Source organism: Brachypodium distachyon, chromosome 2 (genome assembly GCF_000005505.3).
Source record: "Brachypodium distachyon strain Bd21 chromosome 2, Brachypodium_distachyon_v3.0, whole genome shotgun sequence".
NCBI lineage: Eukaryota > Viridiplantae > Streptophyta > Magnoliopsida > Poales > Poaceae > Brachypodium > Brachypodium distachyon.
Window position 1 is genome coordinate 43,353,564 of NC_016132.3, and position 139,481 is coordinate 43,493,044.

At 45.0% G+C, this 139,481-nt stretch overlaps 15 protein-coding genes and 2 long non-coding RNA genes across 22 annotated transcripts in view; 7 read left to right on the forward strand and 10 right to left on the reverse strand.

Moving 5' to 3' along the window:
- The first annotated feature begins 2,932 nt into the window (after positions 1-2,932).
- Positions 2,933-5,468, forward strand: LOC100836548 (pentatricopeptide repeat-containing protein At5g55740, chloroplastic). Its single transcript, XM_014898274.2, has one exon. The coding sequence runs from the start codon at positions 2,984-2,986 to the stop codon at positions 4,808-4,810; it is 1,827 nt and encodes a 608-aa protein (XP_014753760.1). The 5' UTR covers positions 2,933-2,983; the 3' UTR covers positions 4,811-5,468.
- Positions 5,469-8,634: 3,166 nt separating this feature from the next.
- On the reverse strand, positions 8,635-14,527 carry LOC100836860 (probable inactive receptor kinase At2g26730). The gene is made up of 2 exons (XM_003566816.4): positions 12,849-14,527; positions 8,635-9,735 (listed from the first exon to the last, which is right to left on the reverse strand). Exons 1-2 carry the CDS (start codon positions 14,215-14,217, stop codon positions 9,077-9,079), a joined length of 2,028 nt encoding a protein of 675 aa, XP_003566864.1. The 5' UTR covers positions 14,218-14,527; the 3' UTR covers positions 8,635-9,076.
- Positions 14,528-23,404: 8,877 nt separating this feature from the next.
- On the reverse strand, positions 23,405-31,360 carry LOC100844884 (ABC transporter G family member 36). The gene is made up of 22 exons (XM_003569281.4): positions 30,942-31,360; positions 30,729-30,849; positions 30,481-30,569; positions 30,248-30,332; positions 29,989-30,148; positions 29,783-29,859; positions 29,615-29,668; positions 29,429-29,519; positions 29,032-29,333; positions 28,665-28,946; positions 28,244-28,560; positions 27,988-28,148; positions 27,641-27,907; positions 27,287-27,525; positions 26,865-27,197; positions 26,496-26,786; positions 26,268-26,351; positions 26,048-26,181; positions 24,734-24,961; positions 24,482-24,653; positions 24,119-24,373; positions 23,405-24,026 (listed from the first exon to the last, which is right to left on the reverse strand). Exons 1-22 carry the CDS (start codon positions 31,292-31,294, stop codon positions 23,769-23,771), a joined length of 4,353 nt encoding a protein of 1,450 aa, XP_003569329.1. The 5' UTR covers positions 31,295-31,360; the 3' UTR covers positions 23,405-23,768.
- An 11,488-nt stretch (positions 31,361-42,848) lies between these two features.
- LOC100845190 (SUPPRESSOR OF ABI3-5) lies at positions 42,849-52,124 on the forward strand. 4 transcript variants are annotated; one of them, XM_010233706.3, is made up of 17 exons: positions 42,850-43,101; positions 44,497-44,625; positions 44,822-44,862; positions 45,053-45,238; positions 45,356-45,773; positions 45,854-45,925; positions 46,013-46,105; positions 46,195-46,274; positions 47,266-47,407; positions 48,332-48,416; positions 48,492-48,583; positions 48,661-48,729; positions 48,807-48,977; positions 49,404-49,572; positions 49,669-50,610; positions 50,946-51,136; positions 51,720-52,124. In XM_010233706.3, exons 2-17 carry the CDS (start codon positions 44,578-44,580, stop codon positions 51,897-51,899), a joined length of 2,979 nt encoding a protein of 992 aa, XP_010232008.1. In that variant the 5' UTR covers positions 42,850-43,101; positions 44,497-44,577; the 3' UTR covers positions 51,900-52,124. The 4 variants fall into 4 exon arrangements, with proteins under 4 accessions (XP_024314687.1, XP_010232008.1, XP_003569330.2 ...); XM_003569282.4 differs by having other exon boundaries at positions 45,077-45,238; XM_024458919.1 differs by lacking the exon at positions 51,720-52,124 and having other exon boundaries at positions 42,849-43,101; positions 50,902-51,033.
- Positions 52,125-55,524: 3,400 nt separating this feature from the next.
- Positions 55,525-57,060, reverse strand: LOC112270792 (mitogen-activated protein kinase kinase 9-like). Its single transcript, XM_024459001.1, has one exon. The coding sequence runs from the start codon at positions 56,811-56,813 to the stop codon at positions 55,788-55,790; it is 1,026 nt and encodes a 341-aa protein (XP_024314769.1). The 5' UTR covers positions 56,814-57,060; the 3' UTR covers positions 55,525-55,787.
- Positions 57,061-57,199: 139 nt separating this feature from the next.
- On the reverse strand, positions 57,200-65,098 carry LOC100845493 (ABC transporter G family member 37). Of its 2 annotated transcripts, XM_003569283.4 has the most exons (20): positions 64,471-65,091; positions 62,986-63,319; positions 62,816-62,892; positions 62,620-62,673; positions 62,413-62,503; positions 62,012-62,313; positions 61,640-61,921; positions 61,241-61,554; positions 60,981-61,141; positions 60,765-60,868; positions 60,526-60,682; positions 60,170-60,411; positions 59,743-60,075; positions 59,354-59,644; positions 59,177-59,260; positions 58,943-59,076; positions 58,623-58,850; positions 58,352-58,523; positions 57,895-58,149; positions 57,200-57,796 (listed from the first exon to the last, which is right to left on the reverse strand). In XM_003569283.4, the coding sequence occupies exons 1-20, from the start codon at positions 64,921-64,923 to the stop codon at positions 57,527-57,529; spliced, it is 4,338 nt and encodes a 1,445-aa protein (XP_003569331.1). In that variant the 5' UTR covers positions 64,924-65,091; the 3' UTR covers positions 57,200-57,526. The 2 variants fall into 2 exon arrangements, 1 of the variants encoding a protein (XP_003569331.1); XR_002963147.1 differs by lacking the exons at positions 57,200-57,796; positions 57,895-58,149; positions 58,352-58,523 and having other exon boundaries at positions 58,822-58,850; positions 59,187-59,260; positions 64,471-65,098.
- On the forward strand, positions 65,045-66,319 carry LOC112270793. 2 transcript variants are annotated; one of them, XR_002963148.1, is made up of 4 exons: positions 65,045-65,185; positions 65,268-65,652; positions 65,745-65,939; positions 66,057-66,319. It is a non-coding gene; the product is annotated as an uncharacterized LOC112270793 (long non-coding RNA). The 2 variants fall into 2 exon arrangements; XR_002963149.1 differs by having other exon boundaries at positions 66,079-66,319.
- Positions 66,320-75,043: 8,724 nt separating this feature from the next.
- Positions 75,044-75,798, reverse strand: LOC100837474. Its single transcript, XM_003566818.3, has one exon. It carries the CDS (start codon positions 75,735-75,737, stop codon positions 75,180-75,182), a length of 558 nt encoding a protein of 185 aa, XP_003566866.1. The 5' UTR covers positions 75,738-75,798; the 3' UTR covers positions 75,044-75,179.
- A 369-nt stretch (positions 75,799-76,167) lies between these two features.
- LOC100846505 (V-type proton ATPase subunit c''2) lies at positions 76,168-79,633 on the forward strand. Its single transcript, XM_003569287.4, has 4 exons — positions 76,168-76,405; positions 76,495-76,572; positions 78,913-79,083; positions 79,163-79,633. Exons 1-4 carry the CDS (start codon positions 76,293-76,295, stop codon positions 79,329-79,331), a joined length of 531 nt encoding a protein of 176 aa, XP_003569335.1. The 5' UTR covers positions 76,168-76,292; the 3' UTR covers positions 79,332-79,633.
- Positions 79,634-83,969: 4,336 nt separating this feature from the next.
- Positions 83,970-86,455, reverse strand: LOC100838084 (histidine-containing phosphotransfer protein 1). The gene is made up of 6 exons (XM_003566820.2): positions 86,328-86,455; positions 86,074-86,204; positions 85,903-85,971; positions 85,014-85,085; positions 84,777-84,849; positions 83,970-84,357 (listed from the first exon to the last, which is right to left on the reverse strand). The coding sequence occupies exons 1-6, from the start codon at positions 86,379-86,381 to the stop codon at positions 84,319-84,321; spliced, it is 438 nt and encodes a 145-aa protein (XP_003566868.1). The 5' UTR covers positions 86,382-86,455; the 3' UTR covers positions 83,970-84,318.
- A 13,972-nt stretch (positions 86,456-100,427) lies between these two features.
- On the forward strand, positions 100,428-103,166 carry LOC100846813 (N-alpha-acetyltransferase 50). Its single transcript, XM_003569288.4, has 3 exons — positions 100,428-100,760; positions 101,226-101,348; positions 102,740-103,166. Exons 1-3 carry the CDS (start codon positions 100,556-100,558, stop codon positions 102,955-102,957), a joined length of 546 nt encoding a protein of 181 aa, XP_003569336.1. The 5' UTR covers positions 100,428-100,555; the 3' UTR covers positions 102,958-103,166.
- Positions 103,167-104,644: 1,478 nt separating this feature from the next.
- On the reverse strand, positions 104,645-107,796 carry LOC104582806. The gene is made up of 2 exons (XR_002962944.1): positions 106,386-107,796; positions 104,645-106,248 (listed from the first exon to the last, which is right to left on the reverse strand). It is a non-coding gene; the product is annotated as an uncharacterized LOC104582806 (long non-coding RNA).
- A 1,044-nt stretch (positions 107,797-108,840) lies between these two features.
- Positions 108,841-111,406, reverse strand: LOC100821203 (protein YIPF1 homolog). Its single transcript, XM_003569290.4, has 5 exons — positions 111,208-111,406; positions 111,002-111,122; positions 110,702-110,915; positions 109,425-109,692; positions 108,841-109,298 (listed from the first exon to the last, which is right to left on the reverse strand). The coding sequence occupies exons 1-5, from the start codon at positions 111,265-111,267 to the stop codon at positions 109,092-109,094; spliced, it is 870 nt and encodes a 289-aa protein (XP_003569338.1). The 5' UTR covers positions 111,268-111,406; the 3' UTR covers positions 108,841-109,091.
- Positions 111,407-115,879: 4,473 nt separating this feature from the next.
- On the reverse strand, positions 115,880-123,161 carry LOC100838379 (carbon catabolite repressor protein 4 homolog 6). The gene is made up of 15 exons (XM_003566821.4): positions 122,945-123,161; positions 122,387-122,864; positions 121,485-121,648; positions 121,052-121,117; positions 120,529-120,581; positions 120,284-120,365; positions 120,118-120,167; positions 119,820-119,910; positions 118,944-119,036; positions 118,783-118,815; positions 118,609-118,697; positions 117,257-118,490; positions 116,914-116,999; positions 116,737-116,821; positions 115,880-116,362 (listed from the first exon to the last, which is right to left on the reverse strand). The coding sequence occupies exons 1-15, from the start codon at positions 123,002-123,004 to the stop codon at positions 116,309-116,311; spliced, it is 2,718 nt and encodes a 905-aa protein (XP_003566869.1). The 5' UTR covers positions 123,005-123,161; the 3' UTR covers positions 115,880-116,308.
- Positions 123,162-128,337: 5,176 nt separating this feature from the next.
- LOC100838683 (pollen allergen Lol p 2-A) lies at positions 128,338-129,093 on the reverse strand. Its single transcript, XM_003566822.4, has one exon. The coding sequence runs from the start codon at positions 128,996-128,998 to the stop codon at positions 128,624-128,626; it is 375 nt and encodes a 124-aa protein (XP_003566870.1). The 5' UTR covers positions 128,999-129,093; the 3' UTR covers positions 128,338-128,623.
- A 4,339-nt stretch (positions 129,094-133,432) lies between these two features.
- LOC100821501 lies at positions 133,433-136,439 on the forward strand. The gene is made up of 2 exons (XM_003569291.4): positions 133,433-133,596; positions 135,072-136,439. Exons 1-2 carry the CDS (start codon positions 133,530-133,532, stop codon positions 136,115-136,117), a joined length of 1,113 nt encoding a protein of 370 aa, XP_003569339.1. The 5' UTR covers positions 133,433-133,529; the 3' UTR covers positions 136,118-136,439.
- Positions 136,440-137,643: 1,204 nt separating this feature from the next.
- The window catches only part of LOC100838986 (GTP-binding nuclear protein Ran-1), a 6,883-nt gene continuing 5,045 nt past the window's right edge, over positions 137,644-139,481 (forward strand). Inside the window, exons 1-3 of the mRNA XM_003566823.1 lie at positions 137,644-137,674; positions 137,836-137,971; positions 138,813-138,840. Coding sequence (XP_003566871.1) covers positions 137,644-137,674; positions 137,836-137,971; positions 138,813-138,840 — 195 coding nt within the window. The remainder of the gene's footprint in view (positions 137,675-137,835; positions 137,972-138,812; positions 138,841-139,481) is intronic.

The following is a 139,481-nucleotide window of genomic DNA, read 5'->3' on the forward strand; positions in this document are numbered from 1 at the left end:
TTCTATATATCAGAATAACCTGCCCAATCGGCTTAGGAATAAGCGACAAGGGAAGAGCAGGCAACCGGAAAAATAGTCATGCCATGGTCCAAAGTGCCTTTGACATACCTAAAGGACCGGAGGTGCAAACCTAGAGAGGTACATAATATGTTGTCTAAAAATTCTAACCATATTAAACCTTTCTTGAAGTAAATCGGAATATAGAAAGTTAACTAATAATGCAACTGGGTGAACAATCCTACATGAGCAATAATACCACAAGCAACAAAGTACCAGAACAACAAACAAGCTTGCATTAAGTAAATCTAGGTGGAATATAGTGAAATACTGTTAGAGATGATGAAGTATTTCCTGGAATTCAAATCCTCAGGGGATCTTAGCTACCACTCCGTCGAGGTGACACCAATCACAAATATCAAACTTCAGGCTCTTTCTCAAGCCACTCTCCTCCGAGGCTCTTGTACTCAATCTCGATGATGGCATATTATTGCGGAGATAAATTCTGAATCTGAAATTAGCTGAGATCCAACCTTTTTTTCGGAAGCGGAATCCAACCTTCACAGACTTTCCCAGAGCAAATCCAGAAGCTTGGATCCTTCCGGGCCACTTCTACTGCCTAGGATTCTCCAACCTTCAAGAGCAATAAGCACAAGGAATGCTTGGAGCTGAACTCAGTGCTTTTGCTTGGCTGGGATCTCAAATCTCACTCAAGGATAAAATCTCTCTCAAATCCACCTTCTCTTTCAACGGATCTGACTCAAACAAGTTTGGAGAGGCTAGAAAGTGTCTTTGGTTTATGAGAGAGTTTAGTCAAAGTTGAGACATCTTTTGTTGGACGGAGAAAGTAATATAATTAGGTTGCTAAAAGTGTTTAGGAGAGAGTTTAATCTCCTTTTATACACACGAACCACATAGAACACACCGGTTAACATTTCCTACACACAAGATAAATATTATCTGCACCGCTAGCCTTTCTTAGCGCAGATACTCGTTTGTCTTACTTAACATGGTCTCATACTTGCGTGAATATATTTTGAATAACAACAGAATACGCGTGTGTTGTTGTAGATAAAAAAAATACATGTTTTAAAAATATGGTACTATTATCTATTAATCTTACATAATTATGTAATTTATATGAGTTTTCATCTCAATGATGTGCCAAATCAACAAGAGACAAAATAAACCATGATGCAATCCAAACTCTAAAGTGATGAACCACCACCACCACCAATCGAGTCTTGTATACTCCCCCCGTCCTATATTAGGTATAGATACATTCATATTTAGGCAAATTTGAGTCACTTAATATGAAACGTAGGGAGTAGTAACTAGCACACATGTCTTGCTATGGCTAAATCAAATTAGACTATTGGCTACACAAAAATTAGACTGAAAATCAGTATTATATATTAGTGACACTTCATAGTAACTTTATCCCAACTTCAAATGATAAACATCGCTATCATCTTAGTTTTTTTTAAATAGATTTAATTTTCGCATTACATAGAGGTGATGAGTTTTTATTGACAATAAAAAAAAAGACAGAAACCAGATTACGGACCACGGCCATCTTTTAACTTTTTTCATAGAAATAGAGGTAAAGAGTGTTCAACAATGTAACTTGTTCTAATGATTTGGCTCTCATGCAAACTAGTATCTAATCTTAACTCGTGTTCAGTGGCGGAGGACGGAACAAAATTTTAGTGTGGCAAACTCAACAACATTGAAATAGTGTGGACTGTGAAAGATTTTAAAACTAAAGTATTAAATGATCTAGTGAAGTATATGTTGCAAAGTATGCTTTTGTATTTTCATAACAAAAAAAAATCAGAACATCAAACATCCATATTTGGTGAATTGTACAATGAAAAAGATTCACTGCCCACAAAAGCACGCAAGTGTAACCTAGTCTCATGCTGCGACAAGCGAGCACCGCACCAGATGATTGATTGATGAAGCAAGAACTATATGCTGATTAATTTGTTAATTGAAGTACAGACTAAGCTACTTGCGGCAGGATTAATTAAGATGTGGCGCACCACACACCTTGCGACACAGGGTCGTCCGCCACTGCTCGTGCTTTCTTATCAGTACAGGGAAGTCATGATTCATGACCAACGGCCATTCTTTGGTGGGCTTAAGAAACACAAGAGAGTGGAAACAGAAGTAGGAAGGTTTCGATCTTTGTAAAGGCATGGGAAAGCGAAGCAATTCATCGAGAGTGTTTTGGCTGCCTTGATATAAGGCGGCTGGACATGGATGACCTCGTGTATTTGGTACCTAGTCAAGTCAGAGGTCATAAAATATCTCGCCTTGTCTCTTCCGGTAGAGTTGTACTCCTCGTCCAGAACAAATCAGTTGGAAGGTTGAAAATGACAGCACGTCAGCACAAAACTAACTCAGTCACAAAAATGCCCATATTAATCGGTGCTGCTTCCACTCTGGGTCTGGGGTATTCATGTCATTTTCCATCGATAAGATATGTCCCCGAGGGGCCAAAGCTAATCATGGCTAATTTGCAATCATACCTCTTCGAAATAAAAAATTGCAATCATACCTGGGATTTTCCTCTGTTCTTAACATAAGGCCAATGGCTGACTTCCACGTCAGGCTACGAATCCTGAAACGGTGTGCAAGACCACTGCAAAAACAGATAAACAAAACAAATGGTCTCAACAAACAAGCCAGTGTTCCTCTCTCTGTCTCTCTCTCTCAAAAAAAAGCCACTGTTGCAGTGGTGCCAAAAAAGAAAAGAAAACATTTATCAAAAAAACAAAACAAGCCAGTGTTGCAGCGGGTCATGGATTCTGAAATAAAGCCCATCTACAAGGCCCATGTGACTCCCAAAATAATGTAAAAGCAATCCCCAAATAGCTTGAATGAGGTCCATTAGTCCGTGAAACATCGACCTCACGGCCCTTACCTCTTTATCCTCCGGTCTCCGTTGATCCGTTCCCGAACTCCATGGCACGACACCGCCATGGCTCCGCTCCCTCATCCCCTTCCCGCCACTCCGTACCCAGCCAAACCACACGAGACCCCGCGGTCCTTCTCCCTACATGCCGCGCTCGCCTCCCTCTCCCAGCAAGGCGGCGACAACGGCAGCCTCCGCGACGCCTTCGCTCTCGTTTCCCGCGCCGAGCGCCAGTCGAGCCCCGCTGTCGCCGTCGCCGTCGGCCCGGAGGTGTACGTGTCCCTCCTGCAGTGCTGTGTGGCAGCGGGGTCCCTCCGCGCAGGACGCCAGGTGCACGCCGCCGCCGTCAAGCGCGGGCCCTACTACTGCCGCCACGCCTACATCGGCACTAAGCTCGCGGTCTTCTACGCCCGCTGCGGCGCGCTCGACGATGCCGAGCGCGCGTTCGATGCGCTTCCCAAAAAGAACGCCTTCGCGTGGGCCGCCGTCATCGGATTATGGAGTCGCGCCGGGCTGCACGCGAGGGCCGTCGCCGGATACGTGGACATGCTCGAGGCGGGCGTTCCCGCGGACAATTTCGTCGTGCCCAACGTGCTAAAGGCGTGCGCGGGGATCGGGATGATCGAGACCGGGAGGGCACTTCACGCGTACGCTTGGAAGGCGGGGTTCGGGGAATGCGTGTACGTGTTGAGCAGTCTGGTGGATTTCTACGGGAAGTGCGGCGAGGTGGATGATGCGAGGGAGGTGTTTGATGCAATGCCGGCGACAACCGTGGTGACTTGGAATTCGATGTTGATGGGGTATATAAACAACGGGAGAATTGATGATGCCGTGGATTTGTTCTATCAGATGAGGGTCGAGGGTGTGCTGCCGACGAGGGTGAGCGTTTTGAGCTTTCTGTCTGCATCAGTGGATCTTGAAGCTGCCGATGGGGGAAGGCAGGGCCATGCCGTGGCGGTATCGAGCGGATTAGAGATGGATGTGATCTTGGGTACTTCAATCATCAACTTTTACTGTAAGGTTGGGTTAGTGGAGGCTGCAGAAGCGGTGTTTAAGCAGATGGTGGAAAGAGATACCATTACATGGAATTTGATGATTGCTGGGTATTTGCAGGATGAACAGATCGACAAGGCTCTCATCACTTGTCAGAGAATGCTTCGGTCTGGCCTTAGGTTTGATTGTGTGACGTTGGCATGCATTATCAGGGCTTACAGGGAATCCTGCAATACGGAGATGGGTAGAGCTGCTCATGGTTATGCAGTTAGAAACAATCTTGAGTCAGATAGAGCAGTTGCTTGTGGCCTGATAGAGTTGTATATGAGTACTGAAAGGACTGAATATGCACGCCGGGTATTCGACGTCATGAGTTGTAGGGACATTGTCATGTGCAAAACCATGATTTCTGCTTATGAAGATCATGGCATGAGTACTGAGGCTCGGAAGCTTTTATATCAGATGCAACTCGAGGGCATATCTCCAACTGCAGCGTGTTGGGATTCAGTAATTTCAGTTTTTATGAAAAATGGGCAGATTGATGAGGCCCTACAGATCTTCAACGAGATGCTACTAACAAAAACACGCCCCAATCTGCGCACATGGAGCCTGTTAATAAGTGGCTTGTCTCAAAATGGTATGCACCATGAGGTAATGAATCTATGTTGCAAGATGCAGGAAGTAGAGCAAGCACCGAGTCCAACAATTTTTTCTGCAGCACTTCTTGCTATGAAAACTGCAGCTTCGGTACAATATGGAAAGGCAGTGCATGCATGCATTGTTAAAAAGGGCCTGTTATTGTCCAAATCCGTGATACAGTCCTTGCTAAACATGTATGGTAGTTTCAGTGACAGAGGCACAGTGGAAAGTTTACTAAGGTTGCTTGCTGCAGTACAGTAAATAACACAGCTGTACATATCACATAGCGTTGCACATATTCATCGTCAGATGGCCATTCTTGGAACTAACATTATGCATCCGATCAGCCTGGTTGGTGGAGTAAATATGTATTTCCAATATGCATTCATCATAGCTTACATAGACAGGTTTATGCACAGTTACATATTTTTGCACATTTTCGTTAAAACTTCTTGATGCGGTATGGCATCTACATCTGATCTTCAGAGGCATTTTCATGAGAGCAGAAGGTTCCAATCAGAAAACAGGCAAAGGTTAAAGAGCCCGTACCAGCGAGTATATAGTGCTGCTGTTGGCTCAGAACTCTTTCTGAAACTTGCAGCTACAGATGCTTGAATTATTTTGCCGAAAAGTGTACAGTTTTAGCTTCTGTAACCACTGACCGCACGCTAAGAGATATGCTACATTTGTGATGTCTGCCTAGTTTGCTCAATTTTGGACCAGAATGTGTACTCCTCGCTGGGCCTTTTGGGGGAATTGTCAGAAGACATGGCATCGTCTAGACGCGATCATGAATTATTGATAGTCCTTGTTACAGTCAAAGCATTAGAGTGAACTGTACACCCATACTGCAAAGTCTAATTAACTCCCACTCTTGCGGGAGGGAGGGCAATTAATTGATTTCAAATAGTAGATCCTTCTTTAGAGTTGCAAAATTGAACGCGTGAAATGATAGAGGATACTGCAGTGATGGACTTTTACCGAGAAACCTTCAAGTCTTCCGTTCAGTTTAAGCATCTTTGTTTTTACACCACTTAACTGTAATCGATCAGTGCCTGTTTGCAGAATCAGAAGAAGACCGGGAGACACAGAGTGATCAGTCTTTCATCGGTAACTTGGGCCCGGCCCGATTGACGCCAGGATTGACCTGCCAACTCGCGTCCATCTTTAACCTCCCCGACCCCAAGTATTCCCCAACATGCATGATGCTCCCGACGACAAGTGCTCGATCCAAGGTGCGGCTATGGCGGACGTAAAGGCTGGGGCGACTCTGTCTGGCTTTAGCAAGGCAGGCACGTGAGAAGTGGGCACGCTCGTTCAAGGCGCGATGTATGATGGATCATGGATGGATGGAGGAGACCCCAAACCGAGTGGGAAGCCGCCCCCACCATGTGTCTTCACGCCCTGCCCAAAAAGCGCTGGGTTTCCATTGCCAGCCTTCCCCTTTCCCTAACCTATCTCCTCGAGTGACCGACTACTCCCTGCTTTGATGCCATTTCCTTCTGTTTTGCTGCCTGGGGTAGATCAGATCTTGCATGCGTTTCCTTATTCCTTAATTTGCAGCAGCGAGGGCAGCCGTACACGGGCCGCACGGCTCTTGTGAGTGAGAATTGGCCAGTCATGACATCCGTGCGCGCGCGCAGGGAAGGGGTACGTGCGATCTGGGATCCCGGCTGGATAATGCATATGCACGGCATCATGGCTATCCATAATCATGGCATGGTCCATTCTCGTCAGGGATTCAGGATCGGTGTTCGGCTCAGCAGAGTTCTTCTTCAGGCGTCTCTCCACAGGAACGCGGTGAAGATCCTGTTCCGTGGCTTGTAGTAGCGGTCCATTCACGTGAGGAATTCAGGATCGGTGTTTTGCTCTGCCGCTGAGAGGACAGCTCAATCTTTGTGTGCTTGATTGGTCCCCTGCTTCTCTCTATCTTTCTTGAATGATTTCTTTCAGAAAGAGAGCGGAAACACTGTCTTGAAGCGTTTGTGGCTACTCTCGTCGCTAGAGGTTTCATCACTTTTTTCTGTGCGTGTTTGTGCCCAGCTACCGAGGACGATCTTTCGATAAACCCCGAGAATCTTCTTGCCAATCCTAGACGAGACCCTGTGCAACAAAAACATTGGCCAGGGCAAAAGGTTGGCCGGTTGGGGTGCAAAACCAATCACACGTACTCATATGGTTCGATCGAGAGTTCACATGCGGCTGCGCGCGCTCCTGCTGGTCGGTGCGGGCAAAATCAACACCAGCACAAACGGGCGGCATTCCCTTCGAATTATTTGCTCAGACACAAGTCAGTTCCATGAAAAATCATCTGCCGTTCTTCCAATCACATTCCGCGAGAGGGGGAGGGAGACCGATGAACTGGTTATGATATGACAAGGACGCGACAACGCAGGCAACCAGCCAGAGTGCCAGACTAGCACGCCAGCATGGGCTTAAATTGTGCACGTACGTGTAGCCTGGCTCTTCAGTGCAGCCCCACGCGGCACGGGCGCGCCCACTGTTTTTTTTACAGGTCGACTCGCCGTACGCTATGCGTGCCTGCCCGGCGCCGTCAGGAGTTCAGCGCTGCAAGCTCAGAAACCCACATAAAACAATAGCCCGATCACTAAAATTTGTCCAAACATGAATGTATCTATTCTTAAAATGCGTCTAGATACATGTAATGTTTCGACAATAATTTAGAATCGGAGAGAGTATTATGTTTAGGAGTTCTATGAAATTATAAAAAAACAATATTATGACAGGGTTTAGTGTAAAAGTTAATGATCGGATTGATCCTTCTTATGGAAGGCACAAAGGTGTTAGATAAGGGGATAATCTATCTCCGTTGGTGTTCAATCTAGTTGCAAAAATGGTTTGAGGAACCGGTAGGAGTGTTCCTTTTTTATTAAGAAGAATGATAGAAGTTATTTACAGAAGAGGCAGTTTTTCAGGGAACCAAAACCCCAATCGCCCTAAGCACAAAAAACTAGTCGGGTTCTAGCGCAAAACCGTGTAGCCAAAATCCACGTCAAGCTGCCAGCAACTAAAAGAGAGGCCTCCCACCAATCATCAATGGAGGAGGAGGCGTCGGCAGGGGTGAGGGGGTCGCATGCCAAAACAGACACCACACCCCAGACACTCTTATAGCTAGTGAAGGAGCACTCCTTGCAAAGGTGGGGAGGTCTCTGAAGCCGAAAGACAAAGTTGGCAAACTAGGTCATGGGGCCATCCACGCAAAGCGGGTTTATCGATAGTAAAGATGCGATTTTGAATTGGAGAAGCGAGGAGAGAATCCTACACTTGGCCTCGACGTAGACCTTCCAATTCTTGGAGGGGAAGAACTTCGTGTGCGAGCTGTTGAACTGGACAAGGTATGGAGAGTGACAAGAATAGTGGGGGTTCATATCCAGGGGATGGAGTCACAAACGACTAATCGCTTTGATCTAGTTGAAATTGAGGAGCTCTTGGTGCACATTTATATTATTTTGGATCGTTCTTGCCATCGCTGATTGTGATGGAGGAGTAGGACCCAAAAACGCCATGTAGAAGCTGTTGCAAGGAGGCAGAAGCTAGTATTGCACTTGTTTGAGGCCATGTCTAGACTAAAGATTAATTTCTTGAACCATCGCCGATTGCGTTGGAGTAGGACCCAAAAACACCATGTCAAAGCTGTCACGAGGAGGCAAAAGCTAGTATTGCACTTGTTTGAGGCGGTGTCTGGACTAAAAGATTAATTTGAAGAGTATGATGACGATGATTGTACAATATGATGAGAAGGCGCAAAGATATGCTAAAATGTTTAATTGTCAAATTTGAAAATGGCCCATTAAGGGCATCTCAAGGAAACCCCCAATTCCTCCCCATTTGTCCAAATCTGTCCATATGAGGGTCCAAGAGCAAAATACACAACCCAATGAGAACCTTCATTTGTCCAAAAGTGGTCCATAACATGGGGACTCCCCATTTGTGCAAAACTCATCCAAATCTTTGTCCACTTGTCTTTTTAGCCGACATGTCAAAGACTCGTAAAGAGATAATATTAGACAACTTGATATTTTTCATCCCATTTGTGCAAAGACTATTCAAATGGACAAATGAAAGAACAAATGGGGACTCACCCCTGAGTACTCGTCATGTTAGCCTCTCTTTTTTGACAGCAGCCCCACAGGTTGTTGATTGCTGACCGAGAAGTGTTGTAGAAGAAAAATAAGGCACATGATCAAGCTTGGAGTTCTTTTCCACCAACTAAAATAACACGTGATTACTTACTCTACTCACTCTAGGCCAAAAAGACGGGACACGGGGGAAGGGCAAGAGAATATCGATCACGAAGGTCGAAGGGGAAAAGAAAGGGGGCAGGCAAGCAGGAAACGAAGAAAAAAAGTTACATTTACTTGGAAGAATGAAGAGAAGGGTAAAAAAAATGCATTTCGATCCGATCAAACAATGGCCAAGAAAAGAAACGGAAAAAAAAATCAGGCAAAGGACAAGACGACATGATACAACTATGCAATTGAGCCTTTTTTTTAATACTCCGTGTCGTTACGGCGTCGGTGCGGCCGGCGGCGTGCCCCTGGACCGCTCCTCCTCGGACGTCGTCCCCCGCGCGCTCTCCTCCGTGGTGGTCTGGCCGTGGCCTCCCCCGATCTCCTCGATCATCCTGACCACGTCGGTGGCGTCCGGCCTCGCGTCCGGCACGGTGGCGACGCACGCCATGGCCACCTGCAGCAGCGCCACCATCTCCTCCTCGGCGCTGGCTCCGAGCCGCACCAGCTCGACGTCGAACACCTCGGCCGTCCACTCCTCGCGCACCACGGACTGCACCCACCGCGGGAGGTCCAGCGTGCCGTCGCCCTCCAGGGACGCGTGCGTCGGGGACTTGCCCGTCAGCAGCTCCAGCAGGAGCACGCCCAGGGAGTAGACGTCGGCCTTGAACGTGGGCCGCCGCGTGTCCACGACCTCCGGGGCCCGGTACCCGCCCGCGCCGGCGCGGGAGGACGTCGGGGCGAAGATGGTGTGTAGGCAGAAGTCGGAGAGCGCGGCCGCGTCGTAGTCCGGCCGCAGCAGGACGTTGGAGGACTTAACGTTGCCGTGCACCAGGTTGTGCGCGGAATGCAGGTGCGCCAGCCCGCGAGAGGCGGACAGCGCCGACCGCATGCGCGCGTCCCAGTCCATCGGCGTCCGGCCGGAACCCCGGCTCCCTGTTGCGTGCATAAAAATTCATGGTGAGAAATCTTCGACAGACTACTTACACTGCAGACTTAACAAGCATGATACACCATCAAAATTGTCAGCCCGCAACACCTGTTTTTTACAGGATATATCTTCAATAAACATTGTCAGAAAGAAAAATTAATACTATATGATTAATTCTGCACAAATTCGACAAGACGTGTACTAACCTAAAGTTGTAATGCTTCTGCGGTTTTTTTGCACTAGTCTAAACTTACTCATAAGAGTCGACCCATAATCATGCAAGATAAAGAATCTATCATCTTGGAGACTTTGGACTGGTCCATAAAGAACAGAGGTTGGTCACTGTCAACGGAATTACCGATGATTGAACACACAACTAGTATTATCTTAACTTGTATGCAGCGAACTTGGGCTATTGCAGGCTGCAGCTTAACAAGACAGCACATCTCAATTGGTCAAGTACAGTTGGACAGCAACAAGAAGCACCAAACCTATTAATCAGCTGACGTAGTATGTTCAGCAGGCATCCTAATTAAGAAACGAAGTTGATAAGAGACTAAATACTAAACAGAGTAGGCCGTCAGATTCTAATTAGCAACTACAAATATTCATCTGGGCACTAAATAAGCGCATCTTTTAGATACTAGACTTGGTACATGACGGGCAATCAAACACACCGTGCTAGTAGGTCGAAAAACAGCGTCACTAACCATATTAACGCAACAAGTGGACCGGCTTCATTCCAAGAAGAGAAACAAGCAATAAATTTTTTACTAAAATGGAAAAATATCTAAACACTGACATCAGTCCTCATTAGGTTTTGTGAACAGACAAAAATAGCTGATGAACAAGTGAGGCACATGCAGCCCTGTTTGCTGAGCATTTAGATGCAAGATTGTGGAAATCAATAACCAACAATGGGCCTACACGACAGAGGCGGGCTGCCATGCAGTGTCAGATAAACATATATGGATGGCATGTCAGCATTGACTGATGCCATGGACCCATATGCCATGGTGGAGGGGGAGACTGTCGACAAACCATGTGTGGCCATCCTAAATTCTAGAACAGTACAACGACATTGCAAGGTTACCATTTACCAAAGCGACGCCAGCTTAGTCAAAACCTTATTCTCTCAACTTTGACATTTTGGAATATTCTTGACCTTATTCTAGACTCAGGAGTCAATACAGGGTACATGCATATGTAAACATAATATGGTTGCTGCAACTTTAGACCCCCAAAAAGCAGTGCTGATTTATGGTGCCATGCCATATCCATGATGGACAACGGGCAACCACCTGACTGTTCATTCGCCTCTCGGTCATCATCTTCAATTCTTTTCCGGGTTGTTGAGGCTTCGAACGCAAGCAATTAAGATGCCTGCGAGGGACGACGAGGCGAGAGACACAGACACGGCGTGAACGAACGCCGGCTGACTTGGCCATCAGCTATAAACTGCTGCGTGCCGTCATGAGTAGGCAGGTAGCACGCGCGGCCGGGCAAGAGCGCTTTTGGTTTTGGGTTAGATGGATCATGGCGCATCCATGGGCAATTTGGACGGTGGACGTACGCGCGCAGGCGAGAGCTAGAACACTTGCCAAACAAAAGGAGCTAGAACACAGCCGTGAGGTGAACTGGTTCACCACCAGCCGGCACGAAGCCCCACCAACCAGTCCTCCAGCACGACAACTCACCCCACATTATTCTACTTCGAGGCCCCCCAATCTTTGCATGCTTGCCAGAGAGGATATGTATCAATAACACGATGTGCTAAATGTGCTATGGGTACATGGAATTGAAGTAGCTTCCTTGTGCTACCATGCCAGGGTATTGACTTTAGGATGTTTGGGGGGCACACTTTGGTCGTTGGCACATGGTAGGGTTAAAACACCGATTCCATTGTTTTACTGTATGCCTCGACTTCGAGGGGAGCATTCGCGCATCTCTTTTACGCCCAACAGCGCGACCCGTACACGGTACACACTAGCATAGCACTAGACATTTTTCCCTCTCAAAACTTTTGGTCCTTGCAAGCAATAAGTGAGCCCCCCAACAGAGTATATTTTCTCAATTTCCTACTGCTATCAAATGTACACTACAGTATTGCCTGATAACGACAGATATGGCGCGAAGAGAGTACACACTACAGAAACTCCACATGCCTCCCTCCCTCCTCCCTAGTCGCCCGCCACTTGGCCATTGATGTGCTCGTGGCCCCGAGGCAATTTCTGGATAGGTCCAGACGTCCTTGAAAAAAGAGAGAAAAATATGTGCTCCATGTCCATGATACTACTGCTGAGACGATTTTTAAATTTTACCAGCCATGGCATCCGCCAATGCATCCAGCGGCAGCAGCTAGCAGTGCCAGTGAGGACCAGCATCATCGCTTTACAGCCCAAACCTCGCACTGCCACCGCACCACTCCGACCGACCGACCATACTTGGGCATCAAATCAAATAAAAGTGAGAAGGAACCATTTTTTTTTCAGGAAAAAGAGCAGCGCGAAAAAGAGAAGAGGGGGCAAGGGAAAAGGCGCGCAAGAAACCACCGCCGGGCGCCCGTCCACACCACATGTTGTCACATCGAGTTCTTTCCTTTTTCCGCGATGGGAAAGGAAAAGGGACAAGGAATTTCGGAGTAAATCGCCGCGCATCTCCCACCTGCTTGCATTCGGCCATCAATGCCGGCAAATTCCGGCAGAATTTTGGTGCTCGCCGGTGTCGCGCGGCCGATGCGACGCACGGTGTCCATTGGGAATGAATGACGTCCTCCGTCGGGTGGTAACGCGTAAGAATCACTCCTTGCTGAATTTCTCGCCTGGATTTCTGCGAATGCGGCCAATTTGCGACGATTCCGATGATAGCACACGTACAATGGCCAATCCGAGAAGACTTGGAAATTTCCCAAGTCTTCGGGTACGGGCAGGGCAACGGCGCGCACAAGTGGACTCCTAGCCAAGCAGAGCACAAGTAGCAAGCAAATGCAGTAATGCTGCAGAGTGCGACCGGCGACGGCGACAATCTCTCGATGACAAGGGCAGTACGATACGGAAAACGAAGGAACGTTCAAATGCAAATGCAAACTTGCAAAGGAGGTTGCCGGGAGTGTACTGACCGTGGAGCATGGCGGAGAGGCTGCCGGTGGGGAGGTAGTCGTAGACGAGGAGCTTCTCGTCCTTGGAGAAGTAGTATGCGCGGACGGGGAGCACGTTGCGGTGCTCCACCCTGCCGAGCGCGTCCATGTGCGCGTCGAACTCGCGCCGCGCCACGGCCACGTCCTTGAGCCGCTTCACCACCACCGTCGTCCCTTCCTCCAGCACCGCCTTGTACGACGTCCCCACGCTCCCTTTCCCGAGGACCTCCGCCGACGCGCGCAGCAGGTCTTCCAGGTCGAAGCTGTAGCCCGCGCCTTTCCCCAGGAACACCAACCGGCTCGGCTCCCCCGTGCCGGCGCCAGCGGCCACCGCGGCGGCAGCGACGGACCCGGACGTACCGCCTCCCATGTCCTCCTTGGATGAGGACGTCATGCCGGTGCCGTCGCCGGACGCCGGCGGGGCCACGCCTCTCGTCTGCCCCACCGCCGCGGCCGTGCCCTTCGGCCCCTCGCGGGTGCTGCCCGCGGCTCTCCGCCGCCGGGACACCACGCAGAACACGATGAGCGCGAGGAGAAGCAGCGCGGCCACGACGGCGCCCACAACGATCCCGACGATTGCCGCGCCCGAGAGCTTCCGCTTCTTGCCAGACGCTGGCACGGGCTCATCGCCGGGGCTCATCCCTGGCGCCGGCGCCGGGGACGGGAAGAAGGGGGTGCAGGCCGGCAGCGGTTTGCCGCATAGCTGGAGGTTTCCGGAGAAGGAGTCGGCCGGGAAGCGCGAGAGGGGCTGCGGGATGGAGCCGTTGAGGTTGTTGTCGGAGACGTTGAAGGCGGTGAGCCCCGGGATGCTGATGCTGGGGATTTTCCCGGAGAGGCGGTTGCCTTCGAGCCTCACGGCGCGGAGCTTCGTGAGGCTGTTGAGCGCGAAGGGGATGGGGCCTGAAAGGTTGTTGTGCGAGAGGACCAGCCTCTCGAGGGCGGCGAGCTTGTTGACCCCGGCCGGGATGGCGCCAGAGATGAGGTTGTTCTGCAGGAACATGGACCGGAGGCTGGAGAGCTGCAGCAGGTCGTCGGGGATGGCCCCGAAGATGCGGTTGGAGCGGAGCGAGAGGACCTGGAGGTTCGTGAGGCGGCCAATGGTGGCCGGCGGGATGGCGCCCACGAGACCGACCCCGGGGAGGCGCAGCTGCACGACGGTGGAGTTGGCGGCGTCGCACGTGACCCCGACCCAGCCGCAGGCCGGCGTGGAGGCGTTCCAGCCGAGCCGGCGCTCGTGCGGCGTGGCCGTGAGGAACGCCAGCAGCGCCGACCGCTCGCTCGCCGGCGGCTCCGCCCACGCCAGGCAGGCCAGCGACGCGACGACCGCCACGAGCACCACCGCGCGGGCCATTGCGGACGGACGGACGGAAGTGAGAGATGCGGGCGCGTCTACGAACAAGGCATTGGGGAGCAAAGCAGGGGAGGGGATGAGCTAAGCTTCTTAGCTAATTAGCCAGACTGGCTAGCGAGTACGCAGTGAGCCGAGCTGCAGATGGTTCGTCCCTTCGGGGACGGGAAATTTTGGGGGGAGAAAAAGAGTGGGAATGTGCGCGCCCGGGAGTGTTTTATGCGGGCGGATGGGTTGGTGAGGGAGTGTACGGGAGCTGGCATCGTCGACGCTGCCAGTGGCTGGCACGGAAACAGGCGGGCGAGGCGCGTCCGTGAGCTGCTCGTCTATATACTCGGGTGTGTACTCTCTGTGTGTGCTGCCGCGCTGTCTAGTGATCGCGGGTGCCGCGTCTCCGTGCCAAATCCATTGTTGGGCTTGTTGGTTTCTGGACTGGCTGTCTGGCCGGCCGGGTCAGGGTCGGGTCACGCGACTGCTGTACTGACCGCCATGGCTTCTCGGCTCGCTGGAAACTACGATAAGGCCGGTGTGCCGCCCCGATCAGTAGTACGGGAGACGTGGTCGAAATGCTGCTGCGTACCGTAATTCCTGCGGGAATTACTCCGTACAAGCAGCCCAGTCAATACAGATTGATCATCCTACGGATCGAATTCAGAAACCGCGTAGGTCGTTGGAACCAAATTATCTAGGCGAGCGAGAATATATACTTCCCAGTTAAACGTGAGCAAGCCTCGCCGCTTTTCACATTCGTCATGACATTGCCGTCCATCTCCAAGCTCTTATTTTATTTTCGGGAAAATCCTGTTACCAATACTTGTTAATTGCACCATCGATGGCTCACGTCGTTTGGAAGGTGCAGTAGTCTGCGTCAGAACTCAGAAGCGGTGCTGCTTTCGGCAGTGTTTAAGAAAGAAAGGAACTAATGCTGTCGACGGAAAAACAAAACACCAGCTTAAAAAGAACCAAAGAACTTGAGAATCTTCGGTAGCTTGGCGCTGCAGTAAAGCGGAAAATTCCGGCAAAAACAGTTCCCTACGTCACTCGACTACGCGACCAAAGAGAGAGAAAAAACGATCGAGCAGATGGATAATTATTTTTTTTGCGGGGGAGCAGATGGATAATTCGACAGCTATATACGGCAGCTAGCGTACGACAAACAGCCGGCTGATCTCTTGTCAGCCGTCGCCCGCGCGCGTCTGCCAGCAGCCGTTCACGCCCGTCGACGGGCGGTTAACCGTTGGCTGCGCCAAGAAGGTTCGCGCGCGAGAAGCTCGGCGGTCGCCGTCGTAGACCGGATTAGGCGAACAACCGGGAGCACGTTAACGATCAAGCCACTAGTTAGCTTAGCCAGCCAGCCCAGCCCGCGCACGCACGCACGCAGCCTCAGCGGCGCTTTACGAGATCGAGACGAGGAAGGGAAGGTCACGGGTTGCTGTCGAAACATTTTTGTTGGCGTTCCTGGGTTCGGCTTGGATGCTGGTCGATGGTACACACACAATACATGGCCCTGAGTGACAGCGAGTTTCAGATTGGGTTTCGCGTCTAACTAACGCCTCCAACTGGAGTGCAGGTGGAGGCTAATTAATCAGCTACTATAATCTGGCCCGTCAGCCGTCAGGTCATCATCTCATAATGCAATGTAGTCCGGGGGGCTCGACTCGATCGATCTTTCAATGTGGGTTGACACAACTCGTGAGGATTTGAGGATTCACTCATTCATTCACGTAGAAATTAAGCACAGTCGATATATGCAATTCCCGTGGCAGAATCCAGCACCGTGGGTTTGCTAGTCAGAAGATCCGCGTGTACGTGCGGACAAATGGGACGTCACATGGGGGGCAAATCCGCTGGAACAGCCGGACGATATCCCTTCGGGTTTGACCGCTGAGCCCTGCATGTCTGTTTGTTTCGGCCGTACCTCCGCAACTGTATCAGTTGTGGGTGCGAGCTGCAGCTGAAAGATTGGAACTGTCTGATGCCTGTTTGTTTGGACAGTTGGTCCGGCTGCAGCTACAACTGAAATGTGCTGAAATAACCTGAATGACCCTGTAGTTCCGTAGATTTGGTATTAATGCTAACTGTAGTGTTTTACATGTAAATTAATCGTTTTTGGTGCTGCGGAGTCTGTTTCTTCTACTCCATCAGACAATATGTACGCATTATAATAATTTTTTACAACGCATTATACCATAGTATAGTAATAATATATTGTCCACACATCGTTTGCAAAATATAAGATCATCGTGATAGTAAATTAGTCCAACCTATTACAATCCTACTCTCTTGCGGCCATCAGAGCATCAGCAATTCTATCACGAGTTGCGTCCATTGTGGCGTTGCTACTTTCCACATAGCTCCCACCACTTGTGTTGACGACATGGCCGTGAGGATGTAGTACTCGCCAGCATCGCATCTAGCAAAGTGGTAATCATACAAATTACTATCTCGTATGAAGTTGTGCAAGGCCATACAAGCAATGATAATCCTTGCTTGCTTTCTCGGTGGGTAGCTAGGCACAGCTTTCAACATGCGCCATCTTTGCTTCAAGACGGCAAAGCATCGTTCTATGACATTTCTGAGTGATGAATGTAGATAGTTGAAGACTTCCTTCCTACCACTTGCAGCGGCGCCATGTTGATACTCAGGTAGATGGTACCTCGTGCCTCTAAACGGTGCTAGATAACCAGTCTGATTGGGGTATCCAGAATCAACAAGATAAAATTTACCTGTACACATGCAAGTGTGAGTCAAAAGAACAGACTATAAAATGTTTACTCGAGAGAGGCAAACATATGAGAAAATTATACCTCTTGGAGGATGAGGAAATTTTTCTTTATATTTGTCCAAGGTATCCTTGAATATCCTTGTGTCATGTGCTGAACCTGGCCATCCAGCCACGACCGAGATGAATCTCATGTCAAAGTCACGTACGCCCATAACATTCTGTGTTGCATAACCAGCTCGACCAACATGGTTAACCGTGTCTTTGACAGGCACGATAACAGGTACGTGCGTACCATCAATAGCACCAATGCAATTGTTGAAGTGAGGATAAAACCGTGAGCTCTGCAATCTCTGATGCACATTTCTGAATTGGGGATCAACTGGTCTAATGATGTCTGCAGCTAATAAATTCAAACACTTCAACACATGGTTGAATTTCCGATTGATAGTTTCAGTGGACCTTTGGAAACGATTCTGAACTTGACTCACAGACTGTAGACTACCAACGGTCCACAAGAACATCCCAAGGGCCTCTTCAGAACACACGTTTCTTGTTTCTTGCAACCCATAGTCACGTACCAAAGTCTCATGTAATGCATCAAAACAAGGCCTATGCATTCTGAACATCTTATAGCAATCATTGGAAGACCCCAAACTATCATAAACCCACTGTTGTCCAGTACACCTTGGCTCTCTCCTTTTCTTTTTCGTTAGATATTTTTGGAAGTGAGTGGCATCAACAAAAGCAACATACATGTATTGTTGATATATCTTCTCTTTCAACTTTTTCCTCCTCATGGCAGATTCATCCTCACTTCCACTTTCAATTGAATTGTTAGTGCCGCTGTTGTTAGTCGCACTGTTAGTTGTTGTGCTCATCTATAAACACATCAATTACAAGAGGTTAGTACCACATAAGACCAATTAATCCATACATAGCTCAAATAAATAGTTGACAACCGAATCAAACAAGCATATGGTTCAAATTCATTTGTAGCACACAGGAATGCATACTTGAAATAAATTGTAGCACACAGGAACTAATCACCGAAATACATGGAAAGAAAACACACAAGGATACACTAGTTTCTCTTCCTGTCCTCATATTGTCTCTCGAGCCAATTGAGCTTCCCTTCTTTTGTCTTCACAGATAGAAAGAAACTACGATTTGTAGATTTAGCAAACAATTTTGTAGCAATGTAGTGCTCATCACTAAGCTCGGATGCTCCACACTTGGCAACCTCTTCCATGATGGCTGCAATCTCCTTAGCTTCAGTAGTAGTACTGTTACTACTACTTTCAGTAACAACATGGTCAACAAACCTCTGGAACTCATTAGACATATTCGCCTTCTTCAGGTTAGATGGACTACAAGGTATTGCACTTGATGGACGTTTGGGCCTTTTCTTCAGTCATGGGCTAACAGTAGGAGTCTCGGTCTCTTCTTCATCCACATCAACCACATCTTCTTGAACCTGAATGGCAACAACCTCTTCCACTCCCGGCATAACGGATGTGGTACCATCAACATTAGCCTTATCAAACATAATATGCATCAAGTCCAAGTTGTCCGGTGGTCCCTTGCGGAATGCTTTAATTCGCTTGTGAAGCTGCAAATAATATCATGACATTACTACTTGTCTATGCGAGACATATCATGGCATTGAATAAATTATCATTGCATAAGAAAAATTTATACCTTGATCAATTCAGGCCACTGCTCCTCATCGGCTATTATGGTTTGCGTTTCTTCATTCCCTCCAAATCTAGTTGCCTTAATTTTGTAGAACACCCAAGTTGAATAAATAGCCTTCAAATCGTCCCAACGATTTTTCAGCTGCCTTCTCTCGTAGTTTCTTCCGGTCTGAGCATTGAAATCTGCCACCAAGTTCTTGTATCCGGTAGCACTCAAGAATTTGGTTGGCCTATTTCCAAGCTGAACTTGTTTGGTGGCGCACTCGCAAAAAATTCTAGCCACGGTAGCATCCCACACAGCTTTCACAGGTTTCATCTAAACAAGTATATATTTCATCCCATATATACATAAAAAACAGTAAGCATTTAGTGACAAAATTTTTGCACATCTACACATCTGAAATTTGCACCTTTGCACATCTCAAACACTTGCACATCCACACATCTACATTTGCACATCTCACAATTTTGGCACTTGCACAAGACAAGAGGAAATCGGGGGGAGAGAGGCAGGCAAGTCACGGGGCTAGGGGGCTGTGCCTACCTTGGCAGCGGAGGAGTCGGGGCTAGAGGCGTCGGGGCTAGCAGGGGCTGGGAGCGTCGAGGCCGGCGGGAGCTGGGGCTCGGGATCTGGAGGAGCAAGGGCCAGGGGGCGCGGGCTTCTGGGCCGGAGGAGAGGGCCCGGGTCGTCAACGCCGGTGAGGGGAGATCCACCGGAGGCAGCGCCCAAGTGAGGTCTGAACCCTAGTTACGGAGAGGCACGAGGAGACGGGCTCTGGCGCTCTGCTCGGGATGTGGCCGGGTGAGAGGAAAAAGAAAGCGAAACGTTTTGTGGCATTTGGTACGTAATATGTGAATTGGTGGGAAGATATTTCGGTACAAGGGATGATTTTGGAGCCGCAGCTGCTGCGGGAAGCACCCCTTCCCCAGCTTCCAGTTCGCTGTGTATTGGCTTGGAGCGTTTTATAGGAGCGGCTACGAAAATCCGGACGAAAATCTTCTGTTTGTTTGGGTTCCGGATTGCACGGAGCAGAAGCTGTTGGAGCGGCTTCAACAATCCCGGACCCTTAATACATTCCCAGTCATTCACGTGCGCTCGTGCTTCCTTTCCGAAAATCTGCCTTTTTTTTTACTGATTTGGCTGTCCGAGATCCTGCATCGTGCGAAGCACGATTCAGAAAAAAGTACCGAGCTGTGAGAACTATCTTCAGGGTTTTCGGCATCCATACTGATGGATGGTCGAGATCATACACATGTTAGGATGATAATTGTTCAAGTTGCTCTTAAAGTCAGCAATGGTCGCTAAGGCCGAGCAAGTGAGTAACTGCCTGACACGGCAGCGTGCTCCCTGAAGTTGACACGTTTGGAACTGAGATGCTTTGCAACGTGCAGGATCAGCACACAGATTTAATCAGCCAGGGCGGAGTAGACCGTACGGTACTTTGAGAATTTGAATACAGCCCAGCAGTATGTTCGTCCCTTGACGCATGGATTGGCTTTGGCTGCTGAGAAGAAAAGAAAAGCGCCGGGCTCGGCCCAGGTAGGACGGTACGGCCGATAAATACTCGGACTAGTATAATGGCAATTGAAGGTTATCATGCATAAAACCAAGTTTTTGGCGATGATGAGGCCACATGCATCGGGAGTAATATAAGAACACTGGCAAAGGTAGCTTTTCGAGACATTGAATTTCTTAACATATAAATCATCCATTCTTTGACCATTTGTGCCCAATATTATTTGAAACGGAACTGTTTATTATTGACATGGCTCGAGCATGCGTTGGCCTTACGTTTTCCATGATTTGAAGTGATCAAGCGAGGCAAGTCAGTGAAGTCTCGGATGACTCCAGTCGATAATTCTGGCAGAGAAGACAAAGCGTAGTCTCGTTAGGTGGTTAATTTGGCGCGCATACGCCGCACTCGGCCGGACCAACTAAACCCAGCTACACAATAAATCATGAGCAACTGACCCGACACTTGCATGGAGCGAAATCCCCGCTTAAACAGGCGGCAAAGGCTTATACTCATGCAAACTCCACGCTGTACGAGGACCACCTGCCACCAACTATGGTCCGGCCGGAGCTGTGCTAGCTAGGGTCTGCCCCCGTCTACTCCTATCATGCATCTTTCATCTCCTCCTCTGCGCCAGCTCCCAAAGTGCTGCAAATTCACCAAAAAGGAATTCGGGATCTCTACCTGACTACTACCTTTACCAGCACCGCACATCTGCATTGATTTGTGATAATCCACGATGTCCTGAGCGTCTCCCGGGGGGGTTGGGGCCATTCGTGTCCAATCGTCCAGGGCAGGGATGAGCTTGCATACGGGTATTCATGCAAAATCCTGCGTGCATGTGCGCGTGTTTATATTCTTACAAATACTGTAGTACTGTACAAGCTTTAGCTACAGGCCACAACCCTCAACTCCCCAACCGACCGCCTCTTCTGCACTTCCAGCTACTGCCCCCCCCCCCCGCCCGCCATGGTTAGTGCAACTGCAACTGCAACCAATATATATGCTCCTGCCGCTTGTTTATGCATGCGACGACAGCGGCATCTGCTTCCCGGGTTTTCTTAACGAAAATTAAGTTGGACCTAAAGCGCACCACCATCTGGTGCGCTTTGAATAGAAACTCTGAACATATTCTTCAGTTTTTTTAACAGCGGCATACATATTTTTCAGTTTCTGAGGTGTACCATAGCATCTCTGCTCTCGCTTGTGTTTTAAGTAGTGGCGCAATTATGGGGTCCGGACCACGTCTTAATTAGTACTAGTACAATATTACAGACCAAGGCGTAGACACGATACGCTAAGAAGACGAACACACGACCAAATGAGAAACTAATAAGCCGAGCCGGAGAAGATAATACCATGCAGCGTCTTACAGTAGGAGAGCCCGATGTCTGGAAACTGAAAGGGAAAGCAGAAAGAGAATGATTGCCCACAATCATGGCTTTCATGCTATCTCATATACATAGGTAGATGTACAAGATATACATGAAAAGAATCAACACTAATACTCTACCAAAATGGCCCGATTATATGCAATATCTCGAGCACTAAATATGGAAGAGGATAACAGAATATGGTAACCGAATATATAATTCGGTTTGCCTAACATCCCCCTGCAGTCGCAACGGGAAATTCTCGGACGCTGAGACTGGATCGGAAGTCCAAGAATAATGGTGATGGTAGGCCTTTGGTGAAGATGTCCGCGAATTGTCGAGACGAAGGCACATGCAGAACGCGGATGTGCCCCAGCGCAACATGATCTCAAACGAAATGAAGGTCAATCTCGATGTGTTTGGTGCGCTGACGTTGGACTGGATTCGTGGACATGTAGATAGCATTGACATTGTCGCAAAAGACAATTGTAGCACTGGGCAGAGGTCGGTGAAGCTCCTGGAGAAGTTGGCGGAGCCAACTTGCTTCAGCGACGGCGTTGGCGACAGCTCGATACTACGCTTCGGCGCCGGAAAGAATCAACACTAATCCTCTACAAAATAACCTGATTATATGCAATATCTCAAACACTAAATATGAAAAATGATAACATAATATGGTAACTGAATATATGATTCGGTTTGCCGAAAGTTACACCGGATAGGAATGAGACGGCTAGCACGGCTCTCCTGCTGAGCGTTGGCCGCCACCAAGAAACCAATACGGGCATAAACAGAGCAAACTTTCGCCACGGACAGAGCAAATGCCACGCCGACTTTCTTAGTTCTTATGGCGTGGAGTAACGACTGATGCTCGTACGTGCTGCCTCTTGCTAGCATATATCTGATGGTGCTAGCCTAGCCAGGACCCATGCATGTGTTGCAACACTTGTTGGAATCCCACGATTACTTACTTCGTAGTGGCAGTCCACACATTTTTTAGCCAGGTTGCTCTAGCCAGCGCACTCTTCTAGCCCTAACAGACATGGATGATAGCTACTACACTGGTAGGTGCGTCAGTTTATGGACGTTGTGCTAACAACATGAAAACATGTACTCACTCCGTTCCTAAATAATTGTCGTGTTTTTAGTGCAAGGGAGTAGAACTAACTGAACTTTTTAATAACAAAAATCCAGCATGATTCACGTCCGAGAGTTTTCACGGTTTCTCTAGCTATATATCGGCGGTCAGTGTGCACATGAACTGGGAAGGAGTGCGTCAAGATTGTATGGGAATTTCTTTTCTCTCCTCTTCGCTGTATTCAGTGTTCTGCAATTTACCAAATCAACGTGTTTGGCATCATGGAAAACAATTGGCAAACTGTGATTCTTGTGCGGCACAATGGAAATTCTCGGGCCAAAACTCAGAGCCCATATTATGTATTGTGTCCCTGCATGCATAGGTCCGTCGATGCAGAGACCGAATGCAAGAACTTCGTAAAAAAAGTTTGTATTGTTTTGGGGATGTTTTTCATCAGAACACCCTTCTGGCAATTTATCAACAGATCCGTCATAGTTTCAAAGTTTTGAGTTATGTTTTACACAGAGAATTTAGTACTATACCAGTCAAAAATACATTTACGACTTGAATTATAGTTTTTAAATGGTACTCCCTCCGATTCTAAATTGTTGTCGAAATATTACATGTATCTAGACGTTTTTTAAGAATATATACATGAATATTTGGGCAAATTTGGGTCAAGAATTTAGAATCAGAGGGAGAGTATAAGATACTTTATTAACCAAAGATTGTTACATTCTCCAGTTTACAAAGAGCGTAGGAAGCAGAGCATATAACTCCACCCGGTGCAACCGTGCAAGCACTCCTTAAATAAAAGGTCTGTATTGTTTTTGGGATGTTTTTCATTAGAACCTTCTGGCAATTTAGCAATAGATACCATTAGAGTTTCAAAGTGTCTAAGTCCTGTCCTGATCTAATTCTCAGCTGTGTAGAACTACAGTATAGTTCTCACAAGAATCATAAGAAATATATGTTGAGGTTGGGCCGAAGAGGACTGCTGGAAATAAGAACTAATGCAGTATACAGCTTCCCAAAAACCTGTATCATCTACTAGAAGATAACTAATAAACCCATACATTCCATGTGATCAAATGCTATGCACAAATCCACTCGTATTTGCAACCCAACTAACATAATATCTTCCTAAGACATGCTTCCTATCGTCATCGTCTATCTCTTCTGGAAGTTCAGCTTCATGATGGCAAAGCCGAATAAGAAGGCGAACAGCAACGTGAATGCCACGACCACCGTGGCCACATAACCCAACCAGCTGTGCTTGAAGTCGAAGTAGTCTTCTATGAAGTCTTTCACAAGGGTACCGTCATCCATAGGCGTCACGACATCGCCAAACTGCGAGACGACCAGTCCGTACAGCGTCCATGCAACGGGGCATACCCAGCAGTACCATCGCCACCAGATTGGAGTTTTCTGTACGTAGTTTCAGGCAAAATGGGAATAATTAAGCTATATGAACGCCCAAAGAATAGTACATATGGACTACCGAGGGTGATGACACTTACCGGTCGAGGGATGATGAACCCAGAAAAGAGATTCCAGATGGCGTAGAACGCCGAGGAAACGATTGAGGCGATGTGGTAGTTCGGTGTCAGGCCGATAGCCATCATGCCGTAAAATGTGAAGTATAGCAGCGTGAAGTACATGAAGAAAAGGTACCAGAAGAATTTAGGAGCTGTCCACTCAAACCCGATCATAGCGTAAACTATGACTCCATATACGGTAGCCTGAACCAGTGTGTATGGGAGTTCGATGACAACCTGGGATAGATAAGTTAGTCAGTAATCAGAGTTCAATGGCTCTCAATAAAGAACAACCATCAGAAAAAAAGATCTCCTGGAACTGATGATTTGTACAACAACATTCACCTGGCCAAATGCATATGGGAAAGCCGAGTACATGCCAGCTGCTCTTTCACGGTAAAAGACTGTCCTCTCGACAGCGACCACTGGCTGAACCGAAGTACAGTTCATAACTCCGATGAACAGCACCGCAGCATACATTGACCCCATGGCGTTGAACAAGTCTTGTGACTGGCTCCTGGAGTACGAAACAAGAGATAAATAAATTTTTGAAGGTGGCTACTTGCTTGCGATAACAATGTTGGTGACATGGCTTACATTTTGCCACCAAGGTCCCAGAAGATGGTGCCGAAGAGAAGAGCAATGACGGTAGTGAAAAGGAACCTAACGGCATTGTATGGGGGGTTCCTCCAGTATGACAGGTTCTGCTTCCACAGGCAAGCCACGCACTGTGTGATTGAAGACTGTGAGTACTGGGTAGGGAAATACAGGTCACTTGAACCTGGTGCAGGTTGGCTTAGTTCCTTTATCAAAGCCTTGTTCCTCCTGCAAAAGGACAATGCCAGTGTTACGACTGTAATAAAAATGCTTTGTATAAAAGAAAGTTTTTTTTGAGGAAAAATAAAGGAAAGTTATCCTATTGGAAATTGCAAGGTCAAAGTCTCAAAGAGCATTAATTATGTCGATACTGGTAATTTTCCATTTTTGTCGTGGTAGCTTGTTTTAATACACCAAGTTACCTGTCTTCTAAAATCTGCCAAAAGTAAATTAACCTATTTACCTGTAGTCTGCTAAGATTCTTAAAGTATGCTAAATTACCTGACCAGTGACATACCAATAAAAACTTGAGAAATTTTAAAATGTCCCCCAAACGCTGTCTCTTTTGATTGACCGAATGGATACAAATATTATTAACTCTTGGCAGGTAAGAGTCTATGAATGAACATACAGTGCTCATATGGATCACTTAATACAAATAAAGAAATAATACTCCTACCATAAGGAAAATATGACATGCTAATTACTCCCTCCGATCCTAAATTCTTGTCGTTGTTTTAGTTAAAATTTGTACTAAAACAACATCAACAATTTAGGATCGGAGGGAGTAATAATTTTACATTCCCAAGTTTGGCTTCACTATGAGTGCCATGTCATGTTTTTTTTAAAGAAAAATTGGACATAGTAGTGGAACATAGAAATGTTCATTAATACTTCAAGTTCGACATACTAGTGTATCGTTTATCCTAATTATGGTAAAAACTATCTTCCGATATTTATTTTTTGTTTCTTCTGCACTATATTATTTGCAGCAGTTTAGTTGATATCACAAACTAATTGTAATCAGTAGACTTGACTGTTTTGCATGACAACATAGAATATATATGATAGTCTTACTTTGAATATGAATTTTCCCTCGAAAAACAAAGCAACAAGAAACCTGCCATATGAAGATTATTTTGTTGGCCAAACATGTCCCCGATCAATGGATGGCTAAGATTAAAATACTGGTCTTACCTCTTGTGAGGTAAGCAGAGCGTATTAAAAGAGCTCTAAAAACTGTATTTCCCTAACCATATAGGGTTATCCTAAACGATGATGTGTGACTAGTAGGATGGCAAGTATGTTACTCACTGGTAGAGTTCAGATTTCTTGTATATGTCACTGAAATCAACACCTAGCATCTGCTCTTGACCGGTTGTTGTCACTTCCAGCATCCATGTTGCCGGATTGTAGCCATCTTTAATTTTGCCAACTCCATGTATCCCCTGGACAATACAAAGTCATATGCGCTTATCAGTATTTTCAAGAAATTAAATTGGGGTATATTCAAATTCCTGCAATATCACTTTACCTCGAAGTACTCGATTAACTCTGAAGAATGATGACCCAATGGACCAGCATAGATCTCTTCTCCGCCTCGCTTCATCAGGAAAAGCTGCAAGCATTGATCAGACAGTTTACACCTCACAGAATAGTTTCAAAGTTTGGACAACCAGACATAATTTGCTGAGATTCACCAATTGGGTCCAGTTATCCAAAGGGTAGCTGGTAAGATTCTCTGACGTGAAGTCTCACTCACCTCATCAAATGCTTCAAAAATGTCAATGCTAGGCTGATGAATCGTACAGACCACAGTTCTACCAGTATCAACAGTGTTCCTCACTGTCCTCATAACGATTGCAGCTGCTCGGGCATCAAGTCCGGACGTTGGCTCGTCCATGAAAATAATAGAAGGATTAGCAACGAGCTCCACAGCAATGGTCAGCCTCTTCCTCTGTTCAGTCGACAGACCATTCACTCCAGGTAGACCAACCAATGCATCTCTCAGAGGCTTGAGTTCCACAAGCTCCATCACCTCCTCGATGAACATCTGCGTACACAGAGGTAAGAAACTATCTATCAAGTATTGACTAAAGATGACAAATAACAGTTATTTTGTTTGACTGACCTTTCTTTTGTTTAAGTCTACATCCCCGGGAAGACGGAGCCATGCTGAGAAAAGCAGCGATTCATAGACTGTCACCTGCGGCGAGTGGATATCATTCTGTTCACAGTATCCTGATACACGCGCAAATGTCTCTTGTTTCTTTGGGTATCCTGAAATGCTGATGTTTCCTTCGATGTACCCACCTGTCTTTCTCCCTGCCAACACATCCATCAGAGTAGTCTTGCCAGCACCACTGACCCCCATCAGTGCAGTCAGCACCCCAGGCCTGAAAGATCCACTGACACCTTTGAGGAGCTCCAATCGATCTTCAACTACCCCTTGTGTTTTCATTTCCTGTAACAAATTTCATGCTCGAGGTTACGAACTTACGATCAATGAACGATGATGAAACTCTAACAGAAGCTCTCTTTTTTATGAATTACCGGTGGCATGTCAACAGAGTATCTGATGTTTTCAAAGGTGAGTGCAAGCGGGAGAAATGGAAGGACCATTCCCCTTTTCACAGGGCTAGAATCTTCAACAACTGCCGAATCATTTCCAGTACTGATTCCTGACGGTCCATGAGTTTCCAAGTGATTGTTGTCCAAAACCTCACCGTTCAGGTTGGCATGCTTCTCCTTCAGTTCATCTTCAGATACCGACGAACGGGAGTTGCCATATGCTGGACAAGATGAAACCATTCTCAGGATTATATATAGTTAAATCCAAGGAAAATAAGCAAAGTAGCACTGAATGTAATCTTTTCATGAGATAAAAGTAATTCTGGATGTACTCACCCTTCAGGTATGTCAGGGCAAGAGTGAAGAGAGCATTGAACAATAAGGTGAATCCGAGCATTGCACCCAAACCGATCCAATACCACTTGGCTTCAGGGAAAACTCCACGGGACTTGAGGACTTGCACACCAAGGGTCTCGTTTGAGGCGGTGCTATTCAAGATTTTGTCCCAGCTGTGACCCAAGAGCTCATTTACTGAGATGGCGTTCTGTGCATACATTAGTGGGGAGATCCAGTAGCCCCAAATCCACCATTTTTTTACTTTTTCTGCAGGTTCAAACAGAATGAAGAACTTACATGAGGCTGTATTGCCAAGGACTAGCAGGCCAGAAGGGTGAGTATTTTACCTCTTACTAGAATGAATCCGCCCAAGACCATAAAAATTAGCAACATGAATGACGCAAAGACATTTGCAACAATCATGCTCCTCGCTGCCCCACCTATGAATCGGAAGAGTGATGCTGCCATCTGATTGATTGCTAACATAAGCAGATATTGCTTGAAGAACCTGATGACAGCAAGTACTCTAAGAACGTTGCAGAACAATATCGGATAGCTGCCGGTACAAAGTTGTGGAACAAAAGATTCTAAACCAAATCTCACCTGCCTACATTTGGGTCGAACCCCATGACATAGTATGTTATGAAAACATAGCCGCCAACCTCAATAAACGTGATTGGGATCTTGAGGATCCATGAGGGTATCGCATAGGCCCATGCAGGGTAGAAAAGGAGGTCCCTCTGCTTGAAGAACACAGGCAGCTTAAAGACAGTGAGTGCGAGCTCAGAGAAGCCATTAAACATGATCATGAGCACACCAAAGAAGAGCGCTCCCATGTAGATACCCCCACTGGTCACAGAGTCGCGCTTCATGCTTGTACGGAAGAAGAGCGTCATTGAAATAAATGACATTAGGATCAGCTGCAAGGCCAATACACCGAGAAATCAGTTATGCTGCTGCTGTTTTTCATTCTATCATATAGAAATCAATCCATTTGTTTGTACTTTGTACTAATGGTAATCACCTGGAAGGTTCTAAACATGTAGACAAAAGAGTTCCTCTTCATGAGGAGGATCTCCCTGTCAATGTTTGCCTTTAGCAGCTCCGTGCCACTCACACCATACCTCGTGGTCGTCAATGCAGCTGGATGGCTCTTGCTCTTGTCGAACGGAACAGCGAGCTCGTTTGTTATAGCTCTCCCAGTGTGGAACGACCGGAACGCACTGACAAAGTCCTTAACCGGCACGAACCGGTAGGGCTCATCAACCCGTGCCCAGTATTGCTTTTGATCTTTCCTTGAAGTCACCTGTTCAGTATTTGCACAGAGGTGCGTTATAAAAAAACCGTACCCATGCATACAAAAGAAGGCATGGGAATGCCAGTGTAGGTACCTCTTGCAAGAAGTCAGCGACACCCTTCCTCTCAGGACACTTGAACCCCATGGACTCGAAGAATTCAAGCACATTCTCACGAGGGCCCTGGTAAACGACCTGGCCGTCTGATAGGAGGAGGATGTCATCAAATAAGTTGTACGTCTCAGGGGCCGGCTGCAGCAGGGAGATGACGGCCGTGCCGCCAAGAATGTGTACGGACTGCCGGAGGGAGTTTACAATCTGGAAAGTAGTGGAGCTGTCAAGCCCAGTGGAGATCTCATCCATGAAGAGCGCCTTGGCAGGCCCAACAAGCATCTCACCTACAGGACATATCCAAGTAGAACTATTCACACCATTTTTCATGAACAGCTGACTTTCTAGAACTGAAATCAGCTTGATTTCTATCCTTTTTTACCGGTTGTAACACGCTTCCGTTGTCCACCAGAGATGCCCCTCAGCATCTCGTCCCCCACCATCGTGTCTGCGCATATCTCTAGTCCTAATATCTGCAACAGGTAGTAACGTCTAAACTGATGAACAAGACAGATCTGGGTAATTCAATCTAAAGTCACTCGCAGTTGTAGCTCAAAGATGCATGTACCTTCAGTATATAGTCTGTGTTCACGTTGGCCTCTAGCCCCCCCATTGAAGATGCCTAATAAAGATAAGCAGAAATATTATATGAAGTTCATTTCAGATTAGTTGTCATGAAAACACTCACTGAAAACACCAAAATCTTTTTGATTTATTTAGGATCTCCAAATCTTGCCTTCATAAACGCATCGATATCAGCATCAGGTTTGATATTTGCAGCCTTCTCTCGCCTCGACAACTCAGTCAGCATATCTGACAACATAATACAAAGGAAACTTGATAAGCATATCTCAATTGAACCAAGCCAATAACATAGAATCTGCAAGCAGAAGAAATGAATGCATGTGCAGTTGCATGTGAGTAAATTGCAGAGAATCGTACCAAAGCGATTGCCAACACCCTGGCAGCGTGCGGAGAACGCGAGTGTCTCCCTCACAGTCATCTCTCCTATGTGGAGGTCGTGCTGGCTTATGTACGCCGCCGTTCTCTCCGGCACAAACTCCTCCATCCCATGCCCGTTGTAGGTAACATTGCCTGAAACCTGCAGATCGTTTCATCCCATTACTCAATGTGTATGTCAAATCAGTCATTCCCCAGCAAAAGGTGCACTGTTTCTAACAACCAATCTGTTTTTACAAACCTTGAGGTCTTTGTCGAGCCTCCCGGCCAATGCGAGCAGCAAGGTGGTCTTGCCAGACCCAGGTGGGCCTAACAGCAGAGTCATCCTGTGGGAACGAAAAGAGCGTGAGGTGGAAGAAGCGATGAAATCGAGTTACAAAAGACCCGGGTCAAAGTCTCCAAGTTCCAACAGGTACTCCACGGGAAGAGCATCGCATCTTTTCGGTAACCAAAAGTTGAGAGAGATCTTTTCACCTGCGCGGTTTGATGATACCACTGACGTCGTGGAGGATGGGCATGGTCCGCTTCCTGTTGGGGAGTATGCGCAGCGCGTTCGCCGCTTCCTGAACCAAACAACCGAAAACAAATAAATCTCTCTTCCACGCGGATACGCAGAGACAAACAAGAGCGGGTCTTTTTTTTAGAAGATCAAGGTCGGGTCTTTTTCTAAAGAAAAAACAAGAGCGACTGATTTGTGCTCCCGGGGTTGCGATCAAACGGACCTCGAGCGTGTTGGTGATGGAGTTGAGCACGGTGGGGAGGCCACTGTCGCCGACGCGGACCTCCGCCGACGCCACCAGGTGCTCGAACCGCACCTCGATCGTCGGCATGTCGATCCCAACCCTGCGCGACAAAACACGCACAAATCATCAAACACCCAGCAGGCAGGCAGGAAACGAAGTCACAGCTAGCTCGGAAACTGTTAGCACACGCACCGCTCGAGGCGGTCCTTGAGCTTGAACAGGAAGCGCTCGTTGTCCTCGTCGGCGACGCGCACGAGCCGCTCGAGGAGCGCCCGCCGCTCGCGCGGGCCGAGCCCGTGCACGTCCACGTCCACGACCCCCTTCCCCGCCGCCGCGCCCTCGTCGCCGCCGCCGTCGAGCCGCGGCAGGATGGCGCGGCGGACGCGGTCGTAGGTCGGCATCTTCTCGAGCGCGGCCCAGCGCAGCGCCTCCTCGTCGTCCTCGTCCCTCGACGAGCGCGAGAACACGTCGTCCCCGCGCCGCCAGATGGACCCGCTGTCCCCCCGCATGCTGGCGACCTTCTGGATTTCCGCCGCCGCGTCCATCTTCCTCCTCCTCCCCGCGCGCAGCTAGCTATGGTCGCGCCAATGGTTATATTTAGCGGCGCAAACCACCCCCCCCCCCCCCCCCAAACCCAAACCCTGTGCGTGATTCCAAGGGATTTTTCTTTCAAGCCCACCCTTTCAGGCTTGCTTCTGCTGGCGCGGTGGTGTGGGAGTACCGGAGGAGTTGAGGGGACGGACGGGGTTTTTGTAGAGGTGGGAATCCGTTGCACCGGGACGGGGAGGCACTATTTCTTTTCTCTTTTTTCTATGAAACTGAAAGGGAAGGTGGTCATGCGCTGGCCTGGTGGGTGAGGTGGGTACCCGATTGTCAGAGAGTCAGGTATGTTTGCCACGGGAAGCGTGGAGGGTGGGGGACGAGACGACGGAGACTGCATGCTCATCAAGGATCTCCGCCAAATCCCAAATTCCCAATGCATTTTTATTGTCGCCACTTGTCGCTTCTAGAAGTCTAGTTCTGGTTTGAAGGAGGCTAGCGACCGCCTTCTAGTTCTAGAACGGCGTCTGATAGACAGCCCTCGCGGGGAAGCGGCGAGCCAGCATTTATGTTCCCAGCATTGACCCTTTGAGAATGCGAGCCCTGTTTCAAATCCGTTCTGGACGTACTAGTACTTCGGATATTTGGGTAAAGGTTTATGTCTTGCTATTTATGTCATGACCAACCAAAACGTGAATTACGCAGAAGCTCACGGGACACACGATTCTGTTTCCGTAAAAGATGCGCTATCTATTGATGTTTTTGGCATGCCCAGGAGACATGTCAATATATAATTCTGAGTTTTACTTTATGTATTATACTGATATTTACTTACTTACTCTTTATTAAATTCTGAGTATACAAGACTAAAGTAAATTTTGATCAACAATTAAACTACTCAAGTCCTCCATCTTGTCTTCCTCATCCATGGCCACTACGACTTCTTCCTCTACCACCCCAACGGCCTCCAATCCACGTCCGTTTCTTGCTCAACCGCCTCAACGCCCTCTTGCTCCACCGCCGCAACAGCCCCTTCCTCCACCGCCACAACGGCTTCTCCATCCATAGCAGCCACAATCTGCTGCTCAACGCCGCCTCCCACCATGGTGTATATCATCTCCTTCCCTCACTCAGCCACGAACTGCTCTTCAACGCTGCCTCCCTTCATGATAGCCTGTTCTCTCTATGTTGTCAATGGCCTTCTCGTTCAGTTCTTATACTGGTTCAAGGAGAAAAAGGGGCTGGGAGAGGAAGAGAAAAAGAAACGCTCGGTACGCACTATAGATGCATGCAGATTGTGTTCATAGATGCATGCATTTTAACAGCCTTCACACGGCATATGTGTTCCCATACTACTTCAACCAGCAAAAGAGCCCGTGCGTTGTTACGGAACAACGGAAAATTGTATCAAAACGTCAAATTAAATGTTGATGTGTTTATGATATGTTTATTTTCGTGGGCTATACTCTGGTCTCTTTCTTTTTTTCAAATGTCTTATTTATATATTTCTCCTTGCCCTGTTCTCCTATTACTCCTACTCTGTACATTATTTCTCAAATCTTTTCTCCCAATTTCTCGCTCTCCCTCTGACTATCCTCTCCATCCACCCTGAGTGCAAACTTCTCCTCTCCCTGTCCCGATTCATCCAGCCACCGAACATCACGCCGCCATGCGCGGCCGCCCGCTTGTAGATTCCTGCGCGTCGTCTGCTCCCACTTGCTGCCAGGTACGCCTGTGCGCCGCCCGCACATCGCGTCCGCCCACTGATCGCCACGCGCCACTGCCCGTCCGGAGGGCCACCGATGGCTCGCGCGCGACGCGGTCCCTGCTGCCTTGCGTGAGGCCACCGCCATCCCGGCCTCAAGCTCATCCCATCGCTGTCCAAGTCCCGCGGGGAGCCACCGGCGCGCACGAGCCAGTGGAGGCGGCGGTCAGAGCGCGCGACGGAGCCGGGGGTCCGCAGCCGCCTTCCGCACACGGACGCCGCAGACACGGACGAGCTGGTGGAGGCGACAAGACTGGCGGTGGGCGTGGGCGAGATCCGGATCGGGCAGGGGGTGGGGTGAGATTCATAGGAGAGGAGGAGGGCTCTGTTTTTTTTTGGCGTTACATGTTTTTTCTGCGCTTGAGGACTGCAGAAGCCGGGATTAAAAGACACGTGGAGACATCGGTGGCAGATTCGTAATTTCAGTGAAGTGACGTACCGCCGCGACCGTATCATTACCACCAACTCCAATTTAATTTATTGATATAGATTAATGACTTACGTCTAGGAGCCCACTGATTGTGAAACTTCCTGGATTTGGAGATGCGCTGTGTAAATTGTGACGGAGGGAGTAGTGATATGATGTGATGCAAAAAGTGATGATTATTGGATTCATATTGAAAAGCATTTTCTAATGGTATGGTACTAACTTTCATGGGACATCCAAATAAACCCTCTTTCTTCACAGGCGAATTAAGTCATTGGGAACTCATTTTACACCTTGTTTTATCGCTTGTATTTAATGTTTACGTTGCATTCTCCACGTCCAAGAGGCCCATGCCTTGGTAAAAAATTATTGATTTGATTTAATTGGCTAAACTCCCCAATCACGATTCTCTATGTCTCCTCGTCTTTGTATATGAGATTATTGAGCGATGTCTTGCATACTGAGATTATTGAGCGGAGTATATATTGACAGAAGGAGTATATACGTGTACTAATTGTCAAAGTTTGACATAAATTTTTGAGTAAATTTCATAAAACCACTGTTTTTGGGAGGAGTCGTGTTGCTGAACCACAATTAATGAAAAACCATTCACATAAGCACACTTTTTGAGTCAAGTTGTCTCAGTTAGTCTCAAACTAGGTGTGTAGATGTGTAAATGGTTTTACTTGAATCCTTACATGTGGGGCTCATCTGTCAGACGTCACGTCGGTCCCGAAAACTTGCGGGAGTTAGAAGGGGTTGGGGGGTTTAATCACGGGCTAACAGGTCGGGTCGGGTCGGGGTCGACGTGGTGTCCGACAGGTGGGTCCCACATGTAAGAAATCAAGCAAAATCTCCAAACCACTCGTTTTCGGGTTGACTGAGACAATTTTACTTAAGAAGTGTGATTTTGCGAACGGTTTTCCGTTAATTGTGTTCAGCGACACAAAAACCTTGATCTTGTGAAATTTACTCTAAAATTTTGGGCTGACCTTCTATCCTAGAAGGATAGAGTACATTATTGTTGTGATGTTTTGAAAACTTTTGTCACAATTTATTGTTTTATCTCAACTTGAGAATCAGATATGATCTGTCATGATTCTCTGGCGGGTACGGGTATAAAGTATCCACGACAGTGAAATTTTGAGATCTACCTACTACTGGTATACTTTGAGTCTGACGAGGGCGAATCCTACATATATAATCGTCTTTTCAGTCCCATTAACAACATTTACACGAACAAATTTACAACGTGGAAGATAATAATTGTCATGGTTTAGTTCAAATTTGAAGTAAAAATCACGGTAAGAATTTAGGATAGGGCAGCCCATGCCGTGATAATCAGCTGGTTGCAAGAAGCTTTCTCTGGAGAGTCTTGTCCAGCACGTTGATATGTTTGTGACTTTGTGAGAAGCACGGAGAAGCGACCGAAGCCAGAGCCAAATTAAGCATAATAACTATCTGGCGAATGTCGAGTCCGAGTCAAATGGACGGCATCTGCTTGATGCCTGACCTTCTAGAGCGTTGACAACCCAATGAGGTCCTGATTAAACCACAAACATGTGTTGGCAACTGTGACACGGATCCATGCATGCATGATGCATCCGCTTAATTAGCAACTGATCAGACAAATCCACGACAGAGAAAAAATCAGGAGCCTATCAGACCAAATCCAGGTTGAGATATGAGAAGAACTAATTAAACATAAACAAATCGTACGTTCTCTCTAGATCAAACTATAACTCCGATGAGCATAGACGAATTCGGCAGGGCACAGCTGATCCTAGGCTCCTAGCTATTCCAGCACGGAGGGAGTGCCATCATTTTTACACGCAATCCTGCAAAGCAGACACGTTTAACACGCTTGAATAGTCAGTACAGCTGATTGTTCTCGTAGCACAGGGCACATGAGCTGGTTGTTTTCGCACGAATTGATTGAGCAGCACGGCATGGCAGGCATGCGCACGGGTCAATCGTCAATTGCCGGCCCGGGGGACGGGGGTTTGCGTCGTTTTCAGCATCTAAGTACAGATTATTTTGCAGCATACATTCGTGTAATCGTGTTCGTTTCGATTTCACATCACTGAATAGATCGGACTGTTCAAGATCGTATAAACAAATGTAAACTAGTCTCCATGCCATGTTGTTTTAGCAGAGATCCATGCAAGATGGCGACATCAGCCTTTTTTTTTGAGAAAAATATATTTTTGTCTTTCAAAAAAAGTATTCCCTCCTATCATAAACTATTGTCGAAATTTTACATGTATCTAAACGTTTTTTTTAAGAATAGATACAATAATATTTGGACAAATTTGTGTCAAGAATTTAGTATCAGAGTCGGTACTCATTTTTGTTCGTACATCTATTTGCGCTCCAGCTGTCGAAACCGGACACCTATGATCCTCTACTCGTGTTTTTGGTGCCAACAGAGTAGTACGATATTGCTGTTGTTGTTGTTTACTACTCGTAGCTGTCTTTTGCCCTCGAGAATGGCCATTCTTCTCCTTGAAGAATGGAGAATGGAATGGGTAGCTGATTTTGTTTTCCAGTTGTGACTATTCTAGGTACGTGGTAGTGTTGAGAATGGCCATTCTTCTCCTTGAAGAAGAGAATGGAATGGTAGCTGATTTTGTTTTCCTGTTTGTTACTATTCTAGGTACGTGGTAGTGTTGCTGAAACAGTATAACTTGTAGAAAACTCGAAGAGAAAAGGTTGTCTTGTTTTGCTAATCAAGTTGAGTCCGTCTGCATGTGACTGTTGGACCTTTGTCGGGCCTAGGTAGGTTGATCTTTACCTCTATAGCTTTGAACTCTGACGTATTATAAAAACTAGCAGAGTGTCCGTGCGTTATTACGGAATGATTTTTCTCATGCGGGAGATCCGTTTCGTGTGGGAACTGGGAAGGATGGGAGCTTGCACTCGTGTCGTGCGGGAGATCGAGAGGAGGGGGCTTGCGTTGAGGATGGACGAAGACGGACAGCTTCAGGACCTAGGGTATTAGGTGGCATATTGGACGTAATTTTGGTGACGTGACGTACCGCGACGCCCGTACCATCACCACCAACTCCAATTTAATATATTGGTATAGATTTTAACTTTTCAATTGTTTCAGTTCAGCCCAACAGCTGCGATACGTGTTTTTTCTCGTGCGGGAGTGACATATCCCTCGTAATTCTGATGAAATGACATACCGCGACGTCCGTACTATCACCACCAACTCCAATTTAATATATTGATTGATATAGATAGCTGACCTTAGTGCTGCCATGCTTTAGAATCTTCCTACACGTGGTCGTATACATTCTATAACCATTCAAGCGAGCAAAGGAAGTTTCAGCCGTGAAAGTAAGCTTAGAAGTTAGATATTCAATTTCTCGATCACGCACGCACGTACGTAGGACGGTCATACATACTTGCACCAGGCCATCTGCGTACTCCTTCTAGTCCTAGCGTCATCACTGACGCAGAGCCCAAATATTGTGTATGGTTTTACGGATGCTAAGACCGTTAAAAGATCAGATTTGATAAATTCAGTCCATGTCGTCCCTGCTAATAATGCTAGGATGGTCCAATTTTTTTTTTAAGGTGCATGCACATCATGGCTCTTGCTCGCGTGGGCACGTGAATTTTGCGGTGCGTTTTTCGCAGGTGCACGCAGCGCAGCGACACAGGATTTTTTCGTGGGAAAGTAATTAAGTTGCTTTCGGCTTGACACTGCACGCATGCAGTACGAGTTTCGTCTTTGATTACTTTTTTCTTCTCAAAAGTGAAAGGAAAAACCAGAGAATTTTCTACGCGACGACGTGGGAAGAGAGAGACGCCTTTGATCCGCAGTTCTCTTCTCGTGGCTGCAGTTTCGTTACGCCGCCGTACCTATCAACCATGCAACATTGGGGCATTGGGCAGGGTAGGCAGCGAGTCTTGACCCGTGCGTGCCTGACCTTTGACGCGAACTTTTCTTATGGGCGCCTTGTGCGCCAAGCCAACATCGGAATCGGGCGCCACTCTCGTCTCAGCTTATCTTGACCGCTGAATGGACGGATGGATCTCCATAATTTGCAGTTACGGTTCAATGCTTTTCTCTTGTTGGTGAGGGGAGCCGTTTTGTTGCTCGTATACATGAATAAAATTTCAATAAATGTGCATGCATGGTTACAATTGATCTTACAAAACATAGCCATATCCGACTCATTGAAAGCCTCTTTGATTAGTAGGATTATGAAGATAGAAAAAGAATACACGAATAAAATTTTACAAAAATGTGCAATTAGATTACATAAAGTTTTGTAAAAATGAACTTTTGGTCCGATTCACAAGAATAGGAAAAAACAAGTAGCATACACATTAAAAAGTCAAACCACACATTGATAAGAAATATTTGTTTTTTTTTACATTTTAGTAAGCTCAGAAAAGAAGACTTAAAACTTGTGGCGGACAAAATTATTAAGAGAGTGGCAGGTGAAGGGGTAAATGACTGATTTTAATCAGATCTCACCTCACCAGCATACCTATTTACCTTCTCCCTATCACCAAATTCCCTTCTGGGCGATTCGTGCAATTAATTATGAAATGGCTCGGTGTCTATGCGATAATCATGCTGTTCGTGCAATTAATTCTGAAATGGCTCGGTGTCTATGCGATAATCATGCTGGACATTTCAAGTATCATCTTGCTCACTACGACTTGGTCAGTATAAAGAAATAATTTGGAGGGCTAGGTATCCACAATTCTCTCTCTCTCTCCCTCTCTCTCATGGGCATAAATTTTTTAAGTAGGTCTATGAAGATAGTATTATTTGTTGCATTCCACCTCACATACGTTGTCTTCAAATTTAGCAGTGTATCCCCTGTCTTTATTCCTGTTGTATGCTCTATAAGAATTCCTCCCAGGGTGGAAATCTTCTTGTGGCTATATATTCATAAAAAGTCACTCGCTAGAGATAATCTTCATAAGAGACAACATGTAGATGGTTTATCATGTTTAATGTGCTATGATCCTGATATTCAGCACATTTGCTTTTCCATTGTGATGTTGTGAATATAACATGGCTGGATATATTCAACATGATTAATCGTTCAATTGGTACTAACTATGAATATGTGCCAGCTTACTGCTAAGCCCTACGAAATTTGGAGTTATCAACATGTTACCTGCAACAATCATGGCGTATGTAATTTTTTTAGTCCATAGCAATGTACTCCTACATGTGTTCGCTAGTATGTATCTATATCTATATTATATAATCTATAAAGTTAATCTACTAAGGTGCACTTCATGTTTGCAAGCTACACACACAAGGTTTCCACGTCACTATCCACCTCACCATCCACATCATGCATCATGCAACACATAAGCAATTTTATTTTGGTGGCATCTTTTGCAATTCAATCTTTTAGCACATATAAGATTTAATTTCATCAAAATATTTCACCAAATACCCATATCTTCTTGATATGTATGCCGATCTTTCTAAGAATTGTGAATATTTAGGTTACCGTAGCTTTTGTTTTTTTATTTCCCTGAAATAGTTAATGTTCATGTACATGAAAATTGCTCCTATTATTTTAGTGCATATGTGTTTTGGATGATAAAGTCTACATTTATTTTTCTTTTGCATTTGATCATTTTATTATCATTCGTTCGTATTATGTGCAAATATGCAAAATTATCCGCAACAATGCGCGGGGAATGACCTAGTATATACTCCCTCCGTTCCTTAAATTAGGGCGTATATTGTTTTCTTTTACCAAGCCTTTGACCAAGATTTAGACTATTAATATATATTTTTTGTGAAATAAAATTGATACCGTTGGATACGTGTTCCAAAGTACTTCTTTGTGATTATGATTTATATCGTATATATAAGTCACACGTTGATGAAGTAATCTTTGGTCAAACGATCGGTCAAAGGAAACAATATAGGTCTTGGGGAGAGGGGAGCTTCGGGAGGAGAGGGAGAGAGAACCAGGTTGGGGAGATGGAGTGCGTGGCTGAATCAAGGGAGATAGAGAGAATCAGGGGATGGTGTTTTTGGTAAAAAAAAAATCAGGGGATGGTGCGGGCATGGGATAGAGGAGAGAGAGATGAGTGAAGAGGAAGAGGAGGAGGTGTGCGGCTGCTGGAGACTTGGAGAGGAGGAGGGTGTGGTTACCTGGTGGGTGGGGGATTTTTATACGGCTCCCTCCAAACCCTAAGGTTGGGACCGGACTGGGCCAAAATGGCTTTTTTGGGCCAGCGTTAGTGACGGGCTCTATCCTAAAACCCGCCAATGATGAGTGTTATAATATTATTTTTAATTTTTTGTATAATATACATGGATTATATATAACTAATTTGGCCTATAAGTTTATGATTAGGGTCTACTTTGTGTGAAAATTACATAGAGGTCATTTTGAATCATACAAATTGTACTTTCCATGTAAATGGATACATTATCACGAACCATGCCATGTAAATACGCGTAACTTTGGTCATTTGGCTTGAAACACATAAACATTCATACCTGATAGTCCATTATGTAAACAACTTTTTTGAACAATTGTCAAAATTCAAGTTTATCATTTTTCATGTCAAATAGTATACATAAGAGGACTCCATGCCAAAGAATGGACATTTTTTATATTTTCTTAATATTGTTTGACTTTTCTAAAGATGGGGTGAAAGTTCTCCACACATCTTTTCATAGCAAGCTGTTGAATATTTCAAAAAACTTTATGAATCTTATATATAGTACTTACTTGGGTACCTTAAAATGATTTTTGGATTTTTTAGAACAAACTATCACAGACTTGTAGTTCAAATTTGAATTACTTTTGCAAAATCACTACAAATGCATTTAAATGGAAAAAAAAGTATCTAGAAAGCTAGAAAATTCAAAATCTTTGGACATTAGCATTGAAACATGTTCTAGTTTGTTTGAAAATTGGATAAGTGCCATTTGGAACAATATTATGCGCACTTGCTTCACAAAATACCTCATTTTTTGCATTTCAAAAATGGAAAATCATTTTTTAACCAAAAATTTGTAAACCTCTTTGCCAATATTGTTTTTCATGACACATACAGTGTTGTGCAAAAAATGGATACATTATCATGAACTGTGGCATAGAAATGGACAAGATTTGGTCATTTGGCTTAAAACCTAAAATTCAACTATGGGAAATAAAAGAGTGTACTACGTATGTATTTTTTCAAATGTTACCGTATGATTATTATTCCACTATGTTAAGCAGAAAAAAATAAGACTTTAGCAAAAAAAGAATCACATTTTTTTATAAATTAGTTATGATTTTTTTCAATCTTCAAAGGTCTCCAGGGGTCATCAGTGGCGGGCCCAGATGTAAAACCCACCACTGATGTGTGTTTTTGTGATTTTTGTAATTTTTCATATTTGGCCGTTAGTGGCGGGCTTTCCGGGCCCGTCACTAATGAGAGTTCATCAGTGTGTGGTACGCGGTCATCAGTGACAGGTGTTGTGCGCCCTCCACTGATGAGGGGACATCAGTGACGGGTGTTATGCGCCCGTTACTGATGAGGTTCATCAGTGGCGGGTAGGGAAGGCCGTCACTTATATTGCGTTTTGTAGTAGTGACTGTTGAGTTGATATGTCAAGTATTGAGTATTTGAGTTCACGCGACAAGGAACGCATCTTCGTAGCATAATTGTGATTTGGTTCTAAAAAACCTAGATCCCCTTGAAATCTTGAACCTTCATCTAGACAACACGCTACATTGGAAACTGTTTGATTCAACATGGTCGGCTTGCGTAGACTGAGTTGATCCTAGATCGAGTTATTCACGCAGCACAATAAGTCTAATCGGCAAATCGAGGAGAGAACGAGAGGACGATCTGTTTTATATGAGCGCGTGACTTACTTGGATGGAGCAAAACTGGCGAGAATAGGTCTTCCCTACGGCGGGAGGCGTACCACCACGGATTAGCATCGGGAACAGCTGCCGTTGCTCCTCAGCAAGAGAAAAGGTGCGGCCTGTTGAGAATATAAATATATTGCTTAGCCTCTTTCTATTAGTTCGGACTTTTGGTTCAATTGGCTTGCGCATCAATCCAATATGGTATCAGAGCCAAGAAGTCTTAAATTCAAGACCCTGCTCACGCAGTATTAAAAAAAAAGATTCTGCGGCCTACACCGAACCCACACTAGGGACTAAAATAGCCTAGACGTGAGGGGGAGTGTTGAGAATATAAATATATTGCCTAGTCTCTTTCCATTTGTTCGGACTTTTGGTTCAATTGGCTAGCGCATCAATCCAATACGGTCCACTGCAGGTGGACCGCCGTGGATGAGCCTCGGCAACAGCCGCCGTTGCTCCTCCGCAACTGCCGCCCTATGTATCGCCGGTGCTTGCCGGCAAGCAAGCCTCCTAGTTGCGTGTCGAAGCGCCTCCATCGCCATGGCCATCGATCGCCTCGATTCTTCACCGGAGATAGATTTACATTTTGGCTAAAAATCACATGCTACTTATGCTGCGCTGGGCCATGACAAGAGGGGCGATGGCCTGGGCCTGGTCAATATGGGGCCCCATAACGTAAAGTAAAAATATAACGAGTCCGAGAGGGAGGCCCAACAGAAATGCAAGCCTAGTATCGGCGATTTGTTTTCGGAGTAAATTGCAAAAAACCACCACATTAGAGGCTAGGGTTTCACATAGGTACCAGTTTTCGTTTTAGTTGCAAAAAATCACCGGATTAGCGTAATCTCTCGCTCGCTTGCGTCTAAACCCGTTTCTGACAGGTATGGCCCACTGTCGGGCCAGCGTGGTCTCTTTCTTTGCTCCGGCGAGGATGTCGAGCTCGAGCAGCCTCCTCCCTGCTGTGTTGCGCGCCGCTTGTGTTGCTGCTGCTCCCGCGCACCGCAGCTCGCCTGCACGCCCCCGCGCTCTGCTACGCACCGCTGCGCCGCATGCTTGCCGCGCGTCGCTCGTGTCATTGCTTGCCCACGAGCTGCTGCTCCGCGCGGCTCTCCGACGGCCATAGCAGTGTGCCACGGTGGGCGCCACATTGGCCTGACCGATGGACCCGCCTCGTTATAAACGGGCTTAGACGCTAGCGAGCGAGGGGTTACGCTAATCCGATGGTTTTTTGCAAGTAAAACGAAAACTGATATCTACGTGAAACCATATCCCCTAATGTGGTGGGTTTTTTTAATTTACTCTTTGTTTTCATGGCCCAACAGCACCGTCTCATTCTCCTGTCCCAGTAGTGGCGCTTCTGTTCTTACTCTTTGTTTTCGTAGCCCAACAGCACCGTCTCATTCTCCTGGCCCAGCAGTGGCGCTTCTGTTCCGGATTGGATCGCTCCTGGCCGAGCAGCGTCTCTTCCGAAGAAAATAAAGAAGGAGCGAATCCCCTCTTCCTTCCGTAAAAAAAAAAGAATCCCCTCTTCCTCTGCAAACTCGAGTAGACGGTCCCGCACGCTTTCGGTCCATGTCCAAGCCCTAGCGGCCGCCCCCCTCCTCCACTCCACATCGCCTCCACTCGATTCCACCCGCTTCTCTCCCCTGCCTTGCGCGCATCGCAACTCGCAGACCCTAGCTAGGGTTTCGTCTCACCGCGGCTTCTCTAGGTTGGCTCCCCGCGCTTCTGTCGCGCCGGAATCAATAGGTAATTCCGGTGTTAGGGCCTGGGTTTTCTTGCCAGCTCGATAGTTCCCCCGGGGGCGAAAATCCTAGTAGGATTAGATTGTTGTGACCTCCATGTACGGTTTTGTGATAATTCGTGTATCATTGTTCCAACACTCCAGTTTCAACAATTCTGAAGGTTTAGACTTTAGATTAGGTGCCTGCTGTCTCCCTGAGACAGATCTTCTATTTGTTGTGCTCTGATTTGGCTCGTCCTTCTTTCCTGTGTGTAAATTTGAACAAAGAATAATTCGGAACCTTTTATTGCTTAGCCTTTGTTATACTTGCTGTAAAGTGTCAAGTATGTAGTTGGTTCACACATTATGTGTTATTGACCGATTGACTCAGAAGCCACTCCAATGGTAGCCTTGCTACTCCCTCCGACCGGAATTACTTGTCGAAATATTACATGTATCTAGACGCTTTTTACACATAGAGACATCCGTATTTGGTCAAATTTGAGACAAGTAATACCGATCGGAGGGAGTATAAGAATTGCTCACACTTACATCAAACATCTGAAGGCAAATGGTTTGGTGTTCAACTTGCCTTTACTCGCCACTGACTTGTCAGCCTAGCCTTCTTACTTTCTTAATATGAAGCAGGTTGGTTGTGTCCTGATGGATCTCTTATATTGTTCTTTAATGTTGAGTGATTGGTGGTATGCTGCACCTAGAGTGATACGCCTAGACTTCTCCACTCGCAGGGCAGGAAACCAAATGCAAAGTCATATGAGTGATACGCTGGAACTGTCTAGTTAAGTCGATGAATTAGGTTTATTCTCCCATTGCATGCTCTAACTAAAACTGATTAATATCAGCTTTTTGTTTTGCGATGTGTTTTGCAACCGATGATGTCTTATTACTAGCAACAGTGTAGAAACAGACCCACCCTGTATTAGGCTTAGTCTTCAGTGGGAGCAAGCCAAATGAGCTTGCCCACAATTTTCTCATGTGTAGAATTATTATTATAAACTAACTCCCTGCCTTATTACGGTGAAGCTTGCCGTTGTTGTAGTCGTGCTGCTAAATTCATGCCCTCGATTCGCAAGATGCATATGCATTTTGTTTTTCCCTTCCTAAGCATTAGCCCCATTCCGAATGTAAGAATTCCATCAGAATTCTTGACAAATTGTTCTCTCCTGCATAATTCCTACATTCCAAACAGGGGGACTACAAACTTTAGTACCATAAGAAGTAACTTGAGATTTGAGATATGGGATATCTAGCAGCAACAAAGTGTTCGTGGGATTGATCACACAGCTTGAACTTGAGATGATTTTAGTACTTTTGGTTCATTCCAAAGTTCCAGTGAGGTGTGGCCATATGGTGGTTTCCTTGTTCGCACTTAACTGTATAGTGTCATGCTTCTGTTACAGGATACACCAAAAGGTACCTACACCCCAAAATTTGAAAGATACCAAGAATTTGAAGGAAAACACCAGTGCTGAATTCTGGAGATGGACCGTGGGCGTTATGCTCCACAGCATGGATGGGAGAACAACAGTGTAATTGCAGCCCTTTCCTTTATTAACTACCAAGGATGCTGAAGATAGCAGATCTATCAGCCATGTGGTTGCCTTCCGTGTAACCAGCATTATGTTGTAAAGAAATTCAAGAAGCGGCCATTGCTTAAATGGAATGGATTTACCTGCCTGTTCGTAGACTTTGTTGCTGACTCGACTTATTCTGTTGAATCTACAGGCAGCCGATGGGTATGGTGTCATTAATGAGCCTGACTTTAGGTTAGTCAATTTTTTCACGTTATTCATAATTACTGCTGTTTTTTTATACTTCAGCTTGCTGTCGTTTCTATTCTTGGAGTAAATGCAATATTTTGACCATCTATTTTTGAGATGCTTTGTTCCTACCAACATTTTCATTTTAAAGTGCTTTGTCATATTACCATATTTCTACTGCTAACCTAATTTACAGGGCTGATGGATCCTACATTGGTAGGAGATATGTGGACGAAGGTTTTCCTAATGATCGAAGGGGTGCAATTTGTCATGATCTACATGATAGAAATATGTATCCACCACCACCCTCTGCTGGCACCATGTGGTCTCAGCCTCGAAGAAACTTTGATGAGGAATTTGCGACCGCCAAAGATTACAGAAGGCAATGATGAAAAAACATCATGAATTTGATTCTTACAAAGGGGTTGAAAGACTCTGAAATTATCATATTGCTGGAAACTATTGTATCTGGTAGTTATTTTTATTTTCATGTTGATAGGAACAAAAGGATTGGAAGTAGAGATCGTGGGGAGTTTGGTGCTGAGTTTGAAGACCGTTACCAGAGTTCTCACCAAAGCAGAGAGGACAGCTATGAAAGAGATCATCAGTATGGGCGTTACAGCTGTGATTCAGACTATGAAAGGGGCAGGAGAGATAGTAGTTGGAGAAGGCATGATTCGTTTGAGCATGACCGTGAAAGGAAAGGCTTAAGCCATGAAAGAGACGCAAGCCCTTATGGACGCCATAGCCGTTCTCGATCGCGTGGACGTGATGACCGATCAAGATCTCGGTCAAGATCAAGGTCTCCACGTGGCAAAAGTCGTAGTCGGAGCCAAAGAGATGGCTTTTATGATGATAATCGCTTTGACAGAAGAAGGGACCAAGACTGGGATGAAAGACGGCATGATGATTTAGTGGTGAGGATACACTTCTATTTTTCTTTTATGTTTCGAACTATGAACATATGAAGCTAATTTATTTGCATTAATACTTGCAGGCACCATCTGCGACTGTTGTTGTTAAGGGTCTGTCCCAGAAGACCAGTGAAGATGACCTATATCAGATTCTTGTACAAGTTCCTTGTCATACATCTGTTAAACTGGTTGAAAGTGTATTATCTCGTTGATTTTAATCATTTGGGTCTGGTCTCTTTTAGGCTGAGTGGGGTCCTCTTCGTAGTGTGCGCGTGATCAAGGAACGTACTTCTGGCATGTCTCGGGGATTTGCTTTTATTGACTTCCCTACTGTGGTACTAACCATACAAGTGTTCTGAGCTGTGACATCACCAATTTAGACAGTCATTTATTGTTATGCTCACACAAATTTGTGTGCCTACAGGAAGCTGCCCGCAAAATGATGGAAGGTACTGGAGACAATGGCCTCCTAATTGATGGTAGGCAGGTTTTTTTCATGTACAGGTACGTGTCCTTTTTTAGGATATGTTACTCTATCTGGCGCATCGTGTAGATTGTGTAACCTCAGATTTGCCTTTTAAACTACCAATTTTTTTAGTCAACTTTAATAAATGTTTTATGCAAGTCTAAGAATTGTCAAACTTGCAAAGTGGTAGAATCAGTAGTATGGACACCATTTTTGTTATAGTCCCATTAGAATTCATGGTTATGGAAACTGATCATCTTTTGTCCTGGAAGCATCATTGAAGTAATTCTCGCTGGAGCTTGCGAAGTGTCAAAATGTCAGATGGAGGAATCTTATTTCAGTTTCTTTGTGCACTACCTTTCTTAATCTTTTTCAGCTTGAAACGAAATGTCTGCTCATTAGCAATCTAATCTAATTGCCAAAGCCACATTGCATATCATGTTGGTGAAACTAAACAAGAGAAAATGATTTAAAAGTTTATTTGATGTCATATGACATCGGGCGTCTAATTGAAGTTAATATTAGATTTCAATAAATAATGAACTTGGAAGCAGTACTTATATGATAATTTGAGGAAAAGTAGAGCCAAGATCATTTGTATGTGAGGATGTTTCTGGTAGGTAACTAAGCCTGTCAAGTCAAATAAGTGTTGATAAAATTGAAATTTTTGGTTACTTGGTCATCTTTTTCTGATTCTGTTCTTTTACTCTTTTTGTCATGTATTGCAGAAAAGGACATATCAAGGAAATTGAATAGAGTGTCCACTTTAAATTGCTTGTGCAGAAGTGACCTTTTTGAGTCGTTATGTGTGTATATATATATATTCTATTGTCCAAAATAGAACATCAACTTTAAATTGCTTGTGCAAAAATGACGTTTTTGTGTCGTTATATATTCTATTATTCAAAGATATTTCTTGTCATATACCATATTCCTTCTTTTGCTTTACATTCAACCTTTGTGCTCGTGGCCATATTCATTTTCTATTGTTTGCAATGTAACTATTTCTGCCTCTTGTCGTAACTGCAGTAGTAAGCCAACTGGTGGGATGGTTGGTGATTCTCTTGGAGAAGAGCAGTTTACAAGACGCAGGACCATCACTGCACCATGTGATTGGATATGTACTATATGTGGCTGTATGAACTTTGCCCGCAGAACCTCCTGTTTTCAGGTATACTTTTACTATTGCATTACTATTGTATGGCAGTTCTTTATCCCAAGTTGCATTATTTTTATGCGTGTAAGAAATTTTATGTTTTTCCAAGAAAGTTGTAAGCAGGTACAACTCATGTTTAAGTTGTTCGTATTTTTTCTTCATGAATTGCCGACCTTTCAGTATTTTTTTACTAAAACATAAATAAGAGAAGTTTCTAGTTCGGACAAGTCGAACTGTGTGTATTGGATTGAACTGGGTATTGAACAAGATGAGTTCATATCCATGTGGGACTGGGAAGTATCTAAATATATAGTCCAGTATGTGCAACTGCAATGTGATTCTGGGTCGAAAAATCCAAATTCAATTGGATCATTGAATTGTCCAAATCTGAACAGTAGTTATATAACCTTATGTTTTGCCACTGCTTGCAGCTTTGCATGCTTGAGGGTGTTGTCGCATGGGTTTTAAAGCAAAATGTAAAACTAAAAAAGAGGAAAACTGTAGTTAGAAAGGAGGAAAACAGTAGTGTCCAGAAGGCTAGAACCTTATGTCATGGTAATATCTATGCCATGGTAGTGAGGGACCATTTCCCTATAGATGCATTACCGCTTCGCGCCATGCCAGTGTACATTCATGAGCATCATTTGAATATTTTTTGCATGCAGGATATTTTCTGAACATTAAGACTTGGGAAACCTAACTTTATAAATAAAACACTGTTTTCTTTAATCTGCCGGATCAGGCCCGGTTTCTGAAGTTCTGGCAGTGGCACCAATGTGATAAAGTCAACCAACTCAGTAAATTATGTGAATAATGCATCGTAAGGGCCTAATAAAGGATAAAAATAGCATTTGTTGGATAACTACTTGCATATTTGTAAGTTATGTGTTGCTCTTGCTTATTTTCCTAGTACATGCATGTTCACTTGTATTCTTGCAGTGCAATGAGCCACGTACGGACGATGCTCCACCAGCAGATGCAACATCCTCTACTCAACTGTTTGGGAAACGTGGATCTGAACAGGGCAAGTTTTGTGCCTTCATTGTGAAATTATGTGAAATTTGTAGTGCACTGCCTTATTATATGCTGTCATTTGCAGGTCCAACTCATGTATTAGTTGTTCGTGGTCTCGATGAAAATGCTGATGAGGAAATGCTTCGATATGAATTTGCTAAGCATGCACCAATAAAGGTGGGCAAAAGCTATTAACTCTTGCAACTATAATCATTTCCTTTCTGTGGAGTGAGTTACTTACCAATTCTCTGCAGGATATCCGGCTTGTTAGGGACAAATTTACTCATGTGTCTAGAGGTTTTGCATTCGTTCATTTTCATTCGGTAAGTACTACTTGGTCACTTAGTTTTGGTTTTCTGTGATGTCAGTTGTTCACAGTTTCTACATCCATCTGTGGTAGGTGGAAGATGCTACGAAAGCTCTTGAAGCAACGAATGGGATTAGACATGAGAAAAATGGTCAGGTGTTACGTGTAGCCTATGCTAAAAGCACACATGGACCTGTATCGGGGGTTTCACAGTCAAACAGCCTTGCCGCAGCTGCCATTGAGGCTGCATCATTTGCCCAGCAGGTCTGTTGCAGTAATGCAGTTTTTTTGACAGTTCATAAGCCATACTGCCTTACGGTTAAATCATTATTTTTTCTTTTGTACTCCTTATTTGCTATCTGTGTTTCAATATATAGATTGTCTTGGACATCAACATGGCCTAAAATACAAACGTTCAACTATTACGTTCTGCGGCATGTCATTAAGATTGAAAACAAAACATAATGGCACGGAAGTATGTTTTCTGAAAAATCTACCGATACAATTTCTATGTGATAACTGATAAGTCAAAATGCGTATATGTATCTAAATTTTTGGAAGTTACTGTACACATTCTAAAACTGCATCTAATTTGGAATCAGGGGAAGTAGTTTGCACTTCGGAGCACATATAATTTAGGCTGACTGTAGACATGTACTCATTGTTTACTTCCTTTACCTTTTGGATCAGTATGATGCAGTAGGTTGGGCCCCAAAAGAGTACAATGCCGAGGACAATCTGAATGGCAATTCAGAATTTCAAAAAGATGCTTCTGCTCCACAGTCAGGATTTGTTTGGGATGAAAAATCGGGTTACTACTTTGATTCTTCCTCTGGATTCTATTATGATGGAAATACTGGTAAGCATGGAAGTATACTATTACTGTGGCGGTCTTAGGTTCTTAGCCCATAAAAGGCTATACAGCTGAGTTCTGCTTTACTTGTTCTTGTTTCAGGCCTTTACTATGACAGTAATGTTGGAGTTTGGTATTCCTATGATCAAAAAAGTCAACAGTATGTTCCGTGCAATGAAAGCAACAGCAAGTCAACTGGGGACATGGCCAATGGAAGTCTGAAAATCTCAGAAAGTAATAGTACTAAAAAAGTGGTCATTTCTGCACCTGCAGCCACGGTTAAACAGAGTGAGAAAACTTCATTGCATGAGGCTGTTCAAGCTGCTGCCAATGCAGCACTGGCTGCCGAAAAGAAAGAAAAGGAGAAAGCAAAGGAGATTAAGTTGGCCTCAAAAACTAGTCTTTTAGCTAATAAGAAGAAGATGAACAATGTCCTTGCATTGTGGAAGCAGAGGAATCAAGAAGGTCAACCTGCACATGTTGCCCTTGATAACAAGGAACAATCCAGCTCCGTTGTTGATAAATTAAACAATTCAACCAGTGGGTTTGGATTCTCATTGAAAGCCAAGCTAAAGTCTGATTTTGGAAGTGCCAAGGATATGAACTTGACTGCTGGCCATAATTCTCTTGGTCGAGGAACTGCAGACACTCAAATGCTGGATTCTGACATTAAGCCTAGACCTGTCAGTAATAGTTTAGGAACAACAATTATGGGTGTCATAAGAGGTTCGGGCAGAGGAGCAATCAAGTCGGACACCACATTTCATGCATCATCTGATGTTGGTGCCAGTGATTCTTCCTCCACTATAATCGCAAGCACAAGTGGGTTATTGACAAATGCTGAGACACATACTGCTTCTACACCCTTCAAAACAGATTTATCCTCTCTAGGTTCCTATGCTTCATCTGGAGTTTCTGGGAGCGCTAAACGTCGGTTTTCCGAGGCACCAGGACAATCACAATACAGAGATCGTGCTGCAGAAAGGCGAAGTCTATATGGTTCATCTTCATCGCTTGGGAGTGATAATGGTGGATTGGATTCAAGTAAGAACTCACCATGACACCACATGCTATTACTTCCTTTTTTGCGATTCTCATGTTAACAGCCTAGATCGTGTTCATATTTTGCGATTCTCATGTTACAAACAATCTAACAACCTAGCTCGTGTTAGTTTTTTGAGATTCTCATTTACAGTTTTTGCTGATATTTAGTCCTGAATCATATAGAGGCTCAACTTGTTGTGAATGGGGATTTTAGTTGTCCCCACCTATTTGGATTTTGCATTTCTTGATCCCACACGACTATGCATGATAGGACCGATGTTTACCATTTAGGCTGTTGAAGATTTGTATTAATTTTCTGGAAATTCTTTGTTAAGCTGGTGACTACCCATCTCGAAAGGGTTCAAGTGAGATGGGATCAATGCCATTTCCTCCAGGGGTGGGTGAACGTTCTAGTGGTGAAATTGACGACAATGAAAATTATGAGGTGATCACTGCCGATAGAGCAATTGATGAAAACAATGTGGGCAATCGTATTCTACGCAATATGGGTTGGCAAGAAGGACTGGTATGTTCACTTCAAATATATTCTCAGTTTTTATTTTATGAGATGGCTTGCTGCAATTTCCTTTTTCAATTATCAATAATTGCTGCCTGCTTCTGACTACAAGTTTTTAATGCGTCCATGATATGTTGTCTTGTACATATGCGTCCATAAGATGATGTCTGTTTCCATGTCCATAATGTTTGTGTCTGATTAGTTTATTTCTTGAGTTTAATGGCAAATTGCTGAATCTGCTACTCCATCAGTTCCATATTAAGTGACTCAAATTTGACCAAATATGGATGTACCTATACCTAAAAAGCGTCTACATACATGTAATATTTCGGCACTTAATATGGGACGGAGGGAGTATAAGAATTAGAAACTACAATGAATTTTGTAGGTGAAGAAATTTCTAGTGGGCACAAATAGATAGGCAAATTCTAGTGGGCACAAATAGTTAATTACAAAGTTAGACTGCGGATGGATCAGTGTACCGTACCAATGTTTCCTACAGAGTGGAAGCTGCATGCCTCCGGCATTCCTTCTGATGCGAGTATGTATTGGTATGTTTTTTTTTCCTTGCAACTACTTTGCAAACACCCAGGGTCTGGGAAAGGATGGTAGTGGCATCAAGGAGCCGGTGCAGGCGAAGTCTGGCGACGTGAGAGCTGGGCTTGGTAGTCAGCAGAAGAAAGCTGATCCATCACTGGAGGCTCGAGCTGGTGATAGTTATAAAACCATCATTCAGAAGAAGGCCATTGCAAGATTCAGGGAGATGTCCTAACTGATATTCTTAATTCGCTGTTCTGTACATGTAGTTGGGCGACTCATTTTATTTGTCTTAGAACCTGTAAGATTGCACATTTTCATTGTTAAATTTCCGTCAGGTATTTCCAAATTTCTATTCCAGTCTTTGAGACAGCACCCACCTTTCTTTTTTGCCGAACTTTTCTGGCTGCAAAGTAAACCCCGAGTACCCAGATGAGATGTGTCATGTTGTTCATAACTAGTGCCTGACATGTTTGCGCCAGTTGTCACTTAATGGATTTGGTTGGATGCTTGAAATTTCCAAAGCAAGGGCATGGTTAGTTCATGGCCATGCTTGTCAACTTTTGCCATAGGTGTGGCAGCTCATTCATTACACATTTTCTTGTCCTACATGTCATACGCTTTTACCGAACTTATGTCCAATAATTTCTTTGGCACACTGTTTGTGGTTTGCTACACCCCCTGCAGGTGCCCTCCCACCACATACCATGTGTCTGCTAGGGTGCTTGCTCGCCTTTGTTTTTGAGTTTTCCACATTTGTTGGGAGTTCTTTTTTTTCACTTGTCATATTTGCCTTAGGTTCAGATTTCTCGGGGGTGGATGAAATTATGTTGCATGTGTTTGACCGGTCAACAGTTTAGGATGCTCAGAAGGATTATGTTTTATAGCATTAACAGATAAGGTCGTCAAATTGTTATGATAGTGCCCACATGAGCTTAATCTGACAGGGAGGATTGAGAACTACTGCCTATTTTTCATAATTCTTGTGGGCAAATTGATGTATCTATTCTAAAAAAAGCGTCTAAATACATGTAATATTTCAAAGAGAATTATGGAACGGAGGGAGTAGTTTTGACGTCATCACCAATGTACTTGTACATATACACGACAGACAGCTCCACCATCTGAACTTTTTTTTTCATAGTATGCGCAAGTTATTGAAGGACTACAAATCTTTCACCTTCTGAAGACAGAAACCAATGGTGCAGGCTAACAACAATAATAGACGACCATATAAACGAAATAACGTATATGCCACAAAAACAGTTGTTACACCATACTTCTACTGATAAAGAACAACCGACGAGTGCTTCTCTCCTGTTGGCATACTAGAATTTGCCTCCAATTTCTCTGAAATTATACGATGAAAAGCACAGACGATATCAACCATGCATTTTGTTTAGCAGCACAATTATGTACCAGGAAACAGATCTTCAAACCTTTAAAAAATGGAGTTTATTAAGATCAAAATGAAAAGAAATAGGGTGTGACTATTTCTCAGTTGCTGATTTTTAAGAAAATGTCTTAAATCTCAGTTGACGCACTAGATCTGTTAGATTAAAATCTGGACATCATCCTCACTCCCCCATCTTCCATCTGTTGTTCCAACGGTCAGCATGTCGACTTATCTTTGACTAAATATCAATCGACTTCTCCATAGCAAAACCGAAATAATATATGAGATATCCTCTCGTCCATGATTTTTTGTAGGTTTACCAAAATAAGTGACATCTAAAGCTCAAAGCAATAGCATACATCAAGATGTCCACAATTACTCCCTCCGATTCATATTAATTGTTGAAATATTACATGTATCTAGACGCTTTTTATGCATAGATATATCCATATTTGGAAAATTTTAAGACAATTAATATGGATCGGAAGGAGTATATACCTTTAGAAAGAAGTTGCATGTATAGATGCTAAATTATAATTCATCGGCAAGACTACGTAGTGGCCAAGGAGGGCATTGCCCACTATTAGAACTAATCACAATAGTATTTGTGAACCTATGCTAAGTTGCTAGCATCATGTCCACGACTGTATGAGCAACTTACCTATTCCATTGAAATCAAAGAAAAACAATATACTAATCCCTTGTTAGTGCATCAACAATGATGCTATCATTCTGGAAAACAGGCACTAAATTTAACTAGGGAGGTCAATTTAATTTAGGCATGGAGTGATGAAGACATGTGTCTTGAACATGTCTAGGCAAATTGCTCCCGGTCACAACATAGTTATGTACCTTGAAAGTGGAGAAGTGAGTGTTTTTTGGGTGACTTTGTGAAAACCCCGGGTGGCAGTTGTCATATAGTATGCTACTACAAGAGCTGACAATACCCTTTTTGGCTGAGGGTGATTTGAGCCTAAGCCAGCGCCAAGCTTATCAAATTTGGATAGCCAATATTTTGGTTAAGGTTTTGGTTCCCCATGTTTTGGCCAATGTTAGTAAAAAAAAAAAAACTAGCATTGGCGGAGCATGACATGTATAAATATTGGCTATCATCTAAACAAGAATCAAAATTTTGGTCATGAACATAAAAAATTGTACGGTTCGTTTTGGTCAACATCTAAACATATCCTTACACTCTGTTTGAATTGCATCTTGTCCACAAGACACGACTAAGATGGTCAATGCATATAATCTCTCACATGTTGAAGTGCACATTCGTGTTAATATTCACCATAGGCCTGGCTGCCAGCTGCACCCAGTCATGCGCACGATCGCAATCCGTTTAGAGTACTGGAAAATGGAATCAATTTTTTTCAGTAATAAAATATAACAAAGCGGAGAGATTATCCCGAGGCTAGACCCCGCAAAACTCATGTTGTTTTGGTGATAAGGTTGGGGAAACGAAATACTCACTCCATTCCTAAACATAGGATGTTCTAGATTTATATTAAGTCAAAAACAAATTAACGTTTGATCAAATTTTTAAATGATTTACCAATATCTACAACTCCAAATTAGTTTTATTAAATCTGTCATGGTATATATCTTCACAGTGTATGCATTTGATATTGTAAATATTGGTACGGAGTATATTTATTAATACATTTTCTTTATCAAACTTTACAAAGTTTGAATTATTAGGACAAAACTAGAACATTTGTATTTCGAAACCGAGGTAGTATCAATATACATTTTTACCAAACACCTAAAATGCTGAGCTTGTACGAAAAATATTTGTGTGACTGTAGTTTCTGCTGTCATGGTTCCGTGTTGTTTATCCTATATCAGCATAATGCATCAACCGAAATGGGAATGTTAAGAAGCCAAATCTCCAGCCAAACAAAGGTGTGTACACACACGTACAGGCACATAGCTGGCATTTGAATATAAAAGTTACCTGAGTATTAAAATTATTACTCCCTCCGTCCAACAAAGGCTGTCTCAACTTTGACCAAATTTGAATGCGTCTATACACTAAGTCATGTCTAGATACATTCAAATTTTGACAAATTTGAGACATCTTTTATTGGACGGAGAGAGTATGAAATTTGTAATGAAAAAATCAAACAATAAGAAAATCCATATCCAAGTTTAGCTCAGACGTGGCTGCCTTCTTTTTAGGCGTGAAGCAGTGTCAAACCAAAATACCCAATAAGCATAAGCATTAGCTCTCCCTGAAAAGGAGGTAATCCAGCCGCACCTTCCAGTATGGCTACCTTGTTACGACTTCACTCCAGTCGCAAGTCTAGCCTTAGGCATGCCCCTCCCTTTTTGCGAAGAAACTACTCCCTCTGATCCTAAATTTTGACTCAAATTTGTCTAAATATGTATGTATCTATTCTTAAAAAACATCTAGATATATGTAATATTTCGATAACAATTTAACAATTTAAGGATCGGAGGGGAGGGAGTATCTCCTAACCAAGAGAATCAGACACTTTTTCATTTCTCTCTCATCTAAATCACAATTATGCTAGTCACATCACTCTGACTAACAAAGATTCTAGGCAGAACGTATGTCTGACCGGGTTACAGATAAAGCACGCTAACAAAGAATCGGAAAACATGAAATCTGTGAATCTGATTACAACGACCACCTGATCAAGCTGTCAAAAAAAAAAAACTGATCAAGCAGGCGACTTTTGTCGCTCTGCTTGCACCGGCCACCTACATAGTCTCCAAGATGATCTCCCGCAGAGCCCGGCGCGATGCCCCTGCGTCGCGGCGAGCCACGAATGGGTGCGCGAGCAGCTGCGCCACCGTGCCGCGCCGCCTTGGGTCCTTCTGCAGGCAGGCGGTCACGAACCCGCGCAGCGACGAGGACGCGCTCTCCGGCACCACCGGCGGCTCTCCGTGGCAGATGGCCTCCATCAGCATCCCCCAGGACGGCCTCTGCACGTCTGGCAGGATGGGGCGCCGCCCCGAGAACAGCTCCAGGACGGTGACGCCCAATCCCCATACGTCGGCGGCGCAGGCGCCGCGCGGCCCGGCGCGGGCGTCGGGCGCGAACCGCTCGGGGCTCATGTACGCGGTCGAGCCGACGGCGATGGAGACCTCCAGGCGCTCGCCGGGGGTCCGCGAGAAGATCCTGGACTCGCTGAAGTCGCCGATCTTGACGTCCCCGCGGGAGTTGGCCAGGAGGTTGTCCGGCTTGAAGTCGAGGTGCGCGACGCCGCGCGAGTGGAGGTGGGCTAGGCCCGCGAGGCACCGGGAGGCGACCTCGGCCAGGGCGGGCTCCGGGAGCCCTGCGCGGCGGCGGGCGAGGAGGACGCGGCCGAGCGAGCCGGCGTCCATGAGCTCGAGCAGCATCGCGGGCTCGCCGGCGGCGCCGCGGAAGATGGCGTGGCATCGGACGAGGTGCGGCGACCCGCTGGTCCGGCGGAGCACCTCCGCCTCCTCCTCCGCGTTGGGGTCCGGGTAGTAGGCCGTCTTGAGCGCGAACACCGCGCTGGAGGATCCCCCGCGGAGGCGCACCTTGGTGACCGTTCCGCAGGCGCCCTCGCCGAGGTCGCCGACCTTGTCCAAGTCCGAGAGCTTCAGCTCCGCAGACGCAGGCGCCGCGGGGAACGGGCGGAACATCTCGTGGGGCGCGGCACATGGGCGTATCATCGCGTGAGGCGCAGGGGCGGCGCGAGGTGTCGGGAGCTGGAAGACGACCGCATTGCTCTGCGGGCTAGGCGCCGCTGCCGCCATACGGTCTACCGTCTATGGATGGATGAAGCGGATTGTGCAAGAGCAAAGACGAGACAGGGAGATATGCGGGGGGCGGGGGGACTAGCAATTATGGCGTGCAAGGACGAGCCGGACGCGGATATGGATCTAAATTCGTCTGACTTGGGCGCTACGTCAAGTACAAGGTCCAACACTTTAAGCAGTGTGTCTGTGGGAGTCAGATTGGCGGCAACCGGCAGACTTGGCCGAGGGAAGAAACGGCGGTAAAACTCAAAGAGAGAATTGGAAGGAAACATCGGGGGGGCCACTTGTCAGCCTCCGGCTAGCAGAGCAATCAAATTTAGAGATACAAAAATTGCTCTGTGAAATTTAGACAACAGCTCCATGTTTCACAAGGGATTGAAGAATCAACAAAATTTCTGCCTCCATTAACTCGTCAGAAATGACAACATTACTGGGCATGGTTTACAATTACATATCGGACAAGCACCAGCTGCTCGATCACCTAGAGCTGGTGAAGAAGCTGGAGGCTCAACAAGGCTTGTTAGCCTTTCCTATAAATCCTACGAGTGTAGATGTACGAATTCTACAGGCTTGAAATACAAAATAACCTCTATATCATTTACAGGAACAACTACTTAGTTTAATCCATTACCAACGGCTCTTTGTACAGCAGCAGCTAGCGCATCCTCTGGCAGTACAACAGATGGGGAAGAAGGACATCCTCAAGTCCTCTATCTCCTCTGGAAGTTGAACTTCATGATGGCGAAACTGAACAGGAATGCAAACAGCACGGTAAAACAAACATGCACCACTGCGACCACCCACAAGAAGTCGTGATGGAAGCCGAAGTACTCCGTGATAAACTGAGCCACGGTTTGGTTTGGGAAAGTGCCACCGTCGAGTGGATGCTGGAGATCACCAAACTGGGAGGAAACCAGTCCATATAGCGTCCACGCCACTGGGCAAATCCATGAGTACCACCTCCACCAAACAGGGAGTTTCTGAAATAAAAGTTGAATGTATGAGTAATGCAAAGACATGAGGCACCGGTAAGTACTAAATTGGCATCAAAGCAACATGTAACAAGGGAGTAACTTACAGGTCGGGGGATAAGATATCCTGAGAAGAGGTTCCATACGTTGTAGAATGCGGATGAGATGATAGCTGCTATGCTCTCGTTTGGTGTCAAGCCTACAGCCATCATCCCGTAGAATGTGAAATATAGCAGCGTGAAGTACATGAAGAACAGGTACCACAAGAACTTGGCAACAGTCCACTCAAATCCAATCATTGAATAGACTAGCACTCCATATATCAGAGTCTGAACCATGACGTATGGAAATTCAATGGCAACCTACAAAAGGTCAAAGGGGCGCGGTTAGGTTCTGCCGTTCTGAGACTGAAAGACCTCGACAGCGTTGATGAATAATCATTAATCATCAACTGCCGACTCCGTTTGACTGCAAATGTGAGTTAGATTGCAAGGGAATTTGCATTTCAAAGGTTATACAAGCATATACTCCAAAACAGGTAAACCGAGAGTCCGAAGAAATTACCTGTCCAAATGCATATGGGAAAGCTGAATACATGCCAGCTGCTCTTTCTCGGTAAAAGACTGTTCGCTCCACCACCACAACTGGTTGAACAGATCCAGAGTTTTGCACTCCAATGTAAAGAACCGCAGCATACATTGATCCCATGGCATTAAATAGATCCTGTGATCTTCGGCTGCATCACGATATGAGTAAGGCATCAGAATATATCTTACCTGAAGTAGCTATGATATTGAAAGTATAGAAGACTGATAATAACAGTTAGAAGATGTACGTTTTCTTTCCGAGGTCCCAGAACATCGTTCCAAACATTAGCGCAATGACGATGGTGAAGAGTAATCTCACTGCTGTGTAGGATGGGTTTCTCCAATATGACCAGTTTTGCTTCCACAAGCAAGCTAGGCACTGTGTAACGAATGACCTAGAGTACTGCGTAGGAAAGTTGAGATCTCTAGAGCCGGGAGGTGGTGTGCTTAGCTCCTTTATTAGTTCCTTGTTCCTTCTGAAATTGCGAAAATGCAAAGTAATTAGGATCGTCATTCAGATACACCTGCCTGTTTACACTGCATCCGAATGGCTTGTGAGGAAGCTTACTGATATAGATCTGATCGTCTGTAGACTTCAGCGAAATCAATACCGAGCATTTCCTCCTGGGCACTGGAGCTCACTTCCAGCATCCATGTTGCTGGGTTATAGCCATCCTTTATCTTACTAATGCCATCGATTCCCTGAAAAAAAAATAACAAAATGAATTTTATTTGATGTGATCAAGCTAGCAACAAGATTTACAACATGCAGCATAACCGTTTATTTTACTTCTCTTCTTACCTCAAAGTACCTGATCAAATTTGCGGAATTTTGGCCCACTGGACCAACATATATTTCTTCTCCTCCCCTCTTCATCAGGAAAAGCTGCAATCCATACAAAGGTGACAACAGGGTCAACAAATGACCATATCTAATAAAGGCAAGGATAATCACCCAAATTGAGTATGAATTAATCACCTCATCAAATGCCTCAAATATGTCAATACTTGGTTGGTGAATGGTGCAAACAACGGTCCTGCCAGTGTTCACAGTATTCCTAACAGTCCTCATCACAATTGCAGCTGCTCGAGCATCAAGACCGGATGTTGGTTCATCCATAAAAATGATCGACGGGTTAGCAACAAGCTCCACCGCAATAGTTAACCTCTTGCGTTGCTCAGTTGATAGACCATTCACCCCAGGAAGCCCAACAAGTGCACCCCTCAATGATGTGAGCTCTACGAGATCCATGACCTCCTCAATGAACATCTGTTATCATAGTTCAGCAGGTAAGGTCACTTCTAAGATGAGAAGAAAAGAAAAGAAAAATCAATAACTGACTATTTGTGTATGATCAAGCTACTAACCTTTCTTCTTTCTGAATCAACCTCTGAAGGAAGCCGCAGCCATGCAGAAAATACAAGTGATTCGTATACTGTCACATGCGGTGAATGAATGTCATTTTGCTCACAGTATCCTGATATACGAGCAAAGGTCTCTTGCTTCTTTGGATAGCCTGAGATGGTGATATCCCCCTCTATATAACCTCCGGTTTTCCTACCCGCTAAAACATCCATCAACGTTGTCTTGCCAGCACCGCTCACACCCATTAATGCAGTAAGTACCCCTGGCCTGAAAGAACCACTAACACCCTTCAAAAGCAGCAGGCGATCTTCTGTTACTCCTTGTGCTTTCATTGCCTGTGAGTATAAAGCAATATATTGCGTAAGCAAACTAGGGTAGTGGGTATACAAATATATTTGTGTACTCATTGTTCATTGAGAGGAAATTTACCTCTGGCATGTCCACTGAGTATTTTGTGTCATTAAAGGTAAGTGAGAGTGGTGCAAATGGAAGTACCAAACCCTTCCTGCTACCACTAGAATCCACTGAGTTTCGCTCAGTAATGCGAGACAATTCCAATTCCTGTTTCCTAGATTTCTTTTCCTTCTGACCCGCTAGAGCTTGACCTGTTAAATTTGCATGCTTTTCTTTTAATTCCTCTTCAGACATTGATGGGTGAGAGTCTGTCAATGCTGCAATGGGAAAACAAGTAGCTACAGTTATCATCTTATAATTTATAACCAGCAAATGTTGATTAGCAGATCCTTGGGTTTACAAATAAAAATTAGTCTTCTAAATATACTTACGACTCAAAACTGAAAGGGCTACGGTGTAGAGCAGGTTGAAGAGGAGAGTGTATCCCACCATGGCACCAAGCCCAATCCAGTACCACTTAGCTGTCGTAAAGATACCACGAGCTTTAAGCACGGTAACTCCTATGGTCTCATTTGCTCCAGCAGGAATCTGTCAAATGTGAGTACATGTTGAATTTTCTATCTGTAAGTAGTGGTAAGTTTGATTTCTCGTCAAGAGAGAGGGCACTTACTATGTTCCAACTGTTCCCCAGAAATTCGTTGGTTGAAATAGCATTCTGTGCATATGATAGCGGAGATATCCAGTAACCCCAAATCCACCACTTCTTTACATCAGCTGGAAAAGAGAAACAACATGAATCATGGAAGCAATAATTAACGTTTTAGTCCCATCATTGTCATGTAAAGATAGCAACACTCATTATATCATGACGAAGCCAGGAACTTACGTCTTGCAAGGATAAAGCCACCCAATGCTGCGAAAGCCAACAATGATAAGGGTCCAAAGGTGTGAGACACAACCATGTCTCTTCCAATTCCAGCAATGAAGCGGAACAGCGAAGATGACATCTGATTGATCGCAAGGAGCAGCAGATACTGCTTGAAGAACCTGAGCGCAACAAATCATTCAGACTTCACAGAAGAAATCTAATTTCTTGTAGAGCATTCAATTTATGTAAGCAAAATAATGTTTCCATCAGTGTATTACCTGGCTACACTGGGATCAAATCCAATGACATAATATGTGGTGAAAACATAAACTCCGACTTCAATAAATGTGATAGGAATCTGAAGAATCCACGACGGTATGGTGTAAGCCCATGCAGGAAAGAAAAGAAGATCCCTCTGCTTGAAGAAGACAGGAAGTTTCATGACAGTCATGGCAAGTTCCGCAAAACCATTAAACATTATTGTGTCGAGAGCAAAGTACAATGCCCCCAAATAGATCGTTCCATAAGTAACATCACGGCGCATGTTGGTACGGAAAAATGTAGTCATCACGATGAACGCCATTAGCGTTAGCTGCAATGATGAAAAAAAGCTCAGATTGATGCTAGCTAACAATATCCTAATAATCGGAACAAACAAATCAAAGACCTGAACTTACATTCACAGCTTTAAATATGTACATAAACGCATTCCTCTTCATGAGTAGAAGCTCTCTATCAATAGTGGCTTTGAGCAACTCCATCCTGCTGACACCATACTTTGAAGTAGCCAGAGCAGCAGGGTGGCTCCTGGTCCTATCAAATGGCTCTTTCAGCTCATTCACTATCGACTCGCCCACATGGAAGGAACGGAATGCATCCGCAAATTGCTTCACAGGCACAAAACGGTATGGCCTGTCACTCCTGAACCAGTACTGCTCCTGGTCTTTCTTTGATGTCACCTTTTCAATGTAGTTCAGAGATTTCAGTACCATTCTCTTTGAAAATCAGAAACACCAACTGGCATAAGAACGTATAAATGAGGCACATACCTCCTGTAAAAAATCAGCAACACCCTTTCTGCTAGGGCATTTGAAGCCCGTGAACTCAAAGAACTCTAGCACATTTTCTCGGGGGCCCTGGTACACAACCTGACCGTCCGAGAGGAGTATAATGTCGTCAAACAAGTTGTATGTTTCAGGAGCTGGCTGGAGCAAGGAGATGACAGCAGTTCCACCAAGGATGTGGATTGTCTGCCTAAGAGAATTCACAATCTGGTACGTGGTAGAGCTATCCAGTCCAGTGGATATCTCATCCATGAACAGTGCTTTTGCTGGACCAACAAGCATTTCACCTGTGCATTAAAGATACATAAGACGACTGGGAATTTCTGAAATAAGAGTATTTCATTGTGATAAAAAAAAAGTCTGAGATGTGCATATCGTTACTGTACCTGTTGTGACACGCTTCCGTTGACCACCAGATATACCCCTTAGCATCTCATTTCCTACCAATGTGTCAGCACAAATATCCAATCCTAATATCTGCAGTTAGGTAACAGAGTAGCAGGCATGGGAGGTCATTTTTTTTATCAATGTACAAATGTCCATACAATCATACTTGCAGTGCTTCAGTTAGACCCACAGGTAACAGACTATACCTTCAGTATGTATTCTGTCACAATACTTGATTCTTGTCCTCCCATAGCTGAGGCCTACAGAGCACAAAGTAAAAAACAAGTGTTAACTTACTTTACCGCTTGACGAGTAAAATAGATGTGAGAAGTTCTCTAAATGATTCTCTTCGGTCGTATGCTAGTCACACAAAACAACTTTAATTTAGAAATGCATCCTCACCTTCATGTAGACATCAATATCATGATCAGGCTTGATGTTTGCGGCCTTTTCTCTTCTCGCCAACTCAGTAAGCATCTCTAGAACAAGCAAAACAACAAAGTTGAGAAACTATTCCGACCATGTCATATAACATTACCCATTACATTGTCCAAAATGATTAGGCAGCATACCGTATCTAGTGCCGACACCTTGGCACCGCGCTGAGAATGCCAGCGTCTCCCTCACGGTCATCTCCCCAATGTGGAGGTCATGCTGGCTGATGTACGCGGCGGTCCTCTGCGGGACGAACTCGTCCATCCCGTGGCCGTTGTAGGTGACCTTCCCGGAGACCTTGAGCTCCTTGTCGAGCTTCCCGGCCATCGCCAGCAGCAGCGTCGTCTTGCCAGAGCCAGGAGGTCCCAGCAGAAGCGTCATCCTCCGGGGCTTGACGATCCCGCTGACGTCGTGGAGGACGGTCATGGGCTGCTTCCGGCTGGGGAAGATGTGGAGCGCGTTTCCGATAGCCTGGATTAAAAGCAAACAAGCAACACGCTTAGATATAGAGAGAAGATGCGGTTATTCCAGTGAAGTAGCATGCGGTGGTGCTGGCGAAACGAGGAGGTCGCATACGGGTAGCGCATGGGCGGGCACACCATGCGCTCGGCGGAATGCCGCAGAGCCGCGCGGCCGATGCGCGAGGACCGCGTGTCATGGCGTGGCGGTGGATTGATTCCGCACTGTGGGTGGGATGCCGTGGCGGTGTCCGTAGCGGCGGCAGCGCGAGGTAGGAAACTGTGGTGGCGGCGTTTTGCCGGCGCCGGCGGTCGTGGGTGGAAGACGGCCGGTTTGATGGGGCAGGTTGGTAAGCACCACCGTGGGCCGGGCCCGGGCGTTGCAAAAGTTTGGACTCTCAGTGGGCTACGTTACGTTGCGCTAAAAGCATTATTAAAAAAAAACAAAGCTACTCGTAGAACATTTTCCTACTCGTCCGTTGTACGTTTTCTCTCTCTTTATGCTAGAAAATGATTAAGAGTTTTTTTGAGGGGAAGAGACATAGGTGGCTGCTCATGAAAACGAACCTCTGGGAAGAAGTCCTGAAAGCGACACAGGGTCAGGTTAAGATATTTTGCAGGACAATTGTTGGTTAACTATCTTAACTTGGACCAGTGACCAGTCTCCTAAATTGGTACTAATTCAACACTATCAGCTGACGGCTAGTCGGCAAGAAGCCAAATTGGCAGGATAATGATTCTGCGGACATACGTGTTGTTGGTGGTGTGCGTCCAGAGTCAAGAAGAAATGGCGCGCGGAAAGGTCAGTCACCCACCTAACGCTCGTGCCACTGCGCAAAGCATTTAAGCACACATATATACAGCTTGCAAGTTGCATTTGCAACACTACAAAGCCCCTCCCTACTAGATTTAAATTCTGGCGGCATCGCTGTCAAGCCGCAAGTAGCTACGTATAGTTAATCGGAAGAAAAACGAGCACGGTGTCCCCTCCATCGCGGAACCTGCCCCAAAAGCAGCCAATCCAACTCGATCGCCTGGCCCTACCATGTATCCATGGCAAGCTTGACAGAGTAGTTTATTACGATCACCATGGTGGATCATCAATTAAGGAACTAGTAAAAGTGAATTATAAGCGGCATTAGCAGCAGAATTGCATGTGTATACCTCGACGGTGTTGGAGACGGAGTTGATGAGCGTGGGGAGCCCGCGGTTGCCGACGCGGACCTCGGCCTCCACGTTGAGCTTGTCGAACCGGACCTCGATGGTGGGGTAGTCGATGCCGACCCTGTCCATGCGCTCCTTGAGCTTGAGGAGGAACTGCTCGTGGTCGTCGTCGGCGGCGCGGACGAGGCGCTCGATGAGGGCGCGGCTCTCGTGGGCGCCCAGCCGGCCCACGTCCACCTCGACCTTGTCCCCGCCTTCCTCCACGGACAGCATCCCGCGCCGGACACGGTCGTACGTTGGCAGCCGCTCCAGCGCCGCCCACCGCAGCGCCTCCTCGTCGTCCTCCTCGTCCTGCTGGAACCGCGACGACGTCCGCGAGAACACGTCGTCGCCCCGCCGCCATAGCGAGCTGTCCCGACGCAGGCTCGTCACCCGGTGGATCTCACGATCCATCTCCTGAATTCCTGATGCCTTTTCCTTTTGCTTTGCTTCTTCCTCCTCTGTTCTAAGCTTCTCGTGTTGCTGTTCTAAGCTTTAAGCTAGCTTCGCTAGCATGCGCCCGACTCCTCCTACGCAGTCCTCCTCCTCGCGACAGGCCGGGAGGTGATGTGTTGGTACGAACGAACTACGGACGGAACAGAAGAAGTGGTCTCTATATATATGCTCCCGAGAGAAGAAGAAGCAGGAGGAACGGAAGGGGGTTTGTTTGAGGCTGGTGAGGAGGAAGACCGCAGTATCTTTATCTCTCTCACACCCCACCTAACGTTGAGTCCTTGACCTTGACACATTTTGTACAGGTACGCAGCAAGCCGCACTGTGCGAGCTTGGACCGGGCAAGGGGTCGTTCTCGTTCCGTCCTACTCCAGTATAACTATTGTTGATTAATAACCGCTGCCGATAGCTCTTCATTTTTCACGCGCGTGTTTACACACCTGCCCGGGGGGGGAGCTTCCTGGCATCATCAGCTGGGGCTCTACTTTAATTTAATCGGGATCTTTGTCCGTGTCTCCGGGCATCGAGACGGCGGGCAGTGGTCAACACATGCGGAATCATTCGAGGCTGCTATGCATATGCCCGCACGGGAATGGCCATGAGCGCATTGCCGTGGTAGGTGATATGTTTGTAGCCAGCCGCCCTCTGTAGCAACTTTGCCGTTGCGGACGAGTACTACTATACTCTCTGGTTTGTTGTCTACTTTTGCCATTTAATTATTTTGAAAAGGACTTATACTGGTACTATATCGGTGGCTGATTAGACAAACTGTGTCACTCCAGCTAGGACGATAAGGCCGGGCGACGTGCATCACCGTCGGTTTCGCCGATCGAACGGCCGAGTCAAGTGAGATTGATTGGACTGTTTGGGGGTCAAGCTACGGGTGCCGCGAAATGATCACAAAAGCAGTGACGACCGTTCCGGTGATCATGGACTCTCTCTTTTTTCCCTGCCAGAGACCAGGGTCATTTGATCAGGTAATGTCCTCGGGAAGAGAGAATTTACGGTCTCTATTATTAACTAGTCGCTTTCTCAAAAGAAAAAAAGATTTGCGTCTGATTGATCGAACGACTTTTCTTGCCTTCATCTCATAGGTTTTGTGACGCTTCCCCGCAGATAAATTCAGGCCTATCATCTGGACTCTGTGCTTATTGGCCGCGCTAGGCTACGGCCAAATTTCAGTTTCATATACTTATACTTGGTTTGATGATAAGTACACACCTACTGTCTCTGATCCTAAATTCTTGTCGCTGTTGTAGTGCAAATTTGAACTAAAACAACGGCAATAATTTAGAATCGGAAGGAGTGCAAATTTTGCCGAGAGAGCCATATGCCTTTCTTTATACTAAAGGGTTATATTTCGTTGTCACTTCCTCTAGAATTAGGGGATCTTATGTTTGCTACCAGTTGTTGAAAATTGCAAGTGCCAGCATACGACAACACCTAATCATGATGACATGTTTTCGAATAACTAATTCATACTTCATCGAGTATGAGCTGGTTCATCTGATTAATTAATTGGTGCGTTGGTGGCTTTTCACTTGCAAGAGTGGGTAAAGGAGTGGTACGCTCCACTCTGTTCATTCGCAGTCCTAGCATTTTTCATGTCTCTCGCTTGAAGCTTAAGATTGTCCCAAAGTAGTAGGTATTGACAGTTTCAACTTTCAAAGGTATGTTTGATTTTAAAATGCATAGCATACGTGCGTAAACGATGGAGTAAGAATGATTGATGACTAGCTTCTTGGCTGATGACCAAGATCTGCTTTTGTATCTCTTAGAATCGTTTCCGTTAGCCATTTTATTTTCAACCACTCTAATCCACTCTTAATTTGTTTGACTCCAATTTGTTATCATAGAGACATGCATGATTATACTCAGAAAAGGGGGAAAGCTACCATTTGTTTCTTAAACAACTCACAGTTTCTGACCTAAGTTGCTTGATCATTTGGTTCATCTATTTTGTGACTGAAACATTTGGTTCATCTATTGACTAACAAAATGACTTGACCGATAATCTATTGCCATATCTTTAGGAACTACGGTAGGAGTCGAGTTAAAAATGCCTGGGTTGACATAACAGACCAATATATGCTTGATTTTATTGGCTGATGACCAAGGAAGTTAATTTGATTAGTCTAGTTTAGTTGTTTGTTTGGTCCAGCTTCGTTATTTGACATGGACATTCCACGATAAGGAATACAATCAACAACACTGTAAATATGAGGAACTAGCTATATATTCTGACCATTTCCCTGAAAACTATTATATTTTGACTTAATCTGCTTTGTCATTTGGACTGAGTGTCTGAGACGGGCTTGACCAATAATTTGTGTTCTAATGTTTTTTTTCTTAGGTCAAACATATTCTCCAATACCGTTTGAGCCTATTCTTGTTAATGTATATATCAATCATGTTTGGCGGTTATATTCTTAAATCAAACATATTTGTTTTCTTGTTGGCCTATATATAGGAGGCTTTTTATGATACAATTTACCCGTACCGGTTAGGAGTAGTATTGGTGTGGGTAGTTTGGTAATTCGACACTAGGCTATTTAATTATGTGTTTCATTTTGGGATGGTAATTTTGTCTCAACTAGAAACCCAATCGCCACCTCTGATACTCATGTAAAAAACGAGAAAATAGCGATTGGCTTCCTGAAACAGGAACTAGCAGGACTGGATTAGTGCCTACTCCCTCCGTCTCATATTAAATGACTTTCTATTACATGTATCTAGACGCTTTCTAGGCATAAATACATCCATCTTTGGACAAATTTGTGTCACTTAATATGGGACGGAGGGGGTATGATACAGTATGCTCGTCCTCTTCTAGGCTTTCAGACTCGCGAATTGGGCATCCATGCTCGAGCATGCGCTTCCTCTTCCAAGATGTGGAGCCAATGTTTCTTGTGACTCGCCCAAACGGGTTCCTTCTTTATCTATATTTGCATAGACTTGTATAACAAGATTGCATCCAATGAAATATCTCCTTGATTGTGTTATACCATATCACAAGAAACACAACTAATACAACAACTACTAACATAATGTTGATGTAGAGATTTTTAGATAATGCTACGATGCATATACCTTATCAAAGAGGTCATTAATTGGTCTATGTTCCGTGAGCCTGAAAATGACATGCAATCTCAGAAATCTATACTTGGTTCTCTTTAGACAAGACATTTTTTATCTTCACTCTTATAAAGATCTCAATCTACACTTAGTTCATTCAATCGGTACGAACTGAGAGTAGATCTGGTGGTTTGGCTCCTTTTGGTGGAACCTTTAGAGTTTATCCAACGACGTTCTTTCAGCGGAAGTAGCGTACCCATCAACTACAAAGCACCTATTGTGATTTCGTCAATTCCAGTGACCTCTTCACCGTACCACCATTTGAGACACAAAACATTAAGATTGGAGGCTATGAATTATTTGATGCAGTATGAAACAGCGAATGATAGCAAACATTATCTTTAAACATTATAGATTTTTTATGTTTAGTCCGTAGCACTGTGTGTTGTGCTAGTGACACCATGTGAGTACGAGACGGACAAATGGACAATCAAGATTAAACCCAACGCATGTATACTCTCTTGTAAGTTACAACTTCTCTGTGACGACTCTGTCACACCAAATGGACGAGTACAAAATGTTTATTCGTCTCCTTTAGAAATCAAACTCACGAGCTTTGAATTAAGCATGCAAGATGGTCTCGCTGACCGGTCGGGCGGATGGATTTAGTCGTTGCCTGCCACGAGATCGAGACGTGGACCTGTCGCTAGCTAACTTGTACCATTGGCCGCAGCCTGCACACGTTCCTGCTGCCACATACGGACCATCTGTTTTGGAGAGATGTTTCAGAACACATAAGGAGTGGACTGAATCGCTGTACGAAGATGGATCGCAGTCGTATATCCGTAGCACAGTTCTCTAATTTCCAACTTACCGACGAATCGAGTTGGACAGATATTGTGTAAGAGAAAGAATTGTGAGTGGAATTTTATCATATACACGTACAAAAGGAAGACATCACACCGAATGGCACATCTCTGAAGCCGTCGGGACTGATGCGACACTGTCACACATAGTCAGACGTAATAACCCGAGCATATTTTCCTGCTCGTTACAACGACGCGGGGTCTGTAAACTTCTTTACTGACCAGCTTACTTGGACAGTACGGGTTATCAGAGAGGCAGAGGCAGAGCCGCAGAGTCGAGTAGTCGAGACAGCGGCAGATCTAGCCTGGCCGGGAAGAGAAGCAAGCGAGAATTGTTCAACGCCGGAAGCAGAAAGGCGAAGCCGCTCCTCGCAATTTCTGTGAAGAGAATATGTACTACGTCGCAAGGCGTCGCTCTCCAATAATCCAATTATGTAATGCAACCTCACACCACATGGTCCACATTGTTAGCAATCATGTAGTAGTAGATTTGTTATTTCTGATTATTTGTTTGAAAGAGCAAGGCGTCTTGGAAGAATAGGTCCTTCTCTTAATAGCCCTTGAAGAAGCAGCAGGTTTAAATTTGACCAAAGAATTAAATAATTAAGAGCATTTTCAAAGCACCCGTTATAGGGCTTCTAAATGCTGTTTAAGCGCTGTCCGCTAAATTTTCAGCCCCTCTTTTAATTCGAGCTTCGGCAACATTTCAACCTCTATTTAATTTTACTTTCACACTGACTTATGGGACCCATTTGTCAGCGGTTTTTCTTTCTCCTCTCATCATCTTCTTTCCTGAGGGCGCAGGCGCCGAGGCCGGGCGGTGAGAGGAAGGGCCGGAGGCAGGGCGGCAGAATGGTGACAGGGCATCCGATGTGGAATGGCGACGTGCCGTCGAGTGCAGGGCAACAGAGCGACGAGGAGCGCAGAGGTGGGAATCGATGGGATGTCTAGGGGAAGCAAAGGGAGGCCTCAGTGGCAGCGGGTGGGGGAGACGGGTTGGAGGTGACGACCAACGAGGGAGGGCCGATGGGCCAAGTGGAGCTATGCCAGAGGAGGGTAATGAGAAAAAAAAAGTGGACAGAGTCTCCCTACGGCCCTTGGGAACAGGGGCTAGATGGGGTTGTTTTAGGGGTCTCCCTAAAATATGGACCACATCAGCAGCCTTACTGAAGACATTCTTTTTTGCGTGTAGCCCTAAAAGGTGCATAAGAACACTGTTTGGGGCCCTGCTAAAGAGGCAGTAAGCAGGTAGAAAATCGGTGCAGGCAAACAATTATCGTACACCCTTGATGTCAATTTTTTTTTACCGATGACATGTTGAATAAATGCCGATGTGGAAGGGTGGAATGAAGAAATGCATGAACATTATCTTAATTAAGAAATGATATATTCACAAGAAGGATAATGCAATGATAAGTCAATTTTTCTTTTATACTAAATTTCACATCTTCTTAACATTTAATTAGTTAATTTTATTCATATGGACATTAATCATAAAATATGACACTAAGAGATAAGTTACCGCACAACATGTTTTGTTGTCTTTTAAACGACGTGAAACACACAAGAAAAAACAGTCTATGAACCATTGTACATGCCTTAGAAGGATGGAATTGATATTGCAATGGGACGTCCGATCAGCGTGACAATGCACCAGATCTTGAGAGATTGAGAGGTATGTCACCTACCACTAAAAGGATAGTGCCGGTTAAATCCTGAAATAATTCAAGAAATTTGACATCCATGTCAAGTTTAGAACTTGAACCTGTGTGGACTGATTCCACCTCAAGGAACCAGACCACCTCAGCTCACGATGCTCTCGATTTTCTTTCCCTACATGTACTGCTATATACTTTGATCGATTTACATGTACTTCTTTTTTCTGGGTCCTCCTTGAAGAAATCAAGTAGAATTGACCGGATCAAAGGGCAGTGGCATGGCAGGTAGTTGGTCAAGATTTTCTAAGGTTTGACATCCAAGGCACGAACTGGTCAGCGCTGCAAAGTTTCTTGACCAATGAAGGCGCGCGTATCACGCATTGAGATGCGGCAGGTAAGATAAGAGAGCTGCACAGAAAAAGCTAGCTATAGTGATTTAAGTTCAGGTTCAGATTGTCAGCAAATTACAACTGAACGATTCCTCGAAACAGAAGGCAAACCGAACACAGCATTGCTTTTTTCAGACAAAATGATTGTACAGTACTGTTGGCTCGGTGCTTGGCAGATTGCAATGGGTGTGCTAAACTGCTAATCATGGATTATGTTTGTGTAGTATGTAAGATCAAGCAGGTTGCTTGAGGAGCTGCTAAAAAAAAAGCTGCTAAAAAAAGCAGGTTGCTTGAGGCAACTTATGGCTTATTAATAAAGCATTTTTAAAAATTGGTACGGAGTACGTAGGTAAGTGGTCAACAGTTCCAGACTTCGTGATGGTTGACATGTGAGGGATCGATGAATCAGTAGTCAACGCTGCTGCAAAGCTTCTTGACCCAGTGGTCAGTGGACTGGTCAGTGGTCACACAGCAGTAGGTACACGTAGATCGTAGAAGCATGACGAGACTTTTTACCGGTCTGGACGATCCACACTGGCTTCCCCGTTTCAGACCAAAACTGATCGATGCGTGCTATTTTCGTGTACTTTTTTTTTTCCGAGCGAGTTTTCTTTTAAGATGAACAGGGACCATTGATTTCGGTCCCAACTTTTCATTGAGACCCAACAGGTCAGATGGAACAGAGTAGCAAAATGCGAGGTGTCGGAACAGTTATCAGGCCAAAAGCTACCAAACTTCTAGTCCTATCTTTGCAAAGCCAAAATGACCTATAGCTATTACAAGCCGGCGCGCGGCAATCAACGAGCCACGCATTGCATCGAAGTGGAGCATGGAGCGCCGCCAGCTTCTTCTTCTTCTTCTTCTTCTTCTTCACGGGAGATGGCTGGGGGGATGCCAGAGGGGCTCAGCGAGCTTTAGTGCATTTGGGGGGGATAACTGGAGCGCGTCTGAGATCTTGAGCCTTGCATAATCTCCCAGAAGGTTGTCGTCAGGCCTCGGTGACAGCGGCCGAATCATACCTCCAGTAGATTCAATTGCTGCTAACGCCAGCCCAAGAGAGGGGGTGCCTTCAGCACCGAGCGGAGGAGGGTACATAAATCCTCTACCTGCCCCAAATTCTCCCGCTTGAAGATAATTCTCCATTTCTGGATAGATTGAAGGATTAGCACCATAGTTGATCAGAGCTTGACCAAACAGCTTTATTAAAAAGAAAGCTATTCCTAAATTTTTGAATGCACCACAGGACTGCAGAGCATATAGAATTCAGAGCCCCATGTTTCTTATTGGAAAGTCAGAATCTGGCTATAGATTCTAAATCAGCGCCTAGCAGCCTTTTGAAATAAAGGGAGACTGATTTCCCGATCGTTCTAGCAACCACACAGTCAAAAAACAGATGATGGACAGAAGACATCTCAATCATCCTTTTTTTTCAGGTTATCTCTGGTCATAATTTTGTTACGAGAGACCAGCCACAGAAAAACTGGAACCCTAGGTGGGGTTTTAATAGACCAAAGGGAGGGGATGAAGATCTGCTTCACCCCTCTGAAATTAATAATGCTATATAGAGAACTTGAGGTGTATTGGTCTAAAGCTGTGTATTGACAGATAAGAGAATCAATGTCATCTCTAAGCATTATACTTTGTGCAACTTGCTCCAGGGCATACAAGGATTCCATCATGGACTGGGAAAAGATTCTCCTAAAAGTGAGCTGAAGTGTGTGTCCATCCCAGACTTCAACAATAGCAGCATTGCATTCATTAGAAATGATGTAAAGAGGCTAGAACTAGACAGCAAGAGAGGAGGAACCAAACCACACATCTTCCCAGAATTTGATTTTAGCTCCATCCCCCACTATCCATCTGTAGCCAAATTTAGTAACTTTGGCTGCCCACATAACTACTTTCCAAAAGTTGGAAACTCCAATAGTTTTGCTGTAGAAAATGTTGGGAGCATGTGCATCATATTTACTGTCAACTATTGTTTTCCAGATTTTTCCATCACTAGAGATGTATCTTTTAACCCAGGAAGCTAACAGGGACAATTTAAGGTCCTGGAGGTTGGGGATGCTTAGTCCACCAAATTCCCTTTTCAAACAGACCAAGGACCAGTTGGCTAGATGGAGTTTCCTATGTCCCTCAAAATCATTTCAGAGGCAGTGAGCCATTTGGGTATTAATTTTCGCGCATTCTCAAGTACTCCTTCTTATGGATTTGCAAGTTAATAAAAGCGAGCTTGATTCTGTTAGAGCAATTGACGAACCTATAATTGAAGTTACATCTTGGTTCCACCGGTAATCTACCCTAGAGCTAACATGGATCAAAGATAGGCAGACTGCAGCGTTAGGGCGTATAGGAAACGTGGTTAATTACAAGTTTCAACTCCTTTCAAACTTACATCGATGAACTAATTTTTCTTATTCGTACTAGAAAGTAAGGATACATGCAAGTCAGACATGCATCAGTTACCTATGTTATTACCGAGTAGCTAATTATCCATGCGCTGCTGCCATGATTTAAATATTCAATTACGCTTAACATTTCTAGTCATTGTCCCTGCGTTACATGCCAGGGCTTCGAAAGTTTTGCAACAATAGTTGAGATCAGTGGCGGAGCCAGAATTCAACCAAATCCCAGGCCAACATGGTATCATGCATTGTAATTAGTTCAAACCCTAGGCCATAACCGTTGTTTATTATACTACTCCCTCTGTCACATATTAAATGACTCAAATTTACTCAAATATGGAGGTATCTATAACTAAAACGCGTCTAGATACATGTAATAGAAAAACACTTAATATGGGACGGAGGGAGTAAAACATAAGGAAAATGAATTTCCAAGCCCCAGCCCTTGGCCCTTGTTGCCTGGGCCTGACTCCGCCTCTAGCTGAGATGCATGGTTTCACGTTTAAGATAAGGGAAAATTGGCCACAAGACACCGTCATTTTGTGGCCTTTGCCCAAACACACCGCCTGATTTTGGATTTGTCCTGTACCATTACAATTTTGGGACATTTGCCGAAACACACCGCCTGTCCAAAAATGGAAAGTTGACTTTTCTTGTGTATTGAATTACTATATTACCCCTTCTCGTATTGACATTCGGGGCCAAAATTTTAATCCATGATTTTGTGGACTGTTATGGTTTGAATTGGGGAGAAATGGTGACCAATTTTGTAATGAAATGATGTCCAAAATTGGCACATGTGTACTAACTTTCTAGGCCAAAATTTTCATTAGATAAAAAAACTATTCATAACATCCATCCTAAGCAAAAAAAAAAAGCAAAGAGGTCAACTTTCCCTTTTTTGGACGGCGGTGTGTTTCAGCAAATGTCCCAAGAGTTGTAATGGTATTGGACAAATCCACAATAGGCGGTATGTTTGGGCAAAGACCGCAAAATAACGATGTCTTGTGACCAATTTCCTCTTAAGATAATCGACGAGAAGTTAACAAATACTCACTCCGATTCGTAATAAGTATCAAATTTAGTACTATGTATGGATCAAAAGAAGTAAAATATATGGACGCTACAAATTAACACCTCTATAGGAATAAAAGTATTGTTCTGAGAGTATAGAATTATACAGTACATGCCAAGTCACTATTCTTTTGGCAATGAAAAATTATCAATGTTGGAAACAGGTATACCTTCAAAAAGAACGTTGGATACAAGTAAAAAATGAAAAGTAAATTTTTCGTCTCTCAGTTGACACCAAAATATAAAACTTATCCTGAACTTCTATTCATAGACATTATTTAGTCTCACGTTTGACAAAACAAGATAATTTTGGTCATTTGTCCCACTTGAAGTGGTATTGTCGCCAATGCGGGGATTAGTGTTCCCTTAACTTTGCCACGTAAACCGACATGTTTGCACTTTATTTACCACCCCTAATCATTAACCCTAAATGTCCAACAAGCTCAATTAGTGACATTTTGACGGCCTACATGGGAAAGAAGTCCACATCGGTGGCAGTACAGCTTCGAGCGACACAAATGACACAAATTATTTGGTTTAGCCAATTGTGAAACTGATTAAATGTCTACGCAAAAAAAGTTTAGTGACCAGTTCTATACTTCTATACCAATTAATGGACAAAAAATATTTTTTATTTCAAAAAGACGGCAAGACACTCAACAGAGAATGAGATATCCTCGTGCAGTCATGCTACCGACATGCTAAATAATTAACCCGGTTAGACACATAGTGGACGCCGTGGTTCAGACTTCAGAACACCTCCGGATGGTACGGCCCCGGCACGGAGCTCTCGGGACCAGCGTTCCTGAGGTGCATGGACAGTGCGTAGTTGCTAATCTCGAGCTGCCTGACCTTCTCCCGGTACTCTGCGACCATTCCTTGGAGCTCCTTGGTCTTCCCCTCGCCCTCCAGCTGCCGCCGGTGCTGCACGATCACTGCCCTCTTCAGGATGGTATTCTGCCGCAACGCGGCTCCCAGCTCCCTGTCCTTGTCACCCATCATCTTCGCGGCGCGAGAGCCGATGACGGAGGCCCCGAACGCCTCGAGGATCCTGACGGCGCGGGAGCGGCCGTCGTCCAGGGAGGTGGCGCTCATCATCTCGCTCACGATGATCTCCGCCCATTCAACCGATGGGTTAACTGCGGCGCCGGGGGCGGCAGCGGATTGTGCCTGGACTTGATCGGTGGCGCCATCCGGGAGAGCAGTAACCCCACCGTCGTCGCTACTATCTTGTGGGGAATCTAGGCGCAGCTGCAGCATCTGCTCCAGCACCGACTGCAAGTCTTCCTCTGCCATAGAGGAAGTCATGGCGGCCGCCCTGTCTACCACGCCGGCCGATCTCAGTTCCTTTCTCTTTCTTCTGGGCGAATTCTACGATTTCCTCGTGGAGCTGTGACGAGATAACCAGGTGAGATTAGGTGAATACCTTGTGGGGGCTGCCACGACTAACAAAGGGCAAACCAGATGATGGAAGCCGAGTCGAGTTTGCGTCCGAGTCCAAGAGTCGAACTCGTCTCGGACCGGGCCATCACTCGTTGCTGGGCTTACTCGAGCTGAGGCCCAACAACTTCCCTAATTTGGCCAGTAGAGACATCCGGGCTTGGCTCCTTCTAGTTCTCTCTCTCCCCATAAACACGATCTCCCCTCCACCGTCCATAACCAGATCCGACGGACGGCGCGTCTCCTTTCTCAGCCCCACCACGCCAGGCCTGGTTGGTCTCCGTGCAGACCACGCACGCGTCTCTTCACGAGTCACCGATCCAACCATCCTCCCCGAAGAAAGAAAAGAAAGAAGAAAATATCCCCGATCCAGCGCCAGTAATTTGCTGGGGCCAGAGAGATCGCCGGAGGGAAGAGGAGAGGATGTCGTCGGACTCGTCGTCGTGGGCGCGCGCGCTCGTGCAGATCTCGCCCTACACCTTCTCCGCCATCGGCATCGCCGTCTCCATCGGCGTCTCGGTGCTCGGCGCAGCATGGTGAGACTAATTGCAACCCCCCGAGGCCTCGCCTCGCTAGATCTGTTGCGCGCATCTGCTTATGCTGCTCCCGCGGTTTTGCCTCGCAGGGGGATCTTCATCACGGGGAGCAGCCTCATCGGGGCCGCCATCAAGGCGCCCAGGATCACCTCCAAGAACCTCATCAGGTGAGGCAATCTGCAGAGCCCTTGGCTACCATGATGATGGCCTGATTTTGTTCGATGTCGTCTCGTTTGCGCCGCCGTAGTTAGATTTGGCCGTGCTTAGTGCCCAATGAGCTCGTGGTTTCGTGCTCCTTTGAACTTGGTGATGTGTGGTTGCGTCAGGGATGGGCTGGGCATCGTTTCATCTGTTAGTTAGCATCCTTGCTGGTATTGCGTGGAAATTTATGCTGAGGGATGATAGTTGAGTAGTGCAAAGCACCGAGCTTCTATCCATGCTAGTGGGGGGATTATTCATCGAGTAGCTTAAATACCAATCTTTCTTCTCTTGTTTAACGAAGTACTACCCTCGCATGAATACATTCTCCTGTGAATACTGTGGGTGTTTCTACCATGAGTTACCTCAATAGATCTATTGCTAGGAAGAACCAGGCATCATCCTGTTGCAAGTTATACATGGGGATAGACACTAATGAGATCCTCTTAAAGAATGACCGACAGGTAACAACAGTTATTGCCTAGCTGAAATTTACCATGTTCTTAGTTTCCAGGAGACCGTTTCACTATTCCCCAAGGCAGTCAAATTAGTTGAGTGCCCTTTCATGTCTTTATTGTTTTGAACATCCTGGCCTCCTGTCGCCTTTACGGTATACATGGCTTGGTTTAGTTGTGAGTACTATTGATTCAGTAGCATCATGTACTCATCTCCTAAATCGTTGCTGTGATTTCTTGTCACTACAGTCTACACTGAACAATACTTCACATGCAAAGGAACGATTTGGATTTTGCATTACATGAAGTGTAAATCCTTATGTCCATTGTTATGTTAGGCACTCATCCTGAATCCTCATGTATCATACTTGATTAGCCATTATATCAATGAACTTTTGCAATTCGAAAAATGTGATGGTTATTTTTTCTTAAACAAGAAAAGAACCAAAAATCCTTTTTAGGCAATAAAAAAGGAAATTACACTTGCATGAATGATATACTCTTTCATTTCTCCCTTAATATTTTTACCCTTTTTCCTTATTTTATAGTCTTTAGTAACTATATAGGTGTTTTCAAGTCATAACATCTCGTCCTAGCAAGTGCCAAGCTGGACACTTGGATATTTGTTGGTTCCTGATGGCTGATGCTGGTCCAAAACTTGAGTTGTGTTGATTTTTGACAAGCATACCTGCTAACAACATGCAAAAGAAAAATGCCTAAGCCCTACCAGCTTCACTGGATGGATCGTGATAGAAAGCTAGGAAGTCAAAACTGGAGGGTATTTTTGTTTTGGCTTTGCAGTTAGTCCGTTGTTATGGTTCACTCTAGTTCCATAGTTTCTTTTGTCACTTGATTCATTGCTCAATCTTCATTAGTCTTACTAAGTTGCAAGGGCTGTGCACCATGTGAGCTAATATGTGTGAAGTGGATTGTTTGACTCTACGTCGATAATATCATGTAGACAGGAAAAGGAAAACACCAGTCCGATAGGGACTATGTAGCCGAATTTTGAGTCTGTAACGTCTAATAATATTTGAGATGCTGGTGGAGTGTTTGGTTCTTTTGGTAATTTGAGATTTGCACTGTCCCAATTTATCCTACATTTCACAGTTTATATACTCTAGTGAATAATACAGACGGAGTAAGTGATGTTTCGAATAGTTTGGTTAGTGATAGTGGTATTATATCAGTAAGTTATGCTTTGTTTCACCCATCTTGATCTTGTGACCTAGCAATATCTTTGTAGCTACTGTATTTTAGTAAGTTTGATCATTTCAACTCACCATGATTATTTCTAGATAACTTAGCTAAAGGGGTTCACTCTATGAACAGTTTGCAATGGATTATATATGTATAAACAATGGAATAATGAATTTTAGGATTTGTTTGGTATCTTGAAGCAATTCATTATTCATCCTGCATGGATCGATGCATGGTGGATCTTATCCTCAATAGACAGATAGGGTGCTGTAGTTCGCATGAGTGGCTAATACCATGATGTTGTAGTTTAGTTTGTGCACCAGTTCCTCAAACAACTTCTGTATCTGGCTTCTAGAATCCACCTATGTTGCCTGTATTCCCAACATTCACTGATTCAATTAAATACCATCTGATGCACTTATCCATGCATCTGCTTATTTTTGCTTCTTTGGAGGCAAACAAGAGAGAAAATGTACTTGGGAAGATGGAGTCTTGTGAATCTTAGCAAAACTGGTTCGGTAATGTTTGCATATTGCTCTATATTTGGGTTAGAAGTTTATCTAATGTTAATTTTAAATCTTGTGATCTTTGGATTGTTGTGCATATTGTATTGTCTTTTAACTTCTGATACCTATGCATCATCTACATTTACAGTGTTATCTTCTGTGAGGCTGTTGCAATTTATGGTGTAATCGTGGCAATCATCCTCCAAACAAAGCTTGAAAGTGTGCCAACATCTCGAATGCATGATCCAGAGTCTCTCCGAGCTGGCTATGCAATATTTGCATCGGGCCTTATTGTTGGCTTTGCTAATCTTGTTTGCGGGTAAGCACCACCCTCCACATTTTGTTTACTTGTGTATTACTTCCCATGGGTCCAGATAATCAAATTGCAAAATTTTCAGGGTATGTGTGGGAATAATCGGAAGCAGCTGTGCACTGTCTGATGCTCAGAATTCAACACTGTTTGTAAAGATCCTGGTGATTGAGATCTTTGGCAGCGCTTTGGGACTGTTTGGAGTGATCGTGGGCATAATCATGTCAGCTCAAGCAACATGGCCAACTAAAGTCTAATTTCCAATCCATCTGGGAGTCTGTAAATTATTTTGGGTTAAACCCTTTGGAATGTCAACATGTTTTCAGCTGTTTTTTATCTATTCTTTTTATTTTGCACATTTTTGGTAAATCACGTATGTTGGTGCTCGATGCATCTGATCGTAGAGATACTGTTCCTACTGTAAAGACTCCATACCTGCCCGGTATCTTGTAGGGTGCTATTGCTGTTGCAGAACGTGGTCTGTCTATGGAATAAGAGCATTGAACTTGCCGATGGAATAAGAACATTGAACTCGAGAGCAAGTAATGTTTAGTTGGAATTTGCTCAGTAATTTAACTTATTGGTCCATGCAAATTTCGTGAAATTTTTGTGTTTCAAAGGGACCTCAACAATGTTCGCTAGATGAGTAAATGCCAAATGTCCGGCTACAAAGGCCACGCAGAAAATCCTAATAGACAAAAGCTCTCTCATCCGTCGATGGTGGACATTTTATCGTTCAAAACTTCTGCCAAACCTCCTGGTAACATGGGCGTGATTTACACCCACCATGCATACTCGCCGCCTGTCCTTTTTTCATTTAGAAGTTTTCTTAATCTCTGCCATTTAATTATTTCCTCCGGTCCTAAATTATTGTCGAAATACTACATGTATCTAGACACTTTTTAAGAATAGATACATCCATATTTGAGCTAATTTGAGTCAAGAATTTAGCATCAGAAGGAGTAGCAGAAAGTGGTGAGCCTGTCCTGCCCGCATGTTTTCTCATGATTTCCTATTTACTCCCTGACACATGCTACCACAATTCATAGACTATTACTCTCTCCGTTTCATAATTCTTGTCGAAATATTACATGTATCTAGACACTTTTTAGGAATAGATACATTCATTTTTGGGCAAATTTGACACAAGAATTATGTAACGGAAGACTTCTTCCTTCTTTCTAGCCTTCGACGGGCCTGAGCGCGAGCATGCCGGCGGCCAACATGACCGACGCGCTTCTCCCCGAGGGTTGATAGCCGTGAACCTCGCCGTCTTTCAACCAGCCGCCGGTCACCTCCACTTTCCTCGTCGTCCGCCGTCGCGACCCCTCACCTTGATCCCTGCATCAACCGAGTGAACCCTCCCAATGCACCTGCCCCCGCTCTGGATCTGCGAGGAGCAAAACCTCCGTCTCCGTTTCCAGTACTTCTTCCCAATCCGTGGTACCACGAGCGAGACTAGATCTTGATGTTTTGCTTTTGCAATTCGTGGTTTCTTTCTTTGAGTGAGCACCGGCAAGAAGAAAAGTGCAGAATTTTTTCGGATACGTTAGTGCGTTAGTGCTTTAGGTAGCTTCTAAAATTTATTTGATTTACGTATAATTATTTGTTTCTTGATACTTGTTAATGTGACCTTCTATGTCCTAATGTACGCAATAAGATTAATAAGTACCATGGGTACATGACGAGGTACTAAAGTTTGATGAATGTGTCTACTATGTTTTTTTTTGGTACATGACGTATCATTATGTATTTAGAGAGGTTGTACTAAATATTGACAAGATAGATGCTCGTACCGTCATTTTCTTCTCGTACATGAGGTTGATGTGCATTGTTTTGATATTTTGATGAGGTACTTAAAAGCAGATAAGGTATATATATTATGTACCAGAATGTACTGATGCGGTACTAAGTATTGATGAGGTCCTGGTCTCATAAAAGAAAAACGAGTCTCTACCTCTGACAAAAGAAATAGAGAGAAATAAGAGAATGGGGAAAAGTACTCGTTTCAATAACACCAGTAAGCGAGGGGCGAGCGCTCAGGGGTGCCACGTCGGCAGCTTTGCGCGATTCTGAAAAAAAGAACCGCGAGGAGCATTCCAATCCACACATTCAATGCAAAGCAAGGGTGACGAGCTGGCGGTTGCGCTTTCTATCGAAGAATTAAGCAAAGCAAAAACAGCCCAGTTATTTGAAAAAGCAAAGCAACACAGCCCAATGCAACACAACAGGTCCATCTTAGAAATTTAAGAGGTCGTATAAAAACAAAAAGTCTGTTCGTTAAACTTTGGAAGTTAAAAAAACCTTCATCTAAAAACATCGAAAGTTTTGTCCAAAAAACTGAAAGTTCTGTCCTAAAAAAGGAAGTTTTACCCAAAAAAGGAAGCTAGTTCTGTTAAAATAAAGTCTCTAAAAAATTGAAAGCTTGTCATCATTTGTTGAAAGCTCATTTACAATTTCTAAACCTCACTCTTAAAAAAACATTAATAATCATCTCATTTTTTGAAAATTTCTAGAAAAGCGAAAGTTCATTATTCTAGAGTTGTGGTTAGGGAATTTAGCTTTTCTTATTTCATAAAGAATAGAAAAAGGGGAATAGGAAAGCCCAAGAAGAGTGAATGCATGTACATGCTTGCCAGCGTATATAAACTGGTACTCGACTTATTAAATACCTTGAACATGTATCATGATTACTAATTTATATACGTAGCAACATTTTTCCTCTTCTTTCCAATAAGCTCTATTGATTCTGTCTTAAGTCAAGGTTATGTAAGCTTAACCAAGTTTATGTATAATAAAACATCGTAGCCACATTATCAAATCAATATCAATAGATCCATCATAAGATATGTTGATATCTTTTTTCTAGAGACAAGTGCATTTTTTTTCTTCCAACTATTGCAAAGCATAGGTTTCATCCATCAACCGTTTTTTGTGTGACAGTGAACTTCATCTCTGAACTGCTAAAACATTGTAGATTTGGTTTTGGTGGCGGTCTGTTTCAGTCAAACAAAGTTTTGACTTGATGTGACAGATGGCAAGTAGTTTTGTAACAATGCCAGCTCGAATTCCTCTGTCTCTCTTTTGGGGAAAAGGAAAATAAAAACAGAAACCCTCGTGAATCCTAGCTAAGTATCGCAGCGGCGACGGGTGGTATGAGTCCTGCGTCGTGCCGGTACAAATTAATTCTTCAATTTGGAATAGAATGGATATATCGATCAAGTGGAAAGGTAGGTATTCAGTTGACTGCTCGAGGCAGAACATTATCGTTTGGTATTGCCTTCCATGTATTCAGAATGGCACTCTGTCCCAGACGATCGCCAAACCAACTGATTCTCAGTTTTGGAAAGGACTTATGCGGGTTAAAAATGATTTTTTTAGCCGTGGTGCTTTTATCCTCAGGGATGGGTCTGGAATTCGTTTCTGGGAAGATACCTGGCTTGGCAATACCCCTCTTTCCTATCAATATCCATCTTTGTTTCGTATTGTGCAACATAAAAATGTTTCGGTTGCCACGGTCTTTGCGACGATTCCTCTAAATATACATTTTAGGCGGAACCTGATCGGGGCCAATTGGACAAGATGGTTACATTTGGTTCAGCGTTTGATGATGGTTAACCTCTCGAACGAACCTGATAGCTTTGTGTGGAGTCTTACTCCCTCGGGCGTCTTTTCTGTGAAGTCTTTATACGTGGACTATATGGATGGGCAAACGGTATTTCATCAGAAATTCATATGGAAGTTAAAAATTCCATCAAAAGTCAAGATTTTTATGTGGTTCCTTGATTGTCAAGTTTTATTAACAAAAGATAATCTTGCGAAACGAAATTGGGAGGGGAGTTTAAAGTGTTGTTTTTGCGAGTCTGATGAGACTGTACAACATCTTTTTGTCTCTTGTCCCCTTGCACGTATTATTTGGCGCATCATTTTCTGTGCTTTTAATTTGCCTCCACCGACATCAATTTCCAATATGTTTGACAATTGGCTTAATGGTGTGGAAAAAAAGATTAAATCTCAAATTCGGATGGGAGTTTCGGCTTTCTGTTGGGCTATTTGGAACTGTAGAAATGATGTTATTTTTAATTGATCAAGAACTCCTCATTTTTTGCAGGTTATCTTCAAAGTCACACACTGGATTCGTCTTTGGGCTTTGCTGGTCCCTGCCCACCAGCGGGCACCTTTGGATACTGGATGCAACCGGCTGGAGATGATATCTCGGGATATCTTCAACCGGGCTGGCTGGCGGTGTTCTAGTCGTCTAGAAGCATAGAATCGCTATGTTTGCTTTACTTCGCTGGCTTATCCTTGTATCCACGATCGAAGATCGGTGAATTTGATGACTTGTTTCTTTAAAACTTTGCAATAAAAATGGCTGTGTGCATCTATTAATGCAGAGGCTGGGAATTTCTCTACCCTTTTCAAAAAAAAATGTATTCAGTTGAGTGCTAGAGTCCTACCACTGAGAGGATAATCTACCTGAAATAAGACAGACAAGTAACCAAACCTCTCAGGTGGTTTGGGGTACAACCACCTTCCTGACCATCCAACCAATAGTTCTCGTTCACATGCATTTATCAACTAGCTTATTATTATTATTTTGAGAGAGATGGAGATTCACATTAATTCCTTGATCCAAGTATATTCTACCAGCTTATTTGGTACTCCTTCTGATCCTAAATTATTGTCGAAATATTACATGTATCTAGACGTTTTTAAGAATAGATACATCCATATTTGAACAAATTTTTGAGTCAAGAATTTAGCATCAGATGGAGTACATGAAAAAAGTTGGCACAAATTACAGATACTATTGCCGTTTTCTACAGTTTGTTGACCAACTCCACGCAAATACTGAAACTCAAAAATAACATTAGTATTCCCGTAACATCACAACAAAACAACAACCCTTGTCCAGTCGATATATATGATGACCAACCGGCATCGAGGAGCGATCTTGATTCTTGCCGATATTACAGTACAGCGCTGCTAGGCGATTACAAGCTAGACGACAGACACTAGACCACTATACTGACTAATTCAGTCACCACATTGACCACTGATGACAATCTGCAAGACGGCGATGGAAGACGGTTTACTCGAAAGGAAAACTAACTGATGCTGGATGACCAGCTTGTCTCTAGACAAGCTACAGGCTTCACAGAAGCAACCGACTTCAACCTACAAGCTAAGCTGAGAGCATGTTGTCGTCAGAACATTCTGCTCCGCTTTGTTGCTCCGTTTTAATTACTTCTTAGAGTAGTAGGTCTTGACCTGCTGCTCCAGCTGCATTCCAAAACAGATAAACATGTCACCACCGTTTGTAAGCGACCAAAAAAACTTAATTACTCCCTCGGTCTCTCATATTAAGTGACTCAACTTCTTCTAAATATGGATGTATCTATATACTAAAATAAGCTCTAAATACATTTAATATTTTGGCACTTAATATGGGATGAATGGAGTACATCATAACAACATGGTATTACTAAGACGCTTGCTCATTTGTTGATCTGCCCAGCAAAGAAACTGAATCAACTGATCCATTGACATCATATGTATCTTGTGTAGAATTAAGTAAAATTGCCTGGTTTTTTTCGCATATAAAGCTAACTTCATATAGAAGCATTCCTGTAAATACGGCTAGTAAAGTTATTGGATTGCAACAGAAAGACTGCGACAAATGTTAGAAAATAAGGTAATACCTGAAGTATCATTTGAAACTTGCCGCGCATATTATAGAACTCATTGCTCACAGTGTTCAGTGTCATGAGGCAGCTGACAAAGGAAAAAAAGAAGTTCAGTAACTTGTGATGCTACAGTAGCTGAGCAAAGCACACTAGACATCACATTCAGTACGAAGATCTAAATAAGACAATGGTAGACAATAGTGATACTCCAAGGTATAGTGATACCTAAAGTAATGCTAGAAGGTAACTAACCCATTGAGGCTCTTCTCCTTACAAAACACATGTAGCTGAATGCAAGTGTTCTTCACTCTCAGAGCACCAACGCTGTTATATGCAAAAATATACAGTCAGGACAGTTGACAAACTTCTTTAAAATGCCAAAAGTATACGACCATTTGCTTACAAACTTTGCCATCAAAATTAAATGGATACTACAAACCGACCTGTATCAAAATTTATTAGGAAAAAGGGAATGGTTTGTGCATAGTAATATTAGTTTCTAATTAAAGATTAACTTTCCACAAATATGTAACTTCTAGCTCGGGAAAACCACCGATATAATGCACTACAGCGAAACAGATAATATTACTTTGTCGAATCCAAATGGATGTGAACCCTCTACGGATTGATTGGAAGAATCACTTAGCATCATAGATCTAAAAACCACCAGATGCCAACCCTCCCCATGTTGAGCGGCCACCCAACATGGAACAACACTCTTTTGAGTCATCAGATCAATGCAGGAAATGGACTCCCTTGTCGCATCTACACCATATTATCTTCAGATTACCAAATGAGACAAAAATTCTCCCACAAGATGAGTGGACACCATGCATCTAGATCTACCAATTATAAAGGAATTTATATTTCTAGAACAAGACGTCCGATCTATGCATGAAATGGATCCGTTTTATCGAATCTACACAATAAAACTCTGATGACCAAATTGATGATAATACTCCCCCAAGACCACCGGACACCATGCATCTAGATCTGCTCATTCTATGAGATCTAATACCCTATTTGTGCACCAAGACGAGTAGAACAAACATAGCTCCTACTATTGGAGAACTTCCTGCGGTAAAAGAGACACAAACATGTATTCAAGAAAACATGAAAAAAGAAAAGTAAAGAGCATCACCTTGCACTGCTCCCCTTGAACCTATGAGCAATAGCATCCAACCTGTCAAAGTCCACACATGGCTTGTCCCTGTCCCACACACAACAACAAACCCCCAACACATAACCAAACCAACCATTGCAATCTTTGAACATGTGAAACGGATGGGCATTAGAATAGAAAAACAATTACAACAGCTTGGCGAGCTCGTTAATGATGCGCTCGCCGTCCTCACAAAAGAGGGTGATGACCTCGCTGATGAAGTTGGGCATGTCAGGGCCCTGGATCATCTGAAGCTCCTGGAATTGCGTGTCTAGTAGGCCCTAACCCCACCAAGACATACATACAACATAAAGGAAAAAGTCAAATACCCCCAAACTTGAGAAATGAACTTAAGTTATGTTTAGATTCCTTTCAAATGGTAACTAATATTCGGGAAGCATCACCTCGGCGAACATGTTGGACAAGAAGGTGGTTAGCTGGTCCATCGGGGTGGCCATTGTCACCCGGAGGTAATAGGGAGGAGGGCGAGAGCAGAGGAAGGTTTTGGCCCTCTGGGAATGATAGTGCGAGTGGCTTGGGTTGAGTGATTTGGGATTTGGCCAGGCCGGGGGGTATTTATAGGTGCGATAGTATTCCCAAGCCCGCCTCTAGTTCAATTTTTTGGAAGTAATTCGGAGCGGATGGCAATCGTCATCCGACTCTTTAGTGCTCAGCATTTACTCATGGGTTTCCTTTTTCTCATAAATAAATAAATAAATAAATAAGGGATATCCTCTCTCATTAGAAATAGTCAGGTCTTGATTAACCTTCTAATTAGGTTTTGAGATGATCTATGTCGGAGCACGGGTCTCCGGCACCAGGGATGCTGGGCACCCCCTTGTTGTTCGGTGAGGGGCGAGGCGAGCACTTCCGCGATCGCCGGCGTGACGTAAGACACGAAGTGTAAACAGTCGGATTTACTCAGGTTCGGACCACCCGGAGGTGTAACACCCTACGTCCTGCTTTGAGTTGTATTCACGAATTTGTGTGTTCTTACAGATTGCCCCAGGGTTCCTGGGTGGGTTACTTGTTCTTCTAAGGGATTCTGCTATGAATGGGTGCAATACTACTTGCTACTGACTAGGGTTCGAACCTTTTGACCGATGGCATTGGTCCTCCTTTTATAGACAAGGGGATACCACAAGTGCCGATGCATGCAGCGCGACACGTTAACTACACGCATGTCATTGCCACAAAACTTACTCTACTGTAGATCCACGCTGAGTTTCATGCAGCGCCCAGGCCACTATGCACTGTAAATAAAATCCCTCTTAGGGTAGCCGCTCTAGACTTGCTCGGCAAGGCTAGCCCTGCCGATGTGACTCCTGTCGGTGCATTAAATGCACTGCGTTCGCTGTCTCGTCTTGTCTCCACTGTTTCGTCAGCCCCACCTGCAACCCCCCAAAGCCCCAGTACCCGGGAGGTGCCCCGGTACCGTTGCCCGGTAAGGTGCGGGGGAGCGAGTTGGTAGCTTCCCGGGGAGCCTGCCTAGCGGGTCTCGTTAGTTGCGACCTACGCGTCCCATACCAGTGGGGCCCCGTGGGTCACTAGTGCGACAGTCTAAGTGTCTTATTGGGTCCATTTGATGTTTAGCAGTGATGTCAACCCCCATTGCACTGCTGACTCTTAACTGACAGAATTGTTGAGCCTCCGATCGTGAAGTTTTGTAGAAAGCGAAAATTTCTCCCTGGATGAACAAGGTTTAATATCGAGCCCCGGAGAAGTCTAGGTCTCCTTGTTCTCTGTCAAATGACTTCAAGAAAGAAACTAAGAGTATTGCTAGGCCACCTCGGGCAATTGCGCACGCTCTTTTTTTCTTTCGAAACATGAAATATATAACTAAAAACAAAGGGGTTATACTACTCTCAAAAAGAGAGCATAGGCAAGTGCAAACTTGCACGGCTTGGTTACAAGAACAGTGAAAACATCAAGCCTAAGAGGGGAAGACTATAGCTAGAGTCTGATGGAGGGTCAGCTGAGAAGACTAACGCAAAGCCACAGCTGAAGTCTTCAACATGCCTTGAAAGTGTGAGCCAGCCATAGAGCCAGCGACTCAACCAACAATCGACCGCAAATGCACACGAGGTTAGGAACATTGAGATATAGATCTTGAAGGCGCTTCACCGAGCCCAATATGAAACTCTCTCGACCATCTGATCTGGGGATCAAGAACAGTGGCTCACTCATCGCCTGCCATCTGCAAATCAACCCGGATGATTGAGAATCACCATCTTTAGCTTGTTCAGTAGTTAATCTTGCTTCCAAGATGCAAAAGAAGAACATGTGACAAATGTGCTTAGCACCCCTAATGAACCACTCCAGAGTCCAAACAATAGATCGCTTTTGCATAGCTAGGAAATCGTATAGGATAGACCTAAGAACAACCATTGACGCATGAATCCTCCCCGAATAGCAACAAGCAACGACTGGACAAAGCATAACCTGGACCACTGAAGAGGAACAACAAACACCAAGTCTGAACTCATCCATCTCCCCAAACATCGTCAAACTTTGGAAACCCAACAGGGGCCCAAAGCCAACATCTCCTGTCTTCATGGCGCTAGTCGTCGGCCCTCAGCATACACTATTAAATACTACTGATTGAATGAACTAACAATGATTGTTTTGGGCAAATACCTGCTTGAGCATCTGTATATAGACTTTGCACTATATGAGCCGGCTGGCTCCACCCATGTTGCTAAGTATTGCAAGATTGGTTAAAAGCTGTGACTGGAAGCAAAGAGAACAAAGCTAGGACTAATTTCAAGGATTTAAAGATGAATAATTAAATAGATCGGGATACATGTGTTAATTTGTAACTTCTCTCTTTAACATGGTGCATGGCTCACAAAGAAGCACATATATGTAATTGATCTATGCAAACTGGCAAACATCATGACTGATGAAATGAAAGATCATCATGCAACACTTCCTAACATCCATAGACGCCGCATCCACGAAAGTGTAAGGCTAATACTCCTACCAGCTAAGCGCATCCATGTCATAACAAGGAAATAAAGTGCAGGTATAGAGTATTGACGTAAAGGGGCGAGTGTAAGTACATATCCATTTTTACCCTTAGTGGGGTAGCTCAAAACACTACAAACAGACATATGAACATCTACCTTTCCTATCAGTTGAGTCTATTGCACAAGGCAAGTCCGTCCAAACTAATACACACCATAACCACAACTGTTCTCAAAATCTAAGATTGCCCATATCTAGCATCAAGAATGGAGCAGATAAATCTGTTCTTTCTTTTTGGCTAATGGAAATTAACCCAACAAGGTTTTACGGCCATAAGATTTCTAAAAACTCTACCATAACCAAAGGTCTGCTTACGGACTTCTCAGAATTGGTTAGTGTGGAGATTTTTGAAAGCTTTTGTCCGTAAAGCACTGAGTTGAGTACCATTAGCCAAGAAAATTGTGTTTTTGCTGCATCCATGGCCATAAAGCCAGAATTTTCTGAAATTCGCTCCTAGATGGATAAGATAGACGGTACCAAGTAGACTATGAACTCAGAATAGAATCGCCTCGTCAATAGTCTCCTTCATCCGATTCGGTGTCCAATAAGCCATCGAATGTTTCTTTGATGATGGCTTGGCACTCACTCAGCGTTGCGGGCTAAGAAGTCGTCGTCAACCTCGATGAAGCCATTGGCGGCGTACTCGCTGCGCACCCAGTCCTGGAACTTGTAGATCTTTTCCCACAGGGAATCCCTCGCCTGGGCAATGTCGCGGAGGAGCTCGTTGACGTTGTCGTCGCTGTCGCTCTCCGCCTGATCGGCATCAGGCGTATAAGTGGACAGCGGTTTCGTCAGGGAAAGGATCGAGTCGATCTCTTCCTGCGGCAGCCGCGTCATCTTCTTCTGCCCCGGAGCTTGGACGCCATCGTCGCCGTCTCCACCAAAGAAGCGGCTTTCTCCCTCTCGGAGGATAATAAGCCGAGGCCGCGCGGCGTCTCCTCCATATCCTTTTTGGTGGTAGAACTGCAATCCATTATCTAGGTGCCCTGCTTGTTGAGCAAGTGGTGCGCTACTGAGAGATTGGCTTCACCGGGAGATCAAATTCGATGCTCCGGCCTGGTTTCGCAGTGGGCATCGATCCGGGACCGTAAACCGTACCTAGCTCTTGCCACTACTACAAAACGGTCTATATGCAGCGTCACATCAGTAATGGGTCCGGCGCGACCGTTACTGATGAAGAACATCAGTGTCGGTCGCTTCCACGACCGTTACTGATGATCCCAGCGGGCACCGCTTGTCTCCGGCAAGCGACACATCAGTGGCGGTCGCGAGAAACGACCGCCACCGATGTACACTCATAGCTCGCGAGTAACATCAGTGGCGGTCGTTTATGGGGCGACCGCCACTGATGAACCATGCATCAGTAACGGGCTGCCCAGCTCGACCATTACTGATGTGTAGATGATTATCAGTAACGGTCGAGGAAACCTCGACCGACACTGATGTTACTCGCGTTTTAAATACGCTGAGCGGAGCCGTAGCTGGTCGCGCCGCGCGTCGTAACGGACCAGCTGCGGCCCCTTCCTCTCCGGCGACGGCGAGGTGCCGCCCGACCATGCCATGGCCGCCGGCGAGCACCCCAGGTATGCCCTCCTCCCTCCCCCCCGCGCCGGCGGCGCCGCCTGGCCATTTTTGGAGCTCCGGCGGCCAGCGAGCTCCGATCTTCGAGCCCTAAGCTTCCCTCTCCCTCCCGATCTCTCTCTCCCCCCCGATCTCTCTCGCCGGCCTCCAATTTCTCTCCGAATTTTCCCAATTTCAAATTTTTGAGCTCCGCGGCCGCCGGCCGAAATGCGGCCTCCTCGTCGTCGCCCGGAGCTTCCCTCTCGCTTGCGAGCTCTCTCTCCCTCCCGATCTTTCTCGCCGGCCTCCAATTTCTCTCCGAATGTCTCTAATTTCAAAATTTTAGTTAGCTCCGATTAATTAGCACCCTAATCTCCTTGTCAATGATTAGGCTAACTATTTTGCTTTTTTGTTTTCTTGTGTATTGTGTTGTAGATCGAAGGACCGTTCTTGGATGTACGCCAAGGAAAGAATCAATGCTCGATGGATAACCGAATGGACGGTCTTTTTTGGAGTCGCGAAAGGTGATATGGAACGAAAAGGACTTTTGATGATGCGTTGCCCATGTCGCAAATGTGGAAACACATGCATGATGAAGTCTGAAGATGTTCAGATGCACGTGCTGGCATCGGGTTTTGTCGATGGTTATTCTCACTGGACTTCTCACGGGGAGGATGCGGTTGATGTCGGTAGCGGTAGCGAAGATGATGATGTCCTGCGGTATGATCTGGCGAATGATTCCGAGGAAGAAACAAGGGTCGATGAGGAGGCTAATGTGGAAGGTGAAGTAGCTCCACGTGGCAGGATTGCCGAAATGCTAGATGACCCGTACCTACGGGAGCAGTTGGAGGACCCCGAAGATGAGGCAGAGTCTGCTCAGTTTAAAAAATTGTTGGAGGACGCAAACACACCCTTGTATGATGGAGCTGGCGAAGAAAACAATGTGCTCGGAGTGATGCTCGAACTTTTGAGGCTGAAGGCAGCATCATGCTGGTCAGATAAGGGCTTCACGGGCTTGTTGAGTTACCTTGCTTCGGTTTTTCCACTGCCAAACAAGTTGCCCAAGAGCACATACGAGGCGAAGAAGATTACATGCCCGCTCGGATTGGATTGCGTGAAACATCATTCATGTCCAAACGACTGCATGGTATACATTGGAGAGTACGAGAACCATGAGAGCTGCCACATATGCGGTGCATCGAGATACAAGAAGAAAAACGCCAGAGCTGGCGAAGACGATGGGGAAGAAGTGATGAAGGGCAGGCTGGCAAAGACTGTCTGGTATCTTACGACAGGTGGCCGAGTTGAACATTGGATGCAGAACATTAAGGACGCGAGGTATCTCGTCCATCACGATCCGGCGTAGGCTGCATTCGATCCTGACGGGCAATACCGTGTGGAGGAACCTGGGGTGCTAAGACATCCTGCCGATGGGACTCAGTGGAGGAATTTCAACACAGCATTTCCGGATTTCGGGGCAGAGCCCAAAAATCTGAGACTCGGTCTCAGCACTGACGGGATAAATCCTTTCGGAAACATGAACAACAAGCACAGCACATGGCCAGTGATCTTGTTTGTCTACAACCTTCCTCCATGGTTAATCATGAAGAGAAAGTACATCCACATGTGCATGCTCCTACAGGGTCCAAAGCAGCCGGGAGCTGACCTAAATGTGTATCTGCAACTAGTGAAGGATGAGCTGAAGCAGCTTTGGAACCCCGGCAGAGTGGTTTGGGATGCAAACAGGAGGGAGTACTTCACGATGAGAGCAGCGCTTCTGACCTGCGTGCATGACTACCCCGCGAATGGAAATACTTCATGCCAGGTGACACATGGGTACAAGACCTGTACAAAGTGCGGGGAAAACACGACATCGGAGAAGTTGCCCGCTTCATCCAAAATTGTGTACATGGGCCACCGAAAGTGGTTGGATGCTAAAGACCCTTGGAGGGATGACAAGGAAAGGTTCAATGGGAAGACGGAGCACGGGACATCGCCAAAGGAGAAGTTTGGTATGCAAATCCTCGAAATTGTGAACGATCTTGAGGTTGTCCCTGGAAAGATTGCTGCGAAGAAATATAAGGAACCTGAAGGCGTCGTGTGGAAAAGGAGGTCCGTATTCTGGGACCTGGAGTACTGGGCACATTTAGAATGCCGCCACAGCATAGATGTCATGCACGTGGAGAAAAATGTATGCGACAGCGTGCCGGGGTTGCTGATGAACATTTCAGAGAAGACGAAAGATGGACCCAACGCACGGAAGGACCTGGAACTCATGTCTATCAGGAAAGAGTTGTGGGGCAAAGATCAAGTGTCGGCAGCCGACAAAAATGGTTTCGTGACGGTGACCACGCGGTGTCGTCTTGCATGTTACAACCCGTACAAAGACGAGTTGCATAGGATGTGCCAGTGCCTGCAGGGCATTAAAGTCCCATCGAACTACTCGTCGAGCATCAAGCATCTAGTTGACATAAAGAATCACAAGCTATCTGGCATGAAGTCTCACGACAACCATGTCATACTCACTCAGTTGCTTCCAGTCGCAATCAGAGGTTTCATGGAGCCGCACGTAAGGGAGACAATCGTGAAGCTTTCTGACTTCTTTGACAGCATATCGCAGAAGTCAATCACCGTTAGACGATGCCAGATACGAAAGGATAGTATGATACAGATTCTGCGTGAGCTCGAGATGTTCTTCCCTCCATCATTCTTCGATATCATGGTCCATCTAATGATCCACATATGCGATGAGATCCTGTCCCTAGGGCCCTCGTTCCTACATAACATGTATGGCCCTGAACGATACAATGGGGTTCTGAAGCGGTACGTTCGTAACAGATCGCGTCCGGAAGGTAGCATCGTGGAAGGCTTTAGGGCATAAGAGTGCATCGAGTTCTGCACGGATTGGTTGGCCGATCAGAAATCAATAGGTGTTCCCGAATCACGACACAAGGGCAAGCTCGATGGCGAAGGTGGCCTTGGACATACATACCTTAATGTCTATGGAAGAGGAAGGGAAGCTGACTTTGAAAGAGCACATTTGGTTGTGTTGCAAACTGTTGGTTGCTGCCGGCCTTATCAGGAAATGCACATGGAACAACTGTGAAATGAAAACCCTAAAAGAGGAGAAGTCTGGATCCACTGGGAGCACAATAAAACATTCGCAGCGTGGCTAAAGAATTATTGATACGGCAGGGAGATGACCAATGTATCAGAAGAGACGGTTGCATGTTTGTCACGGCAACCTGCTTACCACGTCTCTACTTGGCAATCATATGCGATCAACGGCTATAACTTCTACACTGCGTCTCAGGACCGTAAAAGCACGTATCAAAACAGTGGTGTAGTCATGACTTCTGAGACCGCGACCAATGACAACAACAAAACCAAAGCGTTCTTCAGCGTTATCGAGGAGGTACTCGACCACAAAGATCCCAATATTCCGTGTAAGATGGACCAAAGGTGACAAAGAAGAAAGTCACAGGTTCACGACGATGGTGCTACCTCCTGAGATCCCTCGTGAACAAGTTGACGTGAGAAAAATCCCGGCAAGAGAGGAACCATGGTCTTTGCTAAACAATGCAAGCAGGTTTTCTACATAGATGACCTGGCAAATAAAGGCCGCATCGTAGTAAGAAGAGGGAAAAGAAGCATTGTTGGAGTGGACGGAGTTACTTCACAAGAAGACTACGAAGGTTTCCATGATCCGACGACCGCCGCAGATGACGAAGAAGCGGAATGCACGATATTAACGAGGAAAAGGAGAGGGAAAAGAAGAAGTGATGGGAGCGAGAGCGAGAAAATACCACAAAAACCCTACCCCAGAAGCAGTTCTGCGAGGAGTCAAGTTATGACTTACCGAAGGAAGGAGAAGCACTAGTAATCACATTGTAAAAATGTAATCGTACTGAATCTTAATGCAAACTTTGTACTAAGTGAAATTATGTGTGAAACTTTGTATTGGTCAAATACTAGAGAAATGTGTGATCGATGTACTTTTGTGTATGCATGTTAGTACATGGCTTTGTCACTCCCAAAAATTCAATCCAAATCTAGCAAAAAAAACTAGACAAAATCCAAACTTCAACTTCATCCATCTCAACACATCAGTAACGGTCGCCTAGTTAACTAGGCGACCGTTACTGATGTTCTGTTGAGCATTGCTCGCTTGAGCACATCAGTGGTGGTCGTTTTGTTCCGCGACCGTTACTAATGTTTGCGTTGCTTACCCGACCGTTACTGATGGCTATGGGGTATATAAGGGAACCGGCCGAAACAGTTAGATTCATTCTCGCCTACGCGTCCTCCCTAACCCGAGAGACCAGCCGTGGGCGCTTCCTAACCCTAGCGAAAGCGCTGCCGGATTTTCGAGCCGCCGCCGCCGCCGTCGACCCCGCGCGCTGCCCCGAGGCCGCCGCCGACGGCCTCGTCCTCGCCTCCTTCCTCCTTCGCCCCGAGCCCGCGCCGGATTCCGCGACCGGAGCCCGGAGCCCGCCCCCGCGCCTCCCCGTCCACGACTATCTTCCTCCTCCGCCCCGGCCGCCCCTGGGTTGTCTCCGTCCTCCCCACAGGTGCGCGCCTCCTCTGCCTCCTTCTCCTCCCGCCCTGTTAATTTAGGGTTAGGGTTAGGATTTGTGAATTTGATGATGGAGTTAGATAATATGCTGTTAATTTAGGGTTAGGGTTAGGATTTGTGAATTTGATAATTGAGTTAGATAACACCGTTGCTGTTAATTTAGGGTTAGGCTGATTTGAATTAAAGAGCATGAATTTGAATTATGTAGCTATATAATTTATACATGTTTGCGTAGTGTTCCATGAGCATGTTAATTTGATAATTGAATTGTAGTTTGTCATAGTGGATAATTGAGTTAGATAGGCACACATATTGTGAATTTGATATAGGGTTAGTACATTGTAGGGTTAATTTTTTACAAGTGTTAGGGTTTACTGTTAGGTTGCTTCTGCCCTTGTTTGACAAGTGTTAGGGTTCACTGAAATTAAAATTGTTAGTGTTAGTGAATTTACAAGTGTTAGTGTTAGGGTTACAAGTGTTAGTGTTAGTGTTAGGGTTACAAGTGTTAGTGTTAGAGTAATTTAGGATTTATATATGTGTTGTTTACTTATGCTATATACATGCTATATATGATTTATATACGTGCTTCATTTATGTGAATTGTGGGCCCGACCATCGTGTTGGGTCATTGGAGAAGGGGCCGGCCATCGTGCCGAGGGGGTACATATGCGGGTGGGTTTTTTATGCAGGTTTCGAGCTCCTAGTAGAGAAAATTTGCTAGTTTTTTAGCATAGGTCATGCAGAAATTTTAGGCCGATATATATTTGATGGTTTTGATGGCACATAGGTACGAAATGGGCAAGAGTAGCCAGAAACCATTTCTTGATCGGGAGGAGGTAGATCGTGTCGATGAAGAGTCTTCATCGGGAGAGCAAATTGCCAGCTCTGGCACAGGTAGCTCTCGTTCAGAAGAGCGCGACAACGAGCGACGGGTGGAAGAGAGTAACCCGCAGCCTTCTGAAACTCCCGCTAAGAAGCCAAAGAAGAAGACGCCGAGGGGGAGCCACAACTTGAAGGAGTTCTATTACGTGGTCACCCGGCACTCTGAGAGAGCCCGCCCGGAGTCGCCAGAGAGGGCACAGAAGGCCTTCGCAACGACCTGTGGAGCCGTTGCACGCAAGTATTGCAAGATCACCGACGAGTGGAGTGACATCTCCCAAGTCGTTAGAGACACGTGCATCACGGACGTTGCAAGGAGGTTCCAAGTCACTGACGAGTGGCGCGAGCGATTCCTAGCGGCCGTCAACATAGCAGTCCGCAATGGACTTGCTAATTGGAAAACCACCACTAGAAGGTAATTGGACAAACCGTACGAGATCATCAAGAAGAAATGGCCGTCGGTAACTGATGAGGCCGAATGGGAAAAGTTCAAGAAGGAATCGTCTGACCCTGCCTTCATTGCGAAGAGTGAACGCATGAGGGCGCTGCGCTTAAGGAAGCCCTTGAACCACAGGCTAGGGAGTGCAGGGAAAGAGGGGAAGAAGAAGGTCTGGCGCAAGCAGGACCAAATTCTCGAGGCGGCAGGCAGGGTGCCTCCAGTGCATGACATGCTGAAAGACCAACGTGCTAGAGAATATGCACGTCAGCACATGACACTCGAGGAGTGGGCGGGCATTGAGCCAATGCAGCCACCTGTTAAAAAATTTACGGTAAGAGTTTACGTGCATTTAGTTGTTTTCGGCATTAATTATGACACTCCTGATCCATATAGACTCACGTCCTGTCTTATATGATAACAGGAAAATGCCCACAAATGGAAGGAGAGCAAGAGGTCAGAAACCTCCGACACGTACTTCTCGGCTTCAACCCTGAAGAGATGACCCCGGGCACGTTCCATTCGTGCTTCCACCGGGCACTTAGCATCAGAATCCGGCGCACACATGAGTTACCACAGGACGAACGGTTCGAGTCGGCTGAGGTATCGTCGAGCGACGCACAGGCGTGCTGCGGGCCCGACGGCTGATAGAGTTTTGGCGCGGACGTCGGCTTCCATCCTTTTGGCCTGCGCACGGTACAGCTGCCAGACCTTCAACAGTGCGGGCTGGTTGGCGGCTTCCGATCTGACGCTTTCCGCGGCTGCAGCAAGCATTTAGAATTTGTTGACTGTTGCAATGGTTTTGTTCTTTTCAAGTACTGGAGCACATATACTTCTTGTAACATTTGTCGCTTCATTGACGTTTATTGGCCTTCGATCTATAATGGTCAAAGCAGTTTTATGTCTTAACCTTCAGATGGATCTCTACGATGGTAAAGACGGCACGCCAAAGTCAGCTCCCTTCTCCAATCACCGCAGACGATGACTCCGGCTAGCAGATAGTCTATCCTCTCACTATCTCTTCCCCTCAATATTACCTATCAAATGAATCCTCGATCAAACCATTATCTATAATTCAGAGCCGGAGTCAACGCAGGTCTCTATCCTAAAATATGATCTCTGTGTCAAGACTCTCTTGGGACTGTTCCAATTATACATTTTTCTAAAAAAAAGAAATCAAGGAACTGCTCTAAAAAGGAGTGTCCACAAAATAAGAGGAAGCGCAGGTAAATTCTGCCTCCTCCGCTAGCCGGTCACGCCTAGTGAGCCGGGGTCCGCTGTCGCTTTAGAGCATCTCCACTCGTCCCCCCATAAAATTTAATTTGGGGGCCCGCCGCTTCCCAGCCGAGGGCGATGGCGATGACATCAGGCGCCGGCGCATAAATTAATTTGGGGGCCCGCCGGTTCCTAGTCGTCGTCCTCGTCAAGGACGATGACGTCGGGCTCCGGCTTCACCTTCGTCGCCGTTGCCTTCTCCTTCGCCACCTCGTCCTCGAGCCAGGCTTGGATGTCGGCCTCCGTGGCGGTGCACTCGAGACGGCGGCGTTGTTCCGTCTCCTCCTGGCTGGCGCGCTAGGTGACGCGAAATCCCGGGAAATCCTCCGGGTCGTGCTCGCGCCGGTACTCGAGCGCCAAGCGCTCGTACTCGGCCTCCGGTGCCCATTCCGGCTCCGGCTTTGACCGGACTAGCCGGAGGTGGCCGCGCGACGGGGACGCGGCCCGCCGCGCCCAGGAGGATGAGCCGAAGCGTCGGGGTGCGCACCGCTAAGGAGGAGGAGGAGGAAGAGCCACCGCCAAGGTAGCGGTGGTGGCCGGCCGGCGCTGGAGGAGGTGCCCTGGTGTCGAGGTGCGGCTTGTTGATGGCGGCGACGTGCGCCCTCACTGTGTCGAGGGGCCGATCCGGCTGCTAAAAGAAGGCGCGCCGACCCTCGATGTTGTTCCGCACCGTCGGGTGCGGAAGGTCGTGGACGCGGCGCCGGTGCTTCGACTCAAAGAACGGCGTCCAGGCGGTGCTTGTGTGGCTGTCCCACTCCGGCAGCGCCCGCTGCGCCTCTAGTAGGGGGTGGTGATGGCTCGCAGCGGCGTGCTCCCTATGGCGACGGTGCCACGGGTCGGCTACCCAGGATAAGGACCCAGCCGGTTGGCAGGCGACAGTCCGGCGGCGCGGGGGAGCCGGCCCGTGCCAAAGCCTCGGCCTCGTCGACGCGCAGCCACCGGCGGGTCCATGGGTTTCCGTCATCCATGGGGAGGGAAAGGGCTAGAGAACTGGCGAGGGCGGCGAGGAGAATGGCGAGCTCTCTGGGATGGTGCTGCCTTTTATGGATGCGGAAGATAACCTATCAGGGCTGTAAACACGGCGAGAAACTGCGTTGGGAATGCGCGGGGACGCGCCGCGTGGAAGCCGACGAGACAGGACAGTGGTTTGACCCGGTGACCGCCATAACTCGTCTTGGAAGCCGAGACGATGCCGGCGAGGGCGATAAATGGCCTGTCACAATAAAACGCTTCGCCGGCGCTCCGGCTCACCTCCCTATGGGTTGGGTTCGGTCTAGGGGCGTTGGCTAATTTATTGGGCCGCGCGGCGCAATTTTGAGAATGGGGCCCGGCTGGGTCCGTTTTTGGACGCCAACGCCTCCAAATTTGGTTTGGAGGGCCTTTGGGGCCGCCGACTGGAGATGCTCTCAGGCACTCTCGAGCTCCACCGCAACCGCTACTTGCTGCTCGGGCACAACAGAAGAGATGAGGACTATTTATCTTTTCTTTTGTGAGCAATACATGTTGGCTTGATGATCACGTATAGCGGATCGGACTTATTGGGAGGAGCTACACATGGAAGGGAAATATAGAGGAGTTTTTAGGTGAGAATTTGAGGAGCCACCAAAGATATTCTTAAAACAACTTTAGCAGATCGCGTAGAAAGGCTGCCTGTATAACTAATAGTTTTATAGGAGCATGTAAAAAGAATTAGAGTCTGAGAGGTGTCTACAAAGCCGGATCTTGTAGACCATAGCTTGTATAATTTGTTCTTCTTCTATCTTTTCTCCTATATGTGCGTGCATATAAACTCCATTTCAACTCCAATTTTTCATCAAATAATTCAAACTTCATGCTCCATCCTCACACATTTCAACAACTGTTTCAAATTCATGACTTCCAAAATTCCGAATTTAAATTTAATCAAAACCTACACCGGAAGCAAAACACTCATCATATGTTCACACATGGAGTATATAATTATCATACCAAGCATATTATGTCAAATAGATCACCCAAAACCATAGATCATCCAAAAGAAACTACACGAGCAAATATCATCAAACATTAATATCATGAACAAGGAACAACATCCAAACACATGCCACCTCACATGCCGCCATTGCAGTTTTCACTCCCCTCAAATATGTGTCCACCCCTGGCATTCTTTTAGCGGACGTCATCGTCCGATGGAGCTCCGAAAAATTCAAAGTAGAGCATTATTGGTTTTAATTTGCTGGAAAAACAAACATGGTATCCCATCATGAATATTTTGAGGAATATTTCTTCTAATCAAATACAACTATACAATTCGTCATGCATTCATTTTTTTTAACTAACTATCCCCTTAACATAATGAAAATATTAATTCAGGTCAATCAATTTATCAGCTTAAAAAGGTTCAAAAAATTAACAGCTGAAAACAAAATTAGGACTAATACTCTTGCCTTTCTTATAGGTCATAGGTTTAACTAATCTTTGACTAAATTTGAATGTATTTATATACTAAGTTATGTCTAAATATATTCAAATTTTAACAAACTTGATACATCTTTTGTTGGACGGAAGGAGTAGTAGTTTTATTAATAGCACGGAGTAACTTTTTTAACAGGCCCCCGTGGATCAAGTTGCAAGTTCAAGCAAAGGCAGGTTTGTTTCTAGCCCTTTCTAAGAAAAAAGGTTTGTTTCTAGCCTAGCTAGCACTCAGCGGTCGGTGACTTCGCGGTGGGCCTGACGGGTCAGCGAGAGCAGGCAGAAGTAGGGAAAAAGAGCGGAAGGGTTTTTGGTCGCGAGTCGCACCCGCCGCCGTGGTCGCATCGCACGCGAACTCTCGAGTCTCGAGAGAGGCGAAGAAGAGAGCGACGGCGAGAAGAGAGCAGCCGAGCAAGAGGGTGGGGAGGATGGGCGCTGGGGAAGGAGAGGCAGCCGGGAGCAAGGATAAGAGCGGCGGCGGAGGCGCCGGCGGCGTCGCCCGGACGTCCCTGGACGGCCTGCGGGACAAAAACGTGATGCAGCTGAGGAAGCTCAACTTGGCGCTCTTCCCCGTCCGCTACAACGACAAGTACTACCAGGACGCCATCGCCTCCAAGGACTTCTCCAAGCTCGGTGAGCACACCCCCATCCATCTCTTCCAATCTTGTTGGAATCCCTACCTTGCGCCGCCGGGATCAGTTCGTTACCTCCTCCGGCCGTTTCTAATGTTGGGATTATATCTGCTTCAGTTCTTAGATCTGCGGATGAAGGCGCAGTAAACGATTAGTTGCTGCGAGATTGGGGAGGGAACCATTAGGATTTAGATTTTGTAATGGGGACTTATGAATGCGAATGTGGACTTGATGTGTAAAGCTGACCAATTAGTTTGGTCATATCCCATCTTGGATGGTGTAGGTAGGTACCATGATGTTATGGGTCGAGGACTTGTGTGCCCCTCAGTTGAATGTATGTATGCATTTTGGATGCTGTTTTCTGTATTCCTCTGCACGGTTTGGCCAATTTCATATATGAGATAACTTGCTGCTGATGTTGCTGTTATCAGTATCTGATTCTTGTTTTCCTTGTCCATGTATATAGCTTACTATAGTGATATATGTGTTGGAGCGATTGCTTGTCGCCTGGAAAAGAAGGAAGGAGGGGCAGTCCGTGTTTATATCATGACTCTGGGTGTACTGGCACCCTACCGTGGTCTTGGGCTCGGTGAGAATTTCTCCTATCGAAATTTATCTTCAGTTATGTGAAGAGACCATCCTGTTGGGCGTGAGATCTAGATATGCCTTACAAGTAAGAGAATCTTTGTGCCTCTTTCCCTGATTGCTGGCATTGTCAATCAAATAGTAAATTGTTACATAGTTGTATGGGTACTGCATTGCATCATCTGCTTTTTATTTTGTAACCTGGTTTAAACTCTACTAAAACTTATGATCATGCCTATGCTACCATATTTAATTGAAATTATGTTGGATTAGGGTGTAAGGAATCTTGAATAGTGACTGTAGTCCATAAGTGCTCACAAATAAATGTTCAATACTGTTATTTCTGCGGGATATGGTGTGCTATCGTGATGTGTGGATGGTAGCTTATTGCTTTAAAAACCCTTGTGTGGAAAAGGATTCCAACTTGTACAATATTATTCTGTAAAGCTTGTCCATATATAACTCATATAACCATGGCAGGCATTTATCTAGTGCTAGTGCTCAAAGAACAATCTGCATGTATCAGCACAGGAAAAATAAGAACAATAATGTGCTGACAGTGACATCACTTACTGGTTTTACCCCGTGTTAAGCACATATGCACAATCGAAGTTAGATTGCCCTTTACATATCCAGGTGAAATTCCTTGTGACTTTAACTCCATGTTTACCTAGCATCTTTGTGTAAAAGCAGTTGTGACTTTGTTTGTGCAAATTTTTTGGAGTCCTTTAAAGGGTAAACTACACCATTTCGCTCACTGCACAGCACGGTAGCCTATTGGCAATCGGATTATTTTCATGGTAGTTTACACGGTCTAACATTCGATCAACCCTGGCCTCATTTAACAACTTATGCTGTCAAGAGTTTTGAGTTTGTTCTAAGGAAAAGATGGTGTGTGGTAAGAAAGTTTGTGTCGGGGACTGTACTGCAGCAGTTTATGTGTGCTACCACCTACGACTACTGTAACTCTATCTCTAAAGATGGATGATTGTTCAAACAATATGGATATCAACATTTTGTAAACTTACCAGGCTTGATATGCACTTCAGAAACTTCTGCTCTTTTGAATTATTTTTCTCTCTATACAAGGCATATTAGGTTTCTTTTTACCAAGTCCTTGACCAAAAATTACTTCATTAGTATACAATATATATGACATGAAATTGATATTATTGTATTCGTATTCAAAAGTAGTTGCTTATGGTTATGATTTGGATAATATAAATCATATATTGATTGAGTATTTTTTGGTCAAAGCGCTGGTCAAAGGAAACTTTGAATGCCTTATATTTTAGAACAGAGGTTGTAGATAGTTTGCTTTTGTGAACGGTGCAAGTTCTTTTATGAACAGCAGTATATGTGCTGCCTTATAATTGCTTCGTTTTATTATAACAGGAACCAAGCTGCTGAACCATGTTTTCGATCTCTGTGCAAAGCAGAACATCCCGGAGATATACTTGCATGTCCAGACAAACAACGACGATGCCATTGCTTTCTACAAGAAGTTTGGGTTCGAAATAACAGAGACGATACATAAGTACTATACAAACATCACTCCACCAGATTGCTATGTTCTTACCAAATTTATTGGTCAGGCTGCTACAAAGAAATGAGCAGCCATGGCCCTTCACTTGTTGCCGAGTTGTGATCTTGTCACTGTTGGTTTACGTTTTGTCGAGTTCTAACATTACAGACATTCGAGAGCATTAGTGCCCTGGCTACATCACTGAGACATTTATTTACATTGACTCTGTTCTTTATCCCACCCTGCTCCAGGGGCATGAGTGGTCGCCTTAACTGTGATCTTGTTGCTGTTCGTTTCTGTTTTGTCGAGTTTTAACATTACATACATTAGAGAACATTAGTGCCCTGGATACATCACTGAGAAGACATGTTTATCATCCCACCTCTATCCAGGAGCATGAGTGTATAACTGATTTGTTGTGAGCGTTCGGCACATTGATATGCGTAAATCACATTTTTCTATCTGCATGCCCATCGTGGCAACTGTGCTCTTGAACCAAGATGTGAAGTCCTACTTCAGTTCCGAAATAGGTTGTGATTCGATAACTCAAAGTGGTTCCTGGGTCAAGAAAAAAAAAACATTTCAAATGTCAAAAAAGTTAAAACGATTTACATCGGAACTTTCATGGATTATGAAAAGGAAAGTTTACTGCTTAAAAAGAGGAATACTCCCTCTGATCTATAGTGTCAGAGGTTTAGTTAAAAAATATTTATACTACTCCCTCGATCCATGTTATTTGTCCAAATATGGATGTATCTACGCCTAAAAAATGTCTAAATTCATGTAATATTTTGATAATTAATATGGATCGGAGGGAGTACACTAAATCTCCGACACTTATTATGAATCAGAGGGAGTAGCTTTTTTAGAGCATTTTTTGCCCAAGATGCAGAAAGGATAAGAGCGTGTATATGTTTTAGAAAACAACAGAATATTTGACACTCATTTTTCTGATTTTATTCTTTCAGCCTGGGAGCATGCTTCCCGAGTGCCAAATAGCTGCGTCCGTTGTGACTGTCCTATATTTTATATAATTTGGACTTCCTTTCACCTGTCGATTCATTATCCTATTCGGCTGTTGGTTTTTAGCAAAAATCAGTTGAAATTATAGTCTCCTCTATGATACTAGCAAGGTGACCGTACGCTGCTACAAAATATAAAGAATAATCAAGCACTTCTTCCGTCCCATATTAACTTATTAAGTGATGAAATATTACATGTATCTAGACCCTTTTTAGGTATAAATATATCCATATTTGGACAAATTTGAGTCACTTAATATGAGACGGAGAAAATATTATTTTTGTTCGTGCTTTCATACGAAATCTTAACACTCTCTTAAAGTATGTCATTGGGACCATTGACATCATCTCAAGACCACCATTTTGTTTAAATATACATTGATTTAAACAAACAATAAGACATTGTAGAAGTTAATTTCAGGAAAGATTAATAGTATCAAGTTGAAGTTGTCAATGTTCATAACTGATAACAATGTATTTTAACTGATAGTGAAAAATAAAAGGTTTGATGAACACTGATTTTGAAAGGGCAAGTACTTTGGAATGAGGTAGTATAAAATAAGCTGAGATATGACTTGAAACATGATGAGATATTTCGGGTAATCATCCAAGGTCATATAGTTAATCCTCAAATTACTGTCCCCAAGAGCAGAAAGCCGTTGTAATTTATTGAAGTGAACTGCTTAGCTTCAATTTTGGGAGTGCTGAAAGACTATAGGTTAACACTTAGGGAATAAGGAATCCAGTCTCCCATAAAATTTCAGTGCGTATCTTTCGCCACACAAAGTTCATATTGATTTTCCGGTCAAATAGTTCAAAGAGATATAAAATGTAAAATGAATAGACTCCCAGCACAAGGTCATATTGATTTTCCGGTCAAAAACAGCTCATATTGGTTTGAGAACAGACTCCCAGTTCGTCAACAGATGCTTCAATAATCAATACCAACCCTCGGTGCACAACCCATCAACACCTTGTGTCTCTATTCCAGACATGGTGAAGAAAAAAAACAGAACCGAACTCTGTTCAGCCATCAGAGCACAACAAGCAGGTCCTGCAAGCAGCTCCATGCCATTGGCGATTTTTAGTCGCCCTCCTCTGTCCTGGTGGCACACAATGAAACGGTTATGTTATCACAAAGGCGCTCCCGAATTGTCCTATTGCTGAGATGATGTTAGCTACAAACCAGGGAATAAAAAAAATTCATGACAGTCTAAATTAACAAACAAATACCCCTAGCAAACGGTTTAGGCAAAAGAAAAAATGCATTCTAGCAACCATGTGGTTCTTTGACACTTTCTGTAACGATGTGCTAGCACCCTACTTGAGGCTAAAGAAGATAAGTAAAAGGTAATTGCATGGAAGTATTCCAGAACAAGTAAAAGGTAATTGTATGGAAGTATTCCAGAACAGAGAACTCTCGCAAAGAGTGACATATATTTTTACCATAGACTTGAGATGCCAGATAAAAACTGTTATGGAGAAACATTGAAGTGGCTATATTCTTCAATTTTATTCGAGTGGAAAAGCTAAATTTAATACAATAATGAACGAAATTAGTGACAAATCGAAAAATCAAATTTTCCCGCATACAAAGTTAATGATAACCAAAATAGCAGAACTGGTGGTGGTTAGTGAGTGCTTGCACAAATACTGCTACTATTTGATTTCGCTTGATTACAAACCCTTTGATGACATATACATATATTTCCAGAATTGTCAAGAAGTTTAAACAGTTTGTCTTGCAAGAAAATTTGAATGCACATGTAACATTTACATCAACATAAGAAAAGTCAGTATGAGAATATATGCCAAATAATGTACACTGACATGTGGACTTCAGAAACAAAATTCTCATTTCTATGCTATGTAAAAGCATAAACTTAAAAAGATTTTTAGCAGAATGTAAGTGATATTACAGAATATAAGGTATTTCGACGGAAGTAATAAAATAAAGGGTTTCACTTTGACTGCCTTACCGTGTTCAATTATCCTGCACATTAAGTAGGAAGCAATAATCTGATCACCATAGCATGTGATAAACACAATATAAAGATTGATTCGGGTTTGATGTAAATAACAAGATTTCAGAAATTAGATGACATGATCAAAGTAGCATGTGAGCATCATAATTTAGAGTGTGGTTCAGCTCAGATGCAAATAATCAGGTCTCTCACTAAGCAAGATTAATAAGTCAGGAAGAATATGTACATTTGCGCAAAAAAAGAGGAAGAATATGTACAACAATTCTAACTCAGCTAAGCCCGTGCGGTGCTTCATGGTATCACTCCACGATGGACTCACGTCGAGTACTGAACCAGCGTAAGCACATCATAGAAGAATGCCATGTTCTCCAGCTGTGTTGCACACATCAATGAATCGCACGTTACATCTCAGTAAGTGAAATCACGTTACATCTCAGTAAGTGAAATCACGTTACATCTCAATGAGTGAAATCAGGGGCACGGTTACAGAGAATAAGTCACTGTGTTACCTCCTTGTCACCCATTGCAGCTTTCATGCATCGAATGATGAACATATAAATTTGGCACTGAACTCTGTCGGTTGGTTTCATTTTCAATAAAATGGAGCCGGGGAAGGGTCCCTGATTTTCTAAAAATGATGAACATATACACCGTCAGAACTGTAAAGTTCCACTGGAGCTTGTTCAGTGTGGACTTTTCCTTGCTCATGACCTGCCTCTCTGCTAAATGCACAAAACTTCCTTAACGTGTAAATATAGTTCACGCTTGATGTACATAATCAGGTTTCACAAGCAAGTCTCATCAAGTTTTATCTGACACACAGCAGTTATGAGCTTTTGGTGTAAAGAAAGTTTGATTCTAAGCCAAAGAATTGAATCTAGCTTCAGCCTGGACTGTAAAGGATAGTTCTAAAGATTTAAGATAGTAATGCATACATAAGCCACATGTGTTAGTGATAGTAATGCCTATCAACTAATCCATGAAAGAAGGCCATTCATCAAAAGTTGCATCCTAAAGGATTAAGATAGTAATGCTTACGAAAGCCACATGTGTTAGACCTATCTTAAACGGTTAACTCAACAGACTTTACATGAGAATTACATTTACAGGACTACATAAAACTACAGAGAAAAATCTTACCCTAAGAAACGGTTCCATTGAAAACCGAATAATAATTTTCCTGCTATATGGAGGCACTGAAAAAAATAAACCTGACAAATATTTTTGATCAATTGCAGCCTCGGACTTAGAAAACAACATTTGGTGAGCTCCTAGAACTTAAAAGTAATTAACATCGATACCACTGCTGGTAAGAACTTGACTTGCAGCTTTCAGTGAAAAGGAAACTCGAAATAGTGAGCATAGAATATTACTTGTCCCCATGAGACCATAAACTTACAAAAACCTTAAACAAAGAACCAACCATTATTGGCCAATAATCGCAATACTGCTAACAAGTTCATTCATAGGAAACCGATTTCTGAAATTGAACAGCACCCAAAGCTTTAAGATTGCATTTGTTATAAATTCCTTGGAAAGTATTTATTAAAACTCATGGGCATCACACTTATAGGCTCCACAATTACAATAACAATAAGTAATATCAACAATTTCAGTCTTGAGTCAGATATCCTTAGGTTCAAAACTCTTGAAACAAACCTGTAGCTCTTGACGTATTTGAATGACCAGAACCAAGCAATTACTGTCTGAGTCACATCTCCTCCGAGTATAATTGTTTTACTATGAACTACAAATACTACCAAACAATAGTTTCAGACTACACATCCCAACAAGGAATGCAAATTCGTAGCCAGAGGGAGTATGATGACGAGTTTCACCAAAAGTAATTATTTTACTAAGCAATTACCAACTCGAGATTACCAACTATCTGAGACGGGTTGGGGTGGGTGGGTGGGGTGTAGATGGGTACCTTCCAGCGTCGGTGCTTGGCGGCCTTCTCCTGTTCAGCAGCGCGCACGACGCTGTCGTCACGGGTGCGAGGGTAGGCGCACAGGGCGTCTCTTCGCCTGGGGTAGCGGTGACGCGAGGAAGCAGCCAGGCCCTCCGGGGCTGCAGCGTCGTCCTCGAATGAGAAAGAGAGGGCGGCGGGCTTGGGCCTGATCCATCCGTGCCCACAGCTGAATACCTCGTCGTTACCGCCGATTTCCTTCCTGACCGACCCCGGCTGCTGGAGCGCTTGGAGGATCCGCGTTGTCTTCTATGATTGGGGCAGAGGGAAGGGGTTAGGGCCTGCTCTGGCGGCTTGCGGAGTCGCCTTCCACAGATGAGAGATGGGGCGGAGGGTGGCTGGGTGGGCTAGGACGGAGAGAGGCGTGCTGCCGTGCTGAGCGCCTCAGCGGTGGCCGACGACGGCGTGAGATTTCCAAGGGAAGCTCGGATCGGATGCGATGGGAGGTGGAAGGCGAAGGCTAGCCCCACATGTAAGCATGAGAGGGTGGGGTGCGACATACCACCACCACCAAATGGCTTTTATAGAAGAAAAAAAAAATATATATATAAAGATATATATATATAAGTATATATATATAAGTATATATATATAAAGATGAGCTCATCCTCTCCGGCACTCTCGAACCTGTCCTGCCTGGGGACGAAGGGTGCTGGGTGCGACGGAGGACGGTGGTTTTGCCTTGCCGGACGGACGAGGGAATGTGGTTTTACCTTTTTTGCAACTCCAGGTTTTGCCTTGATAAGCGGAATCCCGCACTAACTCAAACCGCAAGGTCAGAGCCCACGTTCCATGGAGCATCTCGCAGAGGGAGCGTAGTGCCACTTTGAGTCTTTGACTGATTTTTGTTCGAGAGATCAGATGTGATAGATGGGCAGCTGATGATACCATTGTAGGTGGCGGTACCCTGATATGAAGTTTTTTTGGTGTGAGAATAATGTTGAACAAAGGAACCGCAGCCTCACGAACAGCTCGACAAGATAAACCTCAAAATATAGCTATTTGTGATTTATTCATTATTAATCTCAAGTAATGGAACACAAACTTGACCACAAAACATACTTAAACTCGTAACAATCAAAGGCCATTTTTGCCATTTCTGGTATGATTTCAGAGGCTAACGAGGCGGTGTTCCCTGTGTCACATGTACGGTGGATGTATACCTGGAAAATTACATCAATGAATCGATTCGACCTGGAAAACTTCATGTTCATTCCTGACTAGTACAAGCAGATATACTATTTCCCTATACAGTTATCGTGAAGAAATATAGTTTAAGCAAAACAGCCAGTCCCAGTTGCAACAAGAATATCCCTGCAACGATCAAGACCCATCGCTCCCCAGAATTTAAGATGTGGGCACGGAGATTGACGGCAACAAAGGTAGCAGACATAAACCCAGCGACACCAGCAATAACCCATCTGAATATTTCTATTGGCACAATTGACAGAAGCTGTCACACAAAAGGAAGAGAAAATTGTTAGCCCTGGGCATGAACTTCGAAGGTTGGTTCATCTTCGTATTTAGTTTGTGGCGCAGAAGTGTAGGAAGGATAGTCCACATTCCAGGATTTACTTACCGATGCTGGAATGAAGATGAACAAAGAGTACCCATAGAGGCACCACAGCTGCACAAGTCCAGCAGGTGCTGAGAAGTACTTCAGAATGACATATAAACCAAGGGGCACAAATGTCACATAGCCATAGAATAAGCCAGCTGACCATGTAACCAGGTTAATATCATAGGTCCAGTCTTTCTTGTGCCATTTGTGGGACAGGTAGGTGACAAACGTGGCAATGGATGCAGCAACAAAAATCAGTGTGGTGCATGTCCAGAATGGCCCATACCTATTAGAAAGAAATTAAAATAAGAACTAGCAGGCATATAAATCAATGTCGAGAGTTCCAAAGTAACTTGATTAGACACTAATCAATTTATACAGGCAAAAATCTTTCACTGAATTAATGGGTTAGCTAAAATCAAAACATGGTGAACTGTAAAATATAAAGCAGCATACATGGTTCTGTCGTCATGAAATGGAGACATAGGCAATATAACAGGTTGAACACATATAATTGGAATTGTCACAGAGGGTATTCTGCCACATATGCCAACTATTCATGATCATATCCAACTTCCTGTTACAAACCCTTGATCTTCTTGACCCAGTATTACTATTTTCCTGAGTTGCTATGTTTGAGAACTATATTATTATTATTTTGAGGAGAGAGAAATCAGACAAGTAGATTCACATATGCATTATATTGGTCCAATACAGGCAGCTATATACCACGCATTACAGTAACACTGTTAATTGCAATGCAATCGATGTGTATTCCGCATATCATTGTGATAACTATACGATAAATAATAAGACGAAACAGTCTAAGATGACTCAACTGAACACTGATGTGCCACAAAACACTGAAATGAAACCTCGGAAATAAATATTTTTAACATTTCAAGGCATATATAGGTTATATTTCATATTGAGCACAACAAAGTTTTGGGAGCCTTGCACTAAGGGGATTCCTTGGAGATATCGTGTCATGGAAGGATTACTTTCCTTTTAGGAAAGCAGATCAAAATGTTCCTCAGCAATTCTAATGTGCAGTAAGAAGAACATTCAGATACTGATTCATGAAAATAAAACAGTAAAACATCATCCTTAACTGTACTGCTTGATCAACAACTCACGACTGACTAACCGACATACTCATTGTCTGAAGACATCGTAGCAGGAATCATGCCCTCGAAAACACCTAACGATTCACTACCCATTCACTTTCTAAGCATACGGATCTTAGCAACAATACGTAGCAAAAAAAAAAAGTAGTGCAGGCGATTGATACATACAGGTCTGGTTTCTCGGAGGTCTTCTCAGTGAAGTTGCCGCGGAAGGGGAAGACCGACTCCCAGATCCTCTCAACGACGTCGGAGGTGTCGACGTCGAAGTAGGGCTTGTACGCCGCCACAGAGAACATCCGGAACCAGCCGCCCTGCGCGGCATCGTCCGAACCCCCGCCGCCGCTTCCGCCCCCGCCTCCTCCGGTCTTGGACGAGAAGGTGTCTGCATAGCCGTAAGAACCAAGTCAGATCCGCGCGGGAGAAACCACTGGAAGGGCAGAGAGAAGAGAGGAGGAGATCTGATCTGACCGTCGGCGTCGGTGGGCGGGCGGTAGGCGCCCGAGATCTTGCCCTTGGCCTCGGAGGGCGGGAAGGTCTGGAGGTTGGAGTCGGCGAACTTGATGGTCTGCGGATCTGGCCCCGTCACCGCCTGCGCGAGACGCGAGTAGGTGAGGCGCTAGGGGAGAGACGGATGGGGGTGCGAGGGGGTTGGTGGGGGGGTACTGGGTGCTTACCGGGACGGATCCAGAGGCCTTTGGGTCGTCGAGGGCGGAGTAGCCACCGCCGGACATCATCTCGACCGGCGACGTCAACAGCGGAGGAGCAAGGAGGGGAAGCTTCGGCGCGGAGCAAAGCGTCGACTCCCGCTGCGGCAGCGGCAAGTTGGGGGAGTAGGCCGGTCGCGTGGAACAAGAGATGTATGGATGTTTTTTAATTGGATCTCGTTTTGGCTGTTATAAACCCACAGGCCCCTCGCGCGCCATGTTTACGAGTGAGTAACATGACACACTCTGTCTGTCTGGGGGTAAAAAGGTTTTTAGTCAACAGGGGCTGTTTGGTTTATGTCTCATTTAGTCCTACCAAACGAGGGCAAGAATTAACTTGTCAATTATTTGGTTAAAAATTTCTCAACCCTTACTTTTTAATTATTTGGCAAGAATGTGTGAGAGATGGTGTACTTCATATTAGCAACCAAAATTTTGACAAGAAAACAAACAAACGCCAAAAAAATTTGGTCGCTAATGATTTGGCTTGGCTGTGTTGGCTCCCAACCAAACAGCCCCCTAGTGCATACTCTGTCCGTGTCTGCTGTCGTTTTCAAAGCACGATGCATTTACCCATGCATGAAAAGAAAATTACTCCCTTTGTTCCTAGTATTTAGGAACGGAGGCAGTAGATTGTAATGAAGCAAAATAAACATTGTAGAGTATAAGTTGATTAACTTATGAGAGAATGAAAAGCTGTTATGAATGATATATAGTTTTGTTTACCTTCATGTCTAATTTGTTGCGTGACCGAAAATAAATATATTTAAATTGAACTGCCTGTCGGTGTTGCTCTTAGTTATTTCTTTCAAGAATAACTTGGAGTTGTGGCGTCTCACAAATGAATAATCTCATACAAGTTGGTTTGTGATGTATGTGAATATGAGAAGACATGCTTTTGAAAGTTAAACATGTTGGTGAGGATGAGCTTTACAGAGATTATCAGATACAATATCCAATACTTCCTCCTCTGTGTTCCATGTCACAGGTCAATCTCGGACTCCTCGAGCAAGATGCAGATGCCGATGAACAAGGAGCAATCATATTTCTGGTCGTCGTTGTACAAGGAGCAAATGCAGCTGGAGATGAACAGTTTCCACAATCATATTTCTGGTCTCCTCCGGGTGCCAGTTCGACTGCCGTGGAAATGAGCAAAGCTCTGGCTTTGGGTGTTGCCCCTTCTTTCACTCCAGGGACCCCAGATCTTCGTGCCTACATGGCAGATCGCTGGTTGGTGGATGCTCAGCACTCTCCATTTCGGGCTCGTCGCTGGAACCTTCCCTGCCGCGCTCGCTGACTGACTGGAAGCCCACTGAGGCCCTACCTGCTGACACCATATGCCAGACGCTTCATGAGGTGGTGCGCCATTTTGCGCTAGCGACAATTGCTGAAGATGAATAGTAGGTGTTCGGCCCTGAACAATGTTGTGCGCCCCTAGGTGAGCATCCTATATGGTACCTCTTTATTTCCTATTAATTTTCATTCAGAACCCTGAAAACTCTGTAAAACCTAGTTTCATTTATATAAAAAAAGTCTTGGACTCCTTCTAGTCTGATCATTCATTTAACCAATATAGACCAAAGCTTTTGTGCCATAAAATAAAAGTTGTATATGCAAGCAACCTTCCTGTGCCATTTTCAGTACTTAGGTGCCATGGTTGAACTTGAAACACTAACATCATACTGAAAACTGCACATAACGTTTACAAAATGTCAATCGTTTAGGGACAGGCAAAGATTCTTGATTTGGGGGAAGTAATAGTGCACCCATCTCTTTACGCAATAGTGACCCATTGTGCTCTAACACAAGATTGAAGTATCAAATGTCATGAAACAAAATATAAAAAATTGGCAACATCGCCATCATATGCACCTATCATATTGTGTTTTTTTCTTCCAAATTCAACGTGAATAGGAACTAGTGCAAAATTTTGCTGTAAATAGTGTTGGGAATCAGTGATTCATTTATATGGGCATGATCGTAAATTCTACATGGCGATACCAAGTCAACAAGGTTAACGTGTCAACAAGGATCAGTCAATCCACATAAGCAAGTCACTAAGTTGAAAGAGTAACCTGATGAAGGAAAAGGACTCCAATGCAACAATAAAGAGAGTGAAAGGGCATTTCGAGCCCTAACTTGGTGTTGATGAGAAAATGACAAATGGACTAATCGTGTGCTTGAGTGTTTCAGATTTGAGATCAATTGGCACAAGACGATTCGTGGCCCTCAAGAAGGAAAGAAGCGTCGCGGCGTTTAGCAGCTTTTTATTTATATTGAGTCGTAGGAATTCTGTATTATAAAGAGGGAGTCAACATGGGAAGGTAGTGGGTGAATCAACTTCACGTACACAAATCTACCATATTTGCACCCACATAAAGCCTACCCAAAGTGAGAGAGAGAGAGAAAACACAATTCAAAAAATCATTTCCAGTGCACCCAGCTCTTCAAGCACTAAAACTTCCGCACCACCCTCCGGCTGCACCTCCAGGTGCTCTCGGTTACTCTTAAAGAAATTTGCGGAACTTCTGGGGGTAGGGCCGGAACTTCCGGGGGTACGACCCCAACTTCCACCCCTGGCAGACTCAGTGCATAACGGTTAGATTTCGGGACCGCCATAATAGCCATTCCCTACCTCAGGATGAACTCAACTGAAGCCAAACTCTCTCCACACCATTACTAAAGCTTCAAAGTGCTAGATCTCCCTCCATAGAGTTCCTTCCTTGTTGATTCTTTGAGGATTGGAGGAGAAGACCTAGATCTAGGGTTTCACCAAAGCAAAAGGTTGATTCTCCTTGTTTCCTTTGTGGATTTTGTTTCTCTTGGGTTATTAGGAACCCTAGACGGAAGCGGTCGTCTCGTGCTACTCCTTAGTGTTGACGAGCTCGAGGATTGGATTGGGAGCCTCCAATTAAGTTGTGGATGGTGCTCCGGTCAAGTTTGTAAAGGTTCGGCGTTCGCCCTCAAGGAAGCCATGAGTGGAGCTCACCTGACCTTTGTGAAATTGTGGTGTTGTGAGAGGAGAATAGAGTAAACCTTTGTGGCGCCTCTACTTTGTGGTAGAGCACTCCTCCAAACGGAGATGTCCACCTCCCCAAAAGGTGGAACTCCGGAGTCAAATATTCATCTCCGTGTGTGGTATCATTCTTGTCCCTTTATTTACTTGCTAAGCTTAATTATTTATCTTGTGCTTCGGCTATCAAGCAAGTTTCAATTGATTATTTATTGTTTGTGTTAGTGCTTCGGCTATTGCATCATACTAGGGGTGTTCATCATTTAGACGTTTTAGTGAACCCATGTATTGATTCTTGTATCCCTAAAAGTGAAAAGGAAAAGTAAAATTGTTAGTCACCTATTCAACCCCCCCCCCCCCCCTCTAGTCGACCATACCGATCTTTTAGAGAGGAGTTCTTGGCAATTTAGAGAATCTTCCATTTCTTCTGGCTACCAAAGGGCATTTCTCAAGGAACCATCCTTGAACTCATGGACCATTTCTCAAGGTGCTACACTCTCGTTCTCAAGGTGCTACACTCCCATTCATCCCATCCTTGAACTCATTCAAGGAAAGAACTCCTTCTCTTGAGATCCTTGTCAGGTCTTGGGAAGATACCCTCTAAGGAACCCTGGTCAGGTTATGAGGGGTCGAGAGCTAGTTGAATAGGTTCTTGTCCGCCTTTCAGCACTCTCCTAACATAAGAGTAGGTTGCACTCCACGAGAAGATGGAAACACGGTCTTTGCTCAGAAGTCATAAGGGTGGCGCATACATCCAAACTAACGTTTACACCATCATCCATCGACCCCCACTAAGTCTACTGTTATCCCTCTGTGACAACAGTGGCGTCGATCATTGGGAGCCCTCACCACACTTGAAGCCATGGCTTCGGTGAAGCCCACAATGCCAAAGCCGGCGCTCGTTATGAAGTCGGTCTAGTAAAAGAAGAACAAATACTTGCCAAGAATGCCAAGATCAGAACAGTTAAGGCCGGTGAGGGCATGGTCGCTCCCGTTGACCCTCTCGCCACTCCATTTCTGCACGTGCCCTAAGAAGGATAACTTCTCAGCACGGTAGTCCGGCCCTGAAGGCTGATCCTCATCAACATCATGTCCTTTTTCGACTCCGGGAGTTTCTATCTTGGCGCCAAAGGACGAGATTTTTCACTATGAGTTTCTCTGTGAATCATTGATTGGATTATTTCTCATAGAAATAAACCATGCTACAAATCTGAATCAGCTATCATCTCATGTACAATTACAAAACACGCCGAGAAAAGAAAATGCCGGTAAACTCCTATATTTGGCCCACCAATCCAGGAATTTGTTTTCCACATATGCTTTTGTTGAATTGGCCGTGAAATGGTCATTGATTGTTCTACTCTGTAGATATGTTTCTTCTATTGAGGTTTGTGCTAGGTCGTTGTTATCTCTTCTCTCTTTCCAGTGAACATCATTTTGAGTCACTGATGATCCGTTCACCCTCACTGAGATACAGATGCTGCTTAGTTTATAAGAAATGGATTGACACATTTATCACATAGATTCTGCGCAGTACACATATGTATCACAATCGTTTCATAGATTGATTGATGCATGTTTTTGACATGTCACTTTATTTTGCACAAGGTTAGGATCTGTGATGCCACGTGCAACAAAAAATAAACTTCCATAACAAAATACAAAAATTTAATTCCCGTAGCAACTCACATTTGGCTAGCACGCAGCGCAGGTGAGCAAAGGTTCACCAAACCTGCTTTTTGTTTCAAAGAATTCAAAGTCCCTAAAGGACAAACTTTCCACTATGAGTCACGCAGTGACATTTCTGGTGAAAAATAAACCATACTATGAAAACCTGAATCAGTTACCGTCTCATGTACAATTAGGAAGCTGCTGAAAAAATAAAAGGAGGCGAGCTCTGTCAACTGGCCTAGCAATGGAGGAATTGTTTTCCATGTATAATTACAACAAATTGGCAGTGAAATGGTCATTGATTGTTTCCGGATATGTTTCTTCTATTGGGGTTTGTGCTATCTTGTCATCCAGGCGCCTTCACTACCAATGAAATCTCTCCCTCCATCATTTTGTAAACGCCAGTACGCAGGCAAGGGAAATATGATCACTTCCCCATTTCTGTCAATCAACAGAAATGAACGCAATTAGTAAGACATCACGAGAATATTGCAATTGATTGGCAAAAAGGTAACAAGCTGAATACAAAAGTATGTTCGGTCAAATACAAATAATAGGTGACTATGGGATGGATCCACACGGTCAACATTTTGAAACTAGAAGACTTTTGGAAATTTGACAACTAATGTATGATAAAAATATTGCCATATATGTTGATTCATCTTCCGAAATATTTTTATAATATGGTGCCATATATGTGAAGGTAAGAAACCGTAGTCAAAGTCTTGTACTCGTATTGAATATTGTGGAAAGTTCAAAACAATTTATATTTGCCAAAAGGATGGAAGTATAAGAAAATATTCATAAGGCATTACCTTTGTGGGGAACCCACTTGTTTGCTTCAAAATCTCTTTGGGAAATGTATCAAGTACGCTAACAGTCTGAAGGTCTTTGGAAACCCTTCATTATCAACAAGGTACCAGTAGAGGTTATTAAATTATTGTATACTGATGGAAATGAATAGCTTAAGAATTCCAATAAAACTTGCTTACCATATATAATCCACTGTCCCCATGAATTTTCTGTTGTAACTAGTTACTAACGGCTCCTTATTGGCATCTTTTGTCCGTTCAAAATCCTGATTGGATGACAGTTACCAATAAATACAAGTTTTTTTTTTCTGATGAAAGCCTTGACTATACCTACTTCTAGAACATCATTCACAACAACAAAACTATATACGTGTTCTGCTTAGAGTTAAAAACTGCATATAGTACAGCTTGCACAAATGTTAGAAAACGCAGAGAGAAACATAACGGTAAATATCTGGTATCTTCAGTTACTGTTGGGTGGCGAAAATGCATCCAAGTAAAATAACAAAAAGGCATCGGTTACCTCCACATCTGTGTAGACACTCCTTACTTTCAAATTATGTTCCACATTAGTACATTCTTCCTTCCCAGTAGCAGCTCTAATTTCATCCACTGTCCACCTGAACGGATCATTATGATAACTTCCACAAGAAGTAACCACCTTCTGAGCATGTGGTAAACCATTTGAAATTGTTGGCAGGTGGTCTTCATCTACATGTAGGCGTTCTGTATCACCAAAGAACTCTTGGAAGAAGGTTGGGTCAGAATTCACGTCTGAGCACATAAGTTCATTAGCTGAGACATCATTCTCAAAAGCACGAGCATGCTTTCCAAACTCTTCTTCTAAATGTTTGTTGATTACTTCAGGAGTACATCGATTGTCACAGGAATCTGAAGTAGCATAAGTTGATTGATGCATTGGTTCTACTGGGGGTGCTAAGTGAGTAGGTTCAGTATTAATCTCTTCTTCTACCCTCAAATTACTGGCTTTATGAAGTGTGTGAGTAAACAAAGTACTGGACTGGGATGATTCTGACTCACAACTTCTACAATCATTATGAACAGACTCAGATTCGCTGCCCCTTCCCTTTTCACAAGGTTTATCTTTCGATACATTCAACAATGTATCCGACTGGACATTGTTTCTTTCAAAACCACATGTAACATCTTCAGAAACCACATCACCAGACAAGTCTCCCTGGACCTCTGAATCATTACTGCTAATACCTCTTAGTTCTTGGACAAAATCTTTAAGCCCAGATGATTCATTAGATGAAAGTACATGTCCGCTATCAACTGTTTCAGTTGTGTTTGACTTTAGGATCTCATCACATACTGTGGTTGGTGAATACAGGAAGTCAGCAGAGTCGGGTTCCTCTTTTGGTTCGATTTTGGTCTCTCCAAAACATTCTTCGCGGGAGTTGTCAACAGTCAGACCTTCTTCACCTTTAGTTTCCTTGGCATGGGCTTCGGCATCAGAATTACAGGCATCCTTTGCAGAACCTTCCAAGCAGCTTGATAATCCTTGATCATCGAGATTAGTAGAGCCAGAACAAGGTCGGCTATTGCCAAAACAATTGTTTGATTCAGAGTTCAAGCAAGATGTTGAAGCATTTTCCGCCAAAACAGGTTCTCTTCCAGCAAGGCAAGAATCTCTGGTCAAATTTTTGGCTTCACTTGGAGGCTTATGGCCGTTTAGAGGAATTATTCTCCCCCCTCTACCATTGGTCGTGTGAGAAGGTGGACAGGATTTATAACTGATAGAAAGCAACCGATGAGGTGAAGATATTTTAGAATTTTGCAGATAAATTGCAGAAAAAAGGGTATCCAAAGCAAGTAGTCAATATGTGCCCTTCCATCGAGCAGAAAACTTACTAAGATTTGTTAGAACCACTATATATCCCTTGTGAACTACTAGTTTGCTGCCCTGATATAGCATATCTTGTAAGCCCAGAGATATTCAACTGCATGATTACAAAGCTTCGTAAGTTTCAGCTGTTGAGATCAGTAATGCTCAAGTGAACTGCAGAAAATGTCAATTTGCTTTACCTTTTGCTCTGATATAAAATTGTACAGCGGGCTCTGAATGAGGAAGGATAGGCAACATTTACACATTGTTAGTGTTAGGAATGAGCATAACAGCAAAAGAAACGGCAAACTAGAATGAAATGTTGAATGCAAATATAGATAGTCAAGTACTATAATATTACCTTCGGTGTAGAGTTGAAATCCCCACAGAGTATTACCGGAGCATCATTCCACATCTTAGATACAGTATAAGCTCGGTCAAGAAGTGTCCTTACCTGTACGAAAACAGAAGCATCATAAAATTAAGGTGCACAAGGATGCTAGTGGTAGATTGTTGCGGACCTTGTTCCACAACAGGATAACTACCATGCTGAAGATAGCCAGCCAGATCGCATGGCGTGGCTGCAAGGGGTGGGTAGCCATAGATAAGAGTATTTGGGGGAGAACAGATTATTTCTTGCTTGATTCCCCTAATAGCTTACATGACTGGCAGATTATAATACTTTCTAACTTGACACCCAAGGTGTTCTACTTTAACTAGGAACCTTCTAACACAAGTAACCGAATCCATACTTTCCTAATCTCCATGTAATGTTCTGAATAATTGTTTCATAATTCTATCTCTAAGCCGTCTTTCCTAATTCCTCCAACTCCTCCACAGATTCTCCTTGGCTGTTGCACTTAGATGTCCACAGCTAAGATGGTCGAGCAAAGAAACACTAACTAATGCTTCATACTGCAAACCAACAGAGAGGAGAAAGACACAATGGGCAATGTACAAGTGGTGCCAAGGAAGCATCACATCATTAAAAATCATAGCAGATGCCAAGGAATTTATATCGATGCATTGTACTACAATAATGTTTAACAAAATGTAACATTGTTACCATGATAAGCGTATTCAAGACTAAAGTCAGATACACATGCATACAAAATCTTTATTCAATCATAAAACATGAATATTCAGGACAAGCAGCCTGCTGAACACCAAACGAGCATACTATCAAAGTTCGAACAAATACATGAAAACACAAGGATCACAGTAAAAACTAATATACCTGACCAAGTTTGATGTCCCCTCTCTTCGGATTATAAAGAACATGAATATTACATATAACAACTTGTTTAGCTTGTTGTGGATGGCTAGGCCTGTGAGACAAAAAGAATAAGCATAAACATGGATAAGTTATACGATATGTGCTTCATTTGTTCTCTCTTAAACAGTAAAGAAATACGATACAGTAACTACCCAGAAGCTGGAAACACTAAAGAAACAGAAGACAGTAGAATAGCAACCATGACTATGCTAGGTATTCCAAATTGCTACATTATCTTCACAAGTCCTGAAGTTGCTACCTTGTAGACAAGTGAATAGATCCAGTTTGCACATTTCCTTGAACCAAGAACTGCAGATTACAGTAAATATATGGTTAGCAGAGTTTGATGCCATGCAAAACTAGAAGCATAGCACCCAAAAAAACATTCAAAGTGTTCATCTAATTGTCTATAATTCTAAACTCACTTCCAAAACACAAAGCTGTGCAACATTATCCCTAAGTCCAAGCTTATTGAACTCGATGTCCTCTTTATATCGTAACTGAAACCTGATGAGACGTATAAGTCTTAGATAACTATAAAAACATCCATTGCGGAACAAACCAAGGGAGAACTTAATATGGTCAGCATGAATTTCAGATAATGACAACAGTAGACAAACATTTGTACCAGCCAAGATAAACAAAAAAAACAACTTAAATTGATGATTACCTTGCTGTTCTCCAAAAGATGGCACATCCATCAACAGCATTTCCAGTCCGCATCTGTATCACCAGCTCAGCAAATGTGTACATCACAATCGAGCAAACTCAAGAAAAACTAACACAATACCCGCGCGTTGCTACGGACGAAAAATTAGTACTCCCTCCGTTCCATATAATTTGGCACGGATTTAGTATAGTACTCCCTCCGTTCCATATAATTGGCACGGATTTAGTACACGTGCCAATTAATAAGGAACGGAGGGAGTACATGTTTAAAAAGAACATTGTACTATTATCTTAGATCATATAAGCCTTATTCTTCTCATCTCAATGATAAATCAACAAGTGAAAGCGGCCCTAAGATGATGGACCGCCACAACCAATTGACTCTTCCATAGGAGTAAAGAGTTGCTTATGTTTCCTCAACAACAACCACAAGATTTGAATTTGGCATGTTACTGACTAACTAATGTCATTATTTTAGTTCTTCCTTGGAAGTAAAAATGCGGTAAAAGAACACAAAACATTACCTTCCATATGCCGCTAAATCCATTGGTTGCCATTTCTTGTTCCAGGTCTGTAAATTTGTCAACCTCCTACAAGTACAAAGAAGGTGATTTAAAGAATTAAGGAAATATACAGACAAGGAATGAAACGCTGAGATGCATGAATAGAGCTCCCACTGAGATCTACATATAGGGTACTCCCTCCGATCTATAACAAGTGTCGCAGATTTAGTACAAAGTTGCACTAAATCAGCGATACTCGGAGGGAATACTAAATGACAGGTGACCCCGACAGATACAAAAGAAAACATGCTCATAGTAATATATATTCATCGGTCGGTGTCAAGAAACTGGTATATTTTATCCTCACCAAATCTGCCGACATCATATACAGCTACTTACTAGCAGCACAACCTGCTAAAATTGGTACAATACAACAGCTCTTCTTAAGAATTACCTGAAGACATAGAATATCTGGATTCCACAAGCCAATCTCGAATAATATCTGTCTCTTACGCCAGTTCCAATTCATGAAGTTTGATGGTACGTTTTCATAAAGATCTCGGTGTTCCTGAGCCAGATAGTCCGCCAGTATATTGTATGACAGAACCTTAAACCTTTCTGCAGAATCATAAGTCCATAGTCAAAATACAGAAGGCAAGCTCGTACACAAAATGAGGATCTTACACACGTAATGCTTACTCAAGCGTCAAGTCTGATGCTAAGTTTGAAAAACACCACAAGTAAATTATCTTTCCAATCATATCACAGATAGAACGATACATTTAATGTCTCTTAGCACATGAAGTCGAACTGCCGACTCACAAATTTAAAGGTGTCTAGATTTAAGTGGCAGTTGCATTCATTATCAATTAAACTTGCAATTATAAGTTTAAGAAAAGAGGAATTTAAAATAATAATAATAAACCCAGTATATTATTTGAATCAAGAGCAATGCTCCATCAACGGTTTTGCAACGCATCTTTACTCTTGTAAATATTTCAACCGGTAACAGCACTGCGTTACTTTTCTTCTTCCCTTCTTACGTGTCGAACTTCATTTTATGGCAAAACATATATGCCTACATAGAGATACGAAATGTCATCCTCAACATTGGTTCCAAATTTAAAACTTGAAGTCTAATCAAAGTATCGTTTGTGACAAACAACTCCTAATTTTGCCTCAATCAAGCCCAGCTGAGAGTTTAGATAAAATCAAAGATGGCATGAAGCACATCGATAGTGGTTCAACATATAAGGGTAATCCAATTTGCTACTTTAATATGTTAATCCATAGCAACAAAAGAGTACTTGGCTAGTTTGTACAAAAAAACATAAATGCTAAGCATTGAGATGCTACCAGCTTGTCGCGGTTGAGGCTTCTGCACATAGCGCCACTGTCGTCTGTACTCTGGAAGCCTGGGAGGCGGTTGCGGCGCCCCAGGCCGGAACCCAGCATTCGGTGGCACAATGCCATACGGCTGCTGATGCAAGTGACTGTACTGATTGGGAATCCCGTGGCCGTGCTGATTGGGAAGCTCGTGGACGTACAGATTGGGGGTCCAGTGACCGTACTGAGGGCCCGGCAACGGCGGCTGCGGATAGCTGTAGTTGTACGGCACAGCCCCGTAAGGCTGAACCGGCGGTTGTGGTTGCGGTTGGCCGTAGCCGTACCCGTACGGCGGGGACTGGAACTGCGGCCCGTGTCCGTACTGCGGCGGAGGAGCGCGGACGGCGCTGCGGTGGGAGTCGCCGCTGACGTGCTCGGCGCCGGCGTAGGGGTACGGCGGCGAGGGGCGGGAGGAGTATCCGCGGTGAGGCCGAGGGGATCCTCGGTGCTGCAAAAGGGGGGGAAGGGTGAGAAGGGTTTAGAGGTGAGGGATTGGTAGGGAGGAGGGAAGTCCGGAGGTAGAGGTACCTTGTAGTGGGAGGACATGGAGACCGCGCGACGGAGAAAAGCAGAGGGCCCGATGCGCATCCCTTTCGGTTTCGTTCACAGGGGTGATGGCAGCGGCAGGCGGCAACCTCGGAACGGCCGCATTCGACGAGTCGCCGGGGGCGGCGCGGTTGACCGTGGCGACGAAGGGGACAGGATTAAGGGAAGCGGTGGTGCCTGTAACCGCCTGACAGATAGATTTCCGCTGTGAGGTAGGTAATTCGCGTAATTGTGTTTTCCTCAGTCAACTGGGCCACTGCCCACTGGGGAGGAAAAGGGCTGCCAAAAAAAAATAGGGAGGAAAATGCACAGATGGTAATTCGCGTACTTCAAAACTTGAAGTTCAAGTCTGCAACGCAGCGATTTTATCCGATGTCGATGTCGTGCAAAGGATCCGTTTTCCTCAAACGTCCAGCCTCCTACCGAAAATGAAGAAGATCTCGAGTTACCCATCTGACCAAATCGATCAAGAATATCCCAATCCGCAAGAAAATGTAAATTTTCTTTAAGGAAAACTCAGGATTTGAATTCTAACGGAAAATAAGGTTAAGCTTAATTGAAACTTTTTTTATGGAAGAAATGCATGTCGTAGAAACATGTAGTACTCCGTATAACATTTATCCACGCCGCGTCATCTGTTTAAGACCGGATTTATGGAGCTTCGAATTTGATAAAATCAAAGTCATCACTAATTCTCCGATCACTGGTACATCGATTACCACCGAAAAAATAATCTTTACTTTCTTTTCTTACAATCTTTACTTTTTGTATAGATTGGAGTTGGTGCCTTCAATACTTTGCTCACTTGGTAGTATATCATCGTTTCACCCAATATACACAAGTGTTGTCCCTTCTGATGCTTTTCCCGCAGAGGCGTTACCAGCGGCTGATTTAAACATAATTATTCTCTCCCTTTCAGTTTCTAACGCTCGTCTTGAAACCTCAAATTGTTTGTAAGGAAACTCATTTGTCTTGGGACTTGGGAGCCAGCAAATTTTTATTTTGATGTGAAATCAACAATAGTTGAAGAAGACATGTGTGCATATATGCTTTATTAAAAAAAATTGAAAAGGAGGATGAACCCCCGGCCTCTGCATCAAAATGATGCACACAACCACGATTTATTGATTTATTAGGAAGATTGACAAAATATATGCTTTATTAATGATTAGTCTAATCTTTTACACCTAAATACGGATCTCACTGCCCCATTTTCCTGACTTCTCATGCTTCCACGTCATCTTTTTTCCAGGGGCGACCGAACGCACTCGCACGATCACACGCCCGTGCAGCTCTCCCGCGTCATGGGCCGTTCCGGCCGATATTCAGCGTTGCGGGCCTCCTTTTTCTTCCCTGGTGTGGCCCATCTTTCACCCAAACCTCTCCCTGGCCCATTCTAGCCCGAGGGTTGCTCCACCCCACCGAGACATTCGTCCTCCACACGTTCCACAACGCACAAGATACAACCATGAGTCGTCTTGAATCTCATCAAACCAACGGTTTGTTGCAAAATTAACACCCAAAAATTAATCCCCATCAATCCACTAACCCATTCAGGGCACCAGTCATCTGTTTCTCTTTTCAATTCTCATTTGCAACCGACACGCACTGAATGTTGGCCATCAGCGTCCAACTCTCAATTTCCCTCCGATTGCGTCATCTTGAGCACATTCCCATTCTCTCTCAAACCCCTTTCCCGATTACAATTGATAGCAACAGTAGAATCCATATATTTACATATACTAACACCATACTTGTTTTAAAAAATTATAGAAGTTTTGTGGTGACCTGTACCTACACCCAGCGTGAATATTGATACTGACGATGGTACATCTCACTTTCGTTGTCTTGGTGTATCGGTGTCATCTAGTTCCCGCACAAGCCCGTACTGGGAACCTGTGCAAGGTGTGCGCTTGCATGGCCCCAAAATCCAAGAGCCCTAATTTTCTATTACTCCCTTCGTCCCATATTAAGTGACTTTCTATTACATGTATCTAGACGATTTTTAGGCATAGATACATCCATATTTGTGCAAAATTTGAATCACTTAATATGAGACGGAGGGAGCAGGCCCGTCGATGAGGGTGCGCAAGGTGCACGACCGCTCAGGGCCTCCAAAATCGTGGGGCCACCAAATCTAGGATTAGTTATCCTATTAACCGAAAATAACTCGCTGCTAATATAATTACGCACGGGAAAGCGAAGCATCGTGCGAGTCTTGGGATACTCGATTCCTCGGCTCCTCCTTTCCTCCATCTGCACGCGATTGCCGCCTCCTCCTGCCCAACAGTCTCCTCCTGCTGCTGCCCCCTGATGTTGCCTTTGATTTTTTATCTGCATACCCCAGCCTCCGGCGGCCAAGCCGGCAAGCTCTGTTCTGGATTGCTTTGGTCTTAAATTCCGAATTCCAGGTTCGGTCAGACCCTCTAATCTATTGTATTGATAAAGACTCAATGGATTGGCAACAATAGCACTTGAAAATGAAGCACTAGAGAAGATTGGTTATGAAGATATGATTGCAGATTTCATTTCAAAAAACACTAGATGGATGATGCTTTTCAGTAAAACATGACGTCAGTTTATTGCTCCAATATTAGTATCCTACCATTGCATTTTTTTATATATTTTTAGATGTTTTAGTTACATGAATTAGTCCCAATTTTAGAGCAAATTTTTCTTTTCGCTCCAGGGCCCCCAAATCCTGGGGACGGCCCTGGAGGGAATATATAGTTATATAACACTTATGTGAAAACTCTTAGGGTTGTCCAGCCACCAGCCATGCATCTTTCTCTTCTAATCGGCTGATACAGCTCCTGGTTCTCCGGTCTTAACTCTTTGTGGGTAATTCATTCGCAGTTTTCATAAGATATGTATGTTGTTGGTGATGGATAGGTACACGCCCACCCTCTCAATCTATTTATTTGGTGGTTTTTTCTTTTCTCATAATTTCATTTCTCGAGATGACACAATCAAGCATCTTGTGCTTCTTTTGATCTCAACGGTTTGTGTGAGAGTGCTGCGCTACCGCCGAAGCCACACATGAGTCCCCATCTTGTATCTGCACTTTATATCTCAGTGCGTCAGTTTTAGTATTCCCTCCGTCCTGAAATAAGTGATCTTGATTTATATAGATTCTTATACAAATCCACGTCACTTATTCTGGGACGGAGGGAATACATGATATTTCAGATTTTCTTTCATCTTTCTTTTCTGCGTTCGACAATGATGACACAAGAAAGACTAGTGGCTTCGCTATGACATCAATTGAAAATGGAGAAGGTCACATGCAGGCCCGTCGACGAGGGTGTGCGAGGTGCACGACTGCTCGGGGCCTTCAAAATCGTGAGGCCCCCAAATCTAGCGGTAGTTATTATGGTATTAATTTGGAAAAAAGGAAACAATGCTAATCACGGTATTAATTAGGAAAAACGGGAAACAACGCTAATCTCGCACGGCAATTGCTCGACTCCTGCCTCCGTCGCCTGGACTTCGACCCCCTGCCTCCATGCCACGCCTCCACGGCTCCACCTGAGGCGATTATTCACTTGATTGCAGCGTGCAGCGTGTCCTCAGTCCGTGGCCAATCTTTCCTAATCCATCAGCCCTCGCTAGTTGGCTTGCTGCATCTAGACGTTGCTTATCTCCGTCCGCGACTCCGGAGTTCTTCGCGTCCAATAGTCCGGCCATCGCGCCTCAACGCCTAATCAGGTTCTCTAATTAATAATATAACACTATTCTTCATTGTTGTTCTATTTTTTTTTCATAATTTCAGGTTCGATCCGACCCTCTCTTCTATTTTATTGATAAACCTAGAATTCATATAATTCATTCAGTTTATTACTCCAATAATAGTATACTAATATTTTTAGATGTTGTGTGAAATAAGACATATTGTACAAGTAAATTAAATTGTCCAAATTTTGAACAAAATTTTCAATCTCGCTCCGGGGCCCCCAATTCTTGGAGACGGCCCTGGTCGCATGCAAAGAACTAATCGAAGATTTTGTATCAAGGAATGCTCCAAGGATGTAGCATTTCAGAGTTAAGACATTCACCTTTTCATTAAAATATATTTCTTCAAATAATTGCATTACCAAAATGATATATAATATAAAACTTGTTTTCTTAGCTTATTTGTGTTATATCACAGCTCTAATTTTAGATTTCACTCGGGCCTATTTATTCTCGATATGCATGTGTACATCATGGTTGGAGGCCATGCCATCTCGTAATACCTACCACTGACGGTAAACGAAGCCTTGTCTTTGTTATCCTTGTTGATCCTTTCATTGGAAGTTTGGAACAAGTTCGTTGACAAAATCAGTGCTAATTTATTTTCTTTCAAAAGGCACTCCCCGGTTTGTGCTGATGTAGCGCGCATCTTGTGCGTAGGGAGGAAAAGACCCAACGGTGGACTCATCTCACAGCTGTTTCAATCTGTGTGTGCAAAGCGAACGAATCACAGAACCCGGTACATCTTGATGCAGTTCCAGATCTAACGGTCACAACAGGGGTCCAAACATTGGGTCGTTGGAGGTGAGGCCGCATAGGATTTTTCTCCTGTGCATACATAGGAGAAACGAGACAGGAAGGCGCTTTACAGACATCACGATCGATAAACAATCCTAAATACAACACGTATTTGATCAATGTCTTTTTATAGAAATAAATTGATCAATGACTATTTATTTTTTCTTGTTCCTCGGTGCATACTGCATTGAGGCTTTAGCTAGTCCGTTATATGAGACACACATTCGGCACCAAGCTTCAAAGCTATTCCAGTACTAGTGCGCTGGGAATAGAACCACTCCATTGACCATGGACTTAACCAATAAATTGTCTGAACCTTATGTTATGATAGGAGTTTTTCAATGATAAGTGTGATTACACATTTTTAAGGGTAGTCAAGACTCAAAATGGTGTCTGGATCTCTATGAAGCTAGGACGCACTGCGGCGTTCTGAGCGACCAAAAGCAGTTAAACCATTATTAGAACCGTTTCTGATTTAGAGGAGCTTTCAGAACTAATAAGATCTTCCTATTTCCTCGTTGAAGAAAAACCCGAAGAAAAATCCCTGTTTCCTATCAGCATGCTCTTAATTTCCTTCACCTTGTGAACTTGGACCTGTTCTACTCCTTACTCTGCATCATCGCCCTCACCTCAGAGCAGCCCTTCACGAGCATGACTGGGAGTGGGAGCACAGACCACTGTTGGGAGCAAGCGCCAGGCCTTCCTCACAGGGCACAAGCTCTGCGTCTAGGGACAAACATGTTATGCTAAGGAGTTACATGAGCCTAGATTTGAAGATCTAGGTAACTTGCAGATGTCTGACGTTCTTCGGCGATACAAATAAAGTTAAAGCAAGCACCGAACTATAGCAAAATGATAAAGGAATCGTCCATTTGAATATCTCATCATGATACAAAATTGAATAGATTCGATTACAAAAAGTGCTAGTCGACAGTGGGTGCATAGGAGAGCAAACACATTAATCTTTTCTTTGCCCTTCCTACCGTATACGCACCTCACGAGCCTCGACGTACAATTTATGTACTTCTTTATCTTGTATCATATATTTCTCAATATATAATGCAAGCCAAAACCTTGAGGGAAATTAAACTTGGCGAATTGATGGAAAAAGAAAACAAAGGCGTCCATGGATCAATATTCCTGTGGGGCATAGGTGGATCCGACCTTGTAGTTTTCTGGGATGACGTCGTCGAAGACGTTCCTCATGCCCTTCTCTGATTGGAAGCGGATGTTCAGGGGGCACTTGAGCGCCTCGGGGCTCTCGTACTTCCACACTCCAGTGTCCTTACACTTGGACATGGCCAGCCACTCGTTGGAGCCCTTCTGCTTCAGCTCAACTTCCGCCATGCTGTCACCTTCCTTGTTGTACTTCACGTCCAGAACAATCTTCTTAGGGTCGGAGCCCTTCTCCACCGTGAAGGTCACTTTCGGGGCGCACCAGACGCCGGCGAACAGCATTGCAACCACCGCCAAAGCCAGAAGGCTGGAGGACGAAAAGCGCGCCATCTCTCGATCTAGGGATCGGTCCGAGCTGTAGCTTAGATTGATGGTTGTATGTGTATGAGTTGTTATTGCTGAGAGCTGTGTGAGTTCTGACGGATGATGGACGTGTTATTTATGGGCAGCAATGTCGCTTGACCGAGCTTGTACGGACATCCGTATGCGGTTCGCCGGCACCAACGGAAGCTAGTGACACAAGAAACGACTTGACCGTCTGTTCCGTCACCCATGGATCCATGCATGCATATCATGACGACACTATGTATAGGCCTTGCAATTTTAGACTCTTTTGCATGCAGTATCAGTCTATCAGAGTGATTTTAGCGAGGCCTTGTGGGCCACATCTCGGTCTTGAAAAATCCTACATAAATGAATCAGAGGGATGTCCAACACCATGCCACAGTTTTCTCCTATCTCTAGAAGTTCACAAACCTTGTGCATTCTTGTTGACTGCTAGCACTGTCTCTACAAATTTCTGGAAAGATAGAATGGAAATTGTATCTACTCCTCAACAACAACAGACTGAAACCTGAAAATCTTACTGACATTTGAAAACCTAAAAATACTGAACATAGACACTTCCAGTGCATAGTTTGTACCACTGAACATAGAGAAGGACAAACAAACAAAAAAAAACAGATCATACTCAGGCCTAGTAAATTGAAAATTGAACATGTTTCTCGAAGCATCACCAAACATCAATTAGTCGTTCAGAGATATATATGCTACTGCTGCTAGTTCTTCACCAAACAGAGAAACATGATTTGGAAGCGAGCAATTCGACACCACGGGAGGCGATGGGATCAAGTCGGAGGAGAATCGAGAAGCGTCCGTACCTCAGCGGGGTCGTGGGGTACTCGCGACGCGGACCAGCTCGAAACTGGTGGCGGCCGTAGCAGTTGCGGGGCGGAGGAGGAGGGAGTCGGCGCGCCCAGGGGTGGGGAGGAGGAGGAGGAGGAGGAGAAGGAGGAGGGAGTTGGCGCGCTGGGCAGCCTGGGAACCAGCTCTCGCACTGCAGCACCAGCTCTCGCCTCGCTCTTCCTCAATCCAAGAAAAACCCAACCTTTGGACGGCAGAGGGGGAGCAGCACGGGGAGCTGGACGGCGGAGCGGGAACCCGGTGGAGCTAGACGGTGGAGGGGAGTGTCGAGGGCGAGCTATCCGTCGGACCTATACGTCAGAGGTGAGCAGCGGCGGCATGCAGCGAGAAAGAAGAGCGTGCGAGAAAGAAAAGAGCGGAAGGACTGTCTATTAGGTCGGGAATTCTCCGAGATTTTCTTTTGAAAAATGACCCACGTGACATCTTTGACTGAGGGAGTATATCACGATTCCGTGAAGTCTTACCGTTAAAGTCCCAACGGGCCGGGAAATGTCCATGGCCAGGCTGATGCAGATATGTGGACACCAAGAACCAAGAACGAAAACATAAGGCGTCCCGGAACCCCATCTGGGTTTGGGAATTAAGCCGGACCCGTCGGAGACAGGCCGGGAACTGCCGGTGGCCAGGGTGACGTAGATACGTGGGCACCAAAGAACGAAAACACAAGGCTTTCACATCCCCGACCCCCAGCTGGGTTTGGGAAATTAAACGCTGTGATGCCTTTGTGTTGTCCTGTAAACTGTAGTCATTTTTGTGTCTCCTTGAATTTGTGGCAATAGATCGGCTGACGAGTCGCACGCGCGGACTGACACGGCGGTGACACACACGGAGACCTGCGTGTCGTGGATCGATCAGCATGCCACGCCATGCACGGCCGAGATCCGTTTGTTCTGCGCGTCGACGCTCGTCGGCCGCGCGTGCTCTAATTGCATCCGGTCGAACCGGACAAAGCTAGGATGAAGGAGGAAGAGGGGGAAATAATCCAGCCAAGGCAAGGGAAGAAGAAAAGATGGAGCTGACCGCGTCGGGGACCCAGGAATTAGTGGCGCGACGGCGACGGCGGATCGCGAGCCCCTGCCTCGTGTCGGTCGCTGTCCCGCTCACAGCCGGATCGCGCCGCGCGGAGGCTCCCCCATCAGGCGAACGTGCATGTGTCCCGGACGGGGCCCCGGTTGGCAGCGTCACCGATCATGGGAACCAGCTCGTGGCCAGCTGCTAGCTGCTCGATCGATCATCGATCCCCATCTCCTAGCTCGTTCTCGCTAGTCGGGCCACGGGAGTGAGGGAGGGATGCCGTATTACTGTTGATGGTTTCACTTATCCGCTTCTCTGTTTCTCATGCGTCATTGGCACCCGGCCCAGATAATCGCCAGTGTACGTAACGTCGTATAGCCTTCGATCCCCTGCTGGATTCACGCTAACGCAATCAAGGTGCTGATTAAAACAAGGGAGCGATTTGCGCTAGCTTGACCATGCAGCGATCGATCAAGTGGCTTCGAAACACGTACAGTCACTCAAGTCAGTCAGGCAAAGATTGCTTGTACCCGTCCGGCCGGCCGGGCCGGCTGATGAAGCCGAAGGCAAATCCAAAGAACTACTGCAGTACTAGTCGACCTCGGATTTGTCTGCACGTATACGCGTCGTCGGCCGCGGTTATCCATGAAAAAAAGAAACACGTTCGCTTCCATGTGCCCTGTGTTTGGCTCCATCGATGAAACAAGACGTGAGGTCCATACGTGGTAACGTGAACATCCGCCGCACGAGCACCATTCCCGACGCTGTTTTCACGCCACAAAATGGCTGATCGCTGAATCAGAAGCATGCATGGTCGGTCACTTTCGGGTAAAGAAATCTACGGCGCCCGCCTTGTCGGTTTGTCATGGAGTGCGTATATACCGCTCCATTCCTCTCTTTCTCCATCAGTAGTATCTTAAAATAGGGAATTCTTTTTTTTTTCCGGAAAACATAGGGAATTCTTTTGCTTGCAGTCGTTTTGTAATCTGAGTTTGACAATCCGGAAAATAACCCTCAACGATTGCGTCGACACGTAGCCACGTAGGCTACACAGCCGACATGTCAGAGGTTGCCCTTAGTAGTCTTAAAAGCCCCGGGGTCCGCCCCGTTCGTACGCGCAGCATGCACCGCTTGCTCCCTAAAGAACTCTCAAACAGGCAAACGAACGAACCATCGTCCACAAAACGTACACCTGCCTCCACACTGAGGAAAATCGGCGCCTGGCAACACACAAAAGGTGTACACCATGTACCCCTCACATGGCCCTCCAAGTTAGAGATAAGATCTGGCCTTCTACTGGTTATTTATCAATGTCGATGGCGCATGCAGCGGCAGGCAGGAGCTGTGCATCCGACAGAGCACGGCACATGGAATCCATCACTTGTTTCATGCATGGGCCCGGCAGTCAGATCACTAACTAGACTAGATCAGAAACTGGAACAGAGGCACATGCATATTGCGTGCAATCAAGACGAGGTGTGACTCGTGTCTCTGTTCTTCCTGGGGAGGCGCACTGTAGCTCACCTTGACGCCGGTTTGACCATGATTAGATGCATGGAACCGGAAAGAAAAAGATAGCCCTAGCACGTTACCATCTTTATTCGTCGTTCTGAAACAAGTAGTGGCAAAGATCTAAGGATTTAGCGGCGCATGGTGACGCGAATCTGTAGGTGCGTCCAAGCAGAGGCCACGAAACCACCGCGCGTTTCCAGGCGGTGGATCATCTGGGCGTTAAGTTTCTTCTTGTCTTGGCCTCTTGGGGTTGCACGATCACTTTTCTTTCGGGGTATTTGTTTTTTCTGTCTTAGCTGATGCAATCGATATGCGAGGGGCAAGGGTCGCATGGCTTACGGGGCTTGCACATGCACACATGGCACCGTGCATGTGTCAGTTGAGGTTGATTACATGGGCATCTTTTGCCAATCTTCCGAGCCGATCGGGCGTTCATGCCTCCGGCATGATCAGCCTTCTCGTGGCTTTCGCCGAACGTGCATAGTTAGGTACTTGCCACGGCACCTTGGGTCTTACTCAAGGTGGGCTGATGGATCGATTTGGAGTGTAAGACTAGTTTGACTAGGGAGGACGGCAAGTACCTGGGAAGGATAATCAAACAGTAATATTGCCAAGCTGGCCAACACAACCGACGCGGCGGAAATCTCTGAGATGACGAGACTGCCCCTTGCCCCGTCGCGCCCACCGCCGCGTCGCGGCCGAGTTGAGAAGAGGCCCAGCCCAAGTGCGTGTCACCGCCGCGCACGCGTACGCGAACGAAGAAACAGGAAGGGCCATGTGACCACACGCAGGCGCTGTCCCCTCCGGCTCCGAGGGCAGGACCGCCATCTCACCCTAGCTCAAAGCTACCTTCTCACTTTCTCAGGAGCCACGCTCCTACCCGCGTTGCCGTCCGTTTCCATCCTAGAGGAACGCGCAGGCTCAGGATTGACCAACCCTGAACGGGGCTTCCAGTGGCATTTTTTCTGCTAATATACGGTAGACTCGAGGCTGTTTAGTCGGGCCGCTTCTCTATAAGTGCAGCCGCGCCGTTGGTCTGTTCGTCTCATCCATCCTGAGCTAGTGAAGCTCGACTTCAAAGCGGGAGAGTGAGAAAGAGAGAGAGAGAGGTTCAGGGAAGAAGAAGGGCGCAATGCGTTTCGCCGTGCTGCTGCTGCTCGTCTGCACGGCGGCCCGCGCCGCCGCGGTCGTCACCGACGGTGAGACTTACCAGCAAACTCTGTTATGTACTGTCGGTTTAATTAGCTAGTATTCCGTATTTATTATTCGTTGCATGTTCTGTAGGAGTGCTAAGACAGTGTAGATTTAATTTCAGTTATGTATTTGCCGTTTTGCTGTTAATTCTTGCTACCCAGGGTATGCGCTATTCTGTAGCTTTTTTTTTTTTGCCGAATTACTCTGTATCTAGTTACTGCGCCGTTTTTTCCTTCCTTTTTTTAGCTGTTGTAGTTGTTGTTCTTGGTGTATTCACCGTCAATGTTAAGGTGCTGTACTTGCATGATTGGGTTGCCGTAACCTGGAGTGCCCGAATTCGGAGTGACCATTAAGTTACTTTGTCGTCAAGTACGATAAAATCATGAGACAGATGAAGTTACAAATGGGTGTTTCTCCCGAACTGATACTGACACTGCTATATTCAGACAACTGATGAGTAGGGAGCTACCAATAACAGTGAACAGCGTAGTAATATGCATAGAGCCATAGAGTACGTTATGCCAACGACCCGATCAGGAATTAATTGCTCATAAAATTGAGCCGGGTAGAGTACGTACGGTGCATCAAGTAGACTGTAGACTACTCGTACTCTTCTAACAGGTCGGTACCACGTACATACGTGTCTGACCGCGCGGTCGATTTTACCGACACGCATTAAACATCTTGTGATCGCTGATCTGGTTGGATCTGAGCCCTGCGCCATGAGCGATCTTCGAAAACATGACGAAATGATTTCGGATCGCTGTCATGTGCATACTCGATCATGATTTGATTTATTGGAGGGCCATATTATACATAGGGTATAACTGTCGGCCCACCCTCACATGGCATCCGCGCTGCATGTGTACATGGAGATCAAGATGATTAATTAACGAATCTTCTGATGAGTCCGGTGCTGATGATGGAACAAACATGCATGTTCAGTTGTTCGGTGTTCACCGTCCAAACTCCAAAGGATCCTTTTTAAATCCAAACCGCTTTTAAAAAGTTAAGATGGTGTCATGGTGTGCTAGTACTTGTAATCCAAGCCACTGTTTGATTCGATTCGGTTCCTTGTTTGCTTGCATATCGATCTGTTGCGTGTGCAGATACGTCAGGCATGCTTTCTTTGCAGCATGTGCATGGTAGATGGGGTAGTGAATGCGTCTGGAATGGAGCAGACTAGCATGCACCCTGTCAGCTTATACTACCACTAGACGTCTGTCGGGTGGCAGACTGGCAGTAACACTAACTAGTCCGTAAAACGAAACATGGGACGAGAGACAGACCTACTGTGCAGAGTATACTTAGTTAGTAAAACATCTGAAATAATTCAAATCAATTAGACTCTTGTGTGAGCTCTCTAATATGATTTCCCACATTCAAAATTAAGTGTTACTAGTAGATCAACGCTTTTGTGTTGCTGCAATTTACTGCTAAGCAACTGAGGTTGAGGGTCTGTTGTTGTTGGCGCATGCAGGGCTTCTGCCGAATGGCAACTTCGAGGCCGGCCCCCCGAAGACGGACCTGGTGAACGGCACGGTGGTGAAGGGCGGCAACGCGATCCCCAACTGGGAGACGTCGGGCTTCGTGGAGTACATCGAGTCCGGGCACAAGCAAGGCGACATGCTGCTTGTGGTGCCGCAGGGCGCGCACGCCGTGCGCCTGGGCAACGAGGCCTCCATCCGGCAGAAGCTCGCCGTGGCCCGCGGCTCCTACTACGCCATCACCTTCAGCGCGGCGCGCACCTGCGCGCAGGCGGAGCGGATCAACATCTCCGTGAGCCCGGAGTCCGGCGTGCTCCCGATGCAGACCATCTACGGCAGCAACGGCTGGGACTCGTACGCGTGGGCGTTCAAGGCCAAGCTGGACGTCGTCCAGCTCGTCCTCCACAACGTGGGGATCGAGGAGGACCCGGCGTGCGGCCCGCTGGTGGACGCCGTGGCCATCAGGACGCTGTACCCGCCGACGCTCTCCAAGGGGAACATGCTCAAGAACGGCGGCTTCGAGGAAGGGCCTTACTTCCTGCCCAACGCGTCGTGGGGCGTGCTGGTGCCGCCCAACATCGAGGACGACCACTCGCCGCTCCCGGCGTGGATGATCATGTCGTCCAAGGCCGTCAAGTACGTGGACAGCGCGCACTTCAGGGTGCCCGAGGGGACACGCGCCGTGGAGCTCGTGGGCGGCAAGGAGAGCGCGCTGGTGCAGGAGGTGCGCACCGTGCCCGGGTGGACCTACCGCCTGACGTTCGCCGTGGGCGACGCCGCCGACGGGTGCACCGGGTCCATGGTCGCCGAGGCCTACGCGGCGCGCGCCATCGTCAAGGTGCCGTACGATTCCAAGGGCGCCGGGGGTTTCAAGCGCGCCGTGCTGGACTTCGCGGCCGTTGGGAACCGCACCAGGATCGTGTTCCAGAGCACGTTCTACCACATGAAGGCTGATGGCACCCTCTGCGGGCCGGTCATCGACGACGCCAAGCTCGTCGGCCTCAAAAAGAAGCCTGCCGCCCGCCGGCTCATGCTGTGATTAACTAGTGAGAGCCTGCACAAGAACCGCCGGATCGGAGTGAGTAGTATTTATTGGTAGCCTTTTTCTTGGTTTGGTGTGTCGGCTGTGTGTGTGTGTGTATGTGTGAGCTGGGGGTGTCCGGTTCGTGTGCGCCCCGTGGTTATACTTGCAGGGGGTGGTTGTTAATTTTGCTTTCTTCATACTATGTCAACAAGATGAGGTGATGCTTAATTTGGCTTGGCCCGGGGGTTAACGTAGGCCAGACCAAAGATAAGGCACACGATCAATCAATGGCAAATGTTACTATCTCTTTTAAGCATTTAGGTTAGGCCCTTTTTCAGATAAACCACAACCACTGTCCGCTACAATTCGACATATATTATGGCTCAGTTTTTGTCATCGTGCATTATAACTTGATAATCAGATATGAAAAAATAGAAACATGAATGGACCTTTTCTTTTTGGAATCTACCGTATGACAAATATAGCCTGTTTATCCCGTGCATTTGCATTTGCATTTGAAGAGCTGTTTGGTTTCTGTCAATTCTTGCAACAATTGGCTAGCCAAAACATTGGTTATGAATTATTTGTCTCAAGTTGGCCAAAATTTGACAACAGTTGTGAAGGGACTTGGGGTGGGTGGGCAAGATTCCAAAAGCTACCAATTTTTCGGCAACAAACCAAATGAAGACCAAATTTGTATTGGCTGCCAAAATTTTGAGAGAACAAGTTTGGGCCCCTTAATATGTGATTCACTAGAGTAGTCATCAGTGGGAACATAAAAAAGGCAGAAGTTTATCTTTACCCCTATGAAAGGGCGAAGAAACCACTCGTGCAACTGATCTGCCACGTCGACGCATATCATTTTCGCGTTTCTCCACGCGTTTTCTCGGCCGGTGGTTCCTGTATTGGGTGGGCCTCCATCGGTTACCTTTTTTTCCCAGCCTGGTTGGCGTTCTGTTGTTCCTGGGCCTTCGAGTGTTCTCTAGAATGTTGCCTCTGTGTACGTGACGATTTCTCTGGGCCTTGGGTTCGCTGCCTCCCGTGAGTCTTTCCTCGGTGGCGTCGTTGGCGGCGGCGACAGGAGGAGGGCTCTCCACGCGTTTTGATCCCAACCGTAATCTCTGTCGTTGGAGTTGGTTGTTGGAGGCTGCGACTGCGTCTTCTCCTTCCTCTCGCCTCTCCTCCAGCGCCACCAGCCTTACCCCTCTTCTCCTTCCTCTCCCCTATCCTCCAGCGCCGGTACCCTTGCCCTTCTTCTCATCAGCACCATCCCACCATCTCTTTCTTGCCAATCGAGCGGCGGCGGCACGGACGCACCTTCTCCGGCCAAATCGACGCGGCGGATACTTCCTTCTACTCCAAGCGTGTGGCTTTGATTTTGGTGCATCTGTTTGTTCCCCTCTTCGATTTCTACTTTTCTAGGATACACGCGACCCCTTGTAAGCCGCCGCCGCGGACGACGATGACGATGGGAACAGCAGGGGCTTGGACGCCGGCGTGTCGTTGAGGAAGCGGTTCCAGTTGTCCAGATCAAGGGCACCATGAAGAAGAGCGGTGGTAGAGGAAGTGCAGGTGAAGGAGGCCGCCTCGCTGCCTTCTACTGTCTCTTCTGACCGCTAAGGTGACGCATGTCAGTTTCCCCCGCCTCCCTCGTCGGCTCTCTTCCTCCCTCCGGCCTCCTCCGATGTCCCATCTCCACTTCTCCTTCTCTCTATTCTTGGGTTTTGATGCAGAACTACAGATTTTCTTTGATGATGAATGGGTTGAGTCTGTTGATGTTGATGGGAGTGATATGCTTCTTGAGATGTTCCTTCCACTTAAACAATCTTATTTGAAGGCATTCAAATTGATGGAGGAGGAGCTCAAGCTGTAGCCTAAAATTGATTGCTTTTGCAGTGGCACTACAGTAGTCACATTGGTCCAACAGGTGATTGATACTTTTAAACAAGCCTTTCGCGTTTGTAGATAATTACTGAATGAAGCTTTTGAAAAAAGTTGTCGGAATATAATTTAAATTGATGGATGAACTGGACATGGTTTATTCTCCAGGGATGGAATTTTGTATTTGGAAATCTTGCCTTAATGCAAATAGATATGTTTTAGACCATCCATTTCACGTCATTACCTGCCGGCTGCCACTTTAGTCCCTAAGTAGAAAATAAAATCATATCTTCATTCAGGGTTGGGTACAACCCAACTCCAATGTATCTGTAGTTTAACATGTAACCATTTACCTTACTTTAGATCTTTTTTGTGGGAATTACACAGATGGGAGAAGAATGAGGCTTTGTTTGATATGTATCTTGAAAATAGTCGTACAAGGACTACTCAATGTAGAGAACAATGAAATGAATCATGATGGCTGAAACCGGGAATATATCAATTTGATACCTAACTTCATTTGGCCTACAGTGTCTTCCTTCAAGAACAAAAGAAGATTGCATGGGATGTTTTGGATCATCGGGGCTTCATCAATTTCTATTTTTTTTAATGCATGTGCTGTATATTTACTTCATTTTTGTTACAGCTATAGAAGACATAGACTTTTAATATTTTGCTAAATATATTAGGTACACAAGTTGTCTATCATCGGAAGAAGCTGATGCATCTGGTACATTTGCTTGGTGGACCTTCAGTAGTAGTCACGGCACATAAATATATCATGAAAGTTGCTCCCTATGAATTAATGTTGATTGGTTTTTACTTTCAGACTTTCAGTGCACCTTTACATCGATGGTGTGAGTGAATGGGACTTTTGCAACAGTCGGAACAGAGGTGGCCAGACTCTGTGGTCATCATAGCTACACCCCTCCATTTCCCATCTTCTCCCTCCAGTCAGTGGTGAATGCAAAGTTGTTGTTTAGCAGGAGGAAGAGGCATAGCGGGTCAACAGTGCCGACAACATCCCCAAGCTGCAGCCATTACGTGGAGGTGCTCCGGTGAATTTGGATAGGCTATGAGGTGTCCATCAGGCACCTCAAACGTCACTGCCTTCTCAACTGTTATTGGGTAAATTTAAAAACTCAGACCTGTATAAATGTTTTTCCACTTATGTTTGTGCAAGCAAAAAAATCAAGATACTTTTGATAAAATTGGAAAGAATCGCTAATGTGATATGTTCCTACTATTTGGTTTGACAAAATACCCTTAAGGTTATCTCCAAGAGACTATATTGTCATTTCTGGTTCAACAGAGTTCAGTTAGCATTCAGACTATTGCTTCTTCTTCTTTTTCTTACTGATAAAGACTATAACGAACCATGCGTCGGAAAGGGAAACAAATGTCCATTTTTTATTTACTTCGGCTCTGCGATCTTAGTTATTTTCTATCTCCTTATGTTTTGTGTGATTATGGTTGGTTGTTGTGAAGCTCAAGTCCT

Coding starts and splice junctions, on each gene's coding strand:
- LOC100836860 (XM_003566816.4), bottom strand. CDS start 14,217: ATGGCCCGCGCGGTGGTGCTCGTGGCGGTCGTCGCGTCGCTGGCCTGC. Junction 9,736..12,848: donor CCTCTCCGCCATGCTCCACG/GTCAGTACACTC, acceptor TGCACGCAACAG/GGAGCCGGGGTTCCGGCCGG.
- LOC100821501 (XM_003569291.4), top strand. CDS start 133,530: ATGCGTTTCGCCGTGCTGCTGCTGCTCGTCTGCACGGCGGCCCGCGCC. Junction 133,597..135,071: donor CGCCGCGGTCGTCACCGACG/GTGAGACTTACC, acceptor TGGCGCATGCAG/GGCTTCTGCCGAATGGCAAC.
- LOC100838084 (XM_003566820.2), bottom strand. CDS start 86,381: ATGGCCACCCCGATGGACCAGCTAACCACCTTCTTGTCCAACATGTTC. Junction 85,086..85,902: donor TTCAAGGGGAGCAGTGCAAG/GTGATGCTCTTT, acceptor TGCATATAACAG/CGTTGGTGCTCTGAGAGTGA. Junction 84,850..85,013: donor AAGGAGAAGAGCCTCAATGG/GTTAGTTACCTT, acceptor TTCCTTTGTCAG/CTGCCTCATGACACTGAACA.
- LOC100844884 (XM_003569281.4), bottom strand. CDS start 31,294: ATGGACGCGGCGGCGGAAATCCAGAAGGTCGCCAGCATGCGGGGGGAC. Junction 26,787..26,864: donor TAGACTTAAACAAAAGAAAG/GTCAGTCAAACA, acceptor CTGTGTACGCAG/ATGTTCATCGAGGAGGTGAT. Junction 26,352..26,495: donor TTTTTGAAGCATTTGATGAG/GTGAGTGAGACT, acceptor CAATGCTTGCAG/CTTTTCCTGATGAAGCGAGG.
- LOC100836548 (XM_014898274.2), top strand. CDS start 2,984: ATGGCTCCGCTCCCTCATCCCCTTCCCGCCACTCCGTACCCAGCCAAA.
- LOC100838379 (XM_003566821.4), bottom strand. CDS start 123,004: ATGCGCATCGGGCCCTCTGCTTTTCTCCGTCGCGCGGTCTCCATGTCC. Junction 121,118..121,484: donor CAGATATTCTATGTCTTCAG/GTAATTCTTAAG, acceptor TTGTACTTGTAG/GAGGTTGACAAATTTACAGA. Junction 118,491..118,608: donor AGTGGTTCTAACAAATCTTA/GTAAGTTTTCTG, acceptor GCTTTCTATCAG/TTATAAATCCTGTCCACCTT.
- LOC100846505 (XM_003569287.4), top strand. CDS start 76,293: ATGTCGTCGGACTCGTCGTCGTGGGCGCGCGCGCTCGTGCAGATCTCG. Junction 76,406..76,494: donor TCGGTGCTCGGCGCAGCATG/GTGAGACTAATT, acceptor TTTGCCTCGCAG/GGGGATCTTCATCACGGGGA. Junction 76,573..78,912: donor ACCTCCAAGAACCTCATCAG/GTGAGGCAATCT, acceptor CTACATTTACAG/TGTTATCTTCTGTGAGGCTG.
- LOC100837474 (XM_003566818.3), bottom strand. CDS start 75,737: ATGACTTCCTCTATGGCAGAGGAAGACTTGCAGTCGGTGCTGGAGCAG.
- LOC100846813 (XM_003569288.4), top strand. CDS start 100,556: ATGGGCGCTGGGGAAGGAGAGGCAGCCGGGAGCAAGGATAAGAGCGGC. Junction 100,761..101,225: donor CAAGGACTTCTCCAAGCTCG/GTGAGCACACCC, acceptor CCATGTATATAG/CTTACTATAGTGATATATGT. Junction 101,349..102,739: donor CTACCGTGGTCTTGGGCTCG/GTGAGAATTTCT, acceptor TTATTATAACAG/GAACCAAGCTGCTGAACCAT.
- LOC100845493 (XM_003569283.4), bottom strand. CDS start 64,923: ATGGATCGTGAGATCCACCGGGTGACGAGCCTGCGTCGGGACAGCTCG. Junction 61,922..62,011: donor TTGCTGATTTTTTACAGGAG/GTATGTGCCTCA, acceptor TACATTGAAAAG/GTGACATCAAAGAAAGACCA. Junction 60,683..60,764: donor TGGGGAACAGTTGGAACATA/GTAAGTGCCCTC, acceptor CACATTTGACAG/ATTCCTGCTGGAGCAAATGA.
- LOC112270792 (XM_024459001.1), bottom strand. CDS start 56,813: ATGGCGGCAGCGGCGCCTAGCCCGCAGAGCAATGCGGTCGTCTTCCAG.
- LOC100845190 (XM_010233706.3), top strand. CDS start 44,578: ATGGACCGTGGGCGTTATGCTCCACAGCATGGATGGGAGAACAACAGT. Junction 48,584..48,660: donor CTAAGCATGCACCAATAAAG/GTGGGCAAAAGC, acceptor AATTCTCTGCAG/GATATCCGGCTTGTTAGGGA. Junction 48,978..49,403: donor CTGCATCATTTGCCCAGCAG/GTCTGTTGCAGT, acceptor CTTTTGGATCAG/TATGATGCAGTAGGTTGGGC.
- LOC100838683 (XM_003566822.4), bottom strand. CDS start 128,998: ATGGCGCGCTTTTCGTCCTCCAGCCTTCTGGCTTTGGCGGTGGTTGCA.
- LOC100821203 (XM_003569290.4), bottom strand. CDS start 111,267: ATGATGTCCGGCGGTGGCTACTCCGCCCTCGACGACCCAAAGGCCTCT. Junction 111,123..111,207: donor AGGCCTCTGGATCCGTCCCG/GTAAGCACCCAG, acceptor CGTCTCGCGCAG/GCGGTGACGGGGCCAGATCC. Junction 110,916..111,001: donor CCCGCCCACCGACGCCGACG/GTCAGATCAGAT, acceptor ACGGCTATGCAG/ACACCTTCTCGTCCAAGACC.